The sequence below is a fragment of the Lacerta agilis genome, chromosome 1 (assembly GCF_009819535.1).
Source record: "Lacerta agilis isolate rLacAgi1 chromosome 1, rLacAgi1.pri, whole genome shotgun sequence".
NCBI classification, from domain to species: Eukaryota; Metazoa; Chordata; class Lepidosauria; order Squamata; family Lacertidae; genus Lacerta; species Lacerta agilis.
Window position 1 is genome coordinate 28,607,091 of NC_046312.1, and position 144,179 is coordinate 28,751,269.

General features: G+C 43.8%; 1 protein-coding gene across 1 annotated transcript; it reads right to left on the reverse strand.

Moving 5' to 3' along the window:
* Nucleotides 1-16,013: 16,013 nt before the first annotated feature.
* On the reverse strand, nucleotides 16,014-116,993 carry ESRRB (estrogen related receptor beta). The gene is given in 9 exon segments (XM_033142376.1): nucleotides 16,014-16,681; nucleotides 17,669-17,938; nucleotides 26,042-26,203; nucleotides 27,949-28,059; nucleotides 47,298-47,414; nucleotides 53,802-54,158; nucleotides 54,161-54,201; nucleotides 109,891-109,953; nucleotides 116,605-116,993. Coding segments are annotated over 9 exon segments (1,416 nt in total). The 5' UTR covers nucleotides 116,655-116,993; the 3' UTR covers nucleotides 16,014-16,436.
* Nucleotides 116,994-144,179: the final 27,186 nt, after the last annotated feature.

The following is a 144,179-nucleotide window of genomic DNA, read 5'->3' on the forward strand; positions in this document are numbered from 1 at the left end:
AAGCCAACCTCCTTCTTGAAGGGCAACCAGACAAGGTTGTTCATCCTGCGTAGCTGCTTCCTGAAGTCAGCCCATCCTGTTTGGCCCAGCCTGGTTATATCTTGTCAGACTCTCTTTGATCCATACAAATTGCCGAGGCTGCTTCTCTTCCACTTCTTTGTCACCTGTGAAAACAATATTCCAAATCTCACCGATAATCTTTTGCCACCAAGGACACCATGGCTGCAGCGAGTGAAGGAGCCCCCTGACTAATGAATGGCCCAGGTTAGTTGGCTGGGAGACAAGCCACAAGTGTTCCAAGATGCATTTATTTCCCCCATATTGTTTTATTTATCTCACAGGCCAGCAAAACATTTTAACGTGAAATCCAAACATCCCTAGGGGACTTACCTGCCATGAAAAGTCTCCCAGATTCTCAGACTTTTAAAAATAAATTCAATCAATATTAATTTACTTCACTTGTTCATAAATTAGACACAGATCTTTGGAAACTCAAAGCATATTTTCGACTGGGACAAAGCATATATTTAAAGGTAAAAGTTTATTTTTTATTTTTAAGAGTCCTTGTAGTATAAAGAGGACAGGCTATGAGAACACACAAGCAGTTTCTGTTAAAATATTCTGGCCCTGAATCACAAATCAATATATTTATGTTATCGTGAGTGAAGATGGACCACCTCAAACAGACAAATGATGTCAGCTTTGACACGTAGGACAAAAACACCTGCAAAAGGATGGAGTGTTGTCATGCATTGTTTGCAACATGCACCAGGAGGCAGGAGATTGTTTGCTCCACCCTCTTAAAAACTATCTGCCCCTACAGTACTGCTGTCACTGGACTTGATATATGGAGAACCTTTTCCAGCTTCAGGGCCACATTCCTTTCTATGCCATTTCTGGGAGCTGCATGCGAGTGTTGGGCATAAGTGAGAAGAAGAAGAAGAAGAAGAAGAAGAAGAAGAAGAAGAAGAAGAAGAAGTAGTGTTTGGATTTGATATCCCGCTTTATCACTACCCGAAAGAGTCTCAAAGCGGCTAAAATTCTCCTTTCCCTTCCTCCCCCACAACAAACACTCTGTGAGGTGAGTGGGGCTGAGAGACTTCAGAGAAGTGTGACTAGCCCAAGGTCACCCAGCAGCTGCATGTGGAGGAGCGGAGACGTGAACCCGGTTCCCCAGATTACGAGTCCACCGCTCTTAACCACTACGCCACACTGGCTCTGGTAGAGGAATGATGAATGCAATTTTTTCCTTTGTACGGTAGACTAGCAGCTACGCATATGCTCACACACCCATTTTTCCTCTATGCAGGCAAGCAATACGCTTGTTAGACTTCCAGGACACATCCTGTCCAGTCAGAGGCTCTCAGGGATGGTGCAAAGCAGGACAGCTGAGGGATGTGGCATGGAGAGAGGCCTGCGATCTGTGGTGGGATGTGCTCAGAACAGAGGAAGCGCTCCACTCTTTCCCAGAATTAGAATGTCCCTTTGGCTCTCTTTGCTTCCAATAGGCTGCGTGCCACCCTGCTATTTTGTCCATCTCAGTGCTGAGAAGTGTGCTTCCTCCTCCTCTTTTCTGCCTTAACCTTTCCAAGGTGCCCTCCACCAGGCCCTTCCAGCTTCTCTTCATCACTGTGGGAAGTGCTGCTTTTCATACTCACAGGATCACTCACCAACCCACCGAAAGAGTCTTGCTTATACTGGGAAGATGCAGGCGGAAGCTATTGATTTCTCCATCCATTACTTATCATGTGAATTAATGCATGGAAGTGTTTCTTCTTCTCTCTTGCCCCACATTCCTGAGGATGCTTTTATCGTGTTCATGTAGACGGCCGTAGCTTGTTCGAAATCGTTTGCTTGTGTGTCACCAAGCAGAGAAGAAGCCCTTGAAACAATCTTCAATTACGAGCCGATTCTCTGTCTGGGACTGCAGGGTCATCGCCAGTTTATATACTTTCCGATTAGCACCCATCTCTCTCTTTCTCGTTGTGTCTGCGTTAGGTATCTTCTAAAACCTTTTCTTGTGCTCCACACTCCCAGTAGGTGGTCCACAGCTGCTTTGAAGCAAAGACTTAAGGGGGGGGGGGAGAGATGAAAATGTGGAAAGCCATATATAAAAGCAGAGCATACATTTCCCCTGCCACTGTGACAGTTCTGACAGCATACATTACACACAGCAATTCCATCTCCTGACATCGTAGTAGTCAGCCCTCCATCCTTCTTGAGAAGCATCTGGGATGAGCTACGCTCTGTGTAATTGCTCAAAGAACGGCTGCAGGACCTCCGAAGCTTGCCAGATGTCACTGACTGAACCCAAGCCCGGAAGAGTAATGTCAAGCCACAGACCACCATAGGCGTCAAGGGGGAAAATAGCCTTAAATTAAACATTGACATCTGCCAGTCTTAAGGGCCTATGTTGACACTTGTATAGGTTTTTAAATCCTTGAAAAACCTACTTGTCGAGTGCCTGTTGTTCAGTTGTTCAGTCGTGTCCGACTCTTCGTGACCCCATGGACCAGAGCACGCTAGGCACGCCTATCTTTCACTGCCTCCTGCAGTTTGGCCAAACTCATGCCAGTCGCTTTGAGAACACTGTCCAACCATCTCGTCCTCTGTCGTCCCCTTCTCCTTGTGCCCTCCATCTTTCCCAACACCAGGGTCTTTTCTAGGGAGTCTTCTCTTCTCATGAGGTGGCCAAAGTACTGGAGCCTCAACTTCAGGATCTGTCCTTCCAGTGAGCACTCAGGGCTGATTTCTTTAAGGATGGATAAGTTTGATCTTTTTGCAGTCCATGAGACTCTCAAGAGTCTTCTCCAGCACCACAATTCAAAAGCATCAATTGTTCGGCAATCAGCCTTCTTTATGGTCCAGCTCTCACTTCCATACATTACTACTGGGAAAACCATAGCTTTAACTATACAGACCTTTGTCGGCAAGGTGATATCTCTGCTTTTTAAGATGCTGTTTAGGTTTGTCATTGCTTTCCTCCCAAGAAGCAGGCGTCTTCTAATTTCGTGACTGCTGTCACCATCTGCAGTGATCATGGAGCCCAAGAAAGGAAAATCTCTCACTGCCTCCATTTCTTCCCCTTCTATTTGCCAGGAGGTGATGGGACCAGTGGCCATGATCTTAGTTTTTTTTTATGTTGAGCTTCGGACCATATTTTGTGCTCTCCTCTTTCACCCTCATTAAAAGATTCTTTAATTCCTCCTCACTTTCTGCCTTCAAGGTTGTGTCATCAGCATATCTGAGGTTGTTGATATTTCTTCCGGCTATCTTCTGGGAGTTCTCGGTCCAGCTTAAGGCTGCCTTGTAGAATTTTAAGCATAACCTTGCTAGCGTGTGAAATGAGCGCAATTGTGCGGTAGTTGGAGCATTCTTTGGCACTGCCCTTCTTTGGGATTGGGATGTAGGCTGATCTTCTCCAGTCCTCTGGTCACTGCTGAGTTTTCAAAACTTGCTGGCATATTGAGTGTAGCACCTTAACAGCATCATCCTTTAAAATTTTAAATAATTCAGCTGGAATATCATCACTTCCACTGGCCTTGTTATTAGCAGTGCTTTCTAAGGCGCATTTGACTTCACTCTCCAGGATGTCTGGCTCAAGGTCAGCAACCACACTACCTAGTCAAGTGTCTAAGGTAAAGGTAAAGGGACCCCTGACCATCAGGTCCAGTCGTGTCCAACTCTGGGGTTGCGGCGCTCATCTCGCTCTATAGGCTGAGGGAGCCGGTGTTTGTCCACAGACAGCTTCCGGGTCATGTGGCCAGCATGACAAAGCCACTTCTGGCGAACCAGAGCAGCGCACAGAAACACCGTTTACCTTCCCGCTGGAGCGGTCCCTATTTATCTACTTGCACTTTGACGTGCTTTCAAACTGCTAGGTGGGCAGGAGCTGGGACCGAGCAACGGGAGCTCACCCCGTGGCAGGGATTTGAACCACTGACCTTCTGATCAGCAAGCCCTAGACTTTGTGGTTTAACCCACAGCGCCACCTTGGTCCCTTAGTCAAGTGCCTAGGTGCCTAGGGATGGGTTAATCTGTCACCTTCTGTTTTGCCCAGTTTCTCATTTTTCTCATATTAAATTCAGTTCTCCACATTTCCATACCATTTTGTGACTTTTTAAAATCAGTCGTCATGAAGCTTCGTTAGCACTTTAGTGTGAATTCATCCAGTACAATTTCCCCCAATACACTTTATTTTGCCTAATTTTGTTTAATATACACCTTTTGCAACGCACCTTTCCTGATATAATACAATTCTATATGCTGTTGTCACTAATGTATTCATTTATACAAAACCTTTACCCTAATGTATGCATTTTTGCACACATTACTTGACTGGGGAGTTGCATTACAAAATTCAGAATTTCAAAGGATGGCTGTGTTTCAGTGTATTGTTTTGGAAAGTTCAAATTAGGTAAATTTACCTTCATATGTGAACTGAATTGAGTTTCTCCCCTATCCCTGAGAGAGCTATAGTGTGAATAAATTTTCTAATCAGGATTGCCCAAGGCAAACATAGATTTGGATTTAGTCTCCCTAGAATCACTACTGCACTGTCCATACAGCAGAGCCCTTACTAAGCACAAAGGAATTCTTTATCCAGGGTGCAATAATCAGGGAAGACAGGAAATGCAGAATCATACTTTGAAGGCAAGCAACATGGGAAGCTACCTGATACCCAAGTAACATCATTGGTCCATCTATTTCGCCACTGTCTACAGTAGGGACAGGGAAACTGTGACTTTCCAGATCTTGTAGGACAGCAACGTCCAACAGCCCCAGTCAACATGGCCAATGGTTAGGGGTGATGGGAATTGAAGCCCACCAACATCCAAAGGGCCACAGTTTCCCCACTCCAGTCAACACTGGTCAGCACCAACAGCAGGTCTCTGGGGTCTTCCCCAGCCTTGAGTGAAGATGCTCAGGATTAAACCTGGAAGCTTTTATATGCAAATCATGTGCTCTGCCCCTGAGCAGTGACCCTCCCTTTTAGAGGAGCTGTACCAGATCTCTTTACGTTGCGCTTCCTACTCCCATCAGGCATGATCTTTCCCTTGCCACCATTTCAAGATGAAAAGGAGGAAAGGCACCAATGCAGAAACAGGGGGAAATCTCAAGGTGCACAAATTAATGGTATGTTACATAGGTGCAGAATGTTTTTTATACATATGGTGGCCCATTGTCAGGGACCGTGCTGAGGAGGGCTGCACTGAGGAGGAATGGTGGGAGCCACCCGTCCCCCTGCTCCTGCTCCTGAATCTTCCCAGGAGCAGGAGGACAGTATAGATTCAGAACAGTGGTTTGCAGAGGGGCATAGTTCAGAAGACAGACGCTATGAAATACTGGATGGGGAACAGCTAGGAGAAGAAACACTGGAAGAGAGAGGGTTAACTGATTCACAGTCTCTGGACACCATGCCTCCGTTCAGCTCAAGGTCGAGAAGAGCTCAGAAAGTCTCAGAACAAAAAGCACAGAGGGTACAAGCTCAGATTAGAAGACATAGGAGTGACCTAGATTAATAGGGATGGAGGAGGTGAAAGTGTTAATTGGGAGCACCACCATTCTGGGTTGGCACTTTCTTTTGTCCTTCGCTGTACTTATTAAAGAAACTAACTGGTAAGAATTCCTTTGGTTTGATCTGTTCATTTACAGCCACAGGGGAGGAAGCCGATTTCCCCGAAGCCTAACAACCACTGACCCAGGGAAAAGTCAACTGGGGGTACAGCCAATGGTGGGCAGAACTCCCTCTATCTGCCACCCCTTCCCTCCTGGCTCCTTTCCTTCTCTACCTCTTTTCACATTCATTCTTTTTACTACCCCTTCTCCTCCCACTCTCAGTTAGAGCTCAGGCCACCAGGCAGGCCCAAACAAATACCTCCTGCCTCTGTATTTCTTTTGGGGCTTGGGTCCAGGCAGTTGAGGGCAGCAGGTACAGAGACAGAGAAAGGGCTGGTTGCCCTCTGCCACTGCCACTTCTCCTCACTTCTCAGGTGGTGGTGCAGGCAGGAAGGGTACCCGTGGCCGAATCCAAGCAGCAGCAGCTGCGGCTTTCCATAAGATCTCTTGAGAGTTCCGTGAGATCTTAATGGAACACATAATCTGCTGCCACAACCACTTCTCCAGCAATGGCAGCAGCAGGAAATCCATTGGGAGTTGGATCTGCTGCCCCCATGGATCTTGCCCCTGAGGCAGGCAGCCTCATTTAAAAATTGCCTCATTTAAAAGCCAGCCATGTATGTGGTTTATTTCCATCTTGTTACTCCCAAAATCTTAGGTACGGGACTTGAGAATTCTAATGAAGTCAGGGAATAAATAGTGTGTGTGTGTGTGTGTGTGTTTTGTGTTAGCCCTCGTTACATCTTGTTCTCAGCCAGGTTACTCACTGTGTAATGTTCAGGGAACATAGAGATGACATTGTAATTTCAAAATTGCTTCCTGGGTATCGTTTTTTGCTGTTGTTAAAATGGCCAGACCTTCCCTAGAATATCTGGCACGGAAGTGGCTTTCATGCATGTTATTATATTTGGGTTAATGTGTGTGCCTTTAATAATGTAAATGGTAATAAACATTATTTGCAGGATCGACTGACTTCAATATTAAAATTGAAGTGAATTTACAACTCTGAAAATGGAATTGTTGGAGATGATATAATCTGGCTTTAGATCATTTTCTGTCCAAAAATAACATTCTTCACCCCAGTAAGATTATTCATAACCTGCGTATTGCACTCGATTTAATTGACAGGCTGCGTAAATTACCCCCCTCATCTCCCCATGAAAACAACATTTATGTGATTTGTTTTTTTTAACTCAGCTGTTAAATACAGGCTTTAGTTTCTATCAGTCGCCGCCAGTTTAGCTAAAGTGGTTTTCCTCTAGCTTTGCTCTTTCTTATCTGATCATTGCTCTCCCTTTATTGCTTCTGCATTGGAGACGCATTTGTGTGTTCCGATAAAGCTGCTGAAATCCAACGGCTACTCACTGAAGCAAGGGCCGTTAATGAATCCTCGTTTTTTGGCACAGAAAATTTTTGGGCTGGAGGAACTTTTCTTATTTGAAGAAGAAAAACTTAAAAATCAACAACAACAGAAAGGTATTTTGCTTCTCGATACACTAGGTCTATGTTCCGAAAAGTGGTGCCTCTAGAATATTTTCATTTGTTCCCCTTTATTTTTGCTAATGTTAAAGAGGTATTTATTTATTTTATATACAGCCCTATACCCGGAGGTCTCAAGGCGGTTCACAGAATAAGATGAGAACCTGTTCATCAGTCTTAGTAAGGCTGCAACTATACACCCACTAGCATCACTGAAATAAATAGGATTTACTTCAGAGTAGACATGTATAGGATTGTGCTGTAAAGGTCAAAAACAGAGAAAAATTGGTACTGGTTAATTTTGCCTACACTTACATTGCTTCTGAAGGAAACTCATTAATAAATCCTTTGCAACTATGAGCTGTACGTATACAATATGTGCAGAGCATGACAGCTGAGTATGAGCTAATTGGATAGTTCAGATTTTGGGAAAATATAGTAGAAGAAGAAGAAGAAGAGTTTGGATTTGATATCCCGCTTTATCACTACCCGAAGGAGTCTCAAAGCGGCTAACATTGTCCTTTCCCTTCTTCCTGCTGATTTGAGTGGAAGTTCTACTATGAGATATTATCTGTGTGGCCCTAACCCTCCAGAGCTGATTTTGAAGGTGCACAGGGACTTTGTGAGGAAGAAGCAGGTTTGTCGTGTGACCCAGCCCCATATCTCCCCCATAGTTCTCTGTTTGTCCCTTTAATTGTAAGTGCGGTGTAATATGAAGCTTACATGTAGGCGTGACTTAATATAACTTTTTCATTAGCATTCAGAGGCTGCCAGGAAGATGGAATTTTCTCAAGAGAACAGAGACCTCTTTTGGGGACCCAGACAGGTGGGAAAGGAAGCAAAGTGTCGATTTGCAGCTGGCGGTTGAGGCCAAGAAGCTAAGCCAGTGGCTTTGTCAGCTTAAAAAATGTAGCTTCCTATGTGCTGGTTTATGTTTTTGTTAGGGCCTGTGCCCCTACTTGCTTCACTTGTCAACTCCACCAGCCTCCATAGCTCAGTTGGTTAGATCATGGTGCTGACAATGCCAAGGTTGCAGGTTCAATCCCCATATGGGGCAGCTGCATATTCCTGCATTGCAAGGGGTTAGACTAGATGATCCTTAGGAACCCCTCCAACTCTACAGTTCTGTGATTCTAACTCCTTGCCCCTTTATTTACATTTCACATTAAAAATAAAATCAGACCTCACCATACCTCTGCAGCTCATCTTGGGCTACCTGCCTGCTCACCTGCCTGCACCTGTGTCCTCTGGATCCCTCTTCCTCACTTCACCTGGGTTGCCCACCTGCCTACACCTCCCTCTTCCAGTTCCTTCCTCCTCACATCTCCTGGGCTTGCACCTCCGCTATCCAGATCTGTCCACTCCTCTCCTGGACCACAGGGGGTGAGGGACATCAACTGGATCCAATTCCCCCTGGTTTATGGTCTGTGGGTAATCAGAGAGAAGGTAAACCACATAGGTTTTGTGCTGGCCAAAACACAAGAGAGGCACTCTCTTTTTTTATTTGTGAACATTTTTTTCTGTTCAGCAGGAGTTCTGGAGCATGTTGCAACTGGCATCCATTGTGATTCATGCAGGTTTAGTTGCACTGTGGCCAGCAGTTATAAAGGCTTGCATGAGCCCTGACTGTTGTGGACCTATTGACACCATGGAATTGTAAGATGGGGAGTGCTGAATATAATGCCCTTTTATCATTGTAAAAGGTGGACTCCTGATCTGGTTTCTACAACCAGAAAGCGATGGATTTCCCCCCAAGGTTTAGCTATTGATTAAAGCATTCAATACATTTCAAGTTTTACAAAAAACAAACAAACAAAACTGCAGTGTGGCTAATGATATTTAAATCAAATACAATTTAAATCAAATATATACATTGCAAGTGCTGAAAACATTTAACCCCCTGAAGCTGCCTTCAAATCAGATGTCATGCCAAGCCATGAGCCTGCCAGAACTTTGTAGTCTTGAACAGTTGCCAAAAAGTCACAAGGACGCAAGGTTTGTTCTGCCACCCAAAAGGGTATCTGGGATCTAGATGCTTTGGAGCAGAGATGGGGAACCTGCAGTCCTACAGATGCTGTTAAGCTACACGCACACACCCTCATTCGCAGCCATTGGCCATGCTGGATTTCTGTTGCAGGTTTAGTTAAAAGTGGCTGTACATAGGGTGGAGCGGACCTGCAGAGCCCTGCTCCTTACTGCTGCTGAATTGGATGGGGCTGGGGCACAGCAGAGCAGTGGCAAAGTTGAAAGCATGTGAATGCACCAGCAAGAGTGTCAGGTTGGCAACAACAGCCTCACAGTTGCAACAGTGTGGCTCAGGCATTGCTCCCATTCTGCCCTGTGTAGGTAAGCAACTATGGCCCAGGTATCAGGGAGTGGCTCTGTTCTACCACACAAGTTGCTACTGAATTTAATGATTCTGTCTCTGTTGAGAATAATTGAAAATATTGACCCAAGCCACATTCACACCACATGCTTAAAGCTCTAGGGCGCCACTTTGAACGATCATGGCTTCTCCTAAAGAATTATGGGAGCTGTGGTTTGCTAAGGGTGCTGAGAGTTGTTAGAAAATCCTCATTCCCCTCCCAGAGTTACAATTCCAAGAGTGGTTTAACAATTAATCTCACTTCCCAGTCACCAGGGAACTCTGGGGATGAACGACATAGCTCAGTCGGTAGAGCATGAGATTCTAAATCTCAGGGTTGGGGGTTTGAGCCCCACATTGGGCAAAATATCCCTGCATTGCACAGGGTTGACCCTTGTGCTCCCATCGAACTCTACAATTCTATGATTGTGTGTCAGGAGCGGGAGCCAGGAGCAAGTCGGTAATAAATCACAAGACATGATTAAAGCTAACTCTTTATTCAAGGAAACAAATTCGACTTAGGGGCCAGGCCTAGTGAGCACAGGAACGCAACCCGGTAGATCTTTCCCCTCCTCCCCATGTCCTTCCCAAGCAATCTGAGACTATGTCACCATTTCTATATTTGCTCTGCCCTCTTCATACCTCTTCTGGTTCTGGGAGACAAGGGTGGGAAGGGAGCTGGTTGCAGCAGGAGGGAGAAATTTATTCAGCAACATCCCTCATCACTGCTTCCAGCCTCTGCTTCTGGGCTGCTCTCTGCCCCAGCCTCTTCCTCTCCCAGTCTGCTCTCTTCTCCCTCTGACCACTCATCATCATCCCACCATCAAGCCCCTGACTCAGACCCTTCTTCCCTTGGGTGTTCCCCAGCTGGTATCTCCCACCACTCCTCTGCATCCAGCCAGTCCATGACATTCTATAATTCTAGCTCCCAGAATTCTTTGGGGAAGCCGTGACTGTTTGAAGTGGCATCATAGCACTTTAAATGCATGGTGTGAATGTGGCCTTACAAAGTGTCTCTGTTAGTTGGCACTTCTGGCTTTCTAACGGTAGCATAACTAGCTTTGCCTCATGTTGCATAATTACTGGACCCAAGGCACCTTTTGCTTTGCCAGAAAACCGTATTTCTCCTTGTTTAGCTTCATGGATTCATGGATCTGATCCATTGCTCAGCATTTTATTGGGATCTTCCAAATAGCATGCAATGTGTTTGGATTCCATCATTGAAGGCAACTGCTCCTTTTATCAGCGCAGTTCTGTCATCTCCCTTTGAAAAACCTCAAGAGCATGTTCCTTTTTATTTTTCCTCCAAAAGAAGAGCTTGGGTGTTTGGGATAAAACCTAAGCATCATTTCCAGGAGGTGATTATGCACTGCTGTGCTAACAAAATTCATGTTTGGGGTGCTTCCACACAAGAGCTCTTCAGTGCTGTTAAGACATTGCTTTTTTTGCAAGTAGCAGGAAGCAGAATTAAAATTAGGGTTCCATACAGCTTTAGCTGTGCCCTTTCATATGGCTGAATATGGTTCTATAATATCTTCTCACAAATAAGCTGCTCTCAGCCACTTACCTGGCTACTTCAGGTTTATTGCTTGCAGGTTTAGCTGGTTTTATTGTTTTCTTATTGCTCCCAGTGGGACGATTACTAAGTAATGTCTCCTTCAATAGGTGCTCTATGAATTGCCCCGTGTTAATTTATTCTCCCATAAGGGAGTGGCCTTTGCTTTTGGTTACTGATTCCCTCATATCTTTTTTCTTAATTTATTATTTTCTGTTTCTCAATTTAAAAAAGAAATGGGGAAAATAGGAGACCAGTAATTAAGCACATAACCCCATGGGGGGAGGGGCAGTTCTGACGTGGAGCAATTTGCAGAGAGGCTATTCAAGGTGAAATTACAAGTCACCCAGCTAGGGTCAACAGGAAGCAATAAAGTCAGCTGACCATACAAAGAGGAAGTGATTTGTTTACAGGCACAGGAGCCTTGAAAAATATTGGTACTGCTTTGTTGGCCCACGTTGAACAGCCTCAATCTCCAATTATGTTGTAATATTTTAAAACAATGGCAAATCAGGTCTGGAAAAACATGGGAGGGCAGCACAGAAAGCAAGTGATTGGAAAAATATATATATGGACGATCTATAAAAAGTGGGTGGACAAAGGAGAGCAATTTCATAGAAAAGGGTTAGTGTGGAAGCATCTGTGGACTAGACAAAGTTAAAATTGAAGGGGAGGCTCCCCACTTCAGAGGTTTGCCCCCAAATTCTAAAGAGGGACAAGGATGGGGAGAAGAAAGGTAGCGCACACATTCTTGCTCCCCTTCCGATGTGTTTATTTTAACCCACAATATGAATACCTGGATGCACCATAGTGTAAAGCAAATCTCTCAGTGTGATAAGGTGAAGTGATGATTCGGACTACTCAATAAATGCAACCTCAACAGGATTTGTTTGTACATTTGTTTTATTTCTCAGTTTGTTCGAAATGACCTGTACCACAAGAATACGATTTATTTAATTAGTTATTTGACAGTTTTTTCTTTCTTTCAGGAGCAGATAATAGTTGAGTAGTTACTGTTTTATTTCACTCTTGGACTATGACACCCTGCATAGTTTTGCACAGGCTTTCCCATCTCTCCCCCTTTGCTTCTTTTTGGCTTCTCTTAACCATCAAGTCACCAGAGCAGGACTGACTTTGGACCACACGATTGGCTAAAAAACCTCAGCCACATACATTCTTAGGGTTTCTTTCTTTCCTTTTTTTGACAGCTGATTTAGCAAGGTTTCAAAATACGTGTTCGACACTTCTGAACACATGAGTCAGTATGGTTATGAAGAGAGAAGAAAATAACGCCCCTTATTTGGCATGAACAATACTGTTGGTTTGTGGTTTTGCAGTTTCTTCATATTTTCACTTCAAAGTAATGCCCGCCTTTTTCTCACGTGCAAGGGGTGGTGGGTATCGCACCATGGATCTGAAGAGATCTCAGTCAACTTGGGTGTTTGCTTGCTGGTTGCACTAAAGGCCAGAGACCCCAGAAAAGAATATGAATACAAGCAGCATTTGTTGCCTCCATGGCTCACAGGGAGGGTTGTGTTTCAGAGCAGAAGACAGTGAGCTATCTAAAGCTTTGGGAAGGAGAGTACACTGCAGGTTACAGGTAGGCACAGAAGTAGGGTGACACAGCTTCCTGGAAATGGGTAGGTTGACAGATGTCATGCTTCTATTCTAGTGAAGGCACTTACCTGCATGCCTTGCCCTAAACTAATCCCAGGGTTAGCACTTGGGGACTTCTTTGCCTACTCCATGGAAGCTACTGTTGTCTGAGGGTTTACAGTTGTCAGAATCATTCTTGTACCAGTAGTTCATACCTTACAAAATATTTGACTCCTATGTGCAGGAATGGATAATTGCTTAGTGCATGCTTACACACACACACACACACACACACACACACACACACACACACTTTCTGCTAGTTCCAAAGGCATGGAACCAGAGCTGTCCCCATATTGCTAAAATCTGAAGCTGGTCTGTGCTATCCACTCTCCCTAGAATATCTAAAGCATTACCAAGTAGCTCCTCTGGTTGATTGCTACTGTTTTCCTCAGATGTATGTTCTATTAAATTAATTTTGAATATGTGGCCTCAGCCCCCTCTGCGATTATGGACGGTATCCACACAATGCCTTCCACCTCCATGTGGATTTCAACTTGCACAGTGGGACTTCCCCCCCCCCTTCTCTCCCTCCTTGCACCCTGCAACCTCCCCAAATCTGCTCTGGAGGGTTGAGGGAACCACTGGAAGAGATTAGGGGATTGGTGGTCAGAGGAGAGTGAAGAAGTCCCATTGTGCAACCAGAAATCCTTGTGCTGGCAGGACCATGACAACCCTATATCTCTAAGATTAAACCATCTTCAAAATTACTGAAGGTTATGTGGTCTGTACCCATTCACTTAGTTTTTACCAGTTTTCTCCAACCTGGTGCCATTCAGATGTTTTGGAATACAGTTCCCATCTGCCATGAAAACTGGCCATTCTAGCTCGGGCTGATGGGAGTTGGAAACCCAAAAGTCATCTGGACGGCATCAGATTAGGGAATGTTGGTTATGCAGCTATATCTCTGATTGAACCAAAAAAGGGTGCAGTGAGTAATGGGGTACAATATATCCTTGATTATGCAGAGGTGTGGGCAATGCCCTGCTTGAGAGCTTACCAGAATGGCCACAATTGAAGACAAAAGACTGCACTAAATGGACCCTGGGTGTAACCCAGCAAGGCAGTGATTTTATGCTCCAGCAACATAAGATGATCTTAGGCTATTTGCAAATGAACAAAGTGGTAGTTTTACAAACATGGGAACAAGAAGTATTTGTTCCCGCGTTCATTGCATTTACTGAGTCTTCATTTGTTTGCTGCCCCAAAGTGGCAATGAAGGAAGGCTGCTTTAAATGAGCATGAAAATGCTCCTCTCAATAAGGACCCATGATTGAGGCTTGTAGTTCCAGGAGCTCTTTCTGTGGCCTTCAGCAGAGAAATCCTGCAATCGTGCTTTGCAAAGGAGACACACAGGAACATAGGAAGTCTTGTGCAACTTCAAGCCTATTTGCCCATAGCCCAATATTACCTACTTTGATTTGCAATGGGTCTCTAAGGTCTCAGGTGGGGGTCTTCCCCATCACCTGTGATCTGATCCCTTTCAACAGAAATTCCAATAAATGAACTCGGGACCTTCTGCATGCCAAGCAGGCGCTCTGCCGGTGAGCTATGGTTGTCCCCCTACATGTGATGGCTATTTTGGAGAAGAAGGACCATGACTGTTAGTAGGGTAAAGAAAGCTGGGGAGAGAGGAAGGCTACTCTGAGGAAAGGTGCACCCATCAAAATACTTTCCCCCATGGGTGGAAAAGAAGTAGGGAGCCATTTTGAGCAGAAAACTGGAGCTGTTTGTCATCCAAAAACAACTGTAAGTATGGACCAGCCCCCAAATCAGTTGCCAACCGTAGGCGTCCGAAGGTAGCTTCATGATTACTGTGTTTATTTCTGTTGCATCCTTCATAGTCATGGAAGACCAGTTTAGCAATATGCTGGCTCCCTCTCTACCCACTTTGTTCCCCTTCAAAAAAGAGGACCTTTGGATTAGCATCTGGATGAAGCAGCATAGTGAATTAGCACAAAATAAAGATGTTGAGCCCTCTATTCTGATTTACCTCAGGAAGTAGACGGGACACTGCCCAGCCCTCACTTGGCAAATGATTTTTTCATTATTTATTTATTTATTTATTTGCCATCCATACCTTTTATTGCTTTGGTTAGACCTGTTTTCACATGTTGTTTTGACCACTCCCTTTGGAAGTGAAATTCACATGTACTGTATGGTCATCTTGGCTTCAATGCTGCTTCTGCAACAGTGGGTTTAACTCTTGAACTCACTGCTGGATCCCAAAATAACAGTGAAAACAGACATGCAAAACGCCCTCCTGAAAAGCCACAAACCAGTCAAAGCCACCTGGAGTTGTGGCTCTGTGGGACTGATGAGAAGAAAAGTAATTAATCTCTGAAAAGAGGGTTGGCAGGGACCAAGCTAACTTGGAAGCCATTATTTTTTATAAATATAACCTAGAAACTTTACCTCCCCAATCCCTCAGTGGGGAGGGAGAAGCACTTCCAATTCTCAGAGGCACTCTCTGACTTATCACTTCAAGCCTGCCATTCAAAACAGGTTTTGGCTCAAATATAAGCCTTGCTGCCCTTGCCTTCTTTCAGCTACATGATCTGGGCTGGATTCAAGCAACTGACCTCAGTGAGAGAGTTGCTACAGTGGGAAAGGAATGTGGAGGCAAAGATTAAGTATCTCCCCTGGGCTGGTTTAGATCTCTTAACATGGCGCAAGCCCAGCAGGTGAGTTCTTCTAATTCCTCTTCTCCCCTACCTCTCAGGGAATATATCCAAAAATTTGGATTTCGAGCTTGGAATCTATTGGTGAGGAAAGATTGGGAAATGCCCTGGTTTGGGATAACTTTTATTTTGGCCCACTCCCTGTGATTCCAGTGACCTTGGGCCATGTGGGGAAAGGAGGAAAGGAGGTAGAGGGTTTTCTTTTTCTTTTTTCTTTTTAAATAGCACCACGTCTAGGAGCATGAAGGGATGAGCGAGTGACTACAGCCTTGGAACAATCAAAAAAGTATCCAGCTACTTCCCTCAGTATGCTCTCACACAACGAGATCTTCTCTCTCCCTCTCTCTCAAGGACATGTCTCGAGCTTCTCTAGTAACCACCACCGGGAATGTTATGATTGCACATGAATAGGGAAAAGCCAGGTGCAAATATGCTGTACAGTATCACAGGATATCTTACACGGTCAGGCCTTTCCTTCCCAATAAGGAGGGCCTCTATGTACATGTTTTCTGTGTAGCTTGAGCACAGGAGGCAGCCATTCTCAACTTGAGTGATCCCATGGCTCTCCTTCCCAAACAGACCACCATTACATGGACCACAGCACTGAGGAAAGGGGTCAAGCTGCAGACCCACTGACGCCCAGATTTTTTTAAAAAAAAATCTCCTCTCACGTCACCATGCTATGAATGTTACAAACTCTTAATTTTCACCATTTTCTGCTTCAGTCCCCACACCCCTTCTCTTAGGTCAAAGAAGATAGGAATCGGCTGCCCTGGATAGTGCAAATAGCATCACTCTTAGGGGCTCCAGACTCCCTTTGGCTCCCTCTGCAAGTGCAAGAGCTTGTTCTATAATCCAGAAAGAAAGAAAGAAAGGAGGGGGGGGAGAGTGATGTTGATTAAAAGAGTTTCCTTCTCTGTACACAATAATCTTCAGATGGATGTACAGACTGGCGTGGCTGCCAGATGGATGTTAAATAATTCTTCCATAATAAATGATTGGAGATAAAAGCCAGCTGCCACCTCTGTTTGGTTAGCTCCATGGCCGCAACCTTGGCTTCCAGTTTGCTTCCTGGGCCCTGTCAGACCTTGGCTTCAAGCATTTCTAGGAAGAGTTTGTGCATGGGGACCTTGCCCTGCAGTTTGATGCTATAGAAGTGCTGCACGGCTTTGGCAGCTGTTTGCCGCAGGAGGGGAAGGGTGAGCAGCAGCTTTCCCGCACGCCGTGGTTCCTCATGACGCTGGCTCAGCTCGTAATCCTGGAGAGCTTCATGGAGAAGGTCTTGGAGTTTCTGCACTGCATCCATGTCCTCTATGTGCATTGAATCTGCAAAGAGACAAGGCAAAACAAACAAACCAGCAAAAAAGTGAGAGGGCAAATCTGGCTGTCCTTTAAGAAGAGCTGATGCACCCTTCTTATATCACTGTCTTCTGAGGTGTGATGTGAGAGGCAGCCTTCTCTGTGGCATGCACCACCTCCTTGATGGAACTTCCTGCCCTAGAGGTTAACATATACTCCACCAGCATTTGTGAACCTTCCTTTGTCTACAAGCCATTGATTCTATTACTGTTTGTGGCTGCAATCTAACTCCACTTACCATTGCATTTTCTAGGACTTCTGAGTAGACATGGTTAGGATTGCAATGTAAGTTATGGGTTCTTGTATTTTCAGTTCGGGATCTTATGGTTCTTTCTAATGCAATTTTCAGAGTTGAGGCATGGGGGCGTGTTTTTAAAGGAGTTGCTCAGAACATCCTTTCTACCTTGACCACCATCAGACTAAACTAGAAGAAGTGTGCATGCACACAAAAGCTCATACCAATAACAAAGTTACAGGTAGGTAGCCGTGTTGGTCTGCCATAGTCAAAACAAAATAAAATAAAAAATTCCTTCCAGTAGCACCTTAGAGACCAACTAAGTTAGTTATTGGTATGAGCTTTCGTGTGCATGCACACTTCTTCAGATACGTATCTGAAGAAGTGTGCATGCACACAAAAGCTCATACCAATAACTAACTTAGTTGGTCTCTAAGGTGCTACTGGAAGGAATTTTTTATTTATTTTTTTTTTTTACCAATAACAAATTTAGTTGGACTCTAAGGCGCTACTGGAAGGAATTTGTTTGTTTGTTTGTTTAGACTGAACCAAAGGAATTATAAAGGAATATTATCTCACTCTAGTAGTCTAGACAGTCCCCATTCGTACCACATGTAAAGCTCATGAACCCAATGTCCAACCCTATCTTTCAGTGAGCCTTTCAGTTGCATGGGTGATGGTGGCCAGACTCTCATGTCCATTCCAGATGGTAGCCTTACCTGAATTGGCAAGAGCCAAGGCCTTGAGTGTCACAAACTCTTCCTTCTCCACCTTCAGCTTCTTATACCTGCGCACAAGCTGCAGGATGGCCAGGTAGAGCTCCAGCAGGCCTGTCAAGCGAGAATGTTCCTCATCCATGATGTAATCTTCAGCATAGACCAATTTATCCTCATAGGGTAACGAGCGGTAGACGATACCCAGGATGAGTATCTCCATCCATGCACTCTGCAATAGGCTCATCTGGTCCCCCAGGGAAAGATTAGAAAAGCCTGGCAGGGCAAGAAGAGCAAGTCAACTTACGTACACAAGTAGGAAATCTGCTTTAGCACTGCCTGCTCCAAGCCCTGAAGCTTAGAAATCTGGCAGGGACTCTGTTAGGTCACCCAGTGATGGAAGCCTCAATTTTCCCATGGGGAACCCCTGGCCATAAACATTTAACCACAGTTCAAGGTAAAAAAAAAATGCTCCTTTGACAAAGTGCTTAAAAAAAGTGAAACTTTCAATCATTTCACTCACAGGTGTGCCATATTTTAAGAGCCAGTTGGAGGAGGAGTTGGAGTTTGGATTTGATACCCCGCTTTATCACTACCCGAAGGCGTCTCAAAGCGGCTAACATTCTCCTTTCCCTTTCTCCCCCACAACAAACACTCTGTGAGGTGAGTGGGGCTGAGAGACTTCAGAGAAGTGTGACTAGCCCAAGGTAACCCAGCAGCTGCATGTGGAGGAGCGGAGACGAGAACCCGGTTCTCCAGATTACAAGTCTACCACTCTTAACCACTACACCACACTGGCATTTACAGTTCCACATGGTAAGCCACTTCCTATGTAGTTTGGGTGATTTTAACCATTCCATGACATGCATGCAAAAGGGATTTTGTAATGGAATACTTTTATTCACACAATCCCATTTGGAATCACCTTCAGCTTGCCACATACCAAAGCTCCCCATTTGCTTTGGAAGCTGCACACATGATTGAATGAAAGAGTAAAGACTCAGGTGCTTTATTTAAAAGGGACTGATCTATGAAATTTAGGTGGAACAGCTGCCTAATAAACCATGTATACTATAAACAAATAAATGCTCTCTATTGCAGAGCTGTGGATGTTCTCTTTTCACACTTGCTGCCATTAAATACTGCCACGTGTCTGGCTATTAATGTTAGGCTTGCTTATACTTCACACCAACCAGCTTTGTAGTATTTAATCACAAAAGTCCATTCACAACCCATGAAGTCCATTCAGGCTGCGAACAGAAGGACCCCTTCCATGAGTGCAACTCCCTTCCAAAAACAGAAGCTCATTCTCTTTACAGAAAAAAAAGTTAGGATCCAAGTCAATTTTTCTTAACAATGGAACTCAATCCAGTTTTATAACATTGCCTCCACCAATCACAGGATCATTAATGTTACCTTAGGACCCACAGGAACGAACAGCACTCAGTGGCGGAGGAAGCCACTTTGCTGCCCGGGGTGGCGGCATGGAGGAACCCCCCTGGGAGTGGGGCATGATGCATGATGCACGTCGGATGCACTGCGCATGCCCAGAATTTCCCGGCATGCGTAGTACATCCAGGCCGGAAAAAGCTGCTGAAAGGGGGGGAAAGGGAAGAAAAGCATGTGCTTGAAAGCGCCTGCTTTGCTTCCCTTCCCCCCCTTCCAGCACCTTTTTTCAGCGCTGGCTGACCTGCAGAGCTGCGGCATGGAGGCAAGGGGCGGGCCAGCGAGGTGGGGCACCCCTCCTCGCTGGCCTGCCCCTCGCCTCCATGCCGTGGCTCTGCAGGCCAGCCAGCACCGAAAAAAGGCCAGCGAGGTCTTGCTTGGAGGTGCCGATCATGGGGGCGGGGCCCTGCCCCGAGTGTCACCCCCTCGCTCCGCCCCTGACAGCACCTACTCTGACCATAGCTGTCAACCTTTCCCTTTTTTGCGGGAAATTCCCTTATTATAGCATTGGGAAACAGCAGGGAGGGTTGACAGCTATGTCTCTGACATGAACACCAATTTGGGTACCAGCCAGACCAGACCAGACACTGAAAAGCCATGAATGAGAACTGAACAAATCAGAATAAGTAGCATTTATTGAGATCCCCGCAACAGAGGAATGTTGTGCTTGAAAACTACATGGTAAGATCATGTGTGTTGGCAGGAATTTTTCTAGGTGGTGGTGGTGATCTAAAGTACATACTAAATGGGGGTCTGGCTAGTCTCTCACAAAAAATTCCTGTACGTTTTGCCTTATAACTCAGATTCCACAAGTGCTAAAAATGTACTCTCTCACTTTGTTGGAGAGAGATGGGCTTTGTTCCTGTGTGAAACACAAGTGTAAGAAAAGGCCACTTCCCATATCACAAATTTCTTAATGTGCCAAGGACAACTGTCTGTCTACAAGTGATTCGGACATGAGTAAGACACTGGGAGTAGTTTGGCATACTGTATGACTATCTGACTCACAAACAGACACAGGTATAAATTTCCCTCTATTGCAACTTTGCTCACAAGAATGTCATGGACACCTCACTTTTGCATGATGAAATTTTCCATTTTCACTCTTGAGATGCTCTTTCAAAATTACCAGACTCACACAAGAGTCCTGAAGAAATGAGGGAAACTGTTTTTGCTGAGGACGGGAGAGGATGAGAGTAGAAATACTACTGACAACTGAAGTTCTCGGTATTTCCTGACTCTTCCTAGTCTGTCACAACACATACAAATCCTACATATTAAGAAAGCATGGAGACTCAACCTAGCCCAAAGTCTGCCTGCGCCTTCATAAAGGGTGGTTCATTTTCACACCTTGGTTACAACCAGGAATGGGGGAGAAATTCATTTTGTTCATTTTGCTTAATGTGAACCTAGATAACACCATACTTTCCAAACTAATATGCACATCAAAATGCAGTTATCCTTATAACTCACTCTTCAACAAATTTCGTGATGCAGTTCTCACAAAACATGTATTAGGGAAAATAAGCACAAAACTGTGAATGTGAGCAAAAATAACACACAACAATGCCTTATATTAGGCTCTTTCAAAAATGCATATACTGCTTGCAAAAACTGATATATTAGGATAAGTGTACCCCAAAAAGCGTTTGAGTTTTTAAGGGTTTGCAAACTGTTGCAAACCGAATTTGAGACTGGAAAATTTAGAAAATGTCATTGACAGATTCATCTGTTCCTAGTAACAAACAGGGAGTTACCTAACATTTCTTGCCAAGTGTTGTAAGAGATCATTCTCGTTTCCTTTCCTTCTTTTTGTGCAACTGCTTCTCTGCTGCCCCACAGTTCCTCCTAAGCTCATTAACCTTTGACTCACAGACGCTCCAGTCCCTCTAGCTGTGATTTACGCTCAGCAGGATGCCTTTATTCCCAGAGTTCTTTGCTCTGGTACTTGTTCGCCTGCATCTGGGCCAAGGGAGCCAGTCACTGCAAGGATCATTTGATTTCTCTTGTTATCAACTTGGCAATTAACAAAAGAGCTGGTGATTGCTGTATTGACTGGTCGGGAGTTCCATTTTTCTGTCTCGGCTATCTCAGCCCAAGGAAGTGAGGGCAGAGGGATGGGTTAGTGGTATTTATTTATCACTACACCATGTTTTGTGTTTGTGTTGCCAGAGGAGGTAAGGGGTGATAATGGCACGGCAGTCCTTGGACATCCAATTTCCCTTATCAGGCCACTGAATAGAAAAGAGGCCGCAGGCCACATTAATTAACAGATACCAATCAGCTGTCACGTGTTGTGTGTGCGTGTGTGAGGCCTGATGGGTAGGAGGGAAAGATCGATAAAGCACTGGGGAGGAGTACCAGAAGAAATAAGAGGACAGCTGAAGAGGAGGCTGGGACATCAGGGACATGAGCTGCAAATCCAACTTTCTTGGCGAGTCTGAAGATGGAAAGGAGCTAGGCTAGACAACTAGGTTGCAGTGCATTGCTGACCACAAACCAGTGCTTTGCCCTGTATATGTCTGAATAACAACAAGCTGCCCTTTTAGCAAGGGAGCTGTGCTCTTCTGTTGCTAATCCACCTTTATGTAGCAAGAAAACTATGCTCACAAGTTCTGCTGGAGACCTGTAAACTATTCATCGCACTGACTTATTATGGTGAGTTCATTTATGCTTGACAGTGTCCTAATGGAGGAAGGAGCTTCCATTCCCTAACCGAGAATCATCAAAATGAAACAATAATCCAGCCAGTTTAGCAGTTACGGGAAAAGTTCAATCTTTTTTTTGAGCCAGACAAGCACACATAATTTGAAACAGTGTGAGAGATTAAACATCCCAACCACACAGAACATACAGTGCATGCAGTTTTTTATCTGGTATCTCAGGGCCTCTTCACTCAGTACACTAGGGATTTTAAGTGTATGCCTAAAGTGTGCAGCATGAATGTGACAAACACACACTTGGAAATATGTTGCACACAGGTACATGCAACAGAGAACTGTTGATAGTAGATCCCTGCCAAGTGTACACACACCTCTATAATGGGCAAAGAACACCCTGCCACTCCAAGTTCACATTCTGAGAATTGTGCTCAACACTGTAGCTGCGAATCCGGGACAAAGCAAGAGCACTTTCTCACCAGCTCTGTCCAGAGAGGATGGTGAAATCCTCTTTGTCAGATTCAGACCTGATAGCTGTCATTCATGCTGCATCTCCTTGATATCCAACTGGCCAATGCAAGGTGTTCTATAGGGGGCTGGCATCAAAGTCTTCTCTTTTATAAAAGAGGGAATTAAACAGTGGGATTCCTAACACATCTGAGCAGAGAGCAGATCGCATGCTGTGCAAGAAAATGCCATGCCTGCTGCAGATACCAGACTGTGAGCAAACAATGAAAGCACTGCAGTGCTGAGATCAACGTCCCCCAATCTGGTGTCCTGAAGATGTTTTGGATCACAGTGCCCATCAGACCCACGTGTTGACAGAGGCTCGCTGATAGGTTCACAGGTCCACCAACAGGGTGGGTTCTTTCATTGCCCACAAAGAGGGCTATGAATTCATGGGGTTTCAATTCTGGCTCAGCACTATTTGAGACCATTGCTTTTAAGTTAGTAATAAATTATCTGGAATCAAACTAAACCTAACTCTGTGGTTGACACCAGTTATTCAAGATGGTTTAAACCACAACAAACTATAAGAATGCCAACAGAACAACTACTTGTGAAGGAGCTGTACCACTCAGGGAAAAGATCTTGGAGTAGTAGTGGAAAGCTCACTGAAAAAAAATGGTCAATCCAGTGTACCGTGGGAGTGAAAAAGGCAAATCCTGTGTTAGGAAGAATGAGTAGATGAGAATTAAAGGAGCTGAAGATAAAATGATTGCTACAATAATGCTATTATATAAATCTGTGGTGTAAATGGGTTTACAATACTGCATGCAGATTGGTTGCCACTTTTCAAAAAGACACCACAGAGTTGGAAGAGGGATAGAATAAGGCAGCTAACATGGTCAGTGGGTTAGAGCATTCTCCCTATAAGAAAGGCATATTTGGATGATCTGTTGTGTTTAGAAAAAGATGTCAAAGGGGACATATCCCAGGTCACCCATTGAAAATGGTTAGCTGTAGGCTCAGGTCATTTTTTAAAATGCATGCATAACCAGTTTATGGTGATGACCACCAGCTTATGCATCTTTCTTAAAAATAAAAAAATCAAACACACCAGAATATATAGACCTATAAATCTATAGCTCTAAACTAAAATGGAGATGGCTAGTTACAGGTAGGTAGCCGTGTTGGTCTGCCATAGTCAAAACAAAATAAAAAATCTAAAAAATCCTTCCAGTAGCACCTTAGAGACCAACTAAGTTTGTTCTTGGTATGAGCTTTCGTGTGCATGTATCTGAAGAAGTGTGCATGCACACGAAAGCTCATACCAAGAATAAACTTAGTTGGTCTCTAAGGTGCTACTGGAAGGATTTTTTTATTTTTTATTTTATGGAGATGGCTAGTATCTCTATCATGCCCTGTTTGGAGGCATCTGAGAACTGATCCAAATGATGGTTGGAGTGGCTAACTTTCCAGCTCCATCAGGCACACATTCTAGAAACATGAAATTTCTCCAGATGAAGTTCTCCAAATGTTGCTGGACTACAACACCCATCATTCAGTCTTTACCACTGGCCATCTTGGCTGGAGGCCACAAGTTCCTGCTCATCCATGTATTAGAAAATTGTTGCATGCCCGACATTGCTCCAAATAAAGCACATTACTTCATCCCTTCTTACAGAGAAGCATGCATAAGCTCCTCTTGGCAGTATCCCAACTGAACTTCACGGATTCCCTCTGAAACCTGTAGTATTTGTACCAGTGGGTGTAGAAACCTATTCTTTTTTAGACATTTGGCAGCAGGAGCTACCAGAATCTTTGGAGCGGGGGGACAAAAGAGAGAGAGAGAGAGAGAAAACACATAATTTGTGGCAAGTGGAGTTCATAATCTGTTAATTTATTATCATCTCTGTCATCCTGGAGGGCCATTAGCAGCTGTAATAAAGAGAGATGTAATTATAGGATCTGAGGCCACTCTAGACACAGCTGCTGTCACTCCACTAGCCATATTTCATCCTGTGCGAAGCTCTCGTCTTCCCAGCAAGAGCAGCAGCAAAACACTCACCCAAAGAGCCCCTGTCATCACCCCTCAACAGAAGTCTCCCCTTCCTGCAGGGAGGCACAGTGATGGGGAACCAAGGTACAGGTGATTAATGCAGGGGCTGGGTGTGAAGCATGAAGAAAGGGGAGTCCTGTCCAGAGGGGAAGATAGCCTTGGTAGGGAGGTAATAATATTTGCTGAACACTATTAAAACGTTCCCCCCCCCAATTGCTGAAGAGTGGCTTCAAGCTTAATTGGACCCATGTGCTGACACCACTGAGAGGGTCTTTGCACAGTTGTTTGTCTGAGGCAAGTTTAGGAATTAATGCAAACCTGAAAGTTGTGCACATGTACACACATACTCACTGCTTTAAGAGATTTCATTGGACGAAATCAACATATTGCCTTGATATTCAGAAACTTAGGACCTAACTATATTGTTACCCTTAGATCATTCTTCCTTTCCTATCATGCTGTCAACTCACTCTGGACCTGTCCACACTGAGTATTATTTAGCTATTAATTCACACACACACACACACACACACACACACACACACACTTGAATTAGCTTTGGGTTTGTCTGCAAGGAGCAACTTTGTGGACTTTTCCATTGCAAAATTTCCAAACAATGGGAAAGGATTTCACAAAATGGTACACCAGCACACTTTGCTTTGAGAAGTAATGGGACAGGATGTGATCAAGTGCTCTCCGGTGAAAAGCAACCACAATTTGCACTGTAATCAGGCAAGTAACAAATGTACTACTGGGGGGGGGGATGCTCCACATCTTCCTAGACAAACAGACAGAAAGGAAAGTGTGATTATATCTAACCTGCTTGGAAAATGTGCTATCTCCACAACAACAGCTCTACCTGGTCAACAACTGTTTGGATGGTGCACTAAAAAATGGGAAGTACACTGACCTCACAAATGTTCTTGCAGGAAGGGGCCTCATCAAAATGGAGATGGTGGCCTGAGTATTAATAAATTGTCATCTGGTGTAGTTTGTTATTATCCTTCCTGTTAATTCTTCCAACTGCTGGGTTAGTGGAGCAATCCAGACAGAGTTTCCTTAATCAGCAGCATTACACTGTTTGTGCTGAATCAGGCCCTGGCAGATTGTGCAGCCAGTGAGTGGGGTAATCCCTGTTATGACAGGCCTCCTTCAAGAAGGGCACCACTGGGATTAAGATTTGCTGAGAAGCAGTATCCAAAGACTGACCTCCTTTCTCAAGTACCCATCAGATGGAGTTTTCTCAGTTCAAAGCTAAAGCTATAAGATAATCGCAAGCATCTAAGGATACATTAATTTACACCAATAAATCAATAACTGCATTGGAATTCAGATTGAAAGCGAGGAGTCTGTTGTAAACTAGGAGTCCTCTCATAACCTCTATTTTTTATTGAACTCAGGTTCTCCTTGAGGCTGCTTCGCATGGTAAAAAGAGCAACAAAAAAGCAGGTGTACTGTTTACAGTATATATTTTTATGTGTGTGAGTGTGAGCTATTCCCACTTCAATTTGTTGCTTCTCGTAATGTGCAACAAGAGAGGTGGATCCCTCCAAGGCTGCTCACGGGTTAAAGATTCCCATTGCATTTTTATTCCATTTGCAAAATGTGGGGACTGAAGCTGCAAAATCTTGGGGTTTTTTTTTTACACAGAGAATTTCAGAGCTCCTCATCAGGCAATGGCAGCTTCCCTGTTGAAAATAATAAACTAGTGCCCGTGACGGTAAGTCACCACAACCATTTTTTTTTTGCCACCCACCCTTAGCTTCTTACCTGGGATGTGCTTCGCCCAGCCAATGATCACAACCAGCTCTCTGTCTGCCAAATCACAGAGTGTGGTCAGAGCTTTTATGTCGCTCTCCGGCATGGTAGGGTCAGGCATAGCATAAATCTTTTCCGGCTCTGCCACCAACAAGTGGGAGACAATCTTGGTCACTGCAAATTCCAAAGCAGAAATCAGTATGTGCTTCTGATGAACCTACACAAGTAGCTTAAAACTCCACCGTCTGAAATAAAGGTGAGATTATTTTTGCTTGGGAATGCCAGGTATGTAGGAAGCTGGCTCCTGCCTGATCATACTGTTTGCTCCTCTAGCCCAGTATTGCCTTCTCGGAGTTGTGAACAGCTCTCTAGAGACCATGGCAGAGGTCTTTCTCATCACATGCTACCTTCTCCTTTTTAAACTGGAGGCCCCAGGGATTGAACCTCCAACCTTTTTGCATGCAAGGCATGTGCCCTACCACTGAGCTACGATCAGTCCCTGATCCTATCATAGATATTTACATGTGTTAATTACTGATATACCTAAGCATCCTTTGCCAAGATATAAGTTTCCATTCTGAACACTCTGCATATTTCAACTGATAATTGTTTTACCATGTATTCTGGCTAATTAATACTGATAGGAAGCTCACATATGGACATTCTGGCTGGAATAAATGGGGAATCTTCTGACATGGTGGGAAATGCAGGGAGAATGGCTTAAGGAAACACCCCTATGGAAATTAAAATAAACTACGGTCTATTTCTCATGTCTGCTTCAAATATTTTCCCAACTTTCTATTGTAAATACTGATTTTTGGAAAGTGAAGTGGCTCTTAATGGTACATTAATGGAGGGGACCTCATCCTGTTCTGACCACTCTCTAGAACAGGGGTCAGCAACCTTTTCCAGCCATTTTCCGGTCCACTGTCCCTCAGACCTTGTGGGGGGCCGGACTATATTTTTTTTTGGGGGGGGGATGAACAAATTCCTATGCCCCACAAATAACCCAGAGATGCATTTTAATTAAAAGGACACATTCTACACATGTAAAAACACGCTGATTCCTGGACTGTCCACGGGCCAGATTGAGAAGGCGATTGGGCCGCATCCAGCCCCCAGACCTTAGGTTACCTACCCCTGCTCTAGAACATGCAGCTGATCACTGGTGTTGCAGGACCAGCACAGATGGTGCAGTCTGTGTGGCTTGGCTAAACTCTGACAGAAGGTACTCTTGGTGGGAAGAGTGAGATATCTTTTCCAGGGATAGTTTCTCCACCTCAAACCAAAGTGCTAGTTAGCTGGGCAGACATCAGAATAAGATCTATGAGCCATGAAGCAAGACCTTCCAGAGAACTAAGAACTTTAAGATTTTTGCTTAGGTGTGCCCGATAGATGTCTTAAGTGTAAGGTATCAAAGCAAAAAGCACAGGTATCATACAGGTATAGGCACCAAGGAATCTGATATGCTAAATCTCCCCCACTGAGTGCAGACTCAGTGGCAAGCTCAGGATTTCCTCTGCATAATGTGTGAAATGCCCCAGTAATAGATTCTGGATGCAGCATAGAGATATATGATGAATAGGTTGTCAGGCAGCTAGTAGGATCATACAAAGTTGGGGAACCATCATGGTGAGATGGGTAGACCACCATCTTCACCTGCAAGCTGATCTCTTGTAGATTTAGGGAAAGGCCAGGTGCTCCCTTAAACCATGTACTGTATCTGAACAATTGCTCTCGGTTTCAGTTTCAGTAAAGTCTCAGAGGACACTAACTCATGCTGCTCCCTAATTAAGACAGCTGAGAACTGGTTTCCTCTGAGGAACACTCTGGGAGAGCAGCACAATCCCACAGCACTATGTTGGGGAAAGGAAATGGAGAACTTGCCCTAGGCAAAAGAATGTGATACCGACACTTACATGGCTTTTTGGCTGGAGGAGGAATCTGTAAGCTCAAATAGGTGCTGCTCTCAGAATCCAATCTCCTTTTGTACTTTTGACGGCCTCCACGAACTCGATCCAGACGGACCCCTGTAGGCAAAAGAGGAAGGAAATCTTAAGGTCTTTTGGGGGGGGGAGTGGAATCAGATATGTTCCTATATTCTTAACAGGTATATTTGTATGCACATGCATTCCTATTGATCCCTATGCACGTGGGCTGCAGTTCTAACTACACAACCTAGGGAGTAAGCCCCACTGAGCCCAATGGGATTTACTTCTGAGTAGGCATGTTTAGGAATGCGCTGCCAATGAAGAGAAAAACGGATAAGATAAATTGACTGATTGAACAGTCCCTCCATCTGCCACAGTGGAAGTGGTGAAGATAGGATAGAACTTGAGATGTCCATTCACCCAGTTCTGTCTGGCTGTGCCAGCTAAGTGCGCCCACCTAAACCACAGGTGGGCAGATGATGTTGAAAGCATGACCGCAGATAACCACCCAATAACATCACATATGCAAATCATGGTGGATGCTTAATAAAGAGGATGTCTGCAGGGGCCCTTAGAACGAAACTTTTCATTTACTCAGTTTCTACATTCTCACCAGGAATGGGTGGATCTGTCAATTTTGGTTTGTCTCAGTTTTTCAGTTTCCCATTCTTAAGTTCTGTTCTCCACATTTCCACATCAGTTTGCAAGGTTTAAAAAAATCCTCATGAAAATTCATCAGCATTCTAACACAAATTTCTCCTAATTCACATCTTTCTGTATGCAATTTTGCCTAATATACACATTCTTGCAAATCACTTTCGCCCTAATATAATGCATTTTTGTATGCTATCTTCACTAAATAGATGCATTTATAGACACCCTTTATCCTGCTATGTGCATTTTTATACAATTACTTGGCTGGGGAACGGTGTTGAAAATTCCAGAGAAGAATGGATTTTGAAGGATTGCTATGTTTCAGTTTCCGTATTGTTTCGGTAAGTACAAATTAGGTAGGTTTGCTTTAACAAAATCTAATTTTTCCCTCATCTGTAGCCACTAGCAATTGGCCTGATGTGAGTCTGTCAGCTGCACCAACCTGGAAATGGCATGTGGGGGCAGGAGGAGAAGTTATTTTCCAGTGCAACCAGTGGGACTCCAGACGTAGCCGTTGCTCCACTACAGTTAAATCCTGCTGCCACCCACCAGGAATTTGGATTGCTCTGTGAAATATCCCTTCTCCCCCACCCAATTGATGAAAAAAGGGACAAAAACAAACAATGCACTTTTAATCATCAGAGCTTCTTCCCTTTTCACCCTCCCATTAGCATCTCAACCCAGTGAGGTAGAAATGTTTCTATAGTGTTTGTTAAATAAAATCCAAGCAAATAGAAGGACAGGGAAGACCCAGTTCCCAGGAAACCAACCTGACTAGCATTGAATAACCCAACACTATACAGGCAGCCTGTCATCATTAGTACCTTTGGAATAACTGCACTCTCCCAGAATATTCTCCCAAATCATGCACTTAAGATCTCGACCATGATCAAATGAGCTAATGGGTTACAGCAAAGTGTTGTTGTTGTTTTTATGCATATGAACACCACTTATCTGCAAATTTACCAGCACAATGAATTGGATGCTCATTTGCACACTCTAAAGTGTTTTGAGGTGTGTGTGTTTGTGTTTACACTCTAGTGGTATATAAAATTTGGGAAATAAATGAATAAATTCATTGTAAAAACCCGTAGGGCTCTCACACCCTGGTCAGGATCAAAGAAGTGAGCAGACACTCACTCTCCCTTTGCACCCACTGAATCTATGTTATTTATTCCCTAACATTTATATACCATTTGATTATAAAAGAAAACAACCTCACAGTGGTTTACAAATATGTGGGTAGGGGTTAAAGTGGGACTCTGTTTGGCATTGGTGTGAAAGGGGCCTTATGCACTTTGCACCCTTTGTACTAATATTGAGCCTTCAGTGCTAGGGGCATGGCCAGCTGATGCTCTGGCATGGGTGGGGCATGGCCTGTATGCTTGGTCCTGCTTCTCCCCACATCTTCACTGGATGAGTGAGGTGGGAATGCCTGTAGGGCGAGATGTACACTGGCGTACACTGGAACGCCAGTCAAACTAATTTCCACCGCAAGTCCCAAGTGTGTAGTAACAGGGCATTTAGATATAGCAAAAGGGAAAAGGTGAGGAACCAGTGGAGGGAGTTATGCTATTTTTACCAAGCAGAATCATGCACATATAAGCATGTTGTCCTCGGTGCTTGGCTAGGAAGGTGGCTGCACAGGTTGCAAAGGTATTAGGCACCCTCAATCAGATTAGGGAAACACAAAAGGACTTAAGTGCATTAAAAGAGATAAGCAAGAGAGAGGGAGAGGGAGAGAGAGAGATGCAAGGAGATTTACCCTCCATCCCTCTTTTCCTTGCTGAGTAGATATGTCTATTCATCCAAGGACATTAGCTCGTTAATTTCAAAGGAGAGACTCTGTTCTCCTCCTGTCCCTCCATCCTGTTTGACACTCCTTCAGGCAAGCACTTTAAATAAGGTCACAGTTGTTGTTTCATCCAAACAGTTATCATCATGGCCAGCGTTAAAGAGACAGTATGTGCAGACTAAACTCTCCCGCTCAGCTGTTGCTATGCAGAGGAATCATTAGGTGCTCTAGTAGCAAACATCACTATTATTATTATTATTATTATTATTATTATTATTATTATTATTATACCCCACCCATCTGGCTGGGTTTCCCCAGCCACTCTGGGTGGCTTGCAGCACATAAAATTGTAAAACATTTATATGCTATAGGCTACCTACAGTGTAAAAGACACTGATGTGAGGTCCCTGCTCCAAAGAGCTTACAATCTCTGCAGAAATGAAAGGCAATGCAACCCAGCAGCTAGTAAGTAATGTTTGGCAGGGCCCTGAGTTGTTTCATAAGTTGCTATCAGAATGGTGAAAAGAAGAAACCTCTTTTGCTAATGCATCTGAGGAAGGAACGAGAGAGAAACATGGGCCAGGCTGGTTTTCTAGAAATGATGCAACCACCTTGATTTGGGGGATGGATGAGGTGCTGCCTGGTGGCCTGGGGAGGTGGAATAAGCTGGCTGGCAACTGGGGCCAAAGCTCTGTGGCCTGCCCTTGCCAGTGAATGCAGGGCAGCTGCTCCTCTCTCCTGCTGTGTCCAGTATGGCAATTTCTGAGGAGAAATGCCTCCCTGAGAAAGGGACAGCCAAGGCCACAAAGCCTCCAAAGGTGATGTGAAGCAGCTTGTTTTCCTTTGCTGCCAGCCATTGGAGTGGTGTCACTGAACTCCAATCTCTAGGCTCCTCTGCCCTAGGCTTTTTGGCGGGAACCAGGCCGCAGTGTCTTCCTCACCGCCAGCTAAAGGAACCCAAAAGGTCCACATACACAATTTAAAAATAAATAAAAATAATGTGTTGTTTGTGGAGGAGAGGAGAAAGGAACTGAAGGGGGGGGGAGCTAAAGGTGAAAAAAATATGTTTTGAAAAGTTCTAACTTGGTCAGACTGCAGGAGCCTGACCTATCGACTCACAAGCAGAGCAAGAGGTTCTATGCTTTGCCTGTTTAGTCCTGTAGGAGGCGCCATCCCAATGGTGGGCAATACCACCTAACCTCATGTAAACAGGATGATCAACAGGATGCACCATGCTATCTTGTATAGCTTGGGGGCCTGGGACACACTGAATGACGACACCTGCAACCTGCAAAAATGAGTGGGCACAAATGGCTTCCCCCCCCAAGCCTCAGGGCCCTATCTGCCCTTCAGAACCCCGTTCCCCAGCCAAGTAATTGTATAAAAGCTGCAAGACAGATGCATTCAATGCTTCTATGAAAATGCAGGAGAGGCTGCACTCACAATGCAGATGAAGAAAGCCCAGTTAGTGGGATTTGCATCGATAAAGAGGAAATGGTAGGGATGGGGGTGATCGGGGTGGGGTGGGGGAATCAGTTCTGAGGCTTGAACAGAAACAGGAATGGAAGTAGGATGGATATGCTGAGATTTGCAAGATACATGAGGATATCAATCACAAATTAAGTTACAGTAATTATTCTGCATTTCACGCCGGCTACTTGAGTCTGAGGTTTGACAGCAGTGCAGTGACAGCACTAAATGAAAGTGCCTTATAGAAGACAGACAAAGACGACGAGGGAAAACACAGCTCATGTGAGTCATACTGTCCAAATCAGTCTATTTAAGGTTTCTTAACAACGCAGAGTCAGGTCACCTGCAGCTGCAGAAGATTCGCAGCTATCTGAGATGGGGAGTTGTGAATGGAAGTTCAAAGGGTCTGTAGTGCGGCTTGGTTGCTTCACTAGACTGAGAAGCAATCCCCTCATTGCACCATGAAGCAGTTCCAGTTTTGGTTTAGGACTGCTTATTTGGGGGGAGTGGAGTTACCTAACATACCAAGTTGTCTTACACTGTTCCAATTCGCTTACTTGCCGATTTAAAACAAAACAAAAACCCAACTACTCAGTGGTCGTTTCTGCGAAACACTACATGGGCACACATTTAAAAGAATAAATACAGGCAGAGAATGAAATGCTAGACTTTCCTCTGGGGAAGATGACAACAGCATGTGCGACTCTGTCTCTGTGTTGTGTGAAGCAACAGTGAGTATAGAGCTGAGGCAAAATTTCTCATAAGAACTTTTTCAGAAAAAAAATCTCAACTGCTGGTGACATTTTTGTAGGGCAAATGTGTTTCTCTCTCTCTCTAATGTATTGTTAGCCAAAGAATGGCTTTTGAAGGCAGGTGAATATAATGTAATGCAACTTCTCAACCTGCTTGCTGACCCTATTTGGGAAAAGCTGCTAAGAATTTTCCTTCTCCTTGTAGTGCTTTCCCTTTTTGCTTTCTGCCTATTAATTCTCTTTTCTGAAAAAAAAAAGACTTTTGATGCACTTCACCGGGAGGGGGGGGGGGGAGCCATGGTGGCTTCAGATTCAGCCTTACCTCCTGCCTTGAATAAAGCTGTCAGTTTTCTAATCATCCTGTTGGTGCCACTCATGCTCCAGAAGTCCTTCGAACAGACCTGTGCCAGTACCAACCATCTGCAGTATGAGAGCCACTCTACTGATCTGTTTGCTCTCTCTGCATTTCTCCAGCGCAACCCTGCCAAGAGACATCTGTCCAACAAGTTTGAGATCAGATGTCCCCTCACTGACTTGATAACATCAGGCTTTGGGAGGTTTTTTTTCTTAATGGAAGGCAAATAATTCCAGCTTCAGAGCCCCCCTCCCCCCCCTTTCTACATGCTGGATGTAGGCCCAGTCTGTCGGAAGTAAAAATAGCCGAGTGTGCATAGGAGGTAGCACAAGCAATCAAGTTTAGTTTCTTTTTTCTTACCCAGAGACTAAAAATACCTCTAAAAGCTCCATGAAGCAAAGCCCTAGACAGTGGGAAATGCAGCCTATTTGCTGTCATATTGAATTTGCAGGCTACGCATCCTTTTCAGTTGAGTCCCTATGGCAGGGTAGGTCTCCTGACTTTCCATTCTGTATTTGATCCTTGGGGCACCACGTACCTGTACGTCTTTTCTGCATTTCTGCGTGTGTGCCTTTGTGTATATGTGTGTGTACATATTTAAGAGTTTTTCTGCATGACCAGTTTAAGGAGTTCCCATCATCCCAACTGTTCGCAGCTTACTGCATCTTACTGCATTACTCATCCCTCTGCTTTTCATAACAAGGATGTGTCTGGCTGCTTTGAAGATATTAAGCCGAGTCCTGTTACATAGCAATGCTTGTTACTATAAAACACCCTGCTCTGTTTTTAATGTCTTGGTGCACATGTGCCCATGGGGGTATGTGTGCATGCCCACAAACATATACGCCCCCCAAAATAGACCTGAAAGTTGGCTGCTCACAATCTGCTACCTTATTCGTTCACACGGTATGGCCAACCCTGTTACATCCCCATTGCCAGGCTATTTCCTAATATTAAAATCCACACTACTATGCAGAGCACCATAAAAGCATTCACCAGAAGCAGCATTTTATTATCATAATAGGCAAAAGAGAGAATGCGCAATTGCACATGTGGGATATCAATTAAGTCCAAAGAATCATACCATTTCCAGGATGCGAGACCACCTATCGTCTGGAAATGCCCTAACGCAGGGACTGGGAGCCTCGGGCCTGAGGGCCAAATTAGGGCCTCCAGGGCTCCCCATTTGGCCCCACAAGGCTGTTTTTCAAAAACCATGCCCATTTGCCCCACACCTGATGTCTCAGAAAGCAGGATTGAAAACCCCATGCATCAGCTGATGAGTAAAGAGTTCAATCCTGCTTGGTCATTATCTCCCCCTACCCGCACGGGCCAACTTTGACAGCTGGGTGGCACCAGCCACATGCCAATCATTTGACATCATTATGACATCAGCTGATGGACAGGTGAGTGGTCTGCCAGGGGAAAAATATTCCCCATCCCTGCCCTAAAAAAACCAGATTGCTATAAGAGAGAGGATGCAGTGGATCAAATCTTACACTAAGCACCTGGGACATTGGAAATGGTTTAATAGTAATCAAATTTGTTCTTAAAACTAGTGCTGAATAGTATATTTCCAGCTCGTATCAGTTTTGCATGTTCATTCATAAATCCAATTAATCTGCAAATGTTTTGTTGATCCACAAAATATGTCTCTGTGTATACATTTCTAAACATTTCATCCCAAAATTGTTGTTGTTCAGTCGTTCAGTCGTGTCCGACTCTTCGTGACCCCATGGACCAGAGCACGCCAGGCACGCCTATCCTTCACTGCCTCTCGCAGTTTGGCCAAACTCATGTTAGTCGCTTCGAGAACACTGTCCAACCATCTCATCCTCTGTCGTCCCCTTCTCCTTGTGCCCTCCATCTTTCCCAACATCAGGGTCTTTTCCAGGGAGTCTTCTCTTCTCATGAGGTGGCCAAAGTACTGGAGCCTCAACTTCAGGATCTGTCCTTCTAGTGAGCACTCAGGGCTGATTTCTTTGAGAATAGATAGGTTTGATCTTCTTGCAGTCCATGGGACTCTCAAGAGTCTCCTCCAGCACCATAATTCAAAAGCATCAATTCTTCGGCGATCAGCCTTCTTGATGGTCCAGCTCTCACTTCCGTACATTACTACTGGGAAAACCATAGCTTTAACTATACGGACCTTTGTTGGCAAGGTGATGTCTTTGCTTTTTAAGATGCTGTCTAGGTTGTCATTGCTTTCCTCCCAAGAAGCAGGCGTCTTCTAATTTCGTGACTGCTGTCACCATCTGCAGTGATCATGGAACCCAAGAAAGTGAAATCTCTCACTGCCTCCATTTCTTCCCCTTCTATTTGCCAGGAGGTGATGGGACCAGTGGCCATGATCTTAGTTTTTTTGATGTTGAGCTTCAGACCATATTTTGCGCTTTCCTCTTTCACCCTCATTAAAAGGTTCTTCAATTCCTCCTCACTTTCTGCCATCAAGGTTGTATCATCAGCATATCTGAGGTTGTTGATATTTTTTCCGGCAATCTTAATTCCGGTTTGGGATTCATCCAGCCCAGCCTTTCGCATGATGAATTCTGCATATAAGTTAAATAAGCAGGGAGACAATATACAGCCTTGTCGTACTCCTTTCCCAATTTTGAACCAATCAGTTATTCCATATCCAGTTCTAACTGTAGCTTCTTGTCCCACATACAGTTTTCTCAGGAGACAGATGAGGTGATCAGGCACTCCCATTTCTTTAAGAACTTTCCATAGTTTGCTGTGGTCGACACAGTCAAATGCTTTTGCGTAGTCAATGAAGCAGAAGTAGATGTTTTTCTGGAACTCTCTAGCTTTCTCCATAATCCAGCGCATGTTTGCAATTTGGTCTCTGGTTCCTCTGCCCCTTCGAAATCCAGCTTGCACTTCTGGGAGTTCGCGGTCCACGTACTGCTTAAGCCTGCCTTGTAGAATTTGAAGCATAACCTTGCTAGCGTGTGAAATGAGTGCAATTGTGCGGTAGTTAGAGCATTCTTTGGCACTGCCCTTCTTTGGGATTGGGATGTAAACTGATCTTCTCCAATCCTCTGGCCACTGCTGAGTTTTCCAAACTTGTTGGCATATTGAGTGTAGCACCTTAACAGCATCATCTTTTAGGATTTTAAATAGTTCAGCTGGAATATCATCACTTCCACTGGCCTTGTTGTTAGCAAGGCTTTCTAAGGCCCATTTGACTTCACTCTCCAGGATGTCTGGCTCAAGGTCAGCAACCACACTACCTGGGGTGTATGAGACCTCTATATCTTTCTGGTATAGTTCCTCTGTGTATTCTTGCCACCTCTTCTTGATGTCTTCTGCTTCTGTTAGGTCCTTTCCACTTTTGTCCTTAATTGTGGTAATCTTTGTACGAAATGTTCCTTTCATATCTCCAATTTTCTTGAACAGATCTCTGGTTTTTCCCATTCTGTTATTTTCCTCTATTTCTTTGCATTGCTCGTTTAGAAAGGCCCTCTTGTCTCTCCTTGCTATTCTTTGGAAATCTGCATTCAATTTCCTGTATCTTTCACTATCTCCCTCGCATTTTGCTTGCCTTCTCTCCCCCGCTATTTTTAAGGCCTCATTGGACAGCCACTTTGCTTTCTTGCATTTCTTTTTCATTGGGATGGTTTTCGTTGCTGCCTCCTGTATAATGTTACGAGCCTCCATCCACAGTTCTTCAGGCACTCTATCCACCAAATCTAAGTCCTTAAACCTGTTTTTCACTTCAACTGTGTATTCATAAGGAATTTGATTTAGATTGTATCTTACTGGCCCAGTGGTTTTTCCTACTTTCTTCAGTTTAAGCTGGAATTTTGCTATAAGAAGCTGATGATCAGAGCCACAGTCAGCTCCAGGTCTTGTTTTTGCTGAGTGTATAGAGCTTCTCCATCTTTGGCTGCAGAGAATATAATCAATCTGATTTCGATGTCGCCCATCTGGTGATGTCCATGTGTAGAGTCGTCTCTTGTGTTGTTGGAAAAGAGTGTTTGTGATGACCAGCTTGTTCTCCTGACAGAACTCTATTAGCCTTTGCCCTGCTTCATTTTGAACTCCAAGGCCAAACTTGCCAGTTGTTCCTTTTATCTCTTGACTCCCTACTTTAGCATTCCAATCCCCTATAATGAGAAGAACATCCTTCTTTGGTGTCATTTCTATAAGGTGTTGTAAGTCTTCATAGAATTGGTCAATTTCAGTTTCTTCAGCACTGGAAGTTGGTGCATAAACTTGGATTACTGTGATGTTAAAGGACTGCCTTGGATTCGTATCGAGATCAATCTATCATTTTTGAAATTGCACCCCAGTACAGCTTTTGCCACTCTTTTGTTAACTATGAGGGCCACTCCATTTCTTTTACGGGATTCCTGCCCGCAGTAGTAGATATGATAGTCATCTGAACTGAATTCGCCCATTCCCGTCCATTTTAGTTCACTGATGCCTAGGATGTCAATGTTTATTCTTGCCATCTCATTTTTGACCACATCCAGCTTACCAGGTTCATGGTTCTTACATTCCAGGTTCCTATGCAATACTTTTCTTTACAGCATTGGACTTTCCTTTCGCTTCCAGGCATATCCACAACTGAGCGTCCTTTCGGCTTTGGCCCAGCCGCTTCATCAGCTCTGAATCTACTTGTACTTGTCCTCCGCTCTTCCCCAGTAGCATGTTGGACGCCTTCCGACCTGAGGGGCTCATCTTCCAGCGTCATATCTTTTATATGCCTGTTATCTTTGTCCATGGAGTTTTCTTGGCAGGGATACTGGAGTGGGTTGCCAGTTCCTCCTCCAGGTGGATCACGTTTGGTCCAAACTCTCCACTATGACCTGTCCATCTTGGGTGGCCCTGCACGGCATAGCTCATAGCTTCCCTGAGTAATTCAAGCCCCTTCGCCACGACAAGGCAGTGATCCATGAAGGGGCATCCCAAAATATGCATTTTTAATTTATATTGATACATTTTTAAGTCAATGGGCATACAGCAAAATTAGGAGACGTGCAACCTTCTAATGATAATTAGATAACTGTGACCAACACTTCAGTCTGGGAGGTGATGAGGCCAGTTTGCATCAGAATTCACAGAAACTTAATTCCTCAAGCATCTCTTCTGAAAAACATATCAGCATTGTTACAAACACAAAAAACACAAATTGTTTTTCAAAGCGCAATTGTCCTTCAGTGAGAGAACTTTCCTCCATGTGCTTTGTTCACCTGAAGTATGCAGAAAAGTGGTATTTCTGGCACGGGTAGAAGCAGAATACTCTATAAATACAAAGCCATTAAACCCCATGCAGCCGCAACCTGATCAGGGCCGCCTTTTAATTTCCTGACATGAGCTGGCCACTAACCCAATTACCCAGAATCCCCGGAGGAGTCCTCATCCTTCCCAGGAAGCACAAAGAGAAAGTGCAAGCATATTGCATGGATGTCAGCAGAGCTTTCACTGAAATCAAATATCTTTCAGAAAATGCACAGAATGGAAGTGGGGGTTGGGTTGGGGGGGGGATCCCAGGGAACACTTGAGAAGCAGGGGGCACTTCTCGAATGGTTGTGCTCCATCGAAAGATACTTAAAGAGAAAATAAGAGAGACAAAAAATAGCCCATTCAAATTAATTCTTTATTGTTTTAGCTAGCTGCTTGGATTACAGCAGTCAGTATAACAGAAGTGGATTTAGAGTACTAGAGTGTGCTGTTTTCTGTGTAGTCGCAGTGTAAGAGAAAGGGAATACACTTTTTTTCCTGACACTGGTCCTCTCTGCCTCTAAGAACTATATGGCATGCAGATGTTGAGCAGCTGAAGCAGATCCTAGCAGGGAGGTGTGGTCAATGGGGAAGCATCCAAAATAAAATTAAGCCTTTTGGTGCAGGTGTTAAATCGGAGGGGCCCGGCCCCTGCAAGAGAATGTGTTACAGTGACAGACCCTCCAAGTGACCTTATTTTCCAAGGATAGTACAGTGGTGCTTCGCAAGACGAAATTAATTCGTTCCGCGAGTGTTGTCATATAGCAAAAATTCCGTCTTGCGAAGCACAGTCGGAGGAAGCGCGGTTTTATGGGGGGAAGCAAAATGTTTTCGTTTTGCGAGTCACGGCCATAGGAAAATTCGTCTTGCGAGTCACCCTTTCGTTAGCGAATGCCTTTCGTCCAGCGAGTTTTTCATCTAGCGAGGCATTTGTCTTGCGAGGTACCACTGTACCAGATTTACAGAAGCCATCCCGGTTTCTGATTGATCCTGGAATGTCCTGCTTTTCCTTAGGTCGGACATCTGTATTTTCATTGGAGAAATGTCGGAGGGTATGCAGTGAGCTGTGCTCACAATCTGCTGGATGGAAGGAGGAAATTGCTTGGAGGCTGGAATGAAGGACCTCCTTCGCTGGAGGTATTTAAGCAGAGACAGAACGGCCATATATGAGGGATGCTGTAATTGCACCCTGCACGGTGCAGTGTTGGAACAGATGACTGCTGAGGTCCCTTAAAACTCTAAAATTATATTGTTAAGCTACGCCAAGTAAGAGTGGAAGTCTATTGGAGGGTGGAATTCTGGGAAGGAGTAGCTGGGATTTGCTAGTTAAGGCAATTAGCAGGTTTGGGATTAGGGTAGAAGAAAAATGCGTCATGGATGTTAGAGAAAAGTGGATTGGCTGTGATCACGGAAGTGGTTAATACATTATTTCTCTTAGTTTTGAATTATTTTTGTAAATTCTTGTTGCCTAAGCAGCTTGCCTGGTAATCTTGGGTTCATGATTGGATTGTTGAGTTTTATCTTGTAGAAATATCAAGAGAGAGAAAGGAAATATATTCACTCTCAAATTAAGCTTAATACAGTTAACCTCTTCTCTTGGCCTTTTTAACCCTGTCCTCTTCTGCTAGCTTTTCCTCTTAGTTCGGTGTTTTCTAATCGGTCTCTGCTCACGTGGTTAGATATTTGTTCCTCTCCATTTCCTATGCTTTATTCCTATCTCTGGGAGAGTAAAAAAAGATTTTGAGAGGTGAAGAACCTGGTAACTTGTATTGTTAACACTGCTTGCTAACACAATGAGATAAACGTAATGGAAATATTCTTAGAGTTTCTATGCAATTCAGGGTGGGGGGGCAGGGTCACAGGAAAGGAACTCAAACATGACCTCAAGTCAAGTGTTTTGAAGTGAAACGTAGCAGAAATATTGTTTAGGAAATTCTGAAATACAAATGAATCGGACTTCAGACAGGTCATTATTTAAGAGTAATGATCCAAGACGTTTAAAATTAGAGATTATTGCTCATGATGAGTTTAAGGGGTATAGATATTAAAGCCAGTTCAAGGAAAATTTAAGGACACCTTAACCCCTTGCATCATCCTGCCTTCCTCTCTTCTGTTTTTGATATAAGTTCAGAAAGATGATTTGGATAATACTTTTTAAAGAAAAGCTATACTCTTGAGAGTCTTTTGAAAGCTTTTGCTTATTACCACTATGTCACTACTGTTGTTTTGTACATTTAATAATTTTATAGTTATCTTTTACAATTATTTATAGCCTGCCTTTCAAGATTTAAGTCATTATTTAAGTCATTTATAGACAGCTTTCTATCAACAGTTGTTGAAGCAGTATCCAAGTACATAAGTATACAATAAACACAATCTCTACTACAATTAAAGAAAAAAAAGAAAACCAAAGCACGCAGATATTGAGACTTTTAACAATAATTGTATTGTCAATATCGAGACTTTTAACAATAATTGCATCAATATAAAATTATTAAACGTTTATGCATATATGTGTCCACCTAAACAGGAAAGAATGGTTTTTAAAAAAGCCTCTGGATCTACTTTCTCGCAAGGCTGACCTTAGCCTGAAAAAAACAAATGGGAAATTCCTTGAGAATTTATTTATTTATTTGCCATGCATTTCTGTCACAGCGATTCCTCCTTTGCTGCCTCTACTTCTTGTTTCTCAGAGGTCTTTGCATGCCTGCTCCCTTCCAGCCCTTCCCAAATAAAGGCTTTTCCCTGGAGGGAAAATGACAACAGAATTCTACTGATCGCACAGGCTAAAGATAACCCGCCAGTGTTTAGCTGTGTGTGTGTGTGTGTGTGTGTGTGTGTGTGTGCTAAGCAATGCCCATGCCTGCTAACCCAAACCACCCGAGCTGCCTGATGCAGAATAAATGGACAAAACAGTATTTTTCTGCACCAACGCTTTGTAAGGTCACAATCGCAAGAGAATGACCTCAGTGCATGATCAGAAACATGCAATTTGATCTAAGAAAGCCTCATTCAAAGAATTCACATTTGAAATGTGACCTCGCTTACTGTCATTTTAAGTCTCTCGTCTCCCTGCCCCCCCCCCCCAACAGATAAAATACTACCGGTAGTCGAGTTTGAAGAGCCAAACAACTCTATTGTTTTCCAACATGCAAGATTCCAACTTTCAGCAATCTTTGAAATATTTCCTACTGGGTGAATTTCATATTTTAGAATTCTGAGAATATTGTTGTTGTTATTATTATTATTATTATTATTATTATTATTATTATTATTATTTTGCCCATCAAAAGATCTCAGGGCAGTTTGCAGGGGGGGGGGGAAGAGTGATATGTTTATTAAAGTAACATTACAAAGTCTTCCCTTGACTTTACCAGTTCAGACTGTAGGAGGAGTTACCTCTCTAGTTATACCAATGCAGCACATCAAATAGAAATGCACTAGGCTATGCCTGTTCCTGATGTACTGGTTTTTTCCATATTCAAGGAGGGCACTGTTGCTGCTTTTAACACGGGGGGGGGGCACTCAAAAATATCACCCTCCACTTGGCAGTCTGAAATGCTGTCTACTAAATGATTTTGCTGGATGTGTAGCTCAGTTTTAAGGTTTTCAGTTCCTAGACTAGACTGATCCTATCATCATGTATCAGATATATATATATATATATATATATATATATATATATATATACATACATACACACACACACACACACACACACACACACATACAGTACCAATTAATTTCTAGGCAAAGGTATCTTTAAGAAATAAAGACTAACCAGGATGCCATTTATCTGGCCCTCAGAGCCATCACTACATGCAATAGTGGATGCTAGGGTAGGGCTATCTGACCTGGCAGATGTGTTACTGATGCTTTCTGGGAGGGAGAATGGGTGGGGGCAAGGCAGTAGGGAGGTTGGTGCCATATGAACCAATAGAGTGTTCCTGTTCACAGTCTCCTTGCCCCTCCCCTCTCCCTCTCAATAAGCAGCAGCGACTCCACCACCAGGTGGTCAGGTTAAGTCCCTCCCCACAACTCACTGGCTATTTGGCAACCAACGCAGAACTAGAATTGTACAACTTAAGATGTCAAGGACAAATGGAAGCATCAGCTCCATAGGCATGTTGAGCTGCAGATCCCAACCTCTGACAACCAAATGGATGAAACGGTGGCAAATCCTTGTAGGTATAAAGATGGTTAACTACAGGTAAGAAAGCTAGCATGTTAAAACACGTGTGCGCTGGGCTTATATATCAGGTTTGACATGGAAAGTTTCCCACACTGTGTTTTATCCACATGCTGTAGTGAGTTTCCACTCTGCAGTGTCATGAGGGAAGAAACTGAGATGGCCCGGCGCACATGCATTCCCTGAGTTGCACTGCATTGATTAGGGCTCTCTTAAGCAAAGTGGCCAGGATATCTGAGAAACCTATTGATTGCTCACTCTGCTCCCTTCCTGCCTCTGTTTCTCAATCGCTTTCTGCATTGCCATAACAAACCCCCAGTGCTGGGTACAGCACAAGGATAGTCTTTCACAGTCTTTAAGGATACATTTGGAGCCTTCCTCTCCACCTTCCCCCCCCTTCCCGCCCCCATCACCACAACCTGACAAAGACAGTCTCTATTTCTGGCAAATCTTGCCTTTTGGGTTTGTGCCCAAAAGGTCTTCTTAGGCTGCAATCTGATCCCTGCTTACCGGGATGTAAGACCCACTGAATTCAATAGGACTTAGTTCTGAGCAGACATGGTTAGGATTGCACCACTAGTGTGTGAGCTCTATCACACAGCTCCTAACCAAAGTCCTACCTAAAGAGGATGAAGAAGGAAGCTTCTTGGGTGGGGAAAGAAACTGCATGGACTAGACTGCTGCTCACTTCTTCTTCCTTCCCCAAAGCCCTTGCAACTCATCTGAGGCTCAGGAGAGCGTACAGCCATTGTCAGATGGGCTTCAGACAGACAGCAAGGGTCTTTAAGCTTGTAACCAGCAACAGACAACAACTCTGCCAGTAAGTTTGAGGGAGAAGCAGATGTTTGCTGATGCTAAAAAGAAGAGAAGCTAGAGGCAGATGCCTGGAAATATCCAACAAACTTGTTTAGAGACTTTCTGGAGTAATGTTGAGTCATGATTTCAGTAACTACTGGATTCGTTAGACACGCGAGCTCCAAATAAATCTAACTGCGCTATGATGGCAAAAATGACCTTACAGTAACTTCAAAAAAAAGACAACTCCCAATTATATTATTTCGCTTTGGGCACTTCGGAGATGACATTGTGCTCAGCTTGACTCTATTTTTAGTGTGTGTGAAAATGCCCCAAAGAACAAAACACCAAACGGGGAATCTCGTTATCCCTTTGTTAAGAAGATCTGTGTTTTCACTGGGATTTTCACCAAAACTTTATAGTAAGTGACTGGTAATAGATCACAAAAGAAAATCAAGGTTTTTAAAAACTAGAAAATAAGAAGAGAGCTATCTTCTATAACTGCCAGAATTGTTCTCACAGTCTGATGTGATCCTGACATCTCTGGAGATGGCAAAAGCACATTGTATCTCTTTCAAAACAGCAAGCAGCAGAGAATTATTTAATGTGGTATTTGGAAGTGTTGGTGATAGGGGACAATATGACGAATGGGATCCTGGAAGGAGAAAAATATTACTTTGAATATCAAGGCTCTCTTCTGATCAGTATGAGGTACTTCTCAAGGGAAGCACTTGGAACTTGTAAGGTTGACCTGGATATAATACTAGAAAAATGTGCACTTGGGAACAACCCTGCATTGACTGGGAGACTGAATGGATGATCTAAGAGAGCCAGAGGTAGGAAGAGCCAATGAACCCTTCATAAACTAAAATCCCCAGCCAATTCTGCATCTCTGTGCTGAAAGTCAAACAATTTTGGATTTGTTCTTCCTAGAAAATTGCTGACTCCTTGGAGACTAAATACCATAAAACTATTTTTTATTGCCTTTATTGGGCTTTTTTTAAGCCATTGTATGGACTGAATTCCTTTTCTTCTCCAAATAATACTACTGCAGATGATAATAATAATAGTAAAAACAATTGCTGCAATGATTGTTGCTAGTAGTTGCAGACTTTATAGCAGTAACAATAGTTCATGGCTACCTGCATACATATGTATATTATCATAGGATGGAACTAGAAATGATCATGCACTCATAGCTGCTGTAAAAAGCAGCAGCTCTGTCCTCTGTTTCTCCCCCCCCCCCCAAGTCTGGTAACAAGTAATAACAGGATGCCACTGCTCTGAGAGTTTTCCTGCTCTCTTTCATTGGCTGACACTAGTGTGGGTAAGGAACCACAGTGGTGTCACATTGTGAGTTTTGCATTAATAGAAGTTAATGGAGCAGTTTTGTAGGAGGAGACAAGGGGCAGCTATAAACATCTAGTTCCAGCCACAGTCTCTCTCACCAGTATGGTGCCTGTATTACTGGTGTGGAAACAATGAGAGGAAGTCGGGGAGATGATGGGATATCACCACGGCTTTTTCCCCAGCTGCAACTCAACAGAACTCGGTTCTAGCACCTCTCAGGTGGGTGCCATTGCCTCTTTCTAGAAAAATAGCACTGGATATCACCCTGTGTCTAGACAAGCAGCAGCAATCCGAGGTCCTGGCAACAGGCATGTCCTAAATCACTACTATTAATGGTTGCACATTATAATATGATTACATGTTCAATTAAAGCAGTGTGCATTTGGAGCTGTGTATTTCTAAATTTCAGTGCTGCAAAGCCCATATGAGATAAAGAACTGGACCCCAAGTGGATGCTGGAATGAACGTGGTTGAAGCGGTAAAGGAAAAGAGCAAATCAGAGTAAGTAAAATGGAAGGATCCGTGGGACCCAGAGAGAGTTCATCTTTCCCGGCTTCCGAAGGACAACACACCGATAGGTCACTCCACCACCTTCAAAGCAGGCTAATTTCTCTCTCTGAATCCATCACCATCCTAATCTAAAAGCAAGGTCATGAAGGGTCACAGGCCTGAGCTCACCAATGTCAGGAGAAGCTCCAGTCGAGAGAGAGAGAGTGAGCGAGAGGCAGAAATTTAACCTCAGATAAGATCTGTCAATCAAAGGGCAAAACAGGGTTTAAAATCTACATTACTAACAGCACTAGCTTTTATCACTCTTGCAACACCTCAGAGGAAAGCGCTATGGCTTCCAATTCATCTCTGGCTTCCACAGATGGCAGCCTGCCTGCTTTGGCTGAAATGTGCTGGGCTGGAGCACTCTCCAGTGCTGATATCCTTTCAGTGTGGGTTAGGCTGTGAGGCAAGCTGTGCTTTTCCAAGTAACATCGATGCAGAGAGTTACAAGTGCTACATTTCCTCCCTATCCCCCCCCCATCCTTCCATTCTGGAGGGGAGCCCAGGGAAATGAAGCTTTGAAGCCAATCCATAAGAATGTGTTTAATTGCCATTGAATTCCCAGTGGCGCACCTTGAATGATGGATGGAGGGGGCGGGAGGAGAGGAGCACAAGGGGATGAGCCAAGCACTGTTCAGACAACACTGAGCAGATCAATAGGTGGGGTGAGATGGTGGGCTGAGCACTGCAGGGCAAAGGAGACCACCTGCACAGGAACAAAGGCCTCTCTCCAGCCAGGGATGTTTATCTCCTCTCAGAACAAATGGACTATGATCAAACTTTCTTCCCAGTCGTGCCTAGGGATGGGTGTGTGTGTGTGTGAATTAGATTCAGTTTGCATTAGAAGACGAACCAGCATAACACACACTTTCCTGAAACAATACGAGAACCAAAACACAACCTCCTTTCAAAATTCACACTTCTCCAGGTTTTGTAATGCAGTTCTCTGGTCAAGTAATATGTACCAAAATGCATATAACGGAGTTTGTGTGTGCATTAAAATGCATGTATTAGAGCAGGTGGACACATACAAAAATGCATTCTATGAGGGGAAAATGCTTTGCAAAAATGTTTATAGTAGGTGAGACTTGCATTACAAGGCAAATGAGTTTTCACAAGGACTAAAAAAAAACAAAACCCCACCAACTGATATGGGACTGAAATGGACAGGTTCACTCAACTCTTCTCATTCCAACACCACATTCTTCTGCAAACACCCTAATGTTCAGTGCACAGTTCTGTTTTTACATGTATGGAATCTTATAGCTTGTAGCATGCCACTTCTGTAAATATTTCTTATAAAATAAATGTGTACAAATAAATGGAGAATGAAAGGAATGATTCTTCAGCCATTTTTAAGTGCCTATAAAGAAAGAGGAAGAGAATGCCACTGCTCAGATGACTCCCCCCCTTTTTTTTAAAGGAAAAGGCATTTTTCACACGTGGAAAAGGCATTTTTCATGCGTGGGAAATAAGTCAAGTGCAACCCCTCGGAGGAAGGTCCCCAATGGAACAAAAATATCAATGCAAACAACACAATCGACTAAAAAAGACAGCAACATATTGTGTTGGGAGCTACGGCACCATCTGCACATATCCATCAGTGCTGGAGTCCTACATTCTCACCCAAATGCCATCTTCTAAGTCCCTTCTCTGGGTCCCTCCACATTCTGAGATTAGGCAGGCCACAGAGAAATATTGGATTTTTTTCAGGTGTGGTACCCAAAACTGTGGAATGCTCTCCTCAGATTGGATTGGGAATGTTAAGTTTTCCCAGTGCTGGGCAAATACCCTTTTATTTGCCAAAGCACCTCAAAACACATTTCCAGTTTTTGTGTGGAAGCTGACCCAGGAGGTCTGAAATTGAAGGTTGGGACACCAACTCTTTTAAACAAACCAGCGAAACATGCATAACTGCAGTTAAGCACATATGCATTCTTCACACCTGACTGTGGTGTGTTAGGTTTAAAGATTTGCCTGCTTTTAACATTTTCAGTCAGGTCAGGAACAGAATTTCACTTTAACACAACTGGCATGTCACTGTGTTCCTCCCCTAGGTCACTCAGAATTCGAACCAACTTCAGCTGCTTCCCTCCCTCACATCAAAAGCAGCATAATCTGGCCTCAGTCGGAGAGAGGTGAGGGTTTTTTAGGTGTTGGCAAATCGACAGAAGTCATGCACCTGGTTCGCCTTACCTTCTTTCAGCATCCCCACTTTGAGGCATTTCATGAAACGACACGCCTGGCAGGATTTGCGCCTCCGTTTTGTGATTTCACACTCATTGGTCGCTGGGCAGCTGTATTCAATGTTCCCTGCGAAGAAAAAGAGGGGCTCACTAAGGACTAGCACCAATAGAAGGTGAATATGACTGCAGGGTATTATGCCCTCAGAAGTGTTGTTCCAACAACAAAAAAGGAATCACTACGTTGACCAGTGCCATTGTTACACGAGCCCTACTACAAATGGGCAGGTGTTTTTGATTTCTCACTTGTTTCTCATTTTCCCAGTCCTAAATTTAATTCTCTGCATTCCCCATCAGTTTCAGGTTTCCTTATGAAAAAGAAAAGTCCCTGTGAAGATTCTTCGGCATCTTAGTATGAATGTCCTCTAATTATTTCTAATAGGCATATGTTTGTATGCACTTCGCCTAATATGCAACATTTCTGCAAAGCAATTTCCCTTAATATCATGCATTCTCGCATGCCATTTTCACTAACGTGCATTTTTATGCATGCATTTATCGCTGAATGTGTGTGATTGTACACATTACTTGGCCGGAGAACTGCGTTGTAAAATTCAAAGAAGTGCAGATTTGAAGGATGGCTATTTTTCGGTTCTTGTATTGTTCCAGGAAATGCAAATTAGGTAGTACATGAAAACTGAATCAAATTTCTTTCCCACTCCTAGTTCCTGAAAGAAGGCTTAATCTACATTTAAAAATGAAGGGGGGGGGTCAGAAATTTATAAATTCATGAATAGTGAGGGTGAGGTGGCAGAGGAAGAACAGTGAAGATGAAGATTCTAGAAGAGATTTCTTGCAGATACGGTTCTGACATTACTCTTTCATATATGCAGAAATGCAGAAACAGAAACACACACACACACACACACACACACACACACGGCATGTCTTTTCAAAGCACTTTGAGAAGAGTAATCTAATCAGTGGATATGGTCTCGAACCAAAGTTTATTCATGCATAGGGGGGGGGGAAATGTACTGAGATGACCTTAAACAAGTCACCATCCTGCAGTCTTAGTACATCACCTCCTAACTTTGGATAATCTTTCTTACATGGTCCATACTGGAATGAATGAAGCTGGGTTGAGATATGACTTGGACCATAGGGCTGCTATTAAAAGCAACTGCGCCCTGCCATTCAGTTGTTGTTGTTTTTTGGCAAAAATGTGATGCAACATCACATAGTTCCATCCTTGCACCACAGCATTATGGCTGATGCTGGAGAATGCAGGAAATAATGGCATGATGATGTATGTCAGTCATTTCCTTAATGACATACAAGGAGAGGAAGAAAACTCAACATGGGTTGCCATTTTTGGCAGCGGCCCATTACATACAGGCATAGCCTTCTGGTTCTGAAATGAGCTAAGGACTGAAATTGCTACTTGTTTTTTAAACGAATAATTATCACGCTGCCAAACAGCAGGGAACTAGTTAACTCCTGGGGCTTATTAAGGAACACTGTAAACCCCAACGATGCTGACTCTGAGCCTGCCTGCCTTATGAAAGGGTTTCACCTTCAGAGTATTATCTTTTAAGACCCACATCCTGACAGTCAACACCAACGTGAGACAGTTTCATTTCTCTGATGCCCTTCTGCATGCTCACACAGCCCTGCCACCACATGGTTAGATTCAGGAGCTCGGAGAGCAGTACCAGCTGCTTCCATTCAGTCTATACCCTGGCATTGCACAGCGCCTGAATTTCAATAGCCAAGGAAGTATCAAATATCTCTAAAAGCTGGAAATTGAAATTCAAGCTTGATCTTAGTTAACAAATGAACTGTAGTAGCAAGGCAGGTACACCCAGCCAGCCACAGAACCCCTGCTTTTCTGCAGTGCCACCCCTCACCCAAACACACACATACACAAGAATAATAGAATTATAGAACTGCAGAGTTGGAAGGGACCTGGAAAGCACAGTAGGTTTGTCTGTTTTGCATTCCTTTGTTTAAATCACCCGTTTCTCACTTTCAAATGCAAGGGTACAATTCCTTCAGAGCAAACCTACAGTTTTATCCATCTTCAGGTAACAAAGAATTTAAAAAATAAATAAATCTGGTGTCAAGAATCAGCCAGCAATGTGCTTTGTGACCTGCACATCCTTTTATCAAACTTTGTACCAAGTCACAAACAAAAAACTGCTCTGGTGCATTAATGTTGTCCCTGACTAAAAGGGAGGAACTATGAAAGTATCCGATAAACCTTAATGCCATCAGATCACCTTGTATTGTGTCTGATAGTAAGAGCAATGTGCTGCAATGAATGGGTGCAGATAGGCTTAAGCAGCAAAACCCCCTCTTTCTCTCTTCTTTAGAGTAAGCACAGGTAAAAGAAGGTAGCAGTCAACCTCATTCAAGATAAGCAACTCTTGCTCTGTTGTTGTGTTGTGTTGTTGTGTTGTTGTTCTATTCCTCCCCACCACCACCTCCCACTACTTCCCCAATTTCTTTTATGGGTCCTGAGGCTGCCTGCCAACAGGACAGAACCACTCATGCTGCCTTGCAATTTCTGTAAGTGCCCTGTGATAAAGTGATGAGATTAACTCATTGGGATTCCAACAGCCTTCCCACCGGCTGGCAGTCATGCTGCCACTTCAGTCACTGTGGACTTGGGGCGATCTGGCAGCCGGCGCCGAAAGAGTTCCAGGGTCTTCAGAAGCCAGTGGAGGAACCTGCACACGCAAATGAGCAGCAGCAAAAGATGCACACATGCATGCGTGCATGCATGCTCACACATGTGCACGAGAGTATGCATGTCACTCATCCTCTTGACCATGCATAATTGAGGGGAATGACTTCAAAGAGTGGGCTAGCTAGGAGATCCAGGGCTTGAACAGGACATAATCTTGAAAGCAACCCAGGACTTTGTGTGCTTAGATCTCAGAGCCCTCTTTGGCGCAGAACGGAACAGAGATACGCAACATCAGCAGCCTTGGGGGTTGACAGACAGCATGCGGCCCCTGGATTGGCCAGGGTTGCTATAAATATTGAGAGCTCAACCTCTTATCCTTTCCCTATGAACAAGAGCAGAACCTGCATCCTGCTATTTTCTAGCTCCCATTCCCAGAATTCAGGAGTAGGGTATTGGGGATAGTATCAGCATCCTCAGACAGATGGCAGGGCTCCTGCATCTCAGCAGAACCTACTGATGCCCACTCTGCCCCATCCACACCCTCCGTATGGGAGGTGCCTGCCATTTAAAATTACCCCTAATTTGCATTGCTCTGTGGTATTGTGGAAAACATGTTTTTTATTTATTTATTCTGTATTGCTTTGTTCTGACTGTAAGCCACGTTGTAACAGTTAGAAAGATGGAGTGTAAATTAGGAGTGTGCATCAGTTCAAGGTGGGTCACAAATAACAAGGTGAGTTGGAATCCATACAGGCACACACTCAAGTTGGATCAGCAGCTCCCTAATGTCTTGTGTCACTCTGTAATTTCTGTACCTCCTGTATTTCTATGTTTCTTTAAGGCGTTGGGCTTTGCAAGAAGTGAGGCTGTACAAAATGCCTGCCAAGCACCGAGGAGCTCTGGATTTTGTTGTAGTTGTTAAAGCACAGAAGCAGACCATTTTAAAAACAAGACAAAAGCTTCATTTGAGGTTGTTGTGTGTGGTCCCCCCCCAAAAAAAACCTACATTGCGCTGTTTTAACAAAACAAAACAAAAAAGAGCTCTTTGGAACTCTCCAGGCAACATTTGGACAGCCTCACATTGTAAGGTCTACTGGAAGAAACAAACAAGGAAGGAAAGGAAAAGGAAGGAAAGGAAAGGAAAGGAAAAAGGAAAGGAAAAAGGAAAAGGAAGGAAAGGGGGAAAGGAAAGGAAAGGAAAAAAGGGAGGGGAAAGGAAAAAAAAAAAAAAAGAAAGAAAAGGAAAGGAAAAAGGAAGGAGAAAGGAAAGGAAAGGAAAGGAAAAGGAGGAAAGGAAAGGAAAGGAAAAAAAAGGAAAGGAAAGGAAAAGGAAAGGAAAGGAAAAAGGAAAGGAAAGGAAAGGAAAGGAAAAAAAAAAAAAAAAGGAAAGGAAAGGAAAAAGGAAAAAGGGAAAAAGGAAAGGAAAGGAAAAAAAAGGAAAGGAAAGGAAAAAAAAAGGAAAGGAAAAGGAAAGGAAAGGAAGAAAAAAGGAAAGGAGGAAGGAAGGAAAAGGAAAGGAAAGGAAAGGAAAGGAAAGGCTGGTGTGAAGCTACAACACTGGTTTGTTTGTTTTTTAGCGTACTACCAACAAGACACACCACTCACCCGCCTCTTAATTATCATATGACTTGGAAGAACATGAGACAAGTCTCCAGTCTGATGCCCCCTGCCTCCTGGGAATCATAAAGAAAAGCGAGTCCCCTTTACTTCCTCAGAAAGCCACTACACCTTTTCATCCACAATTTGGCAAATTTAACCCACTCTGGAGGGTTCCCAGGCTTGTAAATTTCATCCACTTTGGCCAAAAGGGAAAAAAAACGTACAGCCTGTTTTGGATTTCCTATTCTGCTGAATGGAGAACACAGACCTCATTTTACACAGAATGGATTGGAACCCAAATTACAGAATCAAAGTGAAGAGAGCAAAGGACAACCCAGAAACAGATGGATTTTGTTTTAATGCACAAAAGCAGATGCAAGGTGAAGCTTGGGGCCTATTTTCACCCCTAAATGTGAGGAAAATAAAATAAATGAAATGAAAGATGGTCCGTTTCCCATAATTCCATACAGAGAGGCTACAAGGGGGGGGGGGTCTTTGTGATTAACTAAAATAGAAGTACTCTATCCCATAACCACTCAGCACAGAACACTTTGCTGCAGTCACTTTCAGAGTGGTCCACCAGAAAGCCCTTCTCTGGAAGAGGGGGAGGCTCAAACTTATTCTTCTTGGGGAGAACATATACATCAGGTCTTAACTTTGGAATAGCTACCCCTGCCCCCCCCCACCCCAACAGAAACCACAAGAGCATTTGGTTCCATTTTACATCCTCTAATTCAAAAGTCCTCTTTCTGTCAGGACTGAACAGCATTTGGCTGCTGCTGCAGAAGCACACAGCTCTTGATGTACGTTCAACAACTGTTACAGTGAAGTGACTGCCAGCTATTGTTAGGAGGCATTTCCTGGTTCTGTAGCATCGGCTGATGAATAATTTACCATAACTCTGTATTAATGCATCTTCTGTCATTCGCTCCCCCCGACACACACATTTTGAAGTGGTAATAGGTGCTAAGGGATATACGGCTGAATATAAATGAGAACCTTGAGGGTGTCCAATGATCCTATCTCACAGGACTGCTAACATGTTAACAGCTGAAAGCCATGGAAATCGACACTGGCCCTTCTTTGTAAAGTTGCTGCGCACGACTTCGCTGTCACAAGCAAAAATAAGGGTCACCCATAATAACAACAAACATGACAGGCATGAGGATGCACTTACTTTAAATGAACAAGGCCCTGGAAGTCTCAGGGTTGAAAGAGACGTGATACAGGAGATCTGTGTTCGAATCTTCCCCAACCCCCTTTAAAGCAGCCATTGGAGGCTCCAGTTTTGATCAGAGCAGTGGCAGGAGGGCAGTGCAGCTCTTACATATTTTTATTGTATGGCAGTATACAAATATTTTTATAAATAAATAAATTCAGTGCTTGTCACAGAATCATAGAATTGTAGAGTTGGAAGACTCTAGGATCATCTAGAATCATCCAGTCCAACCCCTGCAATGCTAATATTTCAAATATAGCATCCATGATAGCTGGCCACCCAACCTCTGCTTAAAAACCTCCAATGAAAGAGAGTCTACCACCTTTCCAAGGGAATCCTTTCCACTCTCAAACAGCTCTTACGGTCAGAAGTTCTTCCTGATGTTTAGTCAGAATCTCCTTTCCTGTCACTTGAAGCCATTGGTTTGGGTCCTACCCTCCACAGCAGGAGAAAACAAGCTTGCTCCATTTTGCATGTGACAGCCCTGTAGATACATGCAGGTGGCTATCATTTCTCCTCTCAGTCACCTCTTATTGGGGCTAAACACACCCAGCTCCCTCAACTGTTCCTCACAGGGTTTGATTTCCAGACCCATTCCAGCTTATCACATCCTTCTTAAACTGTGGTGCCCAGAACTGAATACAGTACACCAGGTGTGGTCTGACCAAGGCAGAATAAAGTGGGACTATTACCCTTAATGGGGACACTATACTTCTTGATGCAGCCTAGAAGATCCTTTTCACATGTACACTGGTTGCTACTGACCCAAATGGTAAGGACTGCAAAGCATTTCATTTTTCATTTTTCACTTGGATACCCTGCAGCCTGACTCCACATTCACCAAGAGTCTCACTGTCATCTCTCACCCTTTTCTAAAAACATAACACTCCCCGGATCTTATTTCAGTTATTGGGAAACATACTACAACAGCTTCTACTTGCAAACCAAAGAACCCATTGTCGTCACATTGGCCCCCTTGCTTGCATCCCTTCTCCCAGGCCCCGTACCTTGAATTGTCCTCTTGAAGAAGGCTTTGCATGCTTCACATGATGCCACTCCATAATGGTACCCGGATGCAATGTCCCCGCACACTAGGCACAGCCTCTTGGGGATGGCGTTCAGCATATACTCGCACTTGGTGGGTGAGTCTTCCATGATGGCGCTGGCGCAGTCGTCGTACCGTTTGCGGCAGGGCCCTCCGCCGATCCCTGCACTGCTGAACATGGGTGGTGAATTGGGGTGGCCACCTATAGTGATGCCATAGCCACCGCTGGCGTCGGATGAACCACTTGGGCTGTGATGGCTGATGGCGTCGATGCCGGAAGATGGGCTGGATGGCTCAGTTTTGATGAAGGATCCACACTGGAGGTGAGGTGCCGCTCATCTGTGGACATTCTGCCTAACAGCCTGTGGGTAGGAAGCACAGGAACCTATTAGCTGATAGGAGGAAAGCCACATGGAACTGGAACAGAATCTGCTTCAACATTTCATTGTTAAAAAGTACTTTTCCAAAAGAAACCAGAGTCCTTTTTGTCGGGGATAATTCAGACTGGAATTCCCAGGTGTCAAAAAAGGTGGTTTATGTATGCCACTACTACGGCCTGTGTTTTGTTAGCCCAAAATGGAAAACGAGCGAGGTCCCAACTAAAGAAGAGTGGCAACTTAAAGCTGACGGAATATGCGCAGCTTGCAGACATAATATAGAATAAGAAGAAGAAGAAGAAGACATATGTTTAGAGAAGATTGGAATACGTTTATTGAATATATGGAAAATAATTGTGCACAGCTGAAAAGGCTAGCAGCATTAAGATAATTTCAACGGTGTAAATCAGTTTTGATGCATCCAATAATGGAATGCTGAATGGTATAGTTTTTGTAAAATATGCAGGGATTTGTGTTATGTAAAATGAACCATGGAAAGAGAAGAAGGGAAGTTGTTGATATTTTAAGGATGTAAAAATGAGTATTTTAAATTGTAAAACAGAATATATATATATATGAATCTGTTTCAACATTTGAAATCATGCATTGAAATATAGTGTGTTTAATATTTACTCATTTATGCATACATTCACCACTAGCATGATGGTTATATTAGGTAACTTGGTTTTATTTCTTCAAAAATATCCAAAAAACAGATGTGTGAGGTGGGGTGGGGATTTTTTTCTTGGAGCTGAAGCCACAGAGCCAACCAGAAGCTTTCATCTGCCTTGGGACAAACTTCTTGTTGTTTCAGTTTACAATTTTAATTCAGTGGGATGCCTTCTTAGTAGCTTAATCAAACTCAGAAACATGAGAACCTTTTCTGAGTCCCCGGTTTACCTCACTATTCACAGTGCACACAGAGCTGATGAACACCGCTAGTACATATATTTCAACCAATCTGGGTATTGTTGAGTACGTCCATCTTTACCCATTTCCACAGTAATTTGTGCATATATTATAATATTATTAATTGGTTTAGGTGCAACTAACTTATCTCGCTAGTGGACGGCCATGCAAGGAGATCTCCTAGACCAACAAGGCATCCCCCTCTCCCTTCCATATGCCCTCTTGTCCCCCAAATAGGCTGGTGGGTGTTGGGGGGGAAACCAGAATAATGTGGTGGGGGGAGATTGTTCCATCAGGCATGCTTCACTGATGGAGCAATCCCCTTATTGTTACACTGAATTCCACCCATTAAATTTCTATCCTGCCCTTCCTCCCAGGGTGATGTACCTGGAAATGGTTGGATGAACCTAATGTTATGTGACATCAAAATGAAAATTTTGATAATTGCCATGATTAATGTTTAGGAGTCTCAAAACCAGATAGGTGAACAGTTGTAGTGACAGACACTGGGCATACAGAAAACTTTGTTGGAACTGGAAAAATGTTGTAAAAAATGAGAATTTTGAACTATAGAAGCTACCGGTCTGATATTTAAAAAAAGATTACAGTGATCATTCTAGCAAATTGTGGATCTTCCTTGTGATGAATTATTAAAGCATTTGGGGCTTTTTTATTTAGAAAAAAAGAGGGACATTAAAGAAGTTTCTAAAATTAAGAAGGGTGCAGAGAGAGTGAATAGAGCAAACCCTCTTATAACCCCAGAACCACCAAAATTAATTCATCATATGAAAACAATTAGTAGTAGATTCAGGACAAAAAAGTGATTCTTTACACAATGCATAATTAACATATAAAATTCATTGCAACAAGATGTGACGGTCACTTGCTCAGATTGCTTTATCAATGTTATTGTTGATAGTTAAATAAAACCTCCATATTCCAAAGCAGTATGCTTTAAAATAAAGATGAGGATAAACAAGAGAGGGCTGTTGCCTTCATGCCTGGCTTGCCAACTTTCTAGACACGTGACTGCCAATCTAGATGACACTTGGCCTAATCTGTTTAAGGTTTTCTCATGCACTTAGGTTGTTTCTTTGAAGAAGCACTATTCACCATCTATTCAATAAAACTTCCACAGTTGTTGTTTTTAATGCCATTACATATTTTTGTTCTGATTCAGAATCATTGCAAGTATTCAAAAGGCACCTGAAATCTAAAACAGCGAAGTCTTGTGGGACATTATACAAGGGCAAAGTTTTCCTATTTGTCTTAAGATACATCCAACATGAGGAAACATTTTACTTGGCTCTAGCTACTTTAGGAGGAATGTGAAAGGGGAAGAGATTTGATCCAATTCTCCTGTGACCTGGCAAGAGAACTCTATTGCTATTCCTGGCCCCACATAATAGGCTCAAAGTTCTAAACATTGTGTTCTTTTCGTTTTTTAAAAAAGGGTCATTTCCTAAAGCCCCTTACAGGACTATAAGATTATTGCTACTCTCTGGACGTCTCCAAATTGTCCCATGCATTTCCTGAACTGGTGCCCAGATAAGAACGCAGACCCTGAAACACGGATGGGACAGAGGAGCAGAGTGAAAGGCTGCTTTAAACATGAAGCCCAAAGATTTCTCTATATGGCTTAACATGCCATTTGCTCTCTGAGCCATGTATCACATTGCAGATTGATATCACTGGATAGCCATTCTCTCAGCATGGTATATTAGCCACTTTGCAGCTATTATATCCATTAGCTTCTGCAATCCTTCCTACTACTTAAAAACTCTTGGGTGGGATCTAAATGGCTGTGTGCGGAACTTCTCTGCGGCAGCAGAAGTTTCTCAGGCACAAGCCTCATTTTAGCAGTGCAGCCAGCAAAAACTCCCCAAAAGTCAATGAAGCTTTCAGAAAATGTTCCAGTGCACTGTGCATTGGAATGGGAAATTAGGAAAGCCCAATGCATGTGCACTCACATAGAGCTTGTGCATTTCTCTCTCCTCTCTCTCTCTGTGTGTGTGTGTGTGTGTGAAGTTCTGGTTCTGTTACCTATGATGAATTTCTCATAAACATTCAATTTTTCTCTCTCTCAAAAGCTCTGGCACTACTTAAAAAGCAGTGGCTGTTTTCTCTGTCTGTGGCCAGTGATGGTTTGTCTGTTTGATGATGAGGGTGATGTGTCGCTTACTACAAATAATCTCAAAGTGACTTACTTAAACACACACACACACACACCTTACAATGCCAAATTAAAATACATCAAAGTCTTTTTTAATTAACAACTCAAATAATTTCTATCAATAAGTATCAATCAGACTTCAGATGTTGAGCTGTTAACCAAGTTTTGGGCCAAATACCATCTTCCGGGGATATTGCATCATGTCCCAAACCACAGATCTTGCGTGAGACCTGGCAGTCAAGGGATTAATAGTATTTAATAGTCATGATGCTGCCACTAAATTCAGCAGTATATGACCTGACTTCTTAGAGCTCTTTGAATGCTTATTTTATTTTATTACAGTTTGGGTTTGTTCACCACATTTCCCCTTCTCCCCCACCTTCACTTCTTTTTGTCCCTCCCTCCCTCCTTCTTCTTCCCTGCAAAAGACAATAACTACAAGGCTTAATTTCACAGACGTTGCTCATAGATCCTAAATTCAAATCTCTTAATGACTGCAGCTGATCTACTCTGATGTCACAGAAAGCACTTTAGCCAAGAGTACGGTACTAGGTCCAAGTTAATATTTCAACAAAAGGAGTAGGGCAGGTAGTAAGAAAACTTTATGGAGAAAATGAAAACACAGGTGTGGGCTCCTACCTATTATAGAATCATAGAATCACTGAGTTGGAAGGTACCCCAAGGGTCATCTAGTCCAACCACCTGAAATGCAGGAAATTAGTGCAGAACCTTACATTTGTCCCTATTAATCTTACATTTTATTCCTGCAGTTGTTTGCAAAGATAGGAGGACCCATCGCTGATTCCTAGTGGTCCGTGGTGCAGCAATAAAACTGCCAGCCCATTTGCAAAGCCAAGCAAGGTCTGGTATGGTTTCAAATTGGATGGGATCTGCGTACTGAGATTTCTTCATGGCAGGGGGTTGAACCAGATGACCCTTGAGGTCCCTTCCAACTCAATGATTCTATGTTACATTATGTTCCGCTTTTACATTCTCTCATTATCCCCTGTGAGCTGGCCACCTATGAACATCAACATTTGTATCCACATTCAGCTGATTTAATTTCCCTAACAAGATGTGCATAGCTCTATGGTGAATGTGTGAGTAATGTCCAAGAAGCAGCTTATACACTACTTTCCCTTTGACCACTTATTACCTAATCACATCATGAAAAGCTATATATACATGTTAATGAACACATTAATCTTGATTATTCACGATGCTCAGTTTGTCCAACCCAGATGTGTCCCCTCAAAATCCCACTGGTTTGCCTTAAAACAACTTTTTAGTTATTTCATTTATCTATTATATTTCTTAGATGCTTTTCTCACCAAGCAACTCAAAGCAAAATACATTAAAGCCAACAATAAAAAACTAAAAACACAGCAACACAAATAAATACTACAAAAACACAGCTAAACAAAGTTTCCAAATGAGCCCATTTTGACAGTGCATCAGAAGTGTTGTTGTTGTTGTTGTTGTTGTGTTGTTGTTGAACACAGACACAGAACAGCATGTCTCAGGGCAGGTTACAATTTAAAATTCAGAATTAAAAGGAGTTAAAACTGTGCATCAGATCCTTTCTAGCCCACTTTATTAATATATCCCATACAATACTTTTGTAAGTGGAACCCCCTGTCCTCTTGCTAAACCCCATTTTGGCTAATCCTACCTAATGTCTTTTAGCTACTCTCACCTCATTCAATTTTCTAAATCGCCAAAGCTTTGTTATTACTGAGGACAATCCTTTTAAAATATAAGATGGGGAAGTAAATTCATTTTAATCCTTGTTTCTGTTCCATTAACATTTCAGAAGTGTTTTTTCACTGACCATGAGGACTAGATTTTTTTTTTTAATTTATGGAATTCCCATGATCCCAGCATGATCTCATAAACTGCACATATGCACCTCAGTGGCATGCCACCTATGGGACAGGTGTTGCCCAACCAGTTTTTAAAAGACGGCATGCAATTTTGAATTAAATATACTCCTTTCTACTTTGACTTGAAAAAAATTACTATAGCATCTCCCAGGCAGTTTCCACCAGAATGCATATAAGCTGTTTGTTTTTCGCAGATGCTTATTGTGGAATAATGTACATACATATTCACAATAAAATACAGAACTTGCTGCATTTATAAAAATACTGGTGCTTTTATATACACATAACTTAATCTGTGTGGGTTATGTAGCATGTAAGAATATGGTTTTGGTTGCTTAAAGGCTCTGCTGGCAAAGATATTTGAGTCTTTGCCTTCGTTGACCATGCAGATTGGCACACCAATCACAAAAGGGTCACTTGAAAATCAGCTTGCATTGAAACGTTGGGCAAAAACTATTCCCCTATGCTAGGTTGAAATAAATATTTGTTTAACCTCAGAGCTTCAGTTCAGGATAAAGAAATACTCCCTCTAACTTGGGGAGCATTCGACTATGTTAGAGTAGACCTATTAATTAACATGATTAAGTTAGGTCTATTAATTTCACTCTGAGTAAAACCTACTTGAATACCACCCGAAGGCTATAGATTATGTAGTCTGGAATAAATTGTAATGGCTGTTAAGATGTATAAACAAAGGAAACTTTGAAACATAAATAAAATAAAGATTGACCTAATTGAAGGTAGATGTAGTGAAGTTCTGGAAAAGAAACCAATGCAGCAAGGAAGGAGAGTGGTTAGCAAAATATAAATTGAGGGTGGTGATTTAAGCTATTGTTATAATTTTCTGTTTATGAGTTGTAGACCTGTAGCTACAGAGGAAACTAGTAAGCTTGCATTGTCTTGATGAAAAGTACCATGGACAGCTCTGACTGTGAGCTCATTTCAATGCAATCCATAACACAGCATAATGTGGATAGGAAGCATTAGGTAGTTTTTGCTGCATTTTTTGCTGCATTTTTGTTGTTGTTTGCTTAAGAATCAATTAATTAAATTGATTATGCATTATTGGCAATATAGGCAATTGCTTAATTGCTTTGCAGCAAGTTTGTCTTGCTGTGGATCAATTAGCAAGACTGATTAAAACAAGAGTTGATAAAAATTAGTATTTTCTGAAAATATGCCTAGAGGGGGAATTTATAGAACATAAAAAAGCTAAAGGAGAGTTTGAGGGGGGGAACGTATTTTTCTTCCACACAACCACTTTGCAAAGGATCAAAAAATTAAGAAGGGCCCTATTCTCTGTAGATCCTGAGTCAGTCTTACCAGTGAGGAACAGATATCGTTAGAGTGAAGTAGGGTATTTTATGCATTTAAATTGCTCCATAATCTGAAGAATTCAAATTTTGGCCTGTGGAATTTGTTTTTAACTTCATCTCTTTAAATAGCCCCCCCCAGTCCTCCATCTTACCTCTCACACTGCTTTTGAAACAGCACTCAAGATCAATAACAGTTTGCCAGTGGAGTGGGGCCTGCAGTTTGAGACCGATGAGTATAAACCTTCTTTGGGTGCATGGAACAAGTTATGTGGTGGATCCCAGCCTTTGATTTTGTTCTTTGCTCTATCTGAATTGCCTATTTCATCAGATTACATTAGGAAAGTCTGTTGTATTGGTGCATCTCTCCTGGCTTTTTGTTTCCAGCTGTGGCCAGCCAGATGCTTTGCAAGCAACAACCCACTACAGCATAAATCGAGAAACAACATCAATCAATCAATCAATCTAAAGAATGCAATAAACCCAGGTTCATAGGGCCAAAAGTACAGTGACATTTGAACCAGGGAACCAGCCCAATCCACACCTTTTGCCTCCTTCACACTGTGCACCCGCTCTCTTACGACACTTCTCTCCTCTGCCTTTTACAAATCTTCCTGTGAGCAAAGAATGAATAAATTGCTTCATTTCAAACAGGAGAGCTGTTTTAGATTTTGGTTCTCTGGCTTCCTTTGAACCAATAGCAATACTTAGTAATTTTGATTTGTTTATTTGCATAATTTGAATCCTGACCTTAAAAAACACATAGTATAGCAGAAATAGTAACAACAGTAAAACACAGTTTAAAGCAAATTACCAAGGTTGTAATGCAAAATCATAAGGCAATATCAAAGACCTCAAACTCATATTTAAAATTCCAGTGATTTTTTTTAAAAAAGTCTCCGCCTGTTGCTGAAATGACAGTGGTAGGTGCCCTGTGAGCAGAGCTTTTTTTCTAGAACAATAGGTGCTAGTATTCATCATGAAGTTGTTGCAGTATGTGTCATACTTTTTAACAACAACCAAAGAGGTGCTGGTACTGTGTACCCCTGAGTACCCCCCGTGAGCCTCTTTTAACAGAACATTTCATAATTGGTGGTGCTACCACTGAAAAAGCCTTATCTGCAGTGGCCACCCACAATATCTCACAAAAAGGCCCTGACAATGACCGTGAATAGACTTGCTTACAGAGGCAGCAAAAGGTGGGACTATAGCTCAGAGGAAGATTACATGTTTTGAATGCAGAAAGTTTCTATCCCTAGTGTATCCAGCACAAAGGATTTCAGATACCAGGCTGTGAGAAACAGCTCAACCTGAGACCTCTTCCAGCTGAAGTAGTCGGTCCTGGACCAATTGCCTGAGTTAGCCCAAGGCAGCTTCACGTGTTCACTTCAACCTGAGTTAAAACTGAGCAAGTGCTGTAGAGACTCTCCCATAGCCTCAAAAAGCTACACAGATTGAGATCTGAATTGCTCAAGAGCACTAAATGATAGATCAACAACATCACTGTTGTTATTTATTAAATTCACAGTCTCCTTCACATCAAAGCCTCTAAGTAATGTTAAACACACCAACATAATCAACTATGAAATAAACACAAGGGAAGCAGCCATAGAAAAGCAAACAGAACAAATGGCTCTCATTCAGAAACCCAGTTCTTTTCATGCCAAGCTTTGCTTTGAATCTAACTTGTATCAGAACTGCTTTGTCGGTCTGTTCTTTTTGTGCGTGCACACTATAGTCATCTTGCTGTAGGGCTAGCCATCGGGTTATGGAAAGTTTATGTCCAAAGCAAAAGGTGGGGTAGATTGGAACTGTAAAAGCCAAGAGTACCCAGTCAATGCAATTGCTCCCAACCTGGAAAGCCTGTCTCGAGACAGGGCTCCAGGGGCAGTCTTCTGGCAGCCCGAGGAGAACTGGGTTATATTAGGTCTATGTGCTGTGGAAGTTGGCTGAGACCCAGTTTCTTCCAATGAATCGAAGAAATTGATTTTTTCTTTCCCATGGAGGAGATGGGGAGATTCAATTCCAGGCTCTGCTGTGAAGGGGTGGGGGGTAGCAGATACTTGGGTCCAGACTTCTGAACAAAAATATATTCAGTAGATTAAAAACAGAGAGACTTTCCCCCCCCTCCTTTCAGGGGTGCCAACTTGAATAAAAAGCGTTTTGGGGGGGGGGCTTGGTAGATTGGGGAAAGGCTGTGGACATAGTGCACCTTGATTTCAGTAAGGCTTCTGACAAAATCCCCATTATATTTTCATGGGGTTCTGAAACAAGATCCCAAAAAATGTTTTCGTATTCAGGTATCTGAAGAAGTGTGCATGCACACGAAAGCTCATACCAAGAACTAACTTAGTTGGTCTCTAAGGTGCTACTGGAAAGAATTTCTTTTCTGTTTTCCTATTCAGAGTGAGAGCAATGCTGTTTTAGGAAACAGTACCGTCACTTTGAACTGGCTTCAATTGGCCCTCAGTGGTACTGTCATACAGCTAATCTGACTGGCTTTGTAGCATGGTGATGTCATCCCATTATATTCTGTTGGCTAGGGGTATCAGCCATGTGATTGACTGAAGAAAACACAGCAATAAGAAGCAAACACAACGGCACCGTAACAGCAGTAACAGAGAGGGGAAAGAATAGCAGAGAGATATGACAAATAGGAACATTTGTGTACTTCGTGGGGTTCTTTGAGAACTATTCCACTCACACACAAAAGTTGCACTTTTAGCCGAAAATGCAGAAGGGGCAAATCTCTGGCACAGCCCTAGAATCCAACACCATCTATAAGATCAATAAAAAGCAGCCAGTCCTGGATGACAAATTGCAATCTAATTCAGTGCATCTTATGGCATGGAAAGTAATGATAGGCAATTAGTTCTTTTCAATTAGAGTTTGTTATCCATGATTTTTCTGGATGTATTAATATGAAGAATGTGAAAAGGAAGACTAAGGGTTTGACTGTGCACACAGGACCATATAGATATATCTGAGCCAGATTCAAAATAGTCATGCACAAATGGAAGGGATGCCAGCAACTTAAGACTAGAGATGGGGGGGGGGAATGAAGTCACACAAAAATGTCTAGTGAGGGCACGTTAAAAGCAGAGATTCCAGAATGAAATGCACCAATATATCTGCAGAACGAGCTCACATAGCAGCTCTGAAATTATCTTAACATCTTTTAACTATACCCATACAACACCTAGGCGTGCATACTCCTTGAAGCTGAACACACACACCCCAAATATTAGTTTGAGGGGGGCCAGGCCCCCTCAGTGTTCATCATCTCAGGTCGGAGCAGCTGGGAATGCAGCAGCAGCACAGCTTCAATATTAGCCCCTCCTCCTCCTACCACAGAGGGGAAGGGGGTTGGAAGCAGCCCCCTGCCCATGGTGGTGGCGGCATGAGGAGGAAGAGGAGGAGGAGGAGTTGTCACTGGCCATTGAAGCTGCACTGCTGCCACATTCCTAGCTCCTCCAACCTGGCGTGATGTCCTGGTGTCAACGTCCTGGCACGGTGACGTCCTACATGAAGACATCATGCTCCCACAGTCATGATGAAACGTCATGATGTCACACGTTTGTGTCCCCCCCCCCCAATTGCACATAAAGATGTCACCTCTGACAACACCTGTAACCTCTCTATGGAGTTCACCTATTTTAACTGATGTACATTAAATATAGAATGCCTATAGCCCCTTCCGTTGGGCTACCTGTACCGATGTACCCTCAAAACAATTAACTGTATGCCAGAAGGAACATTTTCAACACCCACTTTAACACATCCAGCTTAAGTGGCCATTTCCAGTGCTATTTTCCCCCACTGCGAAAGCTTTCACTGAGAATGTACAATGTAGGGCTATACAACATATCCCGTTTTCAGACATTTGAAATGTATATGACCTGTATTCAACTAAATAGTTGTGTTAGCCCAACAACTTTTAGCTGTGTAACGTAACTTCCCTGCCCCCTCCCTGTACACATCATGCACATCACCTAAATTTGCTCAGATTGGGGAGGGGCAGGGGGAAGATACATTGTGAAGCTAAAAGATATTGTGTTAGCAAGGCTGCTTAGTTGAACACCATTTTATCTTATCAGTAACAGATCATCCACATAACCATTACTCGTGTGTGTGTGTGTGTGTGTGTGTGTTTGCTTGCTTTTTTCTAGGGGCAGCATTTTGAATTTAATATGGGAATGGTGAAGTAGACAAATTTGTGCTTTGCCGGATCCTCAGCACTAATTTAGTACATCACTGCAAATGCCTCTAAAAGGCTTAAGAAGATCCAGCAGGACATTCTTCTGCACAAGCTTCACCAAAATGCACTACCATTTGCCTGTTTAACTCCCATTCATCTCAATGTATCTACTCATTTTTAGCATTCATATTCTAAGCCTTCACCACAAGGTCAAAGGTCTGGTCACAATATAATTCAAAGTATATGATGAGTAATTCCGAAATACAGTGATACCTAAGGTTACAAACACTTCAGGTTACAGACGCTTCAGGTTACAGACTCCGCTAACCCAGAAATAATACTTCAGGTTAAGAACTTTGCTTCAGGATAAGAACAGAAATCATGCTGTGGCGGCGCGGCGGCAGCGGGAGGCCCCATTAGCTAAAGTGGTGCTTCAGGTTAAGAACAGTTTCAGGTTAAGAACGGACCTCCAGAACGAATTAAGTTCACATCATCCAAAGGCCTGGTGAAATGTTTTCACCAGCTCAAAGCAGGAGCTCAAGGAGGAGAGTGTTCCAAAACTGAGGTGCCACTGCCAAGAAGACTCTAATATGAGTCCCAGCCAATCAAACATCTACTACTAATGGTATATCTAATATGGTATGTGCAACAGATCTCAAATCATAGCCATGGTTATATTGGGAGAGGCACTCTTTGAAGTAGGTAGGCTCCAAATTGTTTATAGCTTTGTGAGTCAGATGATGCCTGAATTCAATTTGGTGACAACTTGCTTGACACAACATGGTCTAACCTCCCTGCAAACAAACTGGGATGAATGTTCAAGAACAGCGTCTCTGGCAGTGCCCTATGACAGCTTGGTTGATTTGGAGCCTATGGGTGCTACAAGTTGTTTTTTTTTGTCCCTGCTGCTACAAGACTCCCTTAAATAATTTTAAGTGGCTCAGAAGTCCTGAAAGAGAATGAAATCCCTCTCCTTTTCCAGGTACATTTATTACTTTATATTTTATTATTTCCCGCTTTCACCCAATGAAGCTGACCTTGCATCATTCTTCACAGACACATACCATATTTTTTCGTGTACAAGACAATGCTTTTTGCTAAAAATAAATAAATAGGCAAAAATTGGGTGTCGTCTTATACAGGGATAGTGAATGCAGAGTGGGGACGTGTGATTAATGGCAGCAACAAGCAGGAGATTGGCAGTGGTGATTGGGCGGGTGATTGGTGGCTGCGGCAAAGCCTGCTGGTGATTGGCTGTGGAAATTGAGCAGGCGATTGGTGGCTGCAGCAAGTGGGTGGGCGGGCTGTTGGTGGCGGCGAGCAGGCAGACAATTGGCGGCTGCAGCGAAGTGTGCGATCAGCAGTGGCTATGGCAAGCGATTGGCAGGGGTGGGCAGGAGGGTGAGCGATTGGCAGGAGTGACCTTCCCCACTCCCCCCAAAAAGCTAAACAACTTAATTTCTTAATTTTGGGTTAAAAAAAATAGGGTTCATCTTATACATGGGGGTGTCTTATACACAGAAAATTCAGTAATTAGGGCCAAGTGATGCAACTTAAAATCAGCTCTGATAGCCCAATGGGCTCAATGCACATTGACACTGGCTACATGGCAAAGCAGCTTTCCGACTGCTCTTTCAAACCACGATGTCAGTTTTCAGTCTGATATGAAATGCATACAGGGGGAATTATGGAATGGAAGGAGCACCAAAAGGGGAGTAAGGTAAGTCAATGAGAAGAAAGCAAGTTGTGAAGTTTATGTTGCATATAAAATGGATGTGATCAAAATGACTAGCAAAGTAAATTATTCCAGCAATAGCATTCTAAACGGAGATAAGCAGGTGAAGGTGGGAATGGGGAAGGCCAGCGAAAAGAAGATTAATCAATAATCAAGATGGGGAAAGAGCAAGACTTTGATCCAGAGTAGTGTGCAGATAGCTCTGAGTCCAGTAAGCCCCTTTGCTGCTGTTGTTTCTTACTCTCCATCCCACCCAGCAAGCTGCAATAAAAGTTGAGAGACCATCTGAGGCAGTTTGTGTTGTGATATGGCAAAGAAGAATTTCTGTCAGCCACTGTGGACCCAGGCAGGCCGCTTTCCATGCCTAAAGCGTCTTTCTAGATTGTGGCCCAATGCATTAACCAAGATCTCGGCAATGGAAATAATAAATAGCAAAACCCATTATTAATCCTTCATTTATTTTAACACCCTTTAATAATAATAATAATAATAATAATAATTTATTATTTATACCCCGCCCATCTGGCCGGGTCTCCCCAGCCACTCTGGGCGGCCTCCAACAAATATCAAAATACAATACAGAGTCACAAATTAAAAACTTCCCTAAACAGGGCTGCCTTTAGGTGTTTTCTGAATGTCAGGTAGTTGTTTATTCCCTTGACTTCTGACGGGAGGGCGTTCCACAGGGCGGGCGCCACTACCGAGAAGGCCCTCTGCCTGGTTCCCTGTAGTTTTGCTTCTCGCAGTGAGGGAACCGCCAGAAGGCCCTCGGCGCTGGATCTCAGTGTCCGGGCTGAATGATGGGGGTGGAGACGCTCCTTCAGGTATACGGGACCGAGGCCGTTTAGGGCTTTAAAGGTCAACACCAACACTTTGAATTGTGCTCGGAAACGTACTGGGAGCCAATGCAGATCTCTCAGGACCGGTGTTATGTGGTCCCGGCGGCCACTCCCAGTCACCAGTCTAGCTGCCGCATTCTGGATTAATTGCAGTTTCCGGGTCACCTTCAAAGGTAGCCCCACGTAGAGCGCATTGCAGTAGTCCAAGCGGGAGATAACCAGAGCATGCACCACTCTGACAAGACAGTCTGCGGGCAGGTAGGGTCTCAGCCTGCGTACCAGATGGAGCTGGTAGACAGCCGCCCTGGACACAGAATTAGCCTGCGCTTCCATGGACAGCTGTGAGTCCAAAATGACTCCCAGGCTGCGCACCTGGTCCTTCAGGGGCACAGTTACCCCATTCAGGACCAGGGAGTCCCCCACACCCGCCCGCCTCCTGTCCCCCAAAAACAGTACTTCTGTCTTGTCAGGATTCAACCTCAATCTGTTAGCCGCCATCCATCCTCCAACAGCCTCCAGGCACTCACACAGGACCTTCACCGCCTTCACTGGTTCTGATTTAAAAGAGAGGTAGAGCTGGGTGTCATCTGCATATTGATGAACACCCAACCCAAACCCCCTGATGATCTCTCCCAGCGGCTTCATATAGATATTAAAAAGCATGGGGGAGAGGACAGAACCCTGAGGCACCCCACAAGTGAGAGCCCAGGGGTCTGAACACTCATCCCCCACCACCACTTTCTGAACACGGCCCAGGAGGAAAGAGCGGAACCACTGTATAACAGTGCCCCCAGCTCCCAACCCCTCTAGCCGGTCCAGAAGGATGTTATGATCGATGGTGTCAAAGGCCGCTGAGAGATCCAGCAGAACCAGGAAACAGCTCTCACCTTTGTCCCTAGCCCGCCGGAGATCATCAACCAGCGCGACCAAGGCAGTTTCAGTCCCATGATGAGGCCTGAATCCTGATTGGAAGGGATCCAAATGGTCCGCATCTTCCAGGCGTGCTTGGAGTTGTTCAGCAACCACCCGCTCAATCACCTTGCCCAAGAATGGTAAATTTGAGACTGGGCGATAGTTGGCCATATTGGCCGGGTCTAGAGATGTTTTTTTAAGAAGCGGTTTAATGACCGCCTCTTTCAGCGGGTCTGGAAAGATTCCCTCGCAGAGGGAAGCATTCACCACCGCGCAGAGGCCATCGCCCAGCCCTTCCCGGCTAGCTTTTATAAGCCAGGATGGGCAAGGATCTAGGAGACAGGTGGTCGGTTTCACTCGTCCAAGCAGCCTGTCCACATCCTCGGAGGTAACAGATTGGAATTGATCCCATGAAACATGACTAGACAGGGCTCTAGCACTCTCCCGCCCCGGCCCTGCTCCCACGGTGGAGTCTACCTCCTTCTGAATCTGAGCGACTTTATCTGCAAAAAACTTTGCAAAAGCATTGCAGGAGATCTTGGGGTCCCTACCAGACCCCGGTGACAAAGGTGGTTCTGCTAGGTTGCGAACCACCTGGAAGAGTCTCCTGCTGCTGTTTTCTGCAGATGCAATAGAAACAGCGAAGAAGGTCCTCTTCGCTGTCGCCATTGCCACTTGGTAGGCTCGAAGTTGAGCTCTAGCCCGTGTCCGGTCTGATTCAGAATGAGTTTTCCGCCACCGGCGCTCTAGCCGTCTCAGCGACTGTTTCATCGCCCTCAGCTCCGGGGAAAACCACGGAGCTGTCCGGGCTCCATGCAATCGGAGAGGACGCTTCGGAGCCAGACAGTCAATAGCCCTGGTTAACTCCGCATTCCAGCGGGCCACCAGGGAATCAACTGAAAGGCCATCAACATGGGATAATGCATCCCCTACCACTCTCTGGAAACCAATTGGATCCATTAAGTAGCGGGGGCGGACCATCTGAATCGGTCCCACCTCCCTGCAGAGGGGAAGGGTCGCAGAGAAGTCCAGTTGCACCAGGAAGTGATCTGACCATGGCACTTCTTTTGTTTCACTTTTACTTAGTGTCAGATCACCAACATCCATAGAGGTAAACACCAGGTCTAAGGCATGTCCGCGGCTATGAGTTGGACCAGACTTATTCAGGGACAGCCCCATGGAGGCCATGCTTTCCACGAAGTCCCGAGCGGCCCCTTGTAAGGTCATGTCGGCATGGATGTTAAAATCCCCTAAGACAACCAGACTAGGTGTCTCCAGGAGCATATCCGCCACGACCTGAAGCAGCTCGGGCAGGGAATCCTTGGTGCAGCGGGGAGGTCGGTACACCAAAAGGAATCCTGTACTGCCCCTATTGCCCAACTTCCAGAACATGCACTCAGAAAACTGGGTCTTCCCAATAGGACGCCTGGTGCAAACTAATGACTTCCTAAAAATCACTGCAACCCCCCCTCCCCGCCCAGATGGCCTGGGTTGCTGTGCGTAAGAGAAACCTGGTGGACAAGCAGCGGCAAGGACAGGCCCATCTGCTTCATCCAACCAAGTCTCTGTTACACATGCCAGGTCAAATCCTCCATCCACAATCAAGTCGTGGATGGCAGTGGTTTTGTTAATCATTGACCTGGCATTACACAGCAACACTTTCAGGTCATGTGGGTATCCCCTGCTGATTCCAGTATCCATCTGGTCAGGACCAGACCTGGAGGCAGGGATAGTCTTCAGACAACGACTAAACCTGCCTCCTCGGTAATGACATGGTCTGGTCTTAGCGTGACTCCTCCTCCTGCCCATGATCACTGAGATCGGGTGTCTTTCCAAGACAACCCCCCCTGTGGAACTTGCCCCAGCCATCCTGTTGGCTGAGGCCCAATCCCAGGCAGCCCTACCCCTATCCCCTTAAAAAACAAATAAAGACCATACACTAAATTAACAAAATAATACAAATAGGAAACAGAGAACAACGCTAAAATTAAACTAAACATTTGCCCCACCCCAAACAAAAAATAATAAAATAATATAAAAGCCACCATTAAAACAAATTAAAAGTGCAGCAGTGAGTGCAGGCCGCGCCCCCCAAACCAGTTGGAATTGGCAGGAGAAGGGAGCGGCCTTCCAAACACTCACAGCAAGCGGCAGCAGCAATGTCCCAGGCCTCTCTGCAGGCTTTTAGCTGTAACGGTGAGTGCAGGCCCCGCCCCCTCAGCCAGGTGGAATTAGCAGGAAGGGAGCGGCCTTCCAAACACTCACAGCAAGCGGCAGCAGCAATGTCCCAGGCCTCTCTGCAGGCTTTTAGCTGTAACGGTGAGTGCAGGCCCCGCCCCCTCAGCCAGGTGGAATTAGCAGGAAGGGAGCGGCCTTCCAAACACTTTAACCAAGGACTGATGACCAAACTTAGATGCAACATCAGAAATGCATGAATGCATGGGGATGGGCGGGGGGGGGGGGGTGAGTGCGAAGCAAATGAAAAGCCTCTACATGGGGGATTTGGATCAGGGCCAAGGCAGAAGGGGAAGCCGTTTCCCCGCTTTCACCCATGTGGGTTCCCCAATACAAACCATGCTCCCTGTAAGCCAGACGGGTAAACAGGTGAACTACAAAAGCGACTGAGAAGGTGATCAGTGATGATGGAAGAAGTCTTAGGAGGGGTAGTAATAAAGACTCTGGCCTTTGCATATTGAGTTAGAGCTGACAATCTAATCTGAGATTTCTAAAAGCGAATTAGAAGTCTGAACTTGAAAAACACGTCTAAGAACGGATATGAATAGAAATGGTTGGATAGCAAGAGCACCATGAAAACCATGCAACTGAACATAATTGTATGGTGAGGGGGGGGGAAGGTGAGTCCAAGGGCTCAGACCTCAGGAGAGGGTGGCAAAATAGGCTATGTCAGTTTTCCATTTTGGAGCAGTTCTGTCATGCAAATCCCAACAATCTGCAACCCATACCATCCAGACCTTGAAACTCTTTTAAAAGAATACACACACACAATGATCCGTCAGTAACTATGATGACTATATTACTTACAAAGCCCTATCACATCAGAACACCTTTATAACGAGCAAAGAAAACCCTTGACGGACATCCTTGTCAAATGCCTTCCCCCACAAACCTGAGCCCTGCCTCTCCTGGGGATGCGAGAAGGGAAACAATTCCCTCATATGGTTTTACAGACACATCTAGGATTGGATTCAATGGTCTATTTAAAGGGATGTTTGCTTTCCTGTTGCTAAATGTGGAAACGAACATGCCGCCCTTGGTGAAAGCTATTAGGAAGACGGCTGCCACCGACAAGGAAAAGAGAAGGGGGGGACATGTTTTGGAGACACCCCCCACCCACCCTGGGCACCCCACCCTCCTCCTCCTGCATGTCCTCCCTGCTGTGTGCGTTCCGCTTGCCCTTGGAATGCTATCACTTATTATCACACTGACTTCTCCAGATGGGGCATTTTGGCTATTGATCTGATAAATAAACAGCCTGCTCGCTCGATCAAAATGTTATTTTGCATTTCAATTACTGTTCACTAATGCAACCTTCATCCCGCCAAGAGCGCTGCTGGCAATGACACTCGACCTGGCACAGGCGCTGCGAGCAAACTCAGCGGCAGTGCCTGCTGCAAGCACCTAACAGGATTACCACCCTCCATTAGGTGCATGGGAGAAGGAGAGATGGGAGACGACAGTCCTGCAAGGGAAGCGGACAGACGTGGGCAGAAAGGAAAGCATGGCGGAGCATGATAGGATCAAGAAAGAGGTCACACATGCGCACACATAGCAAGGTTTGGCCTGGCTAACTGGATTGCTCACTGGGCCCCTGATGGGTAACCCTGAAGTTGGATTGAGCCCAGCTGGTTACAGTGCCCAAGATTTCAATGGTATAAGGACTGGAAATCAATTTGTGGTGATGGACCAGCAATATAAACATTGAAACAGAGAAGGTGGTATCTGCATGCTGCTGCTTCTGCTTCTGCTGCTGCTTTCTTCCTTCGTGCTATTTTGGGATGAGAAGGATTATTTAAATGTTAATTATATTCCTTCACCTCTCCTACCACCATCACTGGCTCAGCCACAGAACTAAATCTGCTGTTGCTGGGTGGGTTTTCATAGCTTCCTGAGGGTGGCTGCAGGACGAAGATACATCCTGCTCTGCCTGCTAACTTCTTGGCTATTGAAACGCATGGCTTTGAGAGGACCATGCTTGAAAAGAGACACTAGTTAAAGAAACTTTCTGGGGACACAGAGCAAGCTAGCTGGAAACCCTGGGAAAGTGGTTCCCAACGACAATTGTCCTGTGGAACAGAGAAAGGCCCTATAAATGCCCAAAGATGCCCATTCGTACTTATGAAGAATAAGGAGTTTAAAACACAGTGAGTCAGCTAGGCCACATTGCTCCAAATTTTTGAATCATTCTTCTGAAATCTTTCCATTGACTTCATCAAGGTTCAACGTTTTAAAAGCTGAAAACAAAACACCTTGGCAGTGGATTGTTTGGTTTTGTTCCTTCACGTGAACTTTGCCAGGGTTGAAAATCAGTACAAAAATGTTTTACAAACAAAATACCCGTGAGAAGGACACCCAGAATCTCATCACACGGCACACTCTGATCAGTTAGGATCTGCAAAGGTCCTCTGACTCTCCTCTCTTGCAGTTATTGATTTTTATTTATTCTTTAAAAAAAAAGTTCTGTTATTATTTTATCACACTGACTGTGTCTTGCAACAATTAAAGGTCACGCCACAAAAATCAATAAAACAGAACCTCCTACCCCCCCCCCAAAAAAAATTACACATAAACGACAGCCAAAGAGCATAATGCCAGTTGTAAGGCACTCTGGAAAGTCCTGGAAGGCTAAACGAAATAAAAGCCTTGTGTTGCTTCTTTGAAGTAAGTGTTGAGGACTGGGAAGCCTAACTGTGTTGCTTCCCATCCTTAAGGATTGTGATGTTGCTGGAAGGTTTTGGAGCTGCAGTTTCCACCCACCCCCACATCCTTTCCAGTGCCCTTGCCCTATAAACCCTGCCCTCCTCTCCAGGCTTCCTGGGCCCCCATATGGGGCCAGGTTCCTCACTTTCTAAAGCCAAGGAAAAGAAATGTCACTCAAGTTTGGGAGAGAAGAAGTCTGTTAAATAACTATAACCTTGAAGTCACTGGGGAGACACTGGTGCTTACTCAAGGGCAGTCCTGGGGATAGTGTAATTAAGGGTGCATCAAAGAGAAGTTTTATTTGATTATGATCTTTACTTTAGACCGTGGTCCCAGGTGCCTCACATGGAGACAGGAATATAGAAATGCCATACTCCTGAAACATAGCCTGATATCAGAAACCACTGAAGTTTGCATGTTACCATCTTTTCTTCTTCTTCTTCTTCTTCTTCTTCTTCTTCTTCTTCTTCTTCTTCTTCTTCTTCCTCTTCTCCCTCTTCTTCTTCAAAAATCTCACTTACATAAATAGAATATCAGATACACACAATAACTGACAATGCAACTAATAAAACATACAAATCAAGAGATCAGGGTGGAGTTTCCATGAAAGAAGGCAAGAGAGATGATCCCCCAGAAAAAGGAAAGGGCACACCTGCATCTTAATGGATTGTAGGTGACAACGGCCTGGAGATGCCAATAGGTCATTTATTGAGAAACACATAAAGGTTTGGTTTTCTGCTCCACAAAGTAGGACCCAAACCAATGGATTCAAATTACAAGAAAGGAGATTCCAACTAACGGTTAGGAAGAAATTTCTGATTCAGCAGTGGAACACAATGCCCTGGAAGGTGGTGGACTCTCCTTCCTTGGAGGTTTACAAGAGGTTGTGTGTACATCTGTCAGTGTGTTTTTAAACTGTGATTGCTAAAAAACACACTGACTCTTGGGGTCTCTTCCAACTCTAAAATTCTATGAATCTGTGGTTCCCAGTGCCCTCCAAGTTGGATCTGCACTAGAAATCTCCCCCCCCCAAGGTTCTTGATGTCTCCTAGTGTGGCAAGTGTAAGCAAGTGCGCAACTTCAATTTAGCATGAGAAATGTGATTAGCAAAACCATTTGTCTGATGTAATCAAGGTTGCTCCAGTAATGAAGGAACTCGCACCAAATCTCCATGTGCTGCAATAATATATCCTTACAAAGCTTTAAGTCAGCAACTTATTCTTAACCCAGGGATAAGGAAACTTTTGCTTCTTTTCTGCAGGCCAAATGCAGCCCTCCAAGCCTCTCTATTCAGCCATCAAGACTCTCCCTGGGCCACAGCCCTAAGCCACACCTACTCTCCCTTTGGCCACACCCTTCAGCAGCCCTGCTCTATGCTCAAGTGGTTTTGCCTGGCTGGAATGTGTCCTTGAAGTGTGATAGTGCCTCTTGTTTGCTTGGATGGAGGATGAATACATGCAGTTGAGTGAGAAGGCAGTGTGTGGCCTTTGCATGCCTAGAATGTACCCTACTGTACAAAGTAGCAGTTGCATCCATTGCTCTACCCACCACTGGCATGTGCCCTCTGGAAATCTGTGCACGAGGAAATGCAGCCCTCAATCTGATAAAGGTTCCTCATGTCTGCCTTAAGCCCAGCTATATAAAAAACATCAAGTGTTAATTTCTTTCTCTACAACACATGTACAAAGAAGCCAAGGGATGCGACTGTACTATAAATATTCAACCCCATCTCTCCAGGCAAATCTTTTCCCTTTGTTATGAAACTTGAAAATCACAATGGGTTATTTTGGGTGCTGCTCTAGAAACTGAACGCATCTGGGGAGGGGGGATGCCGGGGCAATGCTATCGTTGTCTCCCATTTCATAGAAGTATATATTTCTCTGCAAGTCATGACGCCATGGGACACCAGAGACGAAGAAGTATCTGACACCAACCTAAAAATCTGAACTTTGCAGGGTGGGGGTGTTTCTCTTATTTGAAACCACTAATTAGCAAAGATTGCATTCGCGCCTGACATCTGCTTCTCTCCTATAGGCCAAGTCAGGGTTGTTGGGTTGTAGTTTTTGTTTTGTTTTTACAGATTATCAAAGTTAGGAAACTGTTGATAAGCTAAGAGTTAAAAATAAACAAAGCCATAGGAAATTGTCACATTACATAAATGAAATTCTCGGTATAAGACAGTGAACTGAGCAAGATCAATATGATGTGTGAAGACAGAGAATCTATAAACCCACAACCGTCAGCCTCAACTACCACATAGATCCCAACTGTTACTGCCTCTGATGTGATCTGTACCTTGAGCCCAGCTTCTTGAGGCTAAAGGCACAAGAGCATTTAGAATCAAAAGTTAATGCTCCATTTACCTACCTCTTGCACTTCTAAGACTCTAAAATGGGTAGATTTCCAGAGTTCATTCTGTACCGGCAGCTTTTAATAAATGAATGTAGGGAAGCGATTGCAACACATGCTCAAGTCATACTGAACCAAAAGAAGAAAGAAAAGCTGTCCAATACCTTACACTGGATCCTTGGTACCACTCTGGAATACAGCTATAATGGAGAAAATTACACATAATTTGAGGTTTTGACAAGGGCTAGAACCTCCAGAAGCTTTTCATATGATTTGGCATGTTTTTTATGACATATACAATGGAACCCTCATTTTCAAAACAACCCTTGCCATAAGCCTAGAAAATCTGGATCTATACTATCTGATAACGCTGATAGTCTTCACTTGGACTTTGATATTTTAACCAATGTGCAACGATACCCATTCTATGTGCCTATTTTATAGTTTTGTTTTTTCCTCTTTTAATTTCCATCTGTTATTATAACTGTCCTTTCTTTTATCCACATTATAAAATGAAATTAAATGCATTTTTAAAAAAGCTAACCCAAAAACAACTCCAAGCAGGAAACACTGCCTGCTGCTTCTCTGGCCTTCAGGGAAACAGCTTTGATCATGCTCAGGACCCATGTATGATTCTGATAGGCTAATACTGCTGCCACATAAGCAGTCCTGACTCCTCCTGTACCTGCTGTAGTGGTTGTGCCAGATGGGTTCTTACCAACAGATGGACTATGGCTTTCCTACTTGGGCTGACTTCCTTGCAGCCCAGTCAGTCACATGGTTTTTCTGCTTGGAGACACCTGGGAGGGACCTCTTTGCCACAGCAATGCTTTCAGGTTGGAAATAGCTGAACGGTGCAGAGAGTTGATTGGTCAGAGAACAGGAGGTTGACAGGAAATAGTGAGTGGCTTTGGGGAAATGTTCAAAAATTGTTTGACATTTCCAGTGACAGAGCTGTGCTCCAGTGGCCTGGTGAATCTGCCTCCACTGCCTGGATCTCCAGTGATGTTATGGGCAGATGAGGCACACCAATGGAAGTGCTCCATGGATTAGAAGGGAGGCACATTTGTAGTCCAAATGCCAGGGAAATGAGAACTCCCTGCAACGAATGCTTGAGAAGTTTGGGTCACAAACATAGGGATACCATATAGTTCACCCTAGCTGGGAGAAGGAGGCTTGGATTTACGGCCAGGAGAAGGGTCCGTTCCCTGTACTATAAAACAATCAGCTACAAAGATCTTCCAAAGCACATTCCCCTGGAAACTAATGAACACCAGTGTCTGTGGCAAAATGAGATTTAAATCATGCCGATAATTTGTACTGGAGTTTGTTATAAAGAATGTACATGGATACCATGGCATCACACAGATGGAAGGGACCCTACAGATCAATCTTATTTTTCTTCCATTATCTTTCCGCTACTCTATCTTCGTGTGCCCATTACACATCTTGCAAGACTCTTCTGACCCCAGCTGCTTACATTTTCTGTTGTTATGCTCCATCCTCATCAGCTTCAGACAGAGTTTGTACCTGAGCCCTGTAGTGTTCTGACCTCATCTGCAGTGCACTGATTCAGCACTTTAGGTTTCTATCTATACATTTGTGCTGTATACAAAAATTGACCAATTTGGAAACATCGCACAGCTCCAAATTCAGATGGGCAAGAAAGAAACACAAACGTACAATTCAGACTGGATCTGAATGACCTTAAAATAAGCAAACAGTAGCACAGAAGCCATAGGAATTCAAGAGTTTGCTGTATACTGTGGCCATAAACGGGCATGAAATAAACACACGTGACATGAGAACTAAACATGATGTTAAATGCACCTTTGCATGTACAGGGTTTTAAAAACAAAAACACTGTTGTTGTTGTTGTTGTTGTTGTTGTTGCCACCACCAGCATCATTTATCTGCCCTACACATGAAGGTCCAAGGGCTGGTCACAACAATTTAAAACACATCATTAAAAATAGTTTAACACAAATTACAATCTCAGGAATAGGTAGGTAATAAAAGCAGGCAGGAAAAGAATTCTCAACTAACGTCACTCTGCATAAGGGGCATGTTTAGACATCTCCCCCCATCATGGTGTCCCTACAATGGTGATCTCCTTATACTGTATATGGTTGTCGTTCACTTAACAGTATGCCGGGGGGGGGGGGGTAGAGAGCTGTGTTTAAGGATACCGCCGCACTGTATCACAGCAAAGACAAAAACTGCCCCCTGCTCCAGACACTGAACATCCTGGCCCTCACTGGCAACATTTCCATAATACTGCATGTTGCAATGTATCTGTATGTACAATATTGCACAGAGATACATTGCTGGACCCTATTAAGAATCTTTTTACAAAGCCCACACACTTTGCCTGTCATAAGGATGGGCATTTTGCTACTGTTCCCAAAAAGTGAGCCATGAAACAGAAGACACAACTGATTTAAAATGAGAGCGCATAAGGAGGGTGTGCCTTTGTCAGAGGCATTTAAACAGAGGGTGGATAGCAGCCTACCAGAGATGCTACAGCTGTGGAATTTCTCCTGCGTCAATAGGGGTCGGGGACTAGATGACATCTGAGGTCCCTTCCAGCTTTATGAATTTATAAAATCATCCATATAGTGTCACTGGAGCATTTGCATTGGCTTCATATTGACTTGCAAATATTGACCTGGACATTAGAGCCTCTTTAATGCACAGTTGACTGAAATCTCTTCCCTGTTTGCTTCACCCATGTTATCTCCTACAAAAATAATAGAGCAGTGAATTTTACATTCTGCTTAAGGAAGGATTGTTTGAGACTTTAAAATTTTATTATTTAGCCCATCATAACCGTTATAGAGTACAGTATTTGATATAGTGTTCTGATTTTCTGTGTCATTTGACTGACTGAAAGGTGATGGAAGCAGCACCCTGGTTTGCATTCATTAACATGAATACTTGCATTGACTTCAGCGCAGTTCCTGAGAAGATGGAAAGCAGTTAATTAAATAGATTTTAGCCTGACTTGGAGAGGGGGGTGCCAACACTAAAAGCAAGGTTTGGTAAAACTCTTACACAAAATACCTGTTAACTCGCTAAAATACACTGTCAGGATTTCAATTACCGTAAACCAAACCTGTCTAACCACAACTGTTAAAAGACATCCCAAATTAAAACAGTTCACAGCATTTCCAGAAAACAGTCTCAAACTTTGGTGAGTCTCAGAGGAAAGGAACAGTTGCCCTTCTCATACAAACATAGGGCTTCTCCAAATGACCTATTTACAAAGCATTCATTTTGGTTTGCTTGCACAGAGATTATGTGGAGGTTAGATTATATTCAGTCCTCATTGAGCATTCATCTTGACTTTCTTACAGGGTGTTTATACATCTTCATGCAAGTGATTCATTCATCCCTCGCTTTTCAATGCATTTCCCCATCAGTTTGCTAACTGTAAAAGGTTTGTTGGTTGTTGTTTTTTAAAACCAAATTTAGCAACAAAGCCTTTTAATTGCACAAACCCAGAGTTACAGTATGTGCTTCAATCCCTTCCACGAAATCCTGACAGTCTGGAGATGTCCATAGTCTGCAGATAGCATATTCAAGAGGGTGTTCTTAAAATCCCATGATCAAATATAAGCTACCGTATTTAAGGGATTTATAAAATCAGCAGCTTTAATTGTGCCCAGAAGATAAAAGTGAACCAGTGAAGGTGCTACAGCCCCCACGTTCTGACCAAATGCCCATCAATGTCATTTTAGTGCAATCATAACAGGAATCTAGGTTTAAGTTTATTATGACATGAATGATCCTTGTTAGAGCTGAACTGGCTATAGCAACTGGAAGTGTTCAAAGTCATGCTCTAAAGTTCATGACTGAGGACTTAACACCATACAAATATTTCATTTTGCTAATGCTAATTTTGCCGTTTCCATTTCTGGGGAATCTGCAAACGTGCTAAACTTCCCTGCTCTTGTTGGACCACACAGTACAGAACCTATATGCTTCCAGAGGGTATTTTCATAGAATCATAGAGTTGGAAGAGATCACAAGGGCCAATTTTAACTTGAGCCATTTTAATTTATTGACACAAAAACCACAGCCTTGTATCACCTTAGTGACTAAGGCTGTGCACATGTCCCTGTTTGCTCTGCATCCAGTGTGCTCCCACCACTGGTTTGGGAAAGGGTACACACGCGGGTGGCACTGTGGTCTAAACCACTGAGCCTAGGGCTTGCCGATCGGAAGGTCGGCGGTTCGAATCCCCGTGCCGGGGTGAGTTCCCGTCACTCGGTCCCTGCTCCTGCTAACCTAGCAGTTCAAATGCACGTCAAAGTGCAAGTAGATAAATAGGTACCGCTCCAGCGGGAAGGTAAACAGCATTTCCGTGTGCTGCTCTGGTTCACCAGAAGCGGCTTAGTCATGCTGGCCACATGACCTGGAAGCTGTACGCCGGCTCCCTCAGCCAGTAAAGCGAGATGAGTGCCGCAACCCCAGAGTCGTCCATGACTGGACCTAACGGTCAGGGGTCCCTTTACACATGGTGTTAGCCACAGTACACATCTATCCTGTAGTTTCTTGGGAAATACTGCATTTTGATGTGTTTTTCCCCAAACCAGCTTCAATACAAATTAAGAAAAATGACACCTGGGATCCATTTTAATCTGGTAATGTGTGCACAGCCGACCGCATTTATTCATGCATAAAAAACTTATGCCAGAATGAGTCTGAAACTCTTGAAGGTATTGCAAGACTTTCCATTGTTGTTCACACTTTAGCTTCCCATCTACTTCCTTTCCCCTTTCCCTGGACTGTGAGGTCTTCCTTCCCTAGAAAATCAAAGAAGATGGAAGCAATGTATGCCCTTCAAAAGATGACCTATCATCCCAACTATCCTCTTCCCCTTTCCCTGGACTGTGAAGTCTCCCTCCTTTTGAAAATCAAAGAAGATGTAATAGAGAAGGAGTCAAGGTGTTAGGTTATGAGGTGTAGAGTATCCTGTCGGATCACAGCTTATTTTAATCAATTGACTCAAAAAATAGCAGCAAGGAGTAATTATTAATAATCAAGGAAAATTGGATTATTTCTCGGCAGTGCGGTGCTGACTGGATAGAGATGTAGGTGCAGAACTAAAGTTCATTGGTGCAATCCACAGAAGTAAAAGAGCTGACTGCTGCAGTTTGCCAGGGAATGTGGGAAGGAGGAAATTCACTAAACGCAGCATGTCATAACCTACCAAACACAGAATTATGTGTGCTTGCCACCAAATACTTTGCAGGTGAAATACCTTTGTGTGTATGGATGAATTCTGAAGCATAGGAATTTGCCGTGTATATCAGGCTATCTGTCCATGTAGCCCAGTGTTACCTACAGCAACACTGATGGGCAGCAACTTCCAAGGGCCTTAGGCAAAGGTCTTTCCCAAAGACTACAACCCTAAACTGAATACAGGATTTATCTTTGAAATTTCTGCATTGACCTTCACTAAGATATTGCTTAAGTCTGATATAATATTTTGGGAGAAAATGATGAGGAACTGTGTTTGCGTAGGATAAAAAAGCAAGATTTGTTGAAGAGAAGATATACATACAGTGGTACCTTGGGTTAAGAACTTAATTCGTTCCAGAGGTCCGTTCTTAACCTGAAACTGTTCTTAACCTGAGGTACTACTTAAGCTAATGGGGCGTCCCGCTGCCGCCGCACCGCCACCACACGATTTCCATTCTCATCTAGAAGCAAAGTTCTTAACCTGAGGTACTATTTCTGGGTTAGCGGAGTCTGTAACCTGAAGCATCTGTAACTTGAAGCGTCTGTAACCCGAGGTACCACTGTATAAAATTAGCAGCCTGACAGGATTCTTTTTTTAACATTTGCTCTCTCCAAGAGGATGTGAATTTTGCAAGAGTTGATTAGCACTTTTATAGCCCTTGCGGAAGAGGACTTTTGGTCTGGGAGGGCTGGTAGAGGCTGAACACTCCTCATACAATGGGCCTAAAACCCAGGTGCGGTGTCTCTCTTCAAAGGAAAGTTAGGAAATACCCAGCAAAAAGTACTCCACTTACAATTTCAGGAAATTATTCTATATCCTTTAGATGTGTTCCCCTTTGCCTGCAACCAAGCAGGGGTGCAGGAAGTGGGGGGGGTGCTGCCCGCCCTAGGTGTCATCCTTGAGGGGAGTGACAAAATGGCACAACACGGGGGTCTGCACTTACTGCGGGGCCTGGGCTGCAGCGTGCCTGAGCAATGCGTCTCTCATGGGAGTGACGTGGTGGCATGGGGCCCCATGCTGCCCAAAACAGCAGTGTGGGGCTTGCATCCACCAGGCAGACTCCATGGGCAGCTCATTGCACTGCCCCCCTGGGCGGATTGCCACGGCACCCCCACAGGCAGATCCCCCTGCCCCCGCCGCTTCGGGTGCCGGAGCAGCTAGCTACACCCCTGCAACCAAGTCCACATTTCCCACAATCTTTTTTGTAATGCAGTTCTTCATTATTCTGGAATGATGCAATTTTAATGCAATTCTTCATTATTCTGGGAGGCCAGAATATCATGCTAGGGCTGCTAGCCTGGAGCTAGCACAAATAAGGGGGTAGCCCCTAGTTCTTTAACCATCATTATCTGGCTAAGTCTCAAGTTTAAGAATATAACAAGAATACTCTAGTTCTGCTGTACAGGCCCCAAAGATATTCTTTGTCTGACTGCCACTAATTTCACTGGGGCTGTTTCTCAGGGGATTGTACTTGTCATCAATTTTAAAAGGAAAGGGGAGAGAGGCCTACTGAACAAAGGGTATCCCTACTTTGTTCAGCAATGAGAATGATCAACTGAACTGTATAATCAGCCGGCATAATACAGTATCGGGGAGTTCAGCTACTTTCCTGTGTTCCCCATTGTTCATCAGTGATGACATCACTTCAGGTTCAACCTCTTGACAGGTCCATCAGTGACCTAAGAGAGTTTTTAAAAATCAAAGCAGTTCCCCCACCACTGCCCTCAAGAAAATCTGCACAAGGGCCAGAGGAGAAATACACCATTTTGTAATTAACGTTTCAGTTGGTGAAAGCCGCATGTATATGCTGTTCTTTACATATAAATAGAATGGAAGTAAAACAGTTACAGAAAATGCTTAATACTCAGCACAGTGACTGCCCCTTATTTGCCTGGGGTGGTAAGGGTTAATCCTGCTCACTTTGTTGGCTATTGTTTGCTTAAGTCTGGCAGTCAATCAAGCTTCTGCTTTCATGTTGTTCCTTTTTTCTTTTTCACCCTGGGAACTATTGCAACAATATCTTGCCCGGGATCTTGGTTTAACTCTGCAATTCTCTATCAAGCAGACCCCTCCCCCCCCACCAGCCCCCACTCCCAAAAGGGGCCTTCTGAGCTCGTTTTGCTAATGTATTCTCAAACCAAATTAGGGGCTCTGACTCTCGGTGAAGTTCGTGAGTTAGTTGCCACGATGCACTGAATTAAAGATACCATCTCGGACTCAAATCAGATTAGCGCCCACACACACACATGCAAAAGCCCAGTTTCTAATCAATTTTATAAAGGGCCATCAGCAGAGATACACTAATGGTATTGAGCTGAGATCTTTAAACTAAGTCTTCGCGAAGACTGCAGAGATAAAACATACACTGTAATAAAGAGAGAGCTCTTTGCTGCTCCCTGGCCACTGAGATCCCAATGCACATGGGGAAAGCACTTCAAAACGCCACACTGCCCTTCTTGACACCAAAACATTACTGCTCCGATCTTACACACAGAGAGACAAACACTTTTGTTCTCCAGTCAGATCCCTAGGACTCTCACACCCCACCTTCCTTTACAGACTGAATCACATTAGATCCAAGGTACTAGAACGTAAGTTGATTTAGGAACAACTACTCTCAAAACTAGGTGGGCAGGAGCTGGGACCGAGCAACGGGAGCTCACCCCATCGCAGGGATTCGAACCGCCAACCTTCTGAACAGCAAGCCCTAGGCTCTGTGGTTTAACCCACAGCGCCACCTGCGTCCAGTGCAAGTAGATAAATAGGTACCGCTCTGGCGGGAAGGTAAACGGCGTTTCCGTGCGCTGCTCTGGTTCGCCAGAAGCGGCTTTGTCATGCTGGCCACATGACCCGGAAGCTGTACGCCAGCTCCCTCGACCAGTAACGCGAGATGAGCATCGCAACCCCAGAGTTGGACATGACTGGACCTTTACCTTTACTCCCAAAACAGTGCCTCTGTTTGGATCAGCCAAGCTTCCCAATGCTTCGATCTTACAAGTAAGATTTAAAAGGTGGGTGTTCAAGAATGTTTTGAAAGGAAAAATAAATACTGCTGAAAGAGACTCTGGGGTCTTAACATAAGACCAGGATCAGGCCAGTGGCCCATCTAGTCCAGCAGAGGCACCACGTTGCCCCCACGATGTAGCAATGTGCATGTGATGGAGGAGGCCAAGCACTTTGGAGGAGCCAGTCAATGCGCGCAGGGCGACCTCAAGATTCAGGGGGGCCTGGTTCCCTTAAAACAAATATTTTGTGGGGGCAGAGGTGCCTCCAGCCCCCTAAAGTTGGCACACCTGTAGTCCAGTATCCTGTTCTCACAGAGGCCAAATTCCTGCAGTTTCCATAAATTGGAAGCATAGCGTCTCCAACTGTGGAAGCAGAGTATATCTGTAATGCCTGGGAGCCACTGTCAGCCTTATCCTCCATGATTTTGTCTAACCCTGAAGTCAGAATTCCCTGTCTGCAGAGCTGAGGCAATATAAAGATGGTAAAGAAAAGGACTTGCTGTGTTAATTAACTTAAATCTGTCAAGGCCTGTGGTTACACAGAGGAATACCTGGGGTAAAGAAGTAAAAGGGGAGCCAGGGCCAGCTTCACTATTAGACAAAGAGAGCCACTGTGGTGTGGTGATAAGTGTGTCAGGCTATGGCCTGGGAAATAAGGGTTCAAGTCTCCATTCAGCCCTGAAGCTTGCTGGGTAATCATGGGCCAGCCATCTTCCCCCAGCCTAACCTACTGCACAGGGTTGTTGTGAGAATAAAATGGAGAGCAGGAGAACAATGTGATCTTGGGAGGAAATGCACAAATGTAATAATAAATATCTTGCTATTAATTTGGGAGTGGTTCAAAACGACATCGGAAGAGCCCCTCTAATGCACTGACTCTAATTATAAGCCGAGACTGCTATAATGGCCCATCTGATTGGACAAGTCTAGCCTGACTGAATTCTTAATGCTATGGAGATTAGATGTTGCACCTCCTTATCAATGGCCAGCAAATATCTGAATGAGCTGGAAATGCATGAAGCTGACCAGCTCCTATTTGTCTTCCTGCTGACCAAGGGGAGGAAGTGAAGTAAACTTGCAGTTCTGGAATCTAAATGAATTAGACAGGGAGGAGAGCTTCCTTTCTGTAAGAAATTGTAATGGTTCTGCTGATTCCCCTGGAAATCTGATTAGGAGAAATGAACACCAGAGAAATAGGAAGGAGGGCTCATTCCATCAGCTTTTCTGAAAGCCCAGCTCCATCAAGAACCTCCTGCTTCTGAACTACGCAAACTGGTCATTAAAATAACAACTCTTTCAGATCTGGTTTGATTCACCGGTCGCTCTTCCCTGCCTGTCACTGTGTGTGTGTGTGTGTGTGTGTGTTCAGATTATAAACCTTCAGATTGTCTTGTTTTAATTGACTGCGGTGGAATCTACACACATATTTTAAAAAATGCTGTAGAAGTGCTTAAAAAAAAGGTTTTGAAAAATATATTGAATTTGCCATAGCTCACCATCTCCATCTAGTGTCACTTTTGTATACTGCACTTTACAACACACTTAAAACATTTTATTTGCAGCTGTATAGCTGAATCCTCTGTGAGCTTTTTGGACTGAAGAGCAGGCTACAAGTCCTATAAATAAGTAAAATAAAATAAGTTGGGGTTTTTAATGCTGTGGATCTCCATCTATGCTCGGCCAGTGTAAATAAACTGCTTATCACAAAATGCCAAAAATCCTCCAGTGACCTCACTCTGCAGGAAACGAAACCTGGGCACATGTGGCAACCCCTGGAGTTCTTGCTGCTTGGAGAATTGGGATGCACACAACAACATAAGATTTAGTCTGGCATGCTTCTATATCCTCTCATTCTAATCTCTCCTTTCTCTCCCTCTCATACCACATTCCAAACTGCAGCAGAGATTTCTTGTGCATCATCACTATTCAGCACTGAGCGAGGAGAAATAGATTAAAGGCTCCCTCTGGGGTAAGATTCAAATGAGAATCTGAGGTCCTAACTAGATCTGATGGTGGCAGAAACATTTCTTTCCACGTGTCCATTCTGTTAAGTGAAAGGTGGTACCCCCCCCAACTTTAGCTCTAAAAGGGTCACACAGAAGAGGGGTCCTCGCTTCTCTCCGCTTCTCTCCGCTCAATTTGTTGCTCTCAGTTCCAGTATTGGAGCTGGGAATGGGGGGGGGAGTTGCTGGAGCAGCCAACTGCAGAGATGTTTGCACCCCAAAAATGCTTTTCTTTTACTGTAATACAGGGAAAGTGTAGCCCTACAGATGTTGCATGACTACAAGTCCCATCACCCTACCCATTGGTCATGGTGGCGAAGTCTGTTGGGAGCTGGAGTCAAACATATAGAGGATCACAGGTCTCCTAGATGTTCCCTAAGACACACCCATCCATCCCAAATAACTGTTATGGACATCCATAAGTTATAGCTTGGTCACATCTGCTATAGTCCTGAGTTCATACAAAAAATGCACCTAGTGTTTCTGTTAATTACTGGAAGCTTTATATTTCTGAATCTTTTTTCCCCAGGGATATACATTTTTATTATTCTTTAAGTGATATAAATGTCTATCACTGTTCCCATTCCTGGTACTTAATTGATTTCTAAAGGGAAAATTATGATTATCCATCTGCATGCATATGCAAGCGTTATGTATACATATGTATAGCTACAAGTGCCTTACTTCTGAGTAGATATATACAGGATTGAATAGTAAGTCCTACTGGATTCAGTCAGGCTTAGTGTATATAGCTTATATGAGGCAGCAACCTTAAAAACATTTTATGAAAGGGAGGGAGGAAGTAATATAATGGAAGTCTTGATATTTGGCATCAAAAAGCAGCTTTCCAATAATCAAGCTGGAAGCAAGACAATCTTTAGGGCAGTCTATAGCTTTGAACAGAGACACAGCCCCCAAATAGTCACCAAAGTTCTGCTGTCTGTGGAAGAGGCAGGAGAAAAGCAATCTCTCTTTCACAGAGAGTGAAGACTTCTGCAAAAGTGAGCAGCAGGATTCAGCAAAGCACCGCCTCTCAGAGGCTGCAGCACTGTGGACTGTTCATGGAGAACAATGTGCTGCTCCAACAAAGGTTTGAGGTGAACTGAGGCCTTATAAAGCCTCTGCCTCCAGTCCATCCCTCTCAGACTCTGCCACCTTCACCTCTTCCTTGAAGAATGAAGGTTCTTACATGGACTGGAACCAAGTGCCTCTTCTCTGTGGGCTCCTGACTGGTGTGTTGCCTGCACTGTTTAGACGAAGCAGCTGTGTGGGGAGCTATCATCTTCTCAGGTTCAGGGAGAGGTGCTTGTGGGGGTTCTGGTCCCAGATCTGTGCGTTCTGGTTTTTCAGCCTGCTGTTTGCTATCTATAGACACAGCACCAGTAGACTCAGGCTCAGTGTCTGGAGCCTGGCTCAGTATCCTAGCCAGCAACTTGGTAGTCTCAGATATGGCCAGCTCATCCTAGACTTGGTATTAGATGTGGGGCAAACGACCCTTTTAGCTGCAGCTTTCATTTCCATATTAATCTGTGATAGAAATTTGTTGCTTGCATGTGTTCGTAGCACTGCACAGTTCTGGTGAGCCTCCTTTGTTGATAAGTGAGTTTTCACCATTGATAAACTCCCAGAAAAATGATAGAATGCCTCTTAAGAATGGACTGTAGAGATATAAAATGAAAGCAGAAACGAAGCGCACAGAAACAGATGGCCGAATGATGAGAGAAAGGGATAAGGAGCCTAGAACTTTGTTGCATTCTGATTTCATTCTGTTTTGAAGGTATGCCTGTTCTACAAGAGCTGAGCTGAATGGAATTGTCTTTGCCTGCGTTCCTAGTAGTCAAGATCCTCCCTCTCTGGGCAGATTTCAGGCCTCCTGCTGTGGTGCAGTTTTACGGCAATCATATATGCAGAAGATGATGCCAGCTTTCAATGCTATTAACCTTTCCAGCCTAATGAAATGGTCTTATTGGCTGCAATGGTGGTGAGAAAACCTTTGGCTCCAGCAGGTTCCTGTGAATGGGTTATCAAGGCCATGCAGTCTTGTTTTATTTGCAGGTTGCTCCTAATCAATGCCAGACCTGAAAGGAGCAGGAACTGCCAGCCTCAGTCTCATGCTCATATTGATCCAGGGGAGGAGAGGTGGCTGGAGTCAACCTCTTTAGACGGTTGTGTCACATACAAAGTCTTCCTGGAATGTAACCCTAGCAAAAGGAGCACATTATCCATAAGCTCTAAGAGAAAGGGGTGTGTAAGAAGAGCACATGAAGCCAAGGATGGGGCAAAAGATTGAATCTTTGACTGTATACCAATATTTAGGGCACAATATCAATCATATATATCCTGGAGTCCAAAGGCAGTTTCTTACACTGTTTCTCTAGACCACTGTTTCCCAAACTTGGGTCTCGAGCTGTTCTTGGACTACAATTCCCATCACTCCTGAACACTGGTAATGCTAGCTAGGGATTGTAGTCCAAAAACAGCTCGAGACCCAAGTTTGGGAAACAGTGGTCTAGACAAATATGGCTATCACAGCAGACAGCTTTGATGGTTGTTGTTTAGTCATTTAGTCGTGTCCGACTCTTCATGACCCCATGGACCAGAGCATGCCAGGCACTCCTGTCTTCCACTGCCTCCCACAGTTTGGTCAAACTCATGTTAGTAGCTTCGAGAACACTGTCCAACCATCTCATCCTCTGTCGTCCCCTTCTCCTAGTGCCCTCAATCTTTCCCAGCATCAGGGTCTTTTCTAGGGAATCTTCTCTTCTCATGATGTGGCCAAAGTATTGGAGCCTCAGCTTCAGGATCTGTCCTTCCAGTGAGCACTCAGGGCTGATTTCCTTAAGAATGGATAGGTTTGATCTTCTTGCAGTCCATGGGACTCTCAAGAGTCTCCTCCAGCACCATAATTCAAAAGCATCAATTCTTCAGCGATCAGCCTTCTTTATGGTCCAGCTCTCACTTCCATACATCACTACTGGGAAAATCATAGCTTTAACTATACAGACCTTTGTTGGCAAGGTTGATGTCTCTGCTTTTTAAGATGCTGTCTAGGTTTGTCATTGCTTTCTCCCAAGAAGCAGGTATCTTTTAATTTCGTGATTGCTGTCACCATCTGCAGTGACCATGGAACTGAAGAAAGTAAAATCTCTCACTGTCTCCATTTCTTCCCCTTCTGTTTGCCAGGAGGTGATGGGACCAGTGGCCATGATCTCAGTTTTTTTTTTTTTTATGTTGAGCTTCAGACCATATTTTGCGTTCTCTTTCACCTTCATTAAAAGATTCTTTAATTCCTCCTCACTTTCTGCCATCAAGGTTGTGTCATCAGCATATCTGAGGTTGTTGATATTTCTTCTGGCAATCTTAATTCTGGTTTGGGATTCATCCAGCCCAGCCTTTCACATGATGAATTCTGCATATAAGTTAAATAAGCAGGGAGACAATATACAGCCTTGTCATACTCCTTTCCCAATTTTGAACCGATCAGTTGTTCCATATCCAGTTCTAACTGTAGCTTCTTGTCCAACATAGAGATTTCTCAGGAGACAGATGAGGTGATCAGGCACTCCCATATCTTTTAGAACTTGCCATAGTTTGCTGTGGTCAACACAGTCAAATGCTTTTGCGTAGTCAATGAAACAGAAGTAGATGTTTTTCTGGAACTCTCTAGTTTTCTCCATAATCCAGCACATGTTTGCAATTTGGTTTCTGGTTTCTCTGCCCCTTCAAAATCCAGCTTGCACTTCTGGGAGTTCTCGGTCCACATACTGCTTATGCCTGCCTTATAGAATTTTAAGCATAACCTTGCTAGCGTGTGAAATGAGTACAATTGTGTGGCAGTTGGAGCATTCTTTGGCACTGCCCTTCTTTGGGATTGGGGTGTAGACTGATCTTCTCCAATCCTCTGGCCACTGCTGAGTTTTCCAAACTTGCTGGCATATTGAGTGTAGCACCTTAACAGCATCATCTTCTAAAAATTTAAATAGTTCAGCTGGAATATCATCACTTCCACTGGCCTTGTTATTCGTAGTGCTTTCTAAGGCCCATTTGACTTCACTCTCCATGATGTCTGGCTCAAGGTCAGCAACCACACTACCTGGGTGTACGAGACATCCATATCTTTCTGGTATAATACCTCTGTGTATTCTTGCCACCTCTTATTGATGTCTTCTGCTTCTGTTGGGTCCTTACCACTTTTGTCCTTTACTGTGGTAGTATTTGTACAAAAAGTTCCTTTCATATCTTTTCTGCCCCATGCCTCATAATCACCCATATCACATAGGCAGAGGGTGAGAACGTTTGTAAGGAGATACTGCTTTGGGCTTACTCAAGGACCACGCAACTCTCTGGCTGAGCTTGGGAGGTTTCTCCTTGTGACCAAACAAGACAAGCCAACAAGAGATCTGTGCATATTTTTCTCCATGGGTCAAACAGCTGATTTGGAAAATGATATGGAAGGGGGGAAACAAAAGCTCAGTGCCCAATCCAAAATGGAGAGGTCACTAGCTTTATTTGTCCTTGAAAAACATAGGAAATTCAATCACAGATTTTCTGCTGTTTTGTCCTCTTGGGCATCCTTGAGATTGCATAGCTTCTTCTTCATCCATGTTCCATTAGTGCTGGCTAGGGATTGCACAAGTCTTTCAGCTGAGGCCACAGTGCTTGCTGGGCCTGTCCCTTTTGCTTGGGGACTCCATGTTTCCCTTGGAAATAAGACAAATCTTTTAAGATGGGGTTACCAAAGGTCAGTAAGGGGAGGGGGGAAAGAGCTTTTCAAGCCTATACAAAGCCAAAACGATGAGAGTAGATTTGGCTTCAATCTATTAGAAACAAAGAACGAGCAATTTTTGTTTCCTGGGGAGAAGTTTCAAAATAGCAAACTGAGCTCAAACAAAAGAACTTTCCATTAGGAAGAAAGGACGGGTCCAAACGGTAGGTGTTAATTTTCTCCTTCCATGATGCTGTGTCTGATCTGTTGGGATGGTTTCCAATGTTACTTTTACGCTTCATGCAAGCATCCCAAGTGCTCCTGGAAACATGTACATATATATACATGTACTGTGTGTAAATCAGGCAATAGGCAATAGAATCACGGTGTGCAGAAAACCTACCCGGCAATCATGGAAACTGCTGTTAGCCAATCATCGTGAGATATTCAGCAGCCACAATCCAATACAGAATTAAGTGCACTTAAGCCTATTGTGTTGGACTGTGGCCAGTAAGTTTGCATAAGGAACTGTGTATCTGGAAATAGCATAACTTGTGTGAACTGGAAATCTGAACCATTCTTTAGATAAACTAAAATCAGCTGAATTATATTAATTTATATTTCTTTTTTTAATGTATAAGCCATGCTTTCATCCAAAGATGTCTTTCACAGCAGTGCAGTATACATAAGAATTTAAAAACTACAATGCAATATTAAAATGATATCAAACAGAAATATAATGACATTGAGAGGAATAAAACTATTTCTACCGGCTGATAATTTTAAATGCCTGGGTGATTAAAAAAGGAGACAGGATTTTCTCAATCAACTTTTCAAGAATAAATGCCTAGCCTTTTATAGCCTGGGAATCTTTCTTACTTTGTCTTATTAGCTTTCACAAAATCGCTCAGAATTTCCAGCATGATATCTAGACCACCCAAAGCGCTTCTACTGTGCCTTACAATCTAAGTTATCCCATCCTCTTATTAAATGTTGGTGGCTGAGTTTCAAATGCTAAATATTCACAATATTCGGTTGCCTTTGCTTTAGCAATCTTTCAGATGTGATAAATATGCCAAAGATACAAACACAGTTCCCATGCCCTAAGCTTCAACATGAAGACACTTCTGGGAGTTCTCTCACAAAAACAAGCCTTTAAAACTGCGGGCAATATTGTTGCACATCACCCCAATCTCCAGGCAATGCAATATTCCAGGGGTTCCAGGCGCTTACATAGGGTTCATGCTTCCTTTGGAAATGAGATAGACTATGGTGTTTTTATGATATATGGTTTATTTACACATATATACAACCTAAGCCTATGATGGAGGGGTTCACAGCATTAGCACCCCAAGAGGGCCTTGCTTTCCCCCATAGCTGCAGCCTTGGATTCAAACATAAATCAGCCATGGCTCTCTCTTTGTTCCCAGCTTGCTGCTTTGCTTCTAGCTCGCATCATTTCAAACTCTCTGCTCCCAACCCTAGCTTTGTCTTTCTAACTAGAAAGGAGATGGAAAGGGGACTTAAACCTACAGGTTTACACATATGTATGTGAGCTCTTAAAAGAAAGTAAGATGGTGCTTTATCAAGGAGAAAAGGGGGCAGAAAGGTACTTTATTTTTACTAAAATTATGTCCAAAAGTATTCATTATTTTAGCTGATCAAAGTAAAACACTAGAAATGACATTTTCAAAATTAGAGAATGAACCACAAAGTAAAGTTTCTAGCCCATATTTCTGCTTTCTGTGCCCATTTGGTTGCTGTTTCTTTTATAGCTCATCTTTGGGGCAGAACATATTTCTTCTGTGTTTTTCTAGCAGTATAAAGAATAGGAGAGCCCATAATCATAGGGATTGCTGGGGTGTGTGTGCTAATATAAAAATCTAATGGCAATACGTTAAACATGCACCTACACCATTCAATATAGTTTCATGTCTCTGGTTTGGTGTTCTGATTGGTTATTTCAGAAAGGTTATAGGGGCAGCCTATTCTTAGGCTTGCTTCTGACAGCAAATCATATATCTGTGTGTATTCCACTTGATTTTTAATTGGACATTTTATTATGCCTTTGGGATGGAGCAGGCTAAAAGGTCAATCAAAATAATCACATAAGTAAAAGTATAAATAATAGGAGTCTGGTGGAGGAATTAAAGAATCCACTACAAAAAGTATGCTAAGAATTAGGATAATGGTGCATTGGCAGAAACAGTGCTTTTTTCTGGGGGTACACAGGGGTATGCATGCCCCTAAACATTTTGTTTAGCAGTGGCCAGAGGATTGGAGAAGATCAGTTTACATCCCAATTCCAAAGAAGGGCAGTGCCAAAGAATGCTCTAACTACCGCACAATTGCACTCATTTCACACGCTAGCAAGGTTATGCTTAAAATTCTACAAGGCAGGCTTAAGCAGTACGTGGACCGAGAACTCCCAGAAGTGCAAGCTGGATTTCGAAGGGGCAGAGGAACCAGAGACCAAATTGCAAACATGCGCTGGATTATGGAGAAAGCTAGAGAGTTCCAGAAAAACATCTACTTCTGCTTCATTGACTACGCAAAAGCATTTGACTGTGTCGACCACAGCAAACTATGGAAAGTTCTTAAAGAAATGGGAGTGCCGGATCACCTCATCTGTCTCCTGAGAAATCTCTATTTGGGACAAGAAGCTACAGTTAGAACTGGATATGGAATAACTGATTGGTTCAAAATTGGGAAAGGAGTACGACAAGGCTGTATATTGTCTCCCTGCTTATTTAACTTATATGCAGAATTCATCATGCGAAAGGCTGGGCTGGATGAATCCCAAACTGGAATTAAGATTGCCGGAAAAAATATCAACAACCTCAGATATGCTGATGATACAACCTTGATGGCAGAAAGTGAGGAGGAATTGAAGAACCTTTTAATGAGGGTGAAAGAGGAAAGCGCAAAATATGGTCTGAAGCTCAACATCAAAAAAACTAAGATCATGGCCACTGGTCCCATCACCTCCTGGCAAATAGAAGGGAAGAAATGGAGGCAGTGAGAGATTTCACTTTCTTGGGTTCCATGATCACTGCAGATGGTGACAGCAGTCACGAAATTAGAAGACGCCTGCTTCTTGGGAGAAAAGCAATGACAAACCTAGACAGCATCTTAAAAAGCAAAGACATCACCTTGCCAACAAAGGTCCGTATAGTTAAAGCTATGGTTTTCCCAGTAGTAATGTACGGAAGTGAGAGCTGGACCGTCAAGAAGGCTGATCGCCGAAGAATTGATGCTTTTGAATTATGGTGCTGGAGGAGACTCTTGAGAGTCCCATGGACTGCAAGAAGATCAAACCTATCCATTCTCAAGGAAATCGGCCCTGAGTGCTCACTGGAAGGACAGATCCTGAGGCTGAGGCTCCAGTACTTTGGCCACCTCATGAGAAGAGAAGACTCCCTGGAAAAGACCCTGATGTTGGGAAAGATGGAGGGAACGAGGAGAAGGGGACGACAGAGGATGAGATGGTTGGACAGTGTTCTCGAAGCTACTAACATGAGTTTGGCCAAACTGCGGGAGGCAGTGAATGATAGGCGTGCCTGGCGTGCTCTGGTCCATGGGGTCACGAAGAGTCGGACACGACTGAACGACTGAACAACAACAACAAACATTTTGTGAATCTTTGTACATTTGTCCATTTGCTGTATTTATTTTTCCCAATTTGAACTATAAAATGGTGATTTTCTTGAGTCAAAATGATAACATTTTTTTAAGAAAGAAAAAAAAGCACAGGGCAGAAATATAGGGGAAAGATTGAGATATGTATGAAAAAAAGTCCCATCTCATTCCCCCCTCCAGATTTTTCAGAAAACATGAGATATTTGGATAATCAGAAGCCCAGCTTTTTACATATTGTGACATCCCACACTCAACAACAAGGTTTCCCAAACTTGAGTCTCCAGCTGTTTCTGGCCTACAGTTCCCATCATCCCTCACCACTGGTCATGCTAGTTTAGGATGATGGGAGTTGTAGTCCAAAAACAGCTAGAGACCCAGGCTTGTTAGGTAAACCCTGATCTGCAACATACAAAAAACGAATCCAGGCAGCCCTGAAATTTGGATAGCCAAAGTTTACAAAACGCCTAAACAGAAGCTCCTATAGGTTGAGAATAAAATTTGCAGCCAATATTTTGAGAGAATCAGCTCACTTGATGTGTGCCTGCCACTAGCTCAAGGTCAGATCCTCACATCCATGAACACTAAATTCACACCTTTAAAAAAAATATTCACCACAAGCTATTTAACAATGAAGTGGATTAGTTCCCATATGTAATATTTAAGATCAGACCTGACTTATACTGACAACACGGAAACTTCTAATAGCTTGCTTATGTATGTGTGTGGGAAGGAGTATTATGGACTCTTCTCTTTTTAAATCATTTCATTTTCCCAACTTCCCCCTGCTTCTACTATTATAGAGGAGAGCTCCATCTAACAGAGGCAAGAAGGAAGCCTTTTAAATGGATTTATACACAGCATTTGACATTTCTGACGTAATTAAGCTTTGCTTACATTGGCCTGCCTCTTGCACTGAGTGCCCACTTATGTCTGAGCTGCCCATGCATTGAACGGGGGGGGGGGGGAGAGAATAATGCAAGAATGGTTCGTATTTTTAGCAGAACTGCGGGCAAAAACTTGATACCCGTCGAGTTTAAGGAATGAGAGGGGAAATAGAGAGAAAAAGATCTATACAGACAAGCTCAACATCAGGATTTTCAGAAAATTTCATAAATAACACACCTTAAGAATAGAGGTGAGAGGGAAGGGGCTTCTAATGAAAGTGCCAGTCCTTATATAAACTGAATACTGAATAACTTCACACCACACCACTCCCATGCTAGAAACAAAAGATTGATGAATTATATAATGTGCTTTCATTGTTATTAATTTTACTGAGTGCTGCTATTTGGTGCCTCCTGGAATCCAACTTGCCCTTTTGGTCACACAAGGATATTAACTGTGCTGCCGGAAACAATGTTCTGTCCTTGCTTGCTGAATAATCAAGCAACTGCAAGTACTGTATTCACAAAACTGAAAGGGCTTCGGAGCATCTGTGCAGGCAGAACTCTCAAAGTTTGCCAGCTTCCACAATCAAAGTATTGACCTTCCATATTTTATTGTACCCATATGTACTCATATATCTTAAAATGTGCAATGTTCTTTCCACAAGTCTTTTAAACCCTCCCTAGATGTGGGTGGTGCTGTGGGTTAAACCACAGAGCCTAGGGCTTGCCGATCAGAAGGTCAACGGTTCGAATCCCCGCGACGGGGTGAGCTCCCGTTGCTCGGTCCCTGTTTCTGCCAACCTAGCAGTTTGAAAGCATGTCAAAGTGCAAGTAGATAAATAGGTACCGCTCCGGCGGGAAGGTAAATGGTGTTTCCGTGCGCTGCTCTGGTTCGCCAGAAGTGGCTTAGTCATGCTGGCCACATGATCTGGAAGCTGTACGCCGGCTCTCTCAGCCAGTAAAGCGAGATGAGTGCCGCAACCCCAGAGTCGTCCGCAACTGGACCTAATGGTCAGGAGTCCCTTTACCTTTACCTTTACCTTTACCTTTACCTTTACCTTTAGATGACATAAGTTAGGAAACAATCCTCTGATGCTTTGTAGAAAACCCCTTGCCCTTCTGCTCTTATACCTACGATGTTATTCAGGTGGAAGTTGTTACAGAAAGTACCGCAGCCAAAGTACTTTACAGTATATCTGATTCAAACATACAGGAAATAACACATGGTTCAGTTGTCTCAGAAGTGCACCACTTCATAATGCAGATGGGGAAAACCCTACATATGAATGCTCCTCCACATCAAAAATTGACTGCATGTCAGGGAGAGAGAAGGCTAGGCCAGGCCAGGCCAGATCCCTTCCCTATGGTGAATTAGCTTTCCACACACAAGATACTTGGGGGGGGGGGGGAGAAGCATTCAAACTTGGAATCTCCCATTTATATTCTAAAATAAAGACTACAACCATGCACCACTGAATGTTCACTTGTGAAACTTTTTGGTCTCAGCCAATCAGGGAGCACACAATGCGCATGATGAAGTTATATTGTTATATAGCCAATCTGATTTCTTTATTACAATCACTATTATTTACCCGCCCTTCATCTGAAACTCTCAGGGCGAGTTATAACGTTAAAACACGGTATCAAGAACAGTTTAAAACAACACGTGATAGGTGAGACCTAAAAATAGACACCTCAAGTGTCAAAAGCCAGGGTAAAGAAATGAATCTTCAGCATTCTCCAGAAGCTATATAATGAAGGTGCCAGATGCACCTCTGTGCAACAGAAATTGCCCTTTCCTAGGCGAACACCACCTGAACTTCTGAGGGCAGAGGAATTACCAAGACTTCCCCCTCCTCCACCAATCTTAGCACCCAAGGGAAGGAGGTAGTATCTCAGGCATTCGGTGTTACCTTCCTATTTTCCCAACACATACCAGGTCCTTGTTCAGTTTAATGCAACACCTGTCACTTTAATCTGCCTACCCCACAACCCAAACTATTGCCATCTGCTTCTGTTTTGGAAATCGTAAACCGGAAGCCTAGTTCTCCTTGGAACAACTTTGTATACAGTTTGTAAAATGCATTCTGTGGTATGAAGAAATTGACAGGCTTCAAAAAAGGCAAACAAGCATTGGATTTTCAACCATTATGCATGTTCATCAGTCCACCACCATCCCTCTTCACATGCCACAGGAGTGAGCATGGCATACTGCTTAATTGAGGAATGCACAATTAAGCAATTAATGGTTCCTTGCTTAAGTGAGGAATGCACTATGCCTTTTAATTCCCATTCTCCTTCAGACCCATGACAGGAGTGATTACCAGCTTCCATCCATCACAGAGACCAATGTCTGCCTCCCCTTGTAGCCTCCAACTTCTTATGCAAAGCATTCCAAAGCCTTCAGTTCTATGCAAATGTTATTTCTGTGCATCTGGTTCATATGCTGCCTAGGATTAGTCACTGGGGAACTTGTCTGGAGTTTCTGCTGCAAAGGCAGCAACTCAAAACGAAGGGGGCAGGTAGCCTGCATCTCTTGACATCATCTTTCATAGTCATTTTCATACAAGATTCCATTTAGTGGCGCTATATAAAATGTTTATGAATATGAAATCCAGGTGTGGAGTTTCTCTTTAAAGCCCCCGTTATATCTTTGACATTTCATACCCAAGACTGATAGAATCAAAGAATTTGAGAGAGTCCTTGTAGGCTATCCAGTCCTGTTCCCTTGCTTGATGCAATAAACACAAAGCTTGAGTGCCTCTAAAATATGCTCTCCAGTCTCAGCTTGAAGCTCTCCAGCAAGGAAGAGCCCATCACACCTCTAGGCAACTGAATTCATTGCCAAGCTTCTCTTATACTCTAGGGTCAGGGGAGGAAAGACTGTAGAACAGTGGTAGAGCATCTGTCTTACTTACAGAAGATCCCAAGTTGAAGATCCTGGCATTTCCTGGTAGGGCTGGAAGAGACTCCTACCAAAAACCCTGGAGAACAACTTCCAGACAATACTGAGCTAGGTGGACCATATGGTCTGACCTAGTATAGTATAGCTGTCTATGTCCTATGACCCTCCAGATGCTTCTGACTACAAATTCCATCATCCCAAACCACTGGTCAAAATGGCTGGGCTGATGGGAGTTGGAGTCTGTTAACATCTGGAGGTCCACAAGTTCTCATCACTCCAGAAAGTAATTTATTTCACTGACAATCTGTTCTTCCCCTAATAATAGTCAACTGAAATCTATCCTCCAGTAGGGTAAGCCCTTTAGATCTATTCTTGCTCTTTAGGGTGGTAGACAAGAAGTTTGTGCCCCTTTCCTTTGTGACCACCTTTCAGGCATTTGAGGGGATCTATTGTGTCACCCACCTTCTTCTCTTCTCCATAACCAGTTCCTTCAGCCTGTCCTCACAGGTCCTGCTTTCTGTAGCTCTGACTGTCTTCACTGCCCTTCTCTGAACTTGCTGGAATTTGGTCATGCTTCTTAAAATGCTGTAGCAGAACATGGCACAGTCCTCCCGATGAGGTCTGATTGGTTCAGAATAATGTTTTGCTTGTGCTTTACTACAGTCCCAATACCCTTTTCGTATATTCTACCACCAAGCCAGGCCTCCCACACCCATTATCTGTGCATTTTACTTTAATTCTTTCATAAAGAATTGGTCAGCGTTGGCCCAATTTTTCATTTTGTCCAGGTAGTATTGATTCCCCCCCCGCCCGAATCTTCTGAGGTGTCAGCCATCTCTCCTTCCCATTTTATGGTCATAATGACCTCGTCTTAGCCTTTGAGTGAACTTGCCCTCTGCTAGGGGCTTCGTCTTTGCTGCCAACTTCCAGTTCTTGCTCTGTGTCTGGTGCATAATTCTGCTTCTGAGCCCTTTACACATTTCAGATGTGTGTGTGTGCTTTAAAATCCCAATAATAATCATCTTTGCAACTTCAGCGACTTCACACTTCATCTCCTCTCACACCTCATTTGGCATTTTTGTCCTTTGTGCATTTTACCAGTGCAAACTACTCCCTGGTTACTACTCTGGAGCTTCCTCCCAAACACTCCAAATTACTCCCAAAGAGCTAAAGGAATCGTTTCATGCACTGGAAGCATGAAACCTTAACTCAGAAGGAAGCAGCTGGTGATTTGAGTCAATAAATGCACCTGGCAGGGTTTTGCAAAAGTGATTATCTTGTGCTTCTAGCTGTTGGCATAAGGAGTGTGCAACTAGTGGTTCCGGGGCTATTGCTGGCCACCAAATTATGCCACCTGCCCTCACTATCTCTCCTGTCCTTGCTTGCATAGAAGCTAAACAGGCTTGCGGAAAGAGAGGCCATGTAGTCACTTCCAACTCTGGGAATTTGAGACCATAATAATAAGGGTGTTGTTGTTTTTTCTCAGAAGGAGACGCAGGTGGTGCTGTGGGTTAAACCGTAGAGCCTAGGGCTTGCCGATCGGAAGGTCGGCGGTTCGAATCCCCGTGACGGGGTGAGCTCCCGTTGCTCAGTCCCTGCTCCTGCCAACCTAGCAGTTCGAAAGCACAAAGTGCAAGTAGATAAATAGGTACCGCTCCGGCGGGAAGGTAAACGGCGTTTCCGTGCGCTGCTCTGGTTCACCACATGACCCAGAAGCTGTACGCTGGCTCCCTCGGCCAGGAAAGCGAGATGAGCGCCGCAACCCCAGAGTTGTCCGTGACTGGACCTAACAGTCAGGAGTCCCTTTACCTTTACCTTTTTCTCAGAATAACCACCCAGGAAAATCTATTGCATTTATATTGATTTGATTTTACCCATTTGTGAGCCCTTCAGTCAACCCTTTAGGGTGAAAAACAGCAGCAGCAGCAACAACAACAACTAACATTAAAACTGGCATAAAATAAAAACATAGAAAAATCTAGAAGACTGTCCTATTTTTAAAAAGAAGGTTTAAAACAGCCCACCTCCACACATAATTAAGAGCCAAAGGTCCATTGAAAAAGAAATGTCTTTGCCTGGTGCCTGATAGCGCCACAGAGCCATCACTGAAAAGGCCTGTTCTCATGTTGCCACTCTCTGAACCTCCCATGAAGGGTCACACAAAGAAGGGCCTCAGATGACAACTGCAGGGTCTGGGTTGGCTCATATGGGCAGAGGTGGTCCTTGAGGTATTGGGACCCTGAGCCACATAAGTATTTATAGGTCAAAACCAGCACTTTGAATTGGGCCTGGAAACTAACTGATAGACAGTGTTGTCAAGACCAGGACTGGTGTTATGTGCTCACACCGTTTTACCCCGGTGGGCAAGCTGCTGAATTCTGCGCCAGCTGCAGTTTCTGAATCACCTTCCAAGACAGCCCCACATAGAATGCATTGCAGTAATCTAACCTAAAGGTTACCAGAGTGTAGACAAGTTAGCCTACCCCTGTCAAGATAAGGATGTAGCTAGGCAAGCAGCTGAAGCCAGTTGAAGGCACTCCACGCCACCAAGGCCACCTGACCCTCAAGTGAGTGTCTTGGATCCAGAAGCAAACCCCAAGCTACATAGCTGCTCCTCCAGAGGAAGTGTGCCCCCATCAAAAGCAGGACACCTACCATCTGTCCAGTCTACGAAACTGCTCACTAACAGCTCCTCAGTCTTATCTAATTGAGCTTCAGATAAGTACATAAGTCTCTCATCCAGTCCATTGCTGAACCAAGCACATACACTACAACACCTGCAGATGTAAAGGAGATATAGAGCTGTATGTTAACAGCATTCGGCTGACAAGACACTGCAAGACTCTGGATTAAAGTGTTTGCAACAGATTTTCCTGAAGCTTAATTTCAATTCCCTGTGGTTCCACATCAGTTTGCTCCCCTTTTTTTCAAGTTTTCATGAAAATCATCAGCATTTTAGTGCAAAATTCTCCTAATACATATTTTGTGTGCTAAACATACACATTTTTGCAAAACAAGTTTGCCTGATATAATGCACTAATATATGCATCTGAAGGACACTTTACCCTAGCATATGTATTTTTGTACATATTACTTGGCTGGAAAACTGCACTGCAAAATTCAGAGATGTGTGAATTTCAAAGGAATGCTTTTGTTTTCGTCTGTGTTTTGTTTTGAAAAGTGTAAATTAAGTCGGTTCACCTTCAAATGCTAAATTTATCAAATTTCTTTCCCCAACCCTAGCTGGAAGCAGGGGAGCTGGCAAAGGTGCCATCATGGAGCCCAGAAAATGTTCCAGTATGCTAAATGCTTGCGCTGGGTCTGGTAATCATGAGGGTTAGAAAGTTTTCATTCTTACAGTTAGTAATATCAAGCGTCAATATCCTATGCAGAAAAAAAGGTACGAATGAAAGTTCATCAGCATTTTAGCATGGAGTTATCCTAAGACACACATTTCTGTTTGAAATTTTGCCAAATATACACATTTTTTCCAAAACCATTTCCCCTAATGTAGTGCAATGCTGTGTGTTGTTTTCACTACTATATGCATTTTAAAGCACACTTTGCCTTGGTTTACACATTTTATTTTGCCCCTTCTCGGTCTGAAGAATCGCATGGTGAAATTTGAAGCAGTGCAAATTTTGAAGGATGGTTGTGTCCCAGTTCGTGCGTTCTTTCACAAGGTGCAAATTAGGTGGGCTTGCCTTTAAATGCTAAGTGAATCAAATTTCTTCCCCATCCCTTTCCCCAAGTTTATCTGATCTCTCCCAACCCCTATATGAAGCAGTTTGGTCCATTTGTTTTGTGGCAGGGGCAGCTCTATTTTAAAATCAGATAATTTCTGTGCCCAAAAGCATGTGAAATTCAATCTTGAACTTCTGAAGCTTTTCTTTTTAGTCACAGTTTATTTCCTATTGTAAAAAGCAAGAAATTCAAGCACCCTATTATAACCCTTACAATGAAGTTGAATGAGAGGCATGGCCATGTACATATAGCAGAAAATTGACATGTTTTCCTGCCTGTTTTAAGAGAAAAATTTTTTTCCAAAGAAAATGAAATGAAACTTGCAATGAAAATAAATTTTAAAATGAAATATTATGTGCCAATTCACAGCAATAGTATGGAAATAACTGAATGATTCAATAGATTTTTTCAAAACTACTTATACAGGAAAGATAAAGTAGAACTTAATGTAAAAAAATTAAACCCTGCTGAGCTCCCTAATGAGGATTGGAAATTGAAAGCTATTTAAAAATTGGTGCAGTCCACAAATTTGACAATTTGCAAATGTAAGGATATCGTAGCTGTGGTCATTCGTGTACATAAATGTGTTTTTCAGTCCAATTCAAACAACTGCCCAAATCGCTTTCTGATATTTATCTACCCACTATATGAAGTCCATCCTCACTTGTGAATGATTAGACCTGGCCATACATTTGTAAAATCAGAACTCTGCACAATGAATAATGTAGAGAGAGCAAGAATGGCATGATTGAAGGAAAGTTAAGCATTTAAAATCACACTGATTTTAATTAAAGAGATACAGGCTGCAATTCTGCATGAACTTGCCTGGGAAAATGCCCCGTTGAATTTACTTCTGAGTAATATGAACTTACTTCTAAGTAATATGCATAGGATTGAAGCATAAAGTCTCCTACTGAAATCACTGGGACTTAAAAGTTACTAATTTGGGGTGGATCATGCCCTTTTTTAATCCCAGGGCCATAAATTTATTGGAGGCAGAAAATGACTTCCACGATAAAATAGTTAACATTCAGTACATCAGTGGGCAGCATTGAACATTTCTTCATTTCCTATACAAACAGAGTGAAAACTAGACAAAAGGACCTAAGCAGAATATAAAAAAAAATAGTCATATTTGTCTAGCATTATAAAAACATAATGTGAAAGCAACACACATTAAATAATAAATTGTGGTTTTGGAAACAGAAATAGACATAGAAGGCAGAATTTGAAACATGGGGATGTAATTAATAGAGGATAAAATACATAAATTGAGTGTTTAGAATAGAGGAAAAAACAATTATGACATTGCAGTAGGGACATGTCTGCCCAAAAGAAAGGAAAATAAAGAGGTTGCAGTCCTATAAACACTTACTTGGGAGTAAACTCCACTGAGTAATGCGGGATTTACTTCTGAGTAAACACATATAGGATTGCACTGTAAATTGCCTACCAAGGGAATCTTGTCATTCAGTGAAGATGAAGATTTCTCCATGTGGGACTATAGCACTGTGTTGCAAATTGAAACTTTGGAAGCACCTAAAGCTATGCCATAAGGCAAGATTAAGGCTGAACTGTTGTAGTATATGGATTAAATGATGAGCTTAAAGCAATAGTGGTAGAGGTGTTTTTTAAAAATATAGAAAAGAAAATGCAAAAACACCAAATACTTTATGATAGAAAAAGGTAGACTGACTATTAGGAGAAATAAATATTTGTAGAACGGGATTAATTTAATTGCAAAATAGATTTTATGAATGGAAAAGGAATGAGGGAGGCTAATCCTTGATCCTATGAAAAGGAGTCTAGATAGACTACTGGAATGTACTCTGTTTATTCTGCAATGTGCTCATTTACCAAGGATAGCTGCCTATACAGAGCAGCAACTAGTATTGATGGCTATATAGCCGTGCCTGCCCTAACTGGACAAAATGAGATTGCACCAATTAGAAAACATCCTTCAGGACAGAATCCTGAGATAGCAAACAGAAGCCCGTTAGAGAATCTGATCTGTATGCTCAACTCAAGCACTGCAAAATTGTGCCTGAGAAAGGGATTAAACAATCATCAAAGTATGGCAGAGGAATTTGTATTTTGCCTTTCAAACCACAACGTAATTTCATTACCTCTCAGGATTACATCTGTAAAAAGAATAATACCATGACTGACCCCCCCCCAGTGCAATTCAACAGCGACCATGCCTCTCTGCTCTGCCGAAAACCATGTGCTGCTAAGTGTCAACCGAGTCCTGTAGGGGGCTGTCGAGTTCTTCTGCATTCACATTCCGTGGCCGCCACAGCACATGGACCCGAAAAGCGTGCAGAGCTATTTGGAGGAGGATTGTAATGATGCTAAACTGAGCTAGTCAAAGACTTTGTGACACCTCTGTAAAACAGCATTTCTGCTTCACGCTAAACAGATAAGTAGACCCATCCTCCTGGATAGCCAGCTCCACGTTTTTCCATTAAGGCTTCATAGAACCCAAGCTTACATTACATTTGCAATGACCAAGTTGGGTTTTCTTAGAGGCTTGCATTGCTCTGGGACACAAAATGCTTCCACTAGTTACAATCTATTAACGAGTGCCATGCAACGCAATCCTATGAGTGTATATTCAGAAGTAAGTACAACTGTGCTCAATGGTACGTACTCCCGGGAAAGTGTTATGGCCGCAATCCTAGGTGTACCTATGTACACCTATAAGTAATACCAATGAACACAGTGAGCCTTAGTTCTGAATAAAAATGTGCGATACTATCATGTTAACTCCCCCATCCCTTTGCATTACTAGCACAAGTAAATTGAATGAAGAAAGTTGACCAGAATGGCTTCCTGTCTTACATGAACAACAGTTGCAACACATGTACCAGATTAAAAGGTGCTCTAACTTTTAGTGCCCCCTGCGTAGATACCCTTGCTCTTAAAAGCAAAACAGTTTTTTCTTGCAGCGCCATACCCAGCGTCATCATTCTGTCTTCATTTTCCTTCCCAATCTATATAACATAATCTGATGTTGACAGACCGCTCTTGACTGGGCAGTGACAGATAAAACAGAGCTCCCCATATGCCTCAGTCATCTTCACATCCTGATCACTAGAACTACTTGTCCAAATAACAGCTGAACACAAACTCTGCTCCTAACCCTCAGTAAATTTGCAACTTTTACCTATGAAATGTAATAATAACAATATAGCACATTAGTTGGCATGATGCTTTACAGAATACAAGAGGACTGGCCTCGGCTCTGAGCAGTTTATAATTTTAACTTATCACAAGAGAACAAGAATGGAACAGAAGCGGAGGCAGGGATAAATAGGGGGGAATGTGTACGTGACTTGTGTCACACCTATTTTGGTTTGGTTACAGTAGGACATATTATGCAATAACCACATTATAATCAACATTTCATTAATGGATCAAATTGGTTTTGTTTGATTAAAACAGTGTTTCTAAATAATCAGGAGGGTTTCTTTAAAAAGCATATTTTTAATGTGCTTTTTTTTACAAAAAATAAAATAAAGGGTGGCCAGTTCCACCTTAGAAGAGCTGCTGGTTTTATTTACGTATATCTCTCTCACTCACACAGAGATGTGGTGCCTCTTCGAAAATAGTGCATGTTGTGATACAACTATGCAAAATCAAAGAAACAAAGACTGGAATCCAGCTGGAAGAGCCTTTGCTCCAGTAGATGCCTCCATCAACAAAAGAGGAGGGGAGGAGATTTCCCCGTCCAACTTTCAGGTTGAAAGCGTTGGGGAGAACATCCAAATCAGGGTGCGCCGGAGAAATGGGGAATCCACAAGAAGTCACCTCTCCTTCTCTTCCATTAATGGAGGTGCCTGTTGAATCAGATTTTGTCCATAGCCAAAAAGCCACTAAATCAGATTCCACTTTTAAGAAAAAACAGCTTTATTTGTTTGCAAATTTATGCAAAACCAACTAAGCGATCAATTAAAACTCGTAGAATTGACTATGATTTCTTTAATGAACAGCCCTGACTATAATCAGTAAGAAAAAAAGTAATCCCAAATATGAATATTATATCTACTAAAAAAAATTGTTGCACTGAAAGTCAGTGTGAATATTTCATGGACCTAACACGTCAGAACTTTTTGAAGTTTCTATTCTGTGTTTGTGCAAAAATTTAAAGTGTTCATGTTTTGATTCCAATCTGTTGTAACCTCAAAACAGCAGGTTCATCACATTTTCCCCAAGCTGAGCACCACTACCACATCATAAGAAACTGTTTTATACTTAACCAGACTATTGGTCCATCTTGCCCATTAGCATCAACACTGACTGGAACAGGCTCTCCAAGTTTTGAGAAACCCTATCCAGGGATTGAACCCGGAACCTTCCAGATGCAAAGCAGTTGTTCTACCACAGAGCTATCTTAGTGGATCTAGCTGATACTTCAGCTAAACAAAACACCCAACCCAGGAGATGGTTTTACAGTTTTGAATCCATGTGCTCTCTGAACAGAGCTGTGGGGATAGAGATGAAGCTTGTGGGAAAGCGTGGCATTTGGTCACCTGACATCGTAAACCTGGCAGCAAGCAAATTAATAGAATAAGCAGTGATAGTTTGCCAACAGCAGATCAGGGACATGTCACAGGGGTACATGATCTGGAGCAGGGTTAGGGAACTTGTGGCCCTCAGGACGTTGTGAAAGCACAACTCTCAAAATCCCTGATCACTGGCCATGCTGATTTGGGATTATGGGAACTGGACGGCAACTTCTCAGGGTCCACAGGTTTCCCATCTCTGCCTTGTAGTCATGAGGAGAGGAATCCTCTCCTAAAAACTGAGATGGTGCAGACGGGCTCAGCAACAGCAATAAATGAATAAATAGCAGCCAAGGCTCCTCTGTTATACAAAGCACCCATCACAGAGGAGGAAATAAAAAAGTATTCCAGAGGCTGGGATAGCCAGACTTAAAATTACCTTTAGTACTTATGTACTGAACCGTAAGCTCACCAGGGCAGGAACCGATGTGAGTGAATGTGCATAGCGTATGGAACTGAAAACAGTGTTGGCGAACGAACATCCAAATCTCCATCTGGTTTTCAATGGAAAGTAATAGTCTAAATCCCTTTGAAAAGCTCTATCCAACTAATGAGCAACAGTAGCAAGCACTATTCTCGTTCAAATGTGCTTTGTAACCATCGCTTTACCTTCCAAATGCTTTCGAATGAAGTGAATTATCTCTGAAGTGACTCAGAACTTGTAACAGACACTAGCTGTGTGACCTCTGTTAATCCACCCAATATTAGGCTCGTTAGTCACCAGGATAACAACTGTATTTTGCAAATCAGGCACTGTTATCAGATAGACCAGCAAGACCCTATACAATGTCTAATAGTCCAACAACATCGGCACCAAGATATATAACCGCTTCTATACAAAAACCTCTCTTCTAATCCCTCTTAAACTCAACAAGACTGATTGGTTTTTATTATTCATGAATTAATTTTTAACTCTTGGGCCAACAAGGGAATTGAATCTATACAATTTTGCACAGACTGAGGCAAAGAAGCTTCACTCTGACAGAGAGAAAAAAAACAGACTGATTCTCTCATTCTTCAATCGACAATTAAATAGTGTTTACTCTATTTCCCTTAAATTCCTACATGAGAGTTGAAAAGAAAAGTGAATCAATGCAACTAGAATTGCAAAAAAAGGAAACTATCTGTTATTTTAAAAGAATAGTTGATGTTTTATGAGTTAAAAAAGAGAAAAGTTGTTTGATGCAATTAAGTGTTTTCAAGAGCAATCTTTTTGTGACGGCTCTAGGGGAGAGGCATACAGTACTGAATTTCTCATGTTGTAATAAACACTGAATGTACAATACCCCAATATACCCCTTCCACAAAGTTCTTGAAGAGCCTGTATGAAACATACATGAAACTAGAGAATGATAAATCCAGAGAATCAACCTGCTTGATTGTTGCCAGACTAAGGCAGTGATTTGTTAATGCTTTGTACATCTGGGTTTTTTTTCTTAAATTTTAAAATTGCTTCTGCAACACGCTGTTTGTTCTCCTGCTCTGTTTGCTCCACATCAAACTATATCTTCCAATAAGCTATATGAGCACTATATTTACATTTTACGTTACTTTGCATTTCTGTTCTCTTTATACAATAATCTTTGACGTTTCACAAGCATCGACACAGAACTGCCTTTTAAGGGAGATAAGATTAAGTTTATTCTATTGCTACAGACTGATATGCTTAGAGATACAGATGGTGATAAACGTAGACACCAGGTACAGATTTACAAGTACATTCATGCTGTATGTAGAAGGATATACATATAGCATATGCATACTTCTGTGTACTAAATACGCACCTATACTGTGCGTAGTTCACACTGATTTACATATATATTGATTCTCACATGTACTAGTACATGTGTGTAAATGTAGCACAGAAACCCACAGTGTATGAAATCCTTTGCATATATACACACATTACCCAGGCTTACGGATGCAATTGAAAACAGATTCCTTTCTATCACCTATGCAATGCCTGTATGAGAAGAAATGTGCAGGCAAGTGAACATTTATTCTAAAGCTAAGCCATCCATTACCCTTTATTAAAAGTAACACCTGAATGCATTGATTGCTACCTTTCTCGAAAGGGTGCATCGCTACAACCTGTTCATGCAGGATCCACTAGTGAGAAGTCAAGGCAAGGCTTTCTAAAGGGTATTGGGACATCAGCCGAGGAAGCCCAGCCTGGGATTATCTTTGTGCCTGGAAGGAAGGCTGTGACAAGCAGCACCTTCTCCCCCTGCCTCTGGTCCCAGGTTAGACTGCATTGCAGACTACCCTGAATCCATTGCCACTGCATAACAAACCAGGTAGCAACACAAAGGCCCCCCCCCTTCCTTGCAGATACCTCTTTTTGACAAAGCAAGTCTTGTATGCCAAGCTGACTGCTAAAGTGTGGCAGGCAATGGGCATTAAGGTTTTAGGTTTCACGGGATCTGCTGCTGCAGCACAAATGCCCCCGCACTTCTCACCACCACCACCCCCCATCCTCCCTGAGTTACTAAAAAAGTAAATGGCATAAAAATAGAAACACTTCAGATGTTGAATGAAGTGGTAAGAGGAGAGGGGTGGCAAAAGGACAGAAGTACTTGGGAAAGGATAATGTGGGTGGTGGCAACTTATAAACAGGATTTTGAATGGAGATGTGCCTCAGCTATTTATCACCATCATTTGATGTTAAAAGAAGTCATTTCCACATATTAAATGCATAATGTGTTTATAGCAATCAAACGCAAAGCCCCTGTAATTCAGATGCCATTTTGTATCAGAGCGTGCTTTTCGCTTTTTTGTTTGTTTTTAAGAGGTGGGAAATCTGCAAAGCATCTCAGGAATAAGCCCCTGCTACTAATCTAATGACTGTCCTGGAAAATGCGAAGACCTGTTCTCCCCTGAAATGAATATCGAGGTTCTTAACAGCCATCTACGCAGATACATAATAAACAATTATAGGTAACTGGCATCCACTTACATTTCAAAATGAGTAAAAAATTATTTGCATAAAGACCATCTTGCAAAGCCATTGGCTGAAGAGACCTATAAAATGACATGTATAGCAGTAAAAGGATATGTCCTTGGTCTCTGGGGCACACTTAAAGAATGCGGTAAAATCTATTTTACCAATAAAATTATATTTATGTCCTTCACCTCCCCCTGTATTTTTACAGAAAAGAAGCAACAGTATTTCAAACAGCAGTTCTCCTATATAATACCAAACCAGGTAAGTAAACATTTTTTTAAAAAAAAACATACTTTTTACCCTATCCTTTGCTAGGCAAAACAATATGCACTCAGGTACCATTAACAATGAGCATTCAGTTTCAACAGAAAGGTGTTTTAAAGGGTAAGAGTGCAAAAGTAAAACTTGAATTACAAAATTAATTCCCCCCAAAATTAATGTCCACTGACGGGAAGTCGGGTTTTATATGTATATATAGGGTGGTAGTCAGCTAGCACAGCTCAGTTAAAGTATATACTGTCAACCCAGAAGACAGATAAAAGACCATCTCCTTCGTCACCACAGAAGATGCTCCCAGCTGGAGGTCTTGAAAACTACCCAACTTTTATTTGATGCATACAAGTCATATGAAAATTATTTTAGTTGAACAAGAGAGGAACATGTGGGCACAAGGATATGACCAAATTTCGAGAGCCTGCCTGTGGTGTTTCCCTTTCCTCCCAGCCACCCCATAAACAGGATGCAATAATTATGGAGATACCCTAGAAATCAACGCCTCACCGGCAATGCAGAATCGGACAAGATACGCCGCCTCTCTCTATTCTCAATCCATTCCCTTTCACACTAAAAAACAAAACAAAAACAGCTTGGTCATGGCATGTTACTGCAACTTAAATACTGCACACAAAAGGGACAGAAAAGAGCCTCTAACATGACAAAATTTGCATGAGAAAGCAAACACCTCCTGGACATGCACACACTCAAAGTTTGTGACTTTCTTAATGGACTCTGTGCCTCCTGTTTGCATGACACCCCGGAGGCAAGAATATTATTTGCAGATTGATAAAATTAGCAGAGAACTTGGGCGTTTAGGGGAGGTGATCCCCAAAAAATCTAAACATGGACATTTCTCCCTGGGGAGTGAGAAAGTGAACTCAACATGGTAGACGCAGGGAAGACAATAGAGCAAAGGAAGGGACAAAATCAGTCAGAAAGCTATCACAAGTTGCACGACCACATTGTGCCACCTGCTCTTCGCAATTTGCCTGTGCAAAATACAACCGGATAATTAAGGGCAATGCCGTCTGCGGCGCTCATGAGCACCAAGCAGCTCAGCAAGCTAGTATATGTTAGCACATACTTCTTTCACACGGGGGGGGGGACATAATTCTTTCTGGAGAGAGCTCGGAGCACAAAGAACACTAAGAACAAGCAGAAATCTATGAACAGCAAATATGCCCAGACAAAAATGCAGAGTTGGCATGGGTTAAACAGTGCACACCATTCCTGTTTGGCTAACACAGGGTCAAGTCATGTGCAGCGAAAGTTTCAACTCCTTAATCCCCCAGAGCTTGTTTGCTAATTACATTTGCAATTACAAACATGACAAAGATATTATTCTACAGTGCTTTGCACTTCAAGCAGGCGCACTTTCCCTAACAGATAGTCACCTCCAGCGGCACACAGCTCACAAGTGCTTCTTGACAGACAAAATAACTGGCACTTCAGCTGTAAAGGCCACTTTGTGGGTAGTCCAAGTGGAAAGAGGAGGCAGGAAAGAGCTTTCGAGACACGAGGCCAAGCCAGGGCAGAGAAGGGAGAAAAATGAACTTGTAAGAGCTCCATAAAAATTATTCTCCAGAAATGAAGCTCTCCCCCCTCCAAGCCTCTGTCAGGGTTTATAAATTGCAAATCATTCACCACAACTGATACAATTTCAAGTTGAACTTTAATGTGCTTTTCTGTCTTACATCAAAACCTGCTAGCTGCGTGGAAATAAAGCATACCCCCCTCGACGGTTAATTTCTGGAGTTGGTCGTGAATGGCATTTGTTATGTTGACCTATCCCTAAACAAGTGTCCAACCAATTCATTAATATCTACAGCATCTTTAGTTTCACGCTTTGTAAGAGGTTACTGTGGGACTCCTGTGCTCTGTGTGTGTGTTTGACACTTCCTAGATAATGAAACTATTTCCCTACCTGTTCATATGTATAAAAAAAAATTATAATTGCTACTGAGCAGCTGTCAAACGAAGCGTGCCAATCTCAGTTTTAGTGTGAACTTAATATGTTTACTCAGAGGTATGTCCCACTGAGATCAGCGAAGCTTACTCGTTAGTAAATATGCTTGGGATTGCAGCATATTTAAAGGAAGTTGAAGGAGCATCTAAGTGTCTCCAGGGTGCCATAAGGTTCCACCCACAACAGGGTTACCACAACCATTTATCAACCCCAGTGTGGTAGTAGGCACAGAACAGAGTAGGGAGAGCTATAAGCATTTCTGACTTATTCTGCATTTGCTATTTCTTTTTGTATGTAAATGCATCACAAACATTTAGACATGCTTATGACAAAATAAAAATTTATTTCCAGTAGCACCTTAGAGACCAACTAAGTTTGTTCTTGGTATGAGCTTTCGTGTGCATGCACACTTCTTCAGATACACTGAAACAGCTTACACCTGTAACATGCTTATGAGATATCTAGTATGACTGCATTCGTGAACTGTGGTTACATAACAGCTTAAATCCATACTCTTCCTTCCACCCACCCACCACCCATCTTTTCTCCTTTACTGGAAGTGATTGTATATCCAAAACATTTCAGATCTTCAGAGTTATGGCACATATGAAATTTCTTACTGGAGGGATTAAATAAGTGCGGATGCGAAAGATATGTCACACACACACACAAACTTTAAAATGAGAGAACAGTAGAGAGTGTGGGAGTGGATCAGAAATTTAAAGATAGAGGATTTCAAGTACCATATTCTCCCAGGAAAAAAAAATAATAATAACCATGGTGCTGTGAAATTTCTGTCACAGCAACTTTCGCTGACGCAATTCCTCCAAAGTCTTGTCCCTCTCAGGCTAAACACAATATCTATTGATTGCTTTCAATCAATACAATGAAAATATCCCTGTCCCGCTGTATTTCCTTCCCTAAAATATTAATAATAAATTGATCTTTCCATAATTTTCAATAATTGATATGAAAAAGTACAACCTGAAAGACAGGCAGAAGAAAGGCTAACATTTTCTTTTCACATTCAAGACTAGCCAGGCTCTTGAAAAGGGGACCCAGCGACACAATAGGAAATCTGTTCAAGGGACAAGCTAAGTCCCGTTCCTTTGCATTACAGCTTCTTCTTGAATTAATTTGTCAGTAAGAAAATAGACACACAGAGCAACAACTCCCTATTGTAGGTACACAAGAGCGCCCAGAGCACTTACAGCTTCATTCAGTCTCTCTGTTTAGAATTCCCCCCCCCCCCAATTCACAAATCTGGGGAGAAGGGAAAAAGAGCAACCACTCCTCACTCTAGATTTCCAGGAGTGCCTAGAACTCAAGTAGCTTCATTCAGCTTTTCTGGCAATACAGAAGCAAATGCACTTCAACAGTCCTTCAGAATCTAAGTCACATTTCTTTGGCCTGTAAATAAGGATCAACAAAATCTAATGCAAAAGATAATAATTATCCCGAGTTTATTCTAATACTGAATGGAATCATACTGATTCCTCTAAATCTGGGATTCCATGTTCACAGGTGATATTATTTTGCACTTCCTTTTGCAGCTGATAACTCATTTATTGGGCCAACATTTCTGCATTTTTATTTAACCTGTCAAAGAAAGCAGTTTTAACAGGCACACCTGACAGAATATTGCTGTACACCAAAGTGACATTATTTTTTCATAATGTGCTAACCTTGGTCTATTCTATTATTCCATACACACTATTGATTAGGAATGGCAAAAGGTATCATCCTACAACATCTGAGGCTATAGCTGAAAGGAAACAAGGAGGGAGAAATCGCTTCTCATCTTGGGCTGTGACATTAATGCTAAAGCAAACAAGAAGTGCTGAATTTCACTTCAAGGGATATTCTAGGTGTTGACAATTACAGTCTGAAATGTAAGCATGATATACATGCATAGATACATGCACAGATGTAGCTGGACCTCATACATATTTATGCACACATACAGATCTATATTACACAATTGCTGTACTGCAGACAAGCAGCACTGGTACAGTTTGACTAATTGTATGGACTTTACCTGCCTTGACCTGAAAGAGACAAACTGCAGATTCATTTATACAGCTGGTGGGTTTTTTGTCTTGTTTTTGGGGGGGCTTTTTTATATGCTTGCTTGCTAACCCTACTCTTACAAAAAGTTTCAGTTTGCATCTTGTTCTCCATGTTACATTCAGACTCAGACAGGTAGACTTTTCTAACACCATTTCAATGATTGCAAGGAATTACTCCTATCTATACATATATATATATATATATATATATAGAGAGAGAGAGAGAGAGAGAGAGAGAGAGAGAGAGAGAGAGAGAGAGAGAGAGAGATATGAAATTAGCAAAAGGATATAGAAAAGCTTGAAGTCAAGCTACCATGGGCAAGATCCTAAGCTTCATGAAGGCTACTGCTAACACCCCTTTTCAATTCCCTGTTGAAGGGCTCACATTTGAACAGGCAAAGGGGGGAGGGGTAACTTTCCTAACCCCAGTAAGGTGAAATGCCATGCCCTGGGTGAACAGATGCTGATTTCTTCAGCTCAGTCAGGCCCTGGTGAGAGTCACTGTAGGACAGGATTTGAACTCTGTGGTTATGTACTGAGTCCACAGTCCCGAGACCTGCATGGAATACTTCTCTGCCACATCTGCTACTTTCTCAATATCAAAACATTTATACTGCAAGTTCCAAATCAGTGTTTGGAACATATAAAGGGAAACAACCATTAGCTGCAGCCATACTCATTTTTATAATCAAATGGCTTTGCAAAATAAAAAGAGCTCCTTTTCAATGTTATGAATTAATATGTGCTTCTCGCTTATTTAAAAATAGCAACAATAACCATTACAGAAAAGGACCGGCTTTCAAATAATTATGCAAATTATCTAAGTGACCAGCATTCACTGTGGGAACTTGCAACACATGTGCAGACAAATGATTTTTTTTAAATGCTCTTATAAAATACTCCTACATAAAAATATCTACATATCATTAAAAAAAAATACTCCTACAAACACGTGCAGACCCCAGATGAATTACCATTTGCACAACCGTAGCTGGCCTTGACTTATACCTTTGCTGTATTATGCAACAAATATGTAAATGAAAGCAGAATTGGGATGCTGAAATAATTAGACCGCGTTTCTCAGAATGCCTTTTACTCTGCATTTTCTCCAGTTACCAGTGTCTTTCAAATCCATTTTTAATACAATTTATGAAAATCCTCCAGACCTGAAATAGTACACAATCCTTCAACATCAACAACAAAAGAGGTTCCATGCCAACTCAGAAGAAAAACACTTCTGCCAAGTCTGATAGGACTATATTTAGTAGCATGAAGAACAGTGTGCCACTTCTGCCCATCCATTCCATTTTAGGAAATCCACCTGGTCCACTTTTGTACCTTTAATTGGAAACCAAGTTAAAACTGAAGCAGGAAAATTGCACCAGGCTGTTCGTTACTTGCTTTCAAATTTTACAAGCCATTAAAAACAGAATAAGTACTTCATTTTGGTTTTCTTCCTGAGTCTGTAACCACCCTTCTTGTTCTACAAGTAGGTTGGATGTGAACAACAACAACAAAAAGTTAGGAGGAAAAGCACAAAAACAGAGGCTACAAAACCATAAAAGCCTTCTTTTGAAAAGAGACCACACTTCACTTTTTAAGCTCGCAGTTTTTAGTAAAATAAATGGTACTTTATTTCTATTTTATTCTGAATCCAGTTTTATGAAAATAAAATTTGGAGGGGGGAATGATAATTTTATAATAATAATTTTATTATTTATACCCCCACCCATCTGGCTGGGTTTCCCCAGCCACTCTTGGGCGACTGGGGAACTTTACTTTTAAATAGTCCAGTAGGAGAGACTAGCATAGAGCAAAGTGCCATGAAAAGCATGAACCAACAAAATTAGAAATTTTCGTATACTATCTATATACATATATATATATATATATATATATACACACACACACACACACACACACACACACACACACATATCTCATAAAATGAGATGAGGAATGACAGAAGGATTGACAGCTGCTCAGAAAAAGAAAGAAGTGAGGGAAAAGAGAGATCCAAAGAAACAGAGTAGGGAATGATTGTTTTCAAAGAAATTATAGCCCTTTTATATTTCTTTTTCTAAGGTGCAGCTTTTTAAACTATGCCCTATCCATCCGGGATGACAGGACAGCGGAGGTCTTTCACCCTCTGGGCAGCGCACGGTGCTTTCAAGGCGCTTCATGCAGACCAATACACAAACACACACAAAAGGAGGACTTGGGCTGCTTCCTTCGCAGCTGATTTATCAGAAGAGGAGAAGCGGGCTGGAGAACGCACCGCGCAAGAGGAGCGGACGTAAACGACAAGCGAACCACCCCGTTCACTTTCCAAAGTTCCACGCGAGGCGCGCAGCTTTTATTTGCTTAACAGGAAGCGCAGGCAAAGCATCACCGCTGCATCGTACAAAGGAAAACAAGAACACCAGCAGCTGACGATCTGTCTGTCATCATCAGTCCCAGCTTGGGATGCTTGCTCTGGTCCACTCACAACATCCCTACACTGGCTTCCCTGTGAACAGAAGGGTCGCCTTCTCTGGGGAATTTCAGATGGAATACAATTATTATTTTTTAAATAGCAGCCACGGGAAATATATATATGAGTGGGCATGGTACGCCTTGGTGCACATACATCTCTGAGTTAATACAACCGCATAAAACTTTTACAGTAAAGCAAAAAGGCCACACCTTTCCAATGTTTGTCAATCTACATGCCTGGGAAACAAGAGAAATAAGTTTTACGATCATTAAAGCCGTGCCAGTTGAAGCCACCCCAAGCTAGTTGCTTTCCACGGCAAACCTCTTTTATTTTATTTTTTACGGCAGCCCCACTGTCTAGGCATCTCTCCAAAGAGAGAGTTGCATCCTTCCTGCTTGTTAAGAGAGGAGCAAGCTATTTACACCATGATACACAACACACACGCAAAAAAACCAAACCCACTTTGGCACATATTGTAGCCAGGAGGTGGTGCAGGTGTAATGAGAGATCACGTCTCCACATGCAATTGGAGGGAGGGGGGGGTTGAGAGAAAGTTAAAATAATTCCTTCTCCCCTTTCCAACTCAAACGCATCTGGCATCCGCACGCTCTCCTGCAAGAGTCCAAAAGGAGGAGGAGAAAAAAAAAAAAAACCACCCCTGCAAGCAGCATTCCCAAGAAAGAGAAGAAAGCAATGAGGGCACCTACTGGTTGTGGTAGCTGAGAGGGTCTGAGATGCAAAGTTCGGAAATGTCCATCAGTTCTGTTTTAGCATTCCCAGTTGGCAGAAGGGGGTGGGGGGTGGGGGAGCGACTAGATCACACCGAGGAGAAAGAGAGCAAGAGGGGAAAGGGGGAAAGCACCAGAGGCAAACTCAGGGAAATGACCAGACTCGGGGAAAGGAGGGGAAAAGAAGAGAGAGCCGGGGAGAAGCAGAACAGGAGGGAAAGCACTGGGACAGAGAGCAGGACAGGCAGCCCGGGAGGGAGAGCTCAGCGCTTCGCCCATCCACACGCTCCCGCTCATCCAATCACACTGAAGCGAGCCGAGAGCAGCGAGGCGGCAGAGGCGGCCCAGGCGCCGGAGATTTAGATGCCACTAACCCCCCACTGTCGCTTTAAGACGGGCCGACTGATGAATATGGCACGGCTGCTATTGGCTGCCTCTCAGGGGCTGGACTTGGAGTGACAGAGCGGCAGCGGCGGCGGCGGCGGGCGGGGGGCGAGAGGGAGAGTCCGAGAGGGGAGCGCCGGAGGGAGGGCAGCGCGAGGGCGACTCGCAGCCCCGCACGTGGCCAAACAGCCACCGCAGAAGCCGGGAAGCTCTCTCTCTCTCTCTCGCTCGCGCGCGCGCGCTGCCGGAGGGCTGGCGGGTTGGAGCGGCGCGGGCGACCTTCACACTCATTCCCACGCGCGGAGAGAGAGGGGCGAGGAGAGAGTGGGGCGGGCGGGCGGCGGACGGAGCGAGGAGGGACCTGGCGGCAGGCTCCAAGGGGGACGCGCGCGTGTTTGGAGCGCCCGCGTGTAGCTGTTTGCTGTCGCCGCGTCCCGCCCGCCTCCGAGGCTGCCCGGTTGACGGGGAAGGAGGCGCTTCCGTGCCAGCGGCTGCTGCAAACGGCGCGGGTCGGACGCCTGTGTGGCTCCTTGCTTTTCTCTTTCTTTCTTTCTCAATTTCCTTAAAGGAAATTATAAAATAATCCTGGAGGGAGCGGGACCCTCGAGCCAAAAAGAAAAGGGAAAGGGGTGTGTGTGTGAGAGAGAGAAGGCAACGTGGGCAGGAAGCTGAGCAGTTCGAAGCATAGGTACTGACAGAGAAGAAACGAATTCTCACAGAGCCCCCACCCCCACCCCCCCGTTTATGGCAAGGGACGAGGTCAGTCTCCGTCCTGCAACTTTTGGAAATAACTTGCAGGACGCCCCTCCGTCACACGCACACGCTCGCTCGCTCGCGCTCTCTCTCTCACACACACAAAAACAAACGCACAGCCTCCCCCAGCGGCTGGCGCGTGCGCGCGCGTGGCTGCCAATCTGACAGCTCTTTATCAGCCCATTAGCGGAGCTCTGCGTTTCCTAACCGCCGCTTACCCCAGAATGGTGCCTAGCGCCTCGTTAGCTGCAGATCGTAGAAACGGCCAGCGTTGAAACGTGTTTTTTTGGGGGGGGGGGGCACAAAACAGAAGACGGCAACCTTAAGCGCCAGATTCGGTCTCTAAAACGTGCAAACAGCAACAAAAAAGGCACAAACCTCAAAAGACTCTCTCTCACGCACACGCACAACGTTCTGTAAAGAGCAGAGGCGAAGTTCGTGGCTCGTTTGACCCTGATTGGAAAGGCGGCATCTCATATGGGAATGACGTTGTCAGGTGTATACTGAAAATGAAACCCCCTGTGAAACATAAGCAAGCAAACTGCCTGAGCCAAAGTTTCGCCCCCCTCCCAGTTTCATGCGGTGATGGGGCAGCATATCCCCCATCCCTAAGGTCACCACCATCTCAGTATCCGCCATCTGAGGTGGTTGCCTCACTCTGCCTAACGGTAGAGCTGGTTCTGTCATGTACACTACTCTACCACTGAACTGCATCCCCTCCTGCTGAGGACTACATAGGTGCACAGGATTGTGCTGGCACCCACAAAGTTGTAACATTAAATATGACACCCACCAAGTGACCTCGAGCAAGTTATACGGATGACCTCTTGCAAGCAATCATTTCCCACACACTTGCATGGAAGTGTTTCCAAAAGCCACTCCACAGCTGCAAAATGTTATGTCAGAAATACCTCTCTGATAAACCTACATTCACAAGCTTCAGTTTAAGGTAAATATATGATGTACATTTAAGAGATGTAGTAATAAGGGACTACCAAAGGAAGGGAAAAAAAAACAGGAGCAGCCACCCAGTTTGTTAAAAGTAACAGATTGTGTCATCCTCCTGCAGCAAGTCAAGAAAACAATTTGAGGAGAGGTTGGATGCTTGTCAGTGGAATCATATGTCTACTCAGAAGTAAGACCCCTTTCAGGACAAGTCTTCACATCTCAAACAAGACTGTAAACTCTTCCCCAAGCTGTAAAAACAAACATAAAGGCATTCTTGCAACCCCTCAACAGGGATAGGGAGGTGGACAGGTGGGAAAATAGGATATTTATTATTTCTTGTTGTTGTAGGCTACTTTGTTACTTCTTGCATAACTAATAAAAGAAATAAGGCTTCCTGAATTCAGTGTACTCCTACGTAAGTGAGTATGAGAGTGCATTAAACATTCAGCTTGTTTCTTCCATATCATTTGTTGAGCCACATGAACTTGAGACTAAAAATGGGACAAATTAGTGGACCAACAGGCCAGCTGATGTGAATAATTTCAACTCCATGGAAGTCATTGAGTGTATCTAGTTATGATGGTGCAACTGCTGGTTTGGGTTTAAAATGCACACAGAGACTGAATTGGGCACTGGGTTTATATTGGAGGAGCACACGTTGCCCTGAATATAATTACACTGAGACTTCTGAATTTAGGAAAATAAGAAAACTATGTTTATTGCAGGAAGTACAAGTGTGATAGGAAAGATCTTAGTTCTAAGTAAGGAAGGAAGAGATGCAAAGAGCCATGCTTGCTCTTTCATCTCAGCAGGAGAGTCACAAAAATATGTTTCCTCTCCAGAGTCCCAAGGTAATGAAAAAGAAGAAGGAAGCAGCAAGTGATTTCAGCAACCCTGAGAGTATTAGTATAGCTCCTGAGGGAAGGTAAGCACAGGTTTGTTCAGAAAGGACAGTCTAGGAAACTTGAAGGTTCCTCCCTCCAGCTATTATTTCCCATGCAGACACATCAAGCTCCAGTGTTAACTGATTGCATTTCAACACTTCCAACAGTCACTTGCTATAGAATACATTTAGCATTGCATCCAACATAGTCAAATTAAAACCCATTGAAATCAATGACTCTAAGTTACTCAGATTCGTGGCTAACCACAGCTCATGGATTTCAGTCGGCCCACTCTGAGTATGGCTTCATTTTGAATACTGTAAGCTCACAACTTACATGCATTTAACTTGTGCATGTTAAGCTTTACATACTTGGCAAAAAAAAATCAATGAAAGGGGGGGGGGCGTCCAAGGGAAAAAGACTTTGGCAATTCCACCCACCACAGCACCCAATGTGTTTTGAAGCATGGTTTTGGCTTTCAGAGTAATCTCCAGTACAGTACAGTATGTAAATTCCACTTAAGTTGCATGCTTACTGTGCCACATCTGTGACATCACATGATTTAAGGTGGGTATGTTTGTGGTGCTTCAACCATTTCTCTCTGCTTCCCCCACCCCCCACCCCCACTTTTGCTGCTCATTGTCAAGGAAGAAGGAGGATTGCAAAGAAGAAAGACATGCACAGTGTGTGAGTGTATGTGTGTGTGTGTGTGTGTGTGTGTGTTTGAAGCAAGAGTGCAGCATACAACTTAAATATTAACTTCTGGGCATTTACAGTAAGGAGCATGAGGAGTGAAAGAAAAATTAAAAGCAGATTGGAGGTTGGTGTGAAACATAGGCCTGAAGACCGAAGACCATTGTCAATGCTACAAGACCAGAAGTGTCAGTGGCACCCTATCGCTGGACTTGTATGTGAACAAAACTGTAAGGATTTAAGAGCACAACATATTCTTGACTATGCAAAAATAATCGATGATGTGGAACTCATCAAACAATATTCCAAACTGTAGGAGGGGGGGGGGAATCAAACAGGGGTTTCTCTTTTGCACACAAATCTGACTTTAGCTCATGCAAAGTCTGCAGCTGAAAGTCATAATAAACTGTGACAGGAACTAGCTGCAGCAAACCTTGGGATTGCATGCTGCCTCCCTCCCCTCTCCTACTCCAGCACATCCACAAGCAGATCAACCTGCAGTTAATCTTGACTGTGCTTTGCTTGAACGAACTACTTTCATAACCCCTGGTTTAAAGTTGGCTTGTTTCAAACAAACCATGGTTAAGATCGGGGCTTCCCCCCCCCCCCAGCTGGAACTCGGTTCTGGCACCTGTCAGGTGGGCACCGTTGCCTTTATAAATGAACAAGGAAAGTGTTCATGGTGAGTTCCAGCACCTTTTTCCCCCTAGAAAAATAGCACTGGTTAAGATTTACAGGTTCAGATGAAACAACAAGCTGTGGTTAATGAAGACTGGACGTGAAAAGTTTGGTTTCCTCTTTGGGGCTGTGCTGAAGGAAGTGAGGAGTGCATGAGCCTTCCTACCTGTCTGATCCAAAGAGTTGAATCTAATGCTGTGCAGGTGAAGTGCTGTTCGTGCAACAGGATTGGCCTGCTCTGGAGGGTTCCCCAATACCCTGGAGCAGGTTTTGAGGGTGCCCATGGGGGTGGGCTGCAGGGAGAAAGAGAGGAAGAGGAAGTTCCACTGCAAAAGCAGCAAGGTGTTGCATGAGTGGCACTACATGCAACCCAAATGCAGTATGTCTCAAAGACAAAGGGGATAATATGATAATTCACATCATGAAGGCTGTTAAAGAAGCAAGGTTATATTAATCACTGTTCCTTGTAAATTTCCTCTTTTGCTGACTTTGTGGGAGGCTAAACTATTAGCACGCTCAATTAAAATATGTGAATGCCTAAACAAAGGAAATGGTGTATTGTCGATTGATGGAACTTTCTGCTGAAGGAAATGATAAATGAGAAAGTGAACGGATGTCTTGTGGAGGGGCATAAGGCCCATTCCACACATTTACATTTGGACATTCTGCATTCTAGATTACATTTTTGAGCGAGATTAATATGCAACTCCAAGGGAATATAAGGGACACCCAACAACCCTCTGCATGCAGACAACCAGCTTGTGGACAGAGAACAAGAGGACTATGTCCCCTGCCCCTGCCCCTTGGCATCCATGCATCCAGCATATTCAACATATAAGTGTGTGTGTGTGTGTGTGTGTGTGTGTGTGTGTGTGTGTGTGTGTAAACCAGGCTTCCTCAAACCTCAGCCCTCCATGTGTTTTTGCCCTACAACTCCCATGATCCCTAGCTAGCAGGACCAGTGGTCAAGGGATGATGGGAATTGTAGTCTCAAAACATCTGGAGGGCTGGGTTTGAGGAAGCCTGGTGTAAACTCATGCCCCATTGCCTTATACTCAGATCATTGCAAGCATTTCATCATCTGACTGACGATAAGCACAAACCTGGAATCCCTAAGTAAGGAGAGGAGCTGTCAGTAGAAGGCAGCACATGCTCCTACCGTTCCTCTTCCCAAAATCACAACCTCCTAAGGCTAATTTACACTGAATGCCACCACAACACTGAAGCTGTGTTGCATGCATTTGCCTACTTTGCTCCTTGCAGAATGCAGCTTACAGAATGCAGGTAGGATATCAGCAATACAAAGCATTAAAAAAAAAAAAAAGTTAAAGCAACGGCAACCCCCTAAACGTAAAGGTAAAGGGACCCCTGGCCGTTAGGTCCAGTCATGGACGACTCTGGGGTTGCGGTGCTCATCTCACTTTATTGGCCGAGGGAGCCGGCGTACAGCTTCCAGGTCATGTGGCCAGCATGACTAAGCCGCTTCTGGTGAACCAGAGCAGTGCACGGAAACGCCGTTTACCTTCCCGCCAGAGCAGTACCTATTTATCTACTTGCACTTTGACGTGCTTTCGAACTGCTAGGTGGGCAGGAGCAGGGACTGAGGAACGGGAGCTCAACCCGTTGTGGGGATTCGAACCGCCAACCTTCCGATCGGCAAGCCCTAGGCTCTGTGGTTTAAACCACAGCGCCACCCACGTCCCAAAAGTTAATAAGCCAGCAGTTCATAACATTGCCACCAGGCCAACAATTAACCATTAGAAATGGGAAATAAGTGGGATCTGTTGGAAGTGTTGGCTGCACCCTTACATGACACTCCATCCCATCCCTGCTCCTCCAAAGTCCCACCACCACACACAGCCACTGAGCATGCTCACTGCTCATTGGACTGTTCGGGAGGATGTGGGTTGTCTCCCTAGGATTCTTTACAGACACAAACACACACACACATTTGTACTTCTGCAAACCTCAGGGTTCCCCTGAGCATTCTGGTACCTTCTTCATGTTTCTCTGTAGCCCCATTTTGGCAGCAATCTGTCAGCAGCGCAGCCACCCGCTTAATCCACTATTAGAAGGAATGATTGTTCCTAGCTGCTCTGGATCAGCCAGCTTTTCATTACAAGCTGCAAGGATCTGTTTGTGAGTGCATGTTGATGACTGTACTTGGCTAGGCATGCTGCTGTGTGCATGACAGTGTGGATACTGGAGAGGGTGCTGACTGCCGGTAATTGGAAGCAGTTCCTTGGCACTGAACCTACCCAGATACCCAATCCTTACAGTAAATAAAACCGGGTACCACTATGTTAGCCCAGAGCGACTGATGGCACTAACTAGTTTTCAGGTGTGGATACAGTGGTAGTTTGACAGCAGCTGTACACAATGTTGCAAAGCTAGCAGAATTGCCACAGATTTGAAGACTCAGACTGTTTATTAAAATGTATAAACCACAGTTCATCGAAAAGTGGCTTTCAGAGTGGTAGATTTTGAAAGACTGCAAGTACAATGTGAGGCATAACCAACGAAACAATGAAATCAAGAGGAGTGAGTCCTCTAGCCACCTAAAGATACCGTAAGTTTAAGTGGCTGGGCAAAGAAAAAAACATTTCAAGCTGGCACTGGGGGGAAAATACAGTGTTGGTGTCCAACAGATCTCCCTCGGAGGGGCATTCTGCTGTTGGGGCACCATGACAAAGAAGGCTTTTTCTTTGTACATCCATAACGGACTGCTCTTAAAGATGGAGCGTGGAGAGGAAACCCCTCTGGTTATCTTAATGCACAGAAAGGAGGGCGTGCTTTCCAAATGTTTAGGCTCCAAACTGTTTGGGCCTTTAAAGGCAAGCACCAGCACTTTGAATTGGGCTCAACAGCGAACGTGGTGCAGTATGAAATCTCTGGAATGAAGAGGAGGAGGAGGAGGAAGTAGAAGAAGAGGAGGAGGAGTTTGGATTTGATATCCCGCTTTATCCCTACCCGAAGGAGTCTCAAAGCGGCTAACATTCTCCTTCCCTTCCTCCCCCACAACTAACACTCTGTGAGGTGAGTGGGGCTGAGAGACTTCAGAGAAGTGTGACTAGCCCAAGGTCACCCAGCAGCTGCATGTGGAGGAGCGGAGGTTGAACCCGGTTCACCAGATTACGAGTCTACCGCTCTTAACCACTACACCACACTGGCCATGACTGGGACAAATAATAGGAGAGACTGCTTCTGCTTGGTCAACCAAACAATACTTCCTGCTTCTTGCACTTTGGGCTCTGGCTTCAGCTCAAGCCCTTGAGTTGAAGGCTTCTGAGCTTGAAAAGCCCCATGACATGAGTATGGCTACCCACAGTCCTGGTCTGGAAATGAATGGGGGAGCCCTTGCAAGCTCCCCATATGCTCAGTACAAGGAATCACAGCACTGAGGTTTGTCTCTGTTAGAGGAATTATTTCGGCCCATAATCCATTCCAGGATTATTGGGTTACAGTTCCCTCAAAAGCATCACCCCACAAAGTAGTTGTATGGCAATCTGTAACAGGACTGACCCTGCCATATAGGATGGGGGAGAAGAATGTGCCCCCACAGCTCACATCATCTTGTGCCACTTTACTGAACCTCCAAGATATTGAATTTTAAGGCCGGTGCTGGTTTCCAACAGCTGGAGTTTTTAATGTGGGGTTTTAACTTTTATCAGGGCCTGGTAGAGTGAGCCATGGAGCCACCAGATTGGCTGGCACAGACTTCATGTGGTCTAATTAACTGATAACGGTAACACAATGGAGGTTTGTGCTCAGATAATGGACTCTTGCTGACAGAGAAATGCCCATGCAAAAAAGAGAGGAGGATTTCTGAAAAGGCTCGACAGAACCATTTCTGAAACAAATAATAATAATAATATTACTTTATAGTCAGTGGAAAAGGACAAACAGGACTTTTTTTCTGGAGTAGCTGCTTCCTTCTTTTGGTATGGGATTTATACATTTATCATCTTGGACACCCTGGGAGCCACTCTTAAACAGGGGCCCAGTAGCTTGTTCTGCAAAATTGGGGCATGAGAATTTCTCATGTTCTTGGTTTGGCACTCTGCTGCCACATCTGAACTTTGTGAGAAGATTCCTGGGGAAAGGCTGAACGTCCTCTTCTGCCATACAGAGGGTCAACCTGCGTTTGTCCTAAGGGCTCATAGGGCTGTTGGCAAGTGGACTGTCTGAATAATCAAATGTGATCTCTGGGGGAAATCACACAAACACATGAGAGCTACCCCAGCTCTAATGTAACAAATACGTTCATAATGACTATGAATCCCTTCCTCCTTCCTCTCTCCAGGAAGCTCCTTCCAGCAATGAGATCCATACTCATTTCTGCCCTACCATGCAGGACCAATTGTACCCAGCAGAAAACAAAAATGCTGGGGTGTAAGTCCTCACTGCCTTGGTCCCCACTCTCTGGTTTGCCCTCCAGACCCAAACTATCAGTCCATGCCTCTCAGTTTTCAGTAAAATGCTCCAAAATAGAGGAACAATGGAGGTACTGCAAGAGGAGGAAGCAAGCAAACAGTGGAGCCAAGTATTAATGTAGGCATTGGGAAAGTCCAGAAAGCTAATTTGTACAAATTAGATCTCTGATTTAATTAATTGATCATACCAATTAATCAACAAATGCTTTCAGCTTTAATATAGACATATCAGGAAAGGGGAGGAAAGCATAGATTTTTGGATTTCATCCTAGCAAATCATCCATATGTGTCAAGAAAAAAAAACTGTTTGAGCTGCTGGATGCACAGCAAAGTTGGACAGTTCCAGTCAATAGCACTCATTGTCACCCCATATCTGCTGACAGACAAACATTTTTAAAATGGTGGAAACAGGACCACAGCAAATAATAATATTGCCAGGCCCATGGGAGAAAGACCTACAGACGCAAAATGGTCAAGAAAAGAGCAGGTGTCCCATCAGGTCCCATTTCAATCAAGGAAAACAACAAGGAACTGAAGAAGCTATTATTCTTAATTTTAACTGTCCAACAGTTTCACTTCACCCCCAAAGGTGCACTCCACCATTGTCTCCTGAGTCAGACGGATGCCTTAATAATAATAATAATAATAATAATAATAATAATAATAATAATGAACCAAACACAGAAACAAGAATGCCAAGATATTCCTCCTTTCCTAAGATCCGTTTCTGTCCCCTTAGGGCAGCCTTCAACAACTCAGTACCGTACATTTCAGATGTTTTGGACTACAACTCCCATCAGCCCCAGCCAGCATGTTACCATAGCAACCTGCTAAGCAACTACAGTATCTGTATGTGGGTGTTGTTGTTGTTGTTTAAAAAAGAAGGCCCACCACTTAGATCTGCAGTCATAAGACTTGTAACACTTTGTAATGTTCAAAATGGTGCATAAACATCATCCCCTGCTGCCAAACCAAACTAAATCTCACCTGCTACACAATGTTAAATGTCCATAATTTAGAACTTTCCTTTGTTAGATTTAGCTGCCAAACCCCTAAGGGAGCATCCAACTTGCTGAAATATTTGACATTGGCAGACTGTGCCGTGGTTTATTCTCTGGTTGTCCATTTTAAATGTTTTCTATTGATAGTTTGTTGTGGTCCTTTGGACCCAAATAAATGTGCCACTGGCCGTAATGACAGTGTCAAGAGAGAGCCCACCCACTTTATTGGTTCTTTGCATGACTTGTAAGGTTTACAGCCCTTTGCCTTGAGGTATCTTCTCCTTGAGGTAGAGGGCAATTGGCACCTTTCTCCAGGGATGAAAGAACTGCATATTTATCTCGATGTTATGCTCACCTAACAAGCAACCTCCATCTCTCAAATGCATCTGAATTTCCAGTGTGAGTGCCTTGTATCCCACATCAGCAAGGTCTTCCAGTGCAAGTACTCTTTCAATCATATTACACTTTTCATCAGTACTCAGGCCCAAAACTGGTAACATTCCCTTTACTTCTGCAATGAACAGAACTTCTGAGGGTGGTGGAACTACCAAATCCCATCCACCTCATATGCATTTGACCAAACGGTTCTGAAGGGAACATCTGTGGCCCATTTCCACCCCTGCCTTGTTACCCAGCAACATAATAACATAATACATGTCCGTGACCTCAGGGGTGAACCCAGGGGTTGGCTAGGTTGGCCCCCAGCCAAGGGTGCAGGCCCAGAGGACACAAAACTCATGGCTCTCAACTCTGGAGTGACTAGGAGCTCATCTGTCCATCTGCACATTCCCCAGGAACTCCTCCACCACTCTGGACGGCTGGGCAAGGCGCACAAGCTCCTCTGGGTGCCTCAGTGGAGGAATCTGGTTGCTGGCATGGGCTGTCACAGCAGAGTGGGCAAGAGTTGCAGGAGGAGGGAGGGAGGGAGGCAGGCGGACTGAAGAAGAGGAGGAAGAAGAGGAGGGACGGCATAGCAGAGCAGACCCAAATGGCCATGGAGGAAGTCACTGGTGGAGACTGAAAGGTGATAAAAAGCAAGCATTTTGAGTTTCTGGTCCATGGTCCCTCCCAGCTTTGGAGCCACTGATACAGCTCCTTGCCAAGGGTGCAAGGGAGCCTAGGTAAGCCTCTGCATGCCCTACGTGTATGTGCTGTACCCATGATGCGTCGGAAACAGAGAGAGAGGCTGCTGTGCTAGAAAGCGATGCTTTCCCCCAGTGCAACAGGGCACATGGCAACATCACACTGACATTAGAACCCTTTTACCAAATCAAAGGCACATTAGCAGCAGGATTCAAATGAAAGGGAGCAAAGGCCACATTTCCCCCTCCTCGCTGGTGTGAAGCAGCAAGATTTTCACAACTCTGCTTTCACACACACACACAAACACACGGGGGGGGGGGGTTATACAATTCTCAGATACGATAGACTGAGAAATTGACTTTACGCTCTCCCCCGCCCACCGCCCAATTCTTTAATGACTAAGCTATTTTTTGATGGATTAATTTTTGACTTTTTAACTTTTATCATAAAATAATGGCCAGCTTCCCACTGAGCTGACAGAATGACTGGCAGAAATTTCATTTAGTATAATATACATGAGAACCTGGAATTCATGCCAAGCGGGCTTGATTGCACTGTTTGATAACACAATACTGCATGCGAATAAAGGGAACAAAAGCAGCCTGAAGAGACCTAGGTCTCTCTCTATATATATTTTAAGTGCTACGGAAAATTCTCAGAGCAAAGGCAGAGCTATCAGGGAAACATGGTGGAATTCATAATAATAATAATAATAATAATAATAATAATAATAATAATAATAATAATATGGTAGAATATGGCACCAGGTAAAATAGAAGTATTATATAGCAGGAAATCATGAAAGCCAAGGAAGAGGTTAGACTTGTTCTATGCACTGCTCACCATATGGTAGAATTTTGGGCTGTAGCACTGCAGACTGCAAGTGGGAGGAGTCATCATTTTCAATCCTCCCCTGCATGTAACATTCAGAGAGCCCAGACTCATTCTGATGCTAGTTTACTACATGCAATGTATATAGCAGGCTAGCATTAAACGGAGGAACAGACGGAGACTCTCCATCTGCTTGCAGTTTGAAGAAGGAGGCTACAGAATTCTTCCACAACCATCTCTGATGTGTAGAATGGCTCCCAGTGGTTTATCTCTACACATTTTTTTGTACCTTGTTAGGCTTTAGTTGAAACGTTTGCTGCTTCTCAAAGTGATGTCCCAACCTACCTTATTTGATTGCTAACACTATTTAGCCTTTGTAAACACACACACACACACACACACACACACACACTGAGCTAATAATGCACATGAATCATGAACAGTGATTCCACTATTATTTTCCAAAGCAGTGCTGGTAATTTAGAGGTCAGCATCATCCCACTTTAAGAGCACTTTATTTTATATTATTTTCAGGGTGCATTAATTTACCTTACCGGGGACGAATTTCACTGTTGATGTCAAACCAATGTGTTTTCTTCTTGCCCTTTGCTCGGCCACAGTCTGCTAGGCTGCGCTAGGCAGAGCAAGTACCGTAGAAATGAATGGCCGTTGTGCAAGAGCTGCAGCAGCCACTCCCATTCATTCCAATGGGCCTTGCTTCTTAATGAACTACGCAGCCTTCTGTAAGGCACTCTAGGAGATAAGATAAAACGTTATCGCATCTCTTCATTTAACACAAATAAATTAAAAGCCTGGTTAATCGATAGTCCTTGTTTGTGCAGCGCTTGCCATCCTGCTATTGCTGGGTGCGTTTTCTGAGCCTCTGCTAGTTTCGCCATATCTAGAATGAGGCAGTCGTAGGGTTTGAAGGGTTCTCAAAAGTCATCCAGGCCACCTGCTACCAATGCATGAAACCCACTGCTGCAACATCTCCTAACAACTTTGCCTCGACACATGCAAGAATGATACAATGAAGGAGTAGGCACCAGGGCAAGGAAAGGGGACCCCAGCATCATTCACCACAAAACATACAACTTTGGTTGTGGTTAGAGGTACTATGGTTTTCCCAGTAGTAATGTACGGAAGAAGTGAGAGCTGGACCATAAAGAAGGCTGATCGCCGAAGAATTGATGCTTTTGAATTATGGTGCTGGAGGAGACTCTTGAGAGTCCCATGGACTGCAAGAAGATCAAACCTATCCATTCTTAAGGAAATCAGCCCTGAGTGTTCACTGGAAGAACAGATCCAGTACTTTGGCCACCTCATGAGAAGAGAAGACTCCCTGGAAAAGACCCTGATGTTGGGAAAGATGGAGGGCACAAGGAGAAGGGGACGACAGAGGATGAGATGGTTGGACAGTGTTCTTGAAGCTACTAACATGAGTTTGGCCAAACTGCGAGAGGCAGTGAAGGATAGGCGTGCCTGGCGTGCTCTGGTCCATGGGGTCACGAAGAGTCGGACACGACTGAACGACTGAACAACAACAACAGAGGTACAGTTAAAACTACTCAAGGCAATGGTACCTTCTCTACATTAAAGGCTGGACATTTTAGTGCTGGGAAATGCAATACAGGATCTTGCGGTGAACGGCGGGAAAACCCGTAGTAGTAAATAGTAACAGTAATAGTACCCTGAAGATATGTGGACTGTAAACAAAACAGAAATGGGTAACTGATGCCTTTATAAAACTGTCATCTTGAAAAGTCCTCGACCTCAATGAAAAGGCCCTCCGATATTTTCCCAGGCCTGAAACACAACAGAGATATTTCCGCAGTACACCACAACAATGCAAGCGCGTTGCAGCAAGCAAGATGGTGTAAGACAATGCACAGAACATCAGATTTTAACCCAATGAGCATCTCTAATATATTCCTTTCATGGCAACTGTGCTGCCTCTACACACATAGTTCTGGTCCAGTCTGTTTAGATGTTGTGCAGAAGCCAGTGATCTGCTGCAAATCATGTCATTTCTCTATTCCAATGTAGACAAAGAAGCAATTCTTCAAATGAGTAAGGAGAGAAGAGGACTACTTGGCTCCCCCATGGCTACCACTGCCATTTGAACTGGTCCCATGTTCACCCCTTTCTCACAAAGCAGCAGCCAGAATACCAAACGGCAGTCATGCTACAATCCTTTCTTCCTTTCTGAGCTGAGAGACTGGAGTGGGAGCAAGAGATCCCTGGGGGAAGGTGAGGGTAGAGGCAATGCCTGAATCAGCACATGATACAATACTGCCTCTTCCTACTTCGATCTCCCTGTCCAGTGTAACCACAGGGAAGATGCCAGTTGCTGGCATATTTTGATGCTGCAAACTCTTTGGTGCGGGTTATGTCTTTTGTGCAATGCACATGTGCAGATAATATCTTCTACTCTTAGGGAACTTTTAGAAGACAACTGAAGGCAGCCCTGTTTAGGGAAGCTTTTAATGTTTGATGGACTATTGTATTTTGATATTTTGTTGGAAGCCGCCCAGAGTGGCTGGGGAAGCCCAGCCAGATGGGCGGGGTATAAATAAATTGTTGTTGTTGTTGTTGTTGTTGTTGTTGTTGTTGTTGTTGTTGTATAGTGTGTTGTCTAACTGCATTTCTCAGCAGCAGTGCTTTATGGCAGAATTGAGTTAAAGAAGACTTCGGCTCCCCAGTCGCTTTCTCTATCCCCATCGCAAGCTCAACCGAAATATTTGTTAAAAAAATATTGCAGCAGTCTACATGTTTATCCTGGATTTTGCAGATAGTTTTGTAACAAATAAACAGTTTTTAATCAAGCACCAAAATGTCTCAGATTGTTTCTCTGGGTGCCACAACAGGGCGCCTCCAGACCGTCACCATTTCACGGAACGGATTCAAGTGCATACCATAAATTTAGGTTTGTGCAATTAAAGTGGACTGAAGTGCTCTGTCGCTCTCGCACAACAAATACAGTTTTGAAAAGCCAAATGGACTTTTCGTGGCAAGGAAAATGAAGAGGAATTGCACTCAAAAGCATGGGATGAATGAATGATTGATGGAAAGACATTATAAAAATTCCTTAAGATCAGGTCTCAAAAAAATATGAACAGATCACCCCATGTCAGGTCTCTCAGATAGAGCAGGCCAGGGATGCTCACACATACAAAATGTTGGTACAATTCCAAATTTATGCACAGACTCCTTGATCACCCCCTTGATTGGCTGTTGATACAAACCCCAGTTGTGCATCTATTTCTTTAAAAACAAAAAAACAAAAACAACCCTAAATCACAGCAACCCAGGCACAGTGCTTTGGTGTGCAGGAAAGGGATGCTTGCCTTAAGCCTCGGGGGTGAGGCAGGCTACATATCTAAATAAATAATTCTGACAAAAGAGTGAGAGGGCTCAGAGCCCTCCATCCTATTCCCAGATCTATCATTTTACTGAATGAGCAGTTTAGGACAAGTCACTTAACCTCTCAGCGCCTTCACAGGGAAATGAGCGTTTTAATGCTGCCCTCGCAGCACATGGTGAGGGTTAATTAATTAATACTTGTATAGTGAGTAAAGCTGTCTCTGAATGACGGGCGATGATATATGTTACATGCTGAAATACCCAGGGGAGGGGGACACGCACTGCGCAAGAACGCTCTGCTCTGTGTTCCCTGGATGCCGCCGGGCTAAGCCAGAGCCTTGTGCCTGAACTGAACAGCTTCCTTTTGTAGCGGCTCAGCACACCACTGAGATGCCAACCCCAGCGAAACCCCAAAGGGTCACCAAAAGAACAAGACCACCAAGGGAGCAGCGAGAAGGGAATGGGGAGGGAGCGAGAGAACAAAGAACAGCCGCTGCCGCCGCCGCCGCAGTATCCAAAAAGACATGGCAGGAAGGGAGGGGAAGGGAACGTACGATTAAGACCGATCCATGGGGATGCAGTGCAGAGCCAGCTCCTATTATTGGTGGCTACAAGAAAGCAGAACAGACTGGCTTAGGCCAGAGTCTTCCAGGCCTGGTACACAAGCAACTCTTGTGGGGCCCTTTTTTACAGATCCAGTGAAGCTGTGAACAATTCAAGATGTGTGCCTGAGGTCGCATCCATATCATGAAGAAGAAGAAGAGAAGAGTTTGGATTTGATATCCCGCTTTTCACTACCCGAAGGAGTCTCAAAGCGGCTAACATTCTCCTTTCCCTTCCTCCCCCACAACAAACACTCTGTGAGGTGAGTGGGGCTGAGAGACTGCAGAGAAGTGTGACTAGCCCAAGGTCACCCAGCAGCTGCATGTGGAGGAGTGGAGACACGAACCCGGTTCCCCAGATTACGAGTCTACCGCTCTTAACCACTACACCACACTGGCTCTGTATCTAAAGCACATTGAAAGCGTAGGGCTTCCCCCAAAGAATCATGGGTACTTTCGTTTGTTAAGGGTGCTGGGAATTGTAGTTCTGTGGGGGGTGAACTACAGTTCCCCGGATTCTTTGGAGGGAGCCATGGGCTTCGAATGTATTGTGTGCATGTGACCTTAGATCCCTTGCACAGGATGCAAGAGCACAACTCTGCATAGCCACACACAAACCGGGACGTGTCCCACACCTGCTGTTTTGTTGCAAAGGAGTCTGGGAGTGGATCTCTTGCAATGCTCATAAGCACAACAGGCAGCAAAACATCCTTGGCCAGCCATGTCCCACAGCACGGAGGTGGGTATCTTTCTTCAATTACAACAGGTTTTTATCCCACTCTTCTTCCACGATGCTCAGGACAGCGCACAAGTTTCTGTGCTCTTTCCATTTTATCCCGTAAAGGAAAGACTGACTCAAGGTCACCCAGCTGGCTTCATGGCTGAGTGAGCTTTGAGGCTGGGGGTTCTTAGTCCTGGTCCAATACTCCAACCACTATACTACACTGAAGCAGCTGTTTCTTTTCACCCATGAAATCGCCAGTCAGGAACAGCCCGGGGCATTTTGCTGCCTGAGATGAAAGATAAGATGGTGGCCCCCATGCCATATATACAGAAGTTAATAGGGTGGGTGGTAGGATTTTACTTCAGCAGTGGTGGCTGACAGGCCAGCATCTCCAAAGGGCAGCAGGATGGCTTGTGGATGGACACAGAACAGGCTTCACGTCACCTTCAGCTCTGTCTTCATCATTGCTCCTTTCACCCTAGGACCTGTCACCTGAGGTGGCCACATCACTCTGTCTAATGGTAGGGCTAGTCAAAACAAATATCTATCTATCTATCTATCTATCTATCTATCTATCTATCTATCTCTATCATCTATCTATCCATCCATCATCTATCATCTATATCATCTATATCATCTATCTATCTATCTATCTATCTATCTATCTATCTATCACCATCTATCATCTATCTATCATCTATCCATCTATCATTTTTAAAGGTGACAGAGCTACAGATATACAATTGTTGTTGCTGTTTTTCCAGGGAGAGAGGGGGGTATTGAATGATCGTACTGAGAGAAATTCAGGTTTTTATAAAAATAAAAAACACAATTTTTTAAGGCAAGCTGGTCACCCAGGACAACTCACTGTTCTTTGGCCTGATTGAGAGAGACAGAAGAGATCATTTACTTATGGAGCTCTTTCTCCTCTCCTGGGACAACCCTTTTCGCTCAGAAAGGTTTGGGAGGGTGTGGTGGGTCAGTGGCAAGGGCCGCTTGGAAATCTTCTCCATTTCCACATCCAAGGTCTCTGAGGGGTTAGGGAAGGTTCATGCCCAGAATGTTCATAATACCATACAGAATGTATAAATGCCCTAAGGGCAGAGACAGCTATGGAGAGCATCAAGGTGGGCCCCTGGGAAGCAAAAAACAACAACACACTGATTACCCTCGGAAGGAGCCAAATACTTTTCATTGAGTTCCCTCGGGAAGGAGGTCTTGTGTGCAAGGGCTTTTCTGCTTGCAAGTAGAGAAGATAGATATAGATAGACAGATAGATAGATAGATAGATAGATAGATAGATAGATAGATCAAGATTCTCTAGAGATTGGGGGAGTGTTTGACAAGCTGATGTGGTAAGAGGGAGGAGGACTCCAGCAGAAGAACCAGGAGTTGTTGTTCAGAACAGGGCAATTCAAATCTACAATAGCAGAGAGTTTGGGTTTTATCAGCTCTGACTTGTTCGAAAGTATAGCTATAAACCATATTTGCACTCTGGGGAAACTTAACAAGTCACACTTGTGTAATGAGGTTTTCATGAAGGTGTGTGTGTGTGTGTGTGTGTGTGTAGGGGGGGAGGGAGCTCCCAATTTACACTTGAAAATTCTGCTCTTTGCTCTGCAAAATCCTACAATTTCTCCAAATCGGTAGCACACCAGAAGTTATTTTGTAAAATTAGGCACATCAGCTGAGCAAATCTGCAAATTTTACAAGTTGCTTCAGGATGGTTTTTTTTAAAAGGTTTGCACATACTCAGGTCATCCCTGTAGCAATTGAGCTATAATAATCAACACAACTTCCATGTGAGTACAACAAGTAAGATTCAATGTACTCTTAGTGGGCATTAGTTTGTGTAATGGGTTTTTCCCTTCCTCTCTTTCTCCCTACAGCCACCTTTGGCTTCCCTGGATGACCCTGAATTCCAGTATTAAGAGACAGGAAGAAAAACTACTCTCTGTCCACTTTCACCACACTAAGCATAATTTTATACACCTCTATCATGTCTTCCTCTTATTTGCCTTTTTTTCTAAACTAACAAAAAAAACCCAAATATTGCAACTTTTTCTTGTAGGTGAGTGGCTTTAGCTCCTTTAGCTCCCTGAACATTTTGGCGTAGCCTACATTTTCTGCACCTTTCCCAGCAAGCCGATTCCAAAATTGAGCCAAAAGGAACCCGTTGTTGTTGTTGTTCAGCCGTTCAGTCGTGTCCGACTCTTCGTGACCCCATGGACCAGAGCACGCCAGGCACGCCTATCTTTCACTGCCTCCCGCAGTTTGGCCAGACTCATGCTAGTCACTTCGAGAACACTGTCCAACCATCTCATCCTCTGTCGTCCCCTTCTCCTTGTGCCCTCCATCTTTCCCAACATCAGGGTCTTTTCTAGGGAGTCTTCTCTTCTCATGAGGTGGCCAAAGTACCTGGAGCCAAAAGGAACCCACTCCTCCCTAATTATAATACACTCTGCCATCAAACCTAAAGTTAAAGGGACCCCTGACCATTAGGTCCAGTCATGTCCGACTCTGGGGTTGCAGTGCTCATCTCGCGTTAATGGCCGAGGGAGCCGGCGTACAGCTTCCGGGTCATGTGGTCAGCATGACTAAGCCGCTTCTGGCAAACCAGAGCAGCACACGGAAACACCATTTACCTTCCCGCCGGAGTGGTACGTATTTATCTACTTGCACTTTGACATGCTTTCAAACTGCTAGGTTGGCAGGAGCAGGGACCGAGCAACGGGAGCTCACCCCGTCGCGGGGATTCGAACCGCCGACCTTTTGATCAGCAAGCCCTAGGCTCAGTGGCTTAACCCACAGTGCCACCCGCCATCAAACCTAACTGAATGTAAATGAAAAAAGGGCTTGGAATATTCCCCCCCCCTTCCTTGAACTAAAACACAACAGATAGTACTAGAGCAGCGGTTGGTTGGCAACAAAGAGCATCTATCTTTCCACTTTAAAAGTTAGAGTGATGTTCTATGGTTAAGCAGATGCAGCTCTTTCCTTACTCCAAGTAGGACCAAACTTTGGGCAATGTGGTAAGGTATTCAAAGTGGTGGTGAAGTGGCTTACAGAGGGTATCTTCAACATTTTCAGACCCAGGACCCACTTCTAACTTAAGAAATTGCTCCCCAAATGCATGTTTATTTTTATTTTTTTACCATATATGTGCAGGGTGGTGCTGCTCCTGCCATGACCCAACTTGGATTGGGCCATGACCCCACTAGTGAGTCCCAGCCCACCAGTGGCTTAAAGATGTGCAACATAATGCCCCACAAGTTTCATATTTTTGCCTTTTCCAGAGGGACTTTTGGCATATAAGCAGTTCTGAGTGACTGGTGAGGTGGCTCTGATGTCTTACACAGTGACACACTGATTCAGAGACTGCAAAGACCTGCTCCTCATTTCCAGAGTAGTCTATGGGCAGTTTGTCTGCCTTCACAACTATTTCCAGTACACCTGAAGAACTCCAGGGCAGAAAACTCTGCCTTAATAGTCCCTATTGGCTTCCCAGAGGCCTTCAGCTATTCATGGTCATCTTCATCCTAAATCCTCATAAGAACGAAGACAGTAGAAATGTGATCAGAAAGACTATCCATGCTTTTTGCTACTTGTGTTTATAAGTCTCCTAGAGTCATTTTTTATGAGTAATGTGACTAATAAATAGCAACAACAACAACAACACAATTTGCTCAAGTCATACCTACTGGTTTAGCCCCGGATCTTATTTTAGCTAATGAAACATGTTAACTAATGAAGGTTGAGGCAGGCAAGCAAAGACTATCCCACTCAGTCTATTTAATCCACTTAAAAGAAAGAGAAGGGAAACCTGAGCTGAATTTCTGTATGCCAAGGAGTGGACTATACTGCCATCAGCATATGCGAAAATAACCAAAATCAGATGAGTGTGAGGTATTGGTTAATGTCAAGGATGGGCGGCGTTATGTATTGGTTTAATACAGTGTTTTTCAACCTTTTTTGGGCAAAGGCACACTTGTTTCATGAAAAAAATCACGAGGCACACCACCATTAGAAAATGTTAAAAAATTTAACTCTGTGCCTATATTGACTATATATAAAGTAATTTTCTTGAATTTTTCAATTTTTCCCACGGCACACCAGGCAACATCTCGCGGCACACTAGTGTGCCGCGGAACAGTGGTTGAAAAACACTGGTTTAATATGTATACATGAGTTTCACTGCTAGTTCTGTAACTACCTTTCCCGCTCCCAGGGGATTCAAATGGTTGCGGTGACAGCTGTTATATTGGTTAACTTGTTGGCACAATTTGGATCCTTACTCTGATTGGGTCCCGCCAAAATCTACCCTACAATCTTCCTTTTTCCATGTTCTTACCTTCCAGATTCCACTTCATCCTCTCCACCTAGGGAAGAAGCCCCCAAAGTGTACCGTGATGTTTGCAAATTAAAAGCCAGAGGAAGCCAACCTAAATACTGTATACTGAACCTGTATTGCTGTGAATCCCGCCTGCTAGTCGTGGGGGAAGGTGTGTGGGTGTCCTTGACCACTAGAGGGCGCTCCCCATCTCAAAGACAGTGCCGATGTCACACAGGGAGCTCACGAAATAACAGAGACAGTTAGGAAAAATCCTTATTTCCAGCAGTTGGAGAAATACGAGCAGAGAAAAATTAGAATATGAATAATAAATAAATCCGGTCATCTATGTCTCCCCAGCCCCAGCTGCACCCCACACGAGCAAGAGCTCTTTGTCCCGTATGCCCTCTGCCGCCTGCCTGCTCAGCCAGGTGATTTCCAAATCACTTTTATTCTTTCCACCTTGATCTGGAATCCAAAGCGGCAAGCAAACATTTTCTGCCTGACAGATCTGTGCGAGAGAGAGAGAGAGATGCTCATTCAGTGGGGAACTCCTGCCCTCAAAACAAGGAAGCTGCTGCAAGGCCTAGCAGACTGAACCCACAACCATAGCTCCCATTAACATGCTTCTCCTCACACCTTGCCCCAGCCCCCCACAGTAAGACAGTCCAGGGGGCTTCGTAAGCAGGAATTATTATTATTATTATTATTATTATTATTATTATTATTATTATTATTTCTACCCCCACCCATCTGGCTGGGTTTCCCCGGGCACTCTGGACAGTGCCCATCAGAATATTAAAAACACGATAAAACGTCAAACATTAAAAACTTCCCTAAACAGGGCTGCCTTCAGATGTCTTCTAAAAGTCAGGTAGTTGTTTATTTCCTTGACAGCTAAATGGTAGGGCGTTCCACAGGGTGGGCGCCACTACTGAGAAGGCCCTCTGCCTGCTTCCCTGTAACCTCACTTCTCGGAGTGAGGGAACCACCAGAAGGCCCTCGGCGCTGGACCTCAGTGTCCGGGCTGAACGATGGGGGTGGAGACACCCCTTCAGGTATACTGGGCTGAGGCCGTTTAGGGCTTTAAAGGTCAGCACCGACACTCTCAATTGTGCCCGGAAACATGCTCGGACCTTCCAGGCCTTTTGGGGACTCCAAGCACACAGTTGAACTATGGAGCTCACTCCCACAGGAGGCAGTGGTGGCCACCAACTTTAAAAGAGCACTGGGCAATTTCATGGAAGACACGGCTATCAGTGGCTACCAGCCACAATGGCTCTGCTTTGCTTCCACAGTGCTCAAATCCTGCTTGCGGATTTCCCACAGGCATCTGGTTGGCCACTGTGAGAACAGGACGCTGGACTTGATGGGCCCTTGGCTTGGTCCAGCAGGCTCTTCTGGTGGTCTTTGGTTCTTAACTCTCACCTGCCCCAGCCAGCATGGCCAATGGGGAGAGATGATGGGAGTTGTAGTCCAGCAACACCACAAATTCCCCATTCCCGTTTTAAAGGTTGTCTTCAGTAGTGAAGAGAGAGTACTGGATAATTATGCTGCCACGTGCAATGCCTGTAATTTACAAATACACTCACTGAAAGGGGGATGCAGCCATGCAACCAGATAGACAATACTAATCTATACTGCAGAATCGGTTTCTTCAAAATCTGAAAGCGATCATGAGATGTCTCTCTGTGTATAAGACAGACCCTATTGATTTTTTTAAATATTTCTAATCCATTGGGAAGGGGGGAAACCCTTAAACATAAAATGCAAAAATCCCAGAGGTATGCCCTCCTCTGTCCTTTATATGGATTTTACATGCTGTGATATCTGAACCCCAGTTCCAAGAGGTTTCTGTTTTCTCATTCGGCGTTGAACACTCTAAGGCTACAAACCTATACAAATGGATTTACCTTGGAGTAAGCCCCATTAAGCTCAATTATTCTTACTTCTGAGCTGACGTGCCTAGGGTTGGCCTGTCACTCACCCATTATTTCCACCTACACGCGCGCACGTGACCCCCCCCCCACACACACACTTTTGTTCTGCATGTGTCAGAAAATAACACATAAACATAATAATGAATAAGTCATGAAATTTATATCATTGCTAGGGTGGCTGCAGCTGCTGACTTCTGCTTAAGGCTGCAGGCAACTTTGATCTGCTGTTCATTTTGCATATTTAAGAAAGTAAGGGGTAGCTGGACAAAATGCAAATGGCATTACTGTACAAGTATTCTTTAAAATAAAAATTCAGTATGGATGGGTCACTGGATATGAAACTGTATGTCTACACCCACCACTGGCACTGCTCTGACATAGCAGAAACCCAGGAACTAGCATCTGCATGCGTTTTGGCTGTTGGATAATGAAAACTAAGCTACTCTTCCTATTTCCTTATTTGTGCTGGTGGCCGGACAATTAAGATCTGGATTTCTGGCTCAAATTGGAATGTTGTGGTTTTACTTTCTGTTTGGTTGTGGCTTATAGCTAAACAAGTAAAAATCATAGAATCATAGAGTTGGAAGAGACCACAAGGGCCATCCAGTCCAACCCCCTGCCAAGCAGGAAACACCATCAAAGCATTCCTGACAGGTGGCTGTCAAGCCTCTGCTTAAAGACCTCCAAAGAAGGAGACTCCACCACACTCCTTGGCAGCAAATTCCACTGCCAAACAGCTCTCACTGTCAGGAAGTTCTTCCTAATGTTTAGGTGGAATCTTCTTTCTTGTAGTTTGAAAACATTGCTCCGTGTCCGCTTCTCTGGAGCAGCAGAAAACAACCTTTCACCCTCCTCTATATGACATCCTTTTATATATTTGAACATGGCTATCATATCATCCCTTAACCTTCTCTTCTCCAGGCTAAACATACCCAGCTCCCTAAGCCCTTCCTCATAAGGCATTATTACCTACCTACCAAAAGAAGGGTGTCAAAATGTTTGAACCAATATATAAAAGGAATCACAGTATCAGGCAATGGTGTCTTGATTCTTCAGAAGCTCCTGTAAGTGTGGCCACTTCACTGGTGGTTTGGCATACTCATTGTGACATTATTACATAAGGCACACTTTTATTTTGAAGATAAAAGAGTGGTAGGTTCCTGATCCTAAATGAACTCCTGATCGAGTTTCCTGCATTGAATGCCCCCCCTCCCATTTGCTGCTATTTTGCCTTAAAAGCACAAATATACAGTTTAATTTGTCCCTGAGTGGTATAAACAATTAAATGAGTTTATACAGCATATCCCTTGGCTTCCATGTGACACTTTACTCCATGTTTATCATCTTGATAAAGTTATGAAGTTTGAAGAAGTAACCATAGCAAATGCTCTTTAAAAATACAGCACTTTTAATTTTCAATATATTCAAAAGTAGGTTTTGAAGCATACTGCAACACACTCCTGAAATTTCTCTCATTTCCCTGGCATGGTGATCTGAAACGACACCCCAGAGTCTAGATTCTGGCAGTGGGGAGCTGCTTTGAGATACTATATTAACTTGTGCAGTGCGGGAAGGGAAGCAAATCTGAAGAGAGTCCCCATGCATACAACTGTATGTGCTTAGGGCTTCTTTGTGGAATCAGGACACTGGTTTTCCAGGGGGTCCAGTTGTACTGAGAGCTGGACATAGAGGGTAGAGCATGAGACTCCTAATCTCAGGGTCGTGGGTTCGAGCCCCATGTTGGGCAAAAGATTCCTGCATAGAGGGGTTGGACTAGATGACTCTTGTGGTCCCTTCCAACTCTATTCGATGATATTCAGTGAATATCAGAAAGCCAAACTGCTGCATAGCCTTTAAGGCACTAATATTTTACTGCATCCCTCCCCCTAATTTAACACAACCAATGATATATTAAATAAACTGTCGTGTTTTCAAAGTCTATCATATTCTTAGTCTTGCACATGGCCATATGCAGTAAAAACTACTTCTTGGGGGGGGGGAATACTGAATAAAATGTGAGTTATCCAAAAGTTCCCTGTGCAAAGCAGCTAACATAGCAAATATCTGTATTTGGTTCTCACTTTTAGCCTAGATATACTGGCTGGCTAATTAAGGTTCTATGCTAAACAAGTTACCAGAATATAGCCCCATGCAATTAGTTGATATGCATCTCTATGGGACTGGGATGGGCCCCAGTAGCAGTTAGACACATGAGCAGATTAAGCAATTAATTGATATGCGCCTGTGTGGAAGACAAGGATGTATTGGACTCAAGCAGATTTTGTTATTCACATTATGGGATATACAGCTATAGACATTGCAAGAGAAGGTGTAGTAGTTCAGGATGCCCTGGGTTGTTTTGCTTCTGTTATGTTGTGAACACATTACTACTTAGGAATTACACCCTCTGTTTGGTCAAGAACTCTGCAAGAGAACATGACGAAGTACACACATTTTTCATGCAGTGTGTTACACTCTCGAGCATATGAGACTGGCAAACACATGTACAAAGCTTGGCCAGGAGCAGCAAGGTGCCAAAAGGCTGCAGAAAGTTTGCAAATCTGCCACCTCGAGCAGCTGCAACTTGTCGCAAACCAGTAATAAGTGGCAGCCAACAGAAAGAGCAATCTTCCCAAGAATGCAATCCTCAGAATGAAGAAGTGTGCATGCACACGAAAGCTCATATCAAGAACAAACTTAGTTGGTCTCTAAGGTGCTACTGGAATGAATTTTTTTTGTTTTGTTTAGAGCAACAAATATTATTTACAGCAGTGTCCCCGGTGCCTTTTTTTCTGGTGGTATGCAGTGCCAGCACTCCCCCCCCCCACTCTCCAAATCAGAGCCTTGTGCCTCCTTCCCAAAGCAGCTTCCCAACCAGTTTTGGGAAGGAGGCAGGAGCAGGGGCATAGCGCAAGAGGGGACAGGGCACCCTACCCCAGCCCTTGCCGCTGCCTGGTGGGGGCAGGGTGTGGAGGGTGAAGAGAACCCTTCATGCCCTGTCCCCGCCTGGCATGCAAGTGCCCGCCCGTCAGCGGTGGGGACTGGGTGAGCGCAGAGGGCTCCCTCCATGCTCATCCAACATGGAGGGTTGGCATGGAGGGATAGTAAGCTGGTGAGCAGGCAGGGGGTGTGGAGAGTGAAGAGCACCCTCTGCGCTCGGTCTCCACCAGGCATTTACAAGTGGCAGGCATTTATATTGAGCCATCCAGTTAAATATAAATGCCCGCCACTTATGCCGTTTAAGATGGATGCAGTCATCTGAAAAAGAAGGCAGCGGTATAAATAAAATATGCATCTTTTGTGGTTAGGGTTTGGATATTCGTTGCCACAAACTTGCCTTGCCTGCAAGTTGCCACCGAGCACCCAGGCAGAAGTAAAGGCCTCCCTTTCAAGCAGGGCCGGCGCGTCCATTTAGGCGAACTAGGCAATTGCATAGGGCGCCAAAATGGAGGGGCGCTTGCCAGGCTTGGGCGGGGGGCCAACAGCAGTTTCTCCACTGTAGCAGAGAGGTGCTGCTTGCCCCCTACACCACCCCCGGCTCCCGCTAAAGCAGGCTTTGGCGGGGGGGCGGCAGGACAGGCGAGCAGCAGCTTCTCTGGTACAGCGGAGAAACTGCTGCTTGCCTCTCCACCACCCCCACCTCCCGCTAAAGCAGGCTTTGGCGGGGGTGCCAGAAGGTCGTTCGCCTAGGGCACAAGAAGCCCTAGCACCGGTCCTGCTTTCAAGGAAACCTTCCCATAAAGGATTAAGACGGGAAAGAAGGGGCTACATATTCAACATTAGCATGTGATGGTGGCGTGAGTGTGTGTGTGAGAGAGAGGAGGGGGGATGCATAATGTTTAAGAGTGTATCCCCAGGTGATGTTATTCCCAGCAAACAGTAAATAAGACCGTGGAACTTGATTCATGAGGGCTGACAGGAAATCTATAGCAGGTGGGCTCTATAATCTGCTTGCTACCGTGTGGCAAAATGGAAAGACAACCGTCCAATTACCAAGTCCCGCTGCTCCCGGGAACATCCAGCATTCTGCAGATCAGCTGGAGCTGAAGAGAACCAGAGGGAAGCACCTGGCTGCATGCTGAAATCCTAGTTCTAGGCTAGAGCCAGCCGCAGGAGAGATCTGTAGAACTAGCAACCACTAGGTGAGCTGAGGCTGTGTTTCAGAACAATTTCCTGCTCACAGCTCCTCCTCATATTTTGCTCTGGGCCTACCTGCACAGCGTGTTATTTACTGGAGCAACAGAGAGAAGGAATGTATGATGAACTGAGCCTATATTCGCCACTGGGTAAAGGAGTGTTCTGGTCACAACAAAAAGGTATATATATATATATATATATTTAAATAACGTAAATGGCTGGGCTCTAGCATATTTGCTCATTGAACTGACTGATGGGCAGGCAACCCTCAATTTGATCTTAAGTGGTGTGAGGTGTAAGTGCTGCCGAACCTACTGGGTGCAGCGGCCGCAGTGCTATCAAATTCAACTTATTTGGCTAACGCAGCCACATTTGACTTCAAAAGAGGAAGTGTCTCAGCAATGAAGGAACTGGTAAAAATGAAGTTGCAAAGGAAAGCCAAGAGGGCCGGATCTCTTCAGAGTGCTTGGAAGTTGTTCAAAACCACAACGATAGAAGCTCAGCTAGAATGTATACTGCGCATAAGGAAAGGGGACACCGTGGCCAAGAACCGGAGGCAGGGAAGCTGCGAGAGGCAAGAAGGCTTCCTTCAGAAAATGGAAGCTAAGTCCAAGCAGGGATGCCAGCTTGAATAAAATATTGGGGGAGGAACGGTAATTAATCACAAGGTGCAGCACACACATACAATTTGAAAGGCAATGCCCATCAACTTTGGGGAGCCCGGACCCCTCAAAAGTTTTATGGGGGGGCCAAAGACCCCTCAGCCCCTA